The 114,253-nt window shown below is 39.7% G+C and overlaps 3 protein-coding genes and 1 long non-coding RNA gene across 8 annotated transcripts; 1 reads left to right on the top strand and 3 right to left on the bottom strand.

Moving 5' to 3' along the window:
* Positions 1–2,766: 2,766 nt before the first annotated feature.
* gprin1 (G protein regulated inducer of neurite outgrowth 1) lies at positions 2,767–4,608 on the bottom strand. Of its 2 annotated transcripts, XM_085906313.1 has the most exons (2): positions 4,398–4,608; positions 2,767–4,304 (listed from the first exon to the last, which is right to left on the bottom strand). In XM_085906313.1, the coding sequence occupies exons 1-2, from the start codon at positions 4,606–4,608 to the stop codon at positions 2,767–2,769; spliced, it is 1,749 nt and encodes a 582-aa protein (XP_085762439.1). The 2 variants fall into 2 exon arrangements, with proteins under 2 accessions (XP_085762439.1, XP_085762438.1); XM_085906312.1 differs by having other exon boundaries at positions 2,767–4,608.
* Positions 4,609–6,265: 1,657 nt separating this feature from the next.
* On the bottom strand, positions 6,266–6,820 carry adirf (adipogenesis regulatory factor). The gene is made up of 3 exons (XM_085906635.1): positions 6,742–6,820; positions 6,607–6,669; positions 6,266–6,372 (listed from the first exon to the last, which is right to left on the bottom strand). The coding sequence occupies exons 1-3, from the start codon at positions 6,818–6,820 to the stop codon at positions 6,266–6,268; spliced, it is 249 nt and encodes an 82-aa protein (XP_085762761.1).
* A 340-nt stretch (positions 6,821–7,160) lies between these two features.
* On the bottom strand, positions 7,161–19,223 carry sncb (synuclein, beta). 3 transcript variants are annotated; one of them, XM_085906317.1, is made up of 6 exons: positions 19,082–19,223; positions 15,990–16,123; positions 12,944–12,973; positions 12,697–12,782; positions 10,227–10,313; positions 7,161–7,947 (listed from the first exon to the last, which is right to left on the bottom strand). In XM_085906317.1, the coding sequence occupies exons 2-6, from the start codon at positions 16,108–16,110 to the stop codon at positions 7,918–7,920; spliced, it is 354 nt and encodes a 117-aa protein (XP_085762443.1). In that variant the 5' UTR covers positions 16,111–16,123; positions 19,082–19,223; the 3' UTR covers positions 7,161–7,917. The 3 variants fall into 3 exon arrangements, with proteins under 3 accessions (XP_085762443.1, XP_085762440.1, XP_085762441.1); XM_085906314.1 differs by lacking the exon at positions 19,082–19,223 and adding an exon at positions 16,900–17,042; XM_085906315.1 differs by lacking the exon at positions 19,082–19,223 and adding an exon at positions 16,226–16,373.
* LOC147060746 (uncharacterized) lies at positions 19,098–113,407 on the top strand. 2 transcript variants are annotated; one of them, XR_015065552.1, is made up of 4 exons: positions 19,098–19,303; positions 90,266–90,320; positions 100,051–100,260; positions 113,074–113,407. It is a non-coding gene; the product is annotated as an uncharacterized LOC147060746 (long non-coding RNA). The 2 variants fall into 2 exon arrangements; XR_015065553.1 differs by lacking the exon at positions 19,098–19,303 and adding an exon at positions 45,781–45,913.
* Positions 113,408–114,253: the final 846 nt, after the last annotated feature.

Genomic DNA, 114,253 nt, shown 5'->3' with positions numbered 1-114,253 from the left:
ATGTGTTTGCTGGTGTTTACATTGACTTTTTCTGACTTCATGCGGCATGAGCTCCGAACTAGAATCATAGAGAAAAAAATAGTCACATCTAAATGAATGTATAACAGTGCAATAAATGAATAAACAAACACTTCAAATGTAGATGTGATTAATTATCTGCACAGAAATATCACAGACCAACATCTCTAAAACCAAACAACATCAATGATGACAGTAAGATAGAGATAAGATTTCATCATTTTTAATTACAACTAAATAAGAATAAATAGCAAAAATGGCTGTGAGTACGACCCGCATAGCTGAAGTCATCACTTCTAATCATGATTGTGCATTTGTGCTTTGATTTATCCACATTTCCACAAAACCATCAATTAAGCAATAAAATTGATGCAAAATTGAAAAGCAAAGTACAAGACACGACACAAAAGCTTGCCCTAACAATAGGGACTCCTCTCACATGACATTTAGAGTTGAAGTTCACATTCCACACAAAACCTGCCCTCATCTAAGAACACGAAACTCGAAAATCTGACGCTGTTCCAGAACCATCCATGTGGCTTGTTAGATGGGGCAACTTGGTTCCAGTTTCAATTATGTAGTCTTTTGTCAATGAAATTTACTATATGCTGTAAACGGACGGTAAAAAGAGAAGAATAGAACTTGGGCATGTAGAGAGAAAAGCAAAAGCATTTAAATACAAAGGAACCTCCCGCATTGTACATGGCAAATGTGTGATGGTAGTTGTTTATATTCCTGTTGTGACTTTATCCATCCATCCATCCATCCATCCATCCATCCATCCATCCATCCATCCATCCATCCATCCATCCATCCATCCATCCATCCATCCATCCATCCATCCATCCATCCATCCATCCATCCATCCATCCATCCATCCATCTCTAGTATCTTTCCCTGGCTATCTCGCTATTTAGCTATCGACTAATTCTACTAGCTAGCACAATGGAATCAAAAGTCAACCTTATTGTGAGATAGTCTGGGTGCTCAAGACTTAACAATAAAATTATACTGTAAAATTACACAAATAATGTTTACCGAAAAGATGATAATTTGATTAGCATGTATAGCATGCCGATAACAATGACTAGCATTGAAATAAGCAGAGAAACTTGTCAACATACAAGAAACGTCCTATTTCTACTGCACTGAAAACATTAGTTCACAGTATTTCACAACACATATATTACTTGTACAGTACTTGACCAACAAAGCAACCATGAAGCTCAAGATGTGTGTTACACTGCCTGCCGACAGACATGCTTACTGTTCAGGGTTGTGAGAAACTGGAGCCTGTTCCATCTAATTTTGGATGAAAATCAGACTACTGGATTGTTGCTGATAGACAAACATGAATTCAATAATTTCAGCAGGAATATACAACTCTAGTAAGGGACATTGTTTGACTAAGACTTCCTGTTCTAGGTCCATTATGGGTTTGTCTAGCTAGCGTTTTCAAAAAGTAAGTTAGCAGTTTGCATTGCTTTACAGTTAAAAAGACTCAATTGGTAAGTACTTAGAAAGTAATATGAAATCGCCTGAAAAATGAACGTAAGGTTCAATTTCAACCTGGCCAGGGCAAAACTGGAGCATATCGTATATTCAAAGAAATACATTGTTGGCTGAACGTCATTAAATTCAGGAAAGAATTTGAACCGACGACCTCAAAATCAATATATCAATATGAAATCATCCATCAAATGTTGTGTCAACCAGGTTTCATCTAAATTCTACTTAATTCAGTCGTGTTCATCTTACAAACATGACATTTTTGATTACCGATTACATCAATTACACAAATATAAAGTAAATAAAACAGGCTGCCAATATAATTTTTGTGAGGAGCGTAGCTGACAAAGTTACTCTCAAAGGTTTCTCAAAATTCACAACAGGTGTTTGATTCACAAATAGAATCAGCCAATTGCTATTGCAAGGAAGTCCACTTCTTTCCTTTTTGTGACTCTCACAGTCTTCCTCGAGGTACCATTGATGGCAGATAGATGTTGTTGTGCTAATGTCCTCTTATTAAGTCAAACACTTAACATCATGCTTAAATACCAATTTGACTGACCATTTCGTGGCTCAAGCATCTGTTGTGAATTGTCCTTGTAAGAGAAGAGCAAGTTGTTCAAAACATCCAAAATATTGAATAGCTGAACAAAACTTTAGAGGTCAAATTAAGTTTACTTGATTGTACCAGATTATGATAGACGTTGGGTTCATCCTGAAATAACACCTGGAAATTAAAAATCCCAAATTTTTGTGAGGAGGATAACCCGTAGAAGCTTTTTGAACAATCAAACTACATGAAAGTGAGCCAGCATAATGAAATGGATTGTGTTCAACTTTGGAGATTCCATTTTATCACTTGAATGAAAGTCTACAGAATGCCTGGCCAAGACATGAGGCATCATGCAATCCCCTGCCACCCTTTGCCCTAAAGTCACCTAGAATAGGCTCCAGCTCACTCAAGACCAGGGGTTGGCAAGTCTGGTCCTGGGGAGCCACTGTTGTCCCTGTTTTCCACTTCACCCTGCTGCAGCACAATTGATTCATATAATCTGCTCATCAGCAAGTTCCGTAGAAGCTCGAAAACCACCCTGATCATTTTAATCAGGTGTGTGAAGGAGGGAAACTTCAAAAACAGGCAGGACAGCGGCTCTCTAGGATCGGATTTGCCTACCCCTGCTCAAGACCCTGAACACGCTAGGTGGTAGTAAATAATAAATCGTCATCAACCCCCCCAAGTTACTCTGTGGTGTGCGTTCGAGAGCAACAATGTGGCTGTTGCATGTTCTCCATCAGAAGCCGAAATGGGTTTCGTCTGTTACGGCCCTCATTGTCGTCCTGCTCTCTCCTCTTCCCTGCCCGACACCTGCTCGCTCCTCCCTGGGCTACCTCATAAGCCAGCGGTGTGGCTGAGGGGTTGAGGGGCGGAGGTGGAGGTAACGAGGGCTGCCTCTTCTGCTTCTTCACCTGTTTCTCCAGGTGCTTCTGGATGGCTGATCCCAAAACAGCCACTTCCACCACCGCCCCGTATACCTCCCACGTCATCCCCTTCTCGTCCCAGCTCACCTCCTGCACCACCTCCTCACTCTTCTCCTTGCAGTCGTTTTCCCCTTCAGCTTCTTCCACCGCATTTTCCACAGTCACATCTTCCTTCTCCTCACTTTTAACTTGGCTTCCCTCCTCGGCCTTCTCATCCTCTTCCCCCTCCTCATTGTTTTTCACAGCGTCGGCTTCCTGCCCGATCTCTGGAAAAGTCGTAGCGGTGGGCGTTCTCGGTGTCATGGGTGCTGTAGCAATAGAGCGATACTCCACTTGCTGACACACTTGCGTCTCTGCATCTGTCGTTTGGGCCGCCGTTCTTTCGCAGTGAGTTGGGAACTGGAAGGCGTGATCGCCACCAGGAGGGGTCATAGGACTGGTGGCCACGGACTGGCACCGAACCACTTCCAGACTCACCTGTGTGCGGATGCTGTGGCAGCCGTCAGGAGCTGGAGATTCCGGGACAGCCGGCTTTGACACTTGTTTTTCCTCGTGTATAACTCGGTTGATATTCGGTGATTTGCTTTGATTGGGATTTGCGTTTGATTCCTGATCAGGATTGGCACTTTCTGTCGAGACACTTGTCTCCCTCTTAAAATTCTTGTTGGCATTTTCTTCATTTTTGTTCATCTCTAGAGGATTACAAGATTGATCCTCCCATTCTTGCTCTTCTATCTTGTCATTATCATAGTGGGTCACTAAGATGGTAATATCTTGGTCCATACTTCCCATCCGTTGTGGCTTATCCTGGTGATTGCTATGCTCCACTTGTGACTCTTCGGCAGGAGAACAGGCGGCACTTTCTGTAGAAGACAACTCAACTTCTGGTGGACCTTCTGTTCCTGGAGTGATCGTTTGCGTCCCGTCATCTGTCTCGGCGAGTGCTGGGAAAGCTGTGGTCGAGGGTGTCTTTGGAGTCATGGGAGATGTGGCCACGGAGCAAAGCTCCACACGCGTACCCGTCTGCATTCCTGCATCAGCTCCAGATCTGTGAGAGGAGCTTGGGAAAATGAAAGCATGACCGCCCTCTGGAGGGGTCATTGGGCTGGTGGCAGCTGAGTGACATTGGACCACCTCTAGACTGACCTGCGTGCGCATATGGTGCTGCCCAAAAGGTGCTGGGGAATTTGCGTCAGAGGGGTCGGCAGTCGGCGGCAAAGAAAACGAGACTTTTTCTTCAGCCGTCTTGTCAGTGTTTTGAATAACATCGACTTCACAGTTGGGCGGCCCATCCGCCGCTGTTGACCTGTCACCGTCGGATTGTTGTTTCAAACGGACAGCTTCGGTCTGCTCAATGTCTTTCACGCTTGGAAGATCTGAACAAACACTACTGTCGCTAACCTTCCCCGATTGTGCTTCCTCTATTGGCTCAGCAAAACTCTCATTGGCATCGCTGGTGCTGACGTTATGGAGAAGTTCTATCTGAGCGCCTCCTCGACCTGTTGATTCTCTCATAAGAGGACCTTCGAGCGCGGGGTCACCAGGTGAACGCTCGCCACTCTCTTTAACAAAACCTTTAGTCTCATCCTTAAGACTTCCCATCTTGTCCTGTGCAAGATGTTCCTGCATGGAAAAACACAGTGCTGAACCATATTGTTTGTACTAACAGGCACATTTTGCTCCATATTAATTTCTTTGGGATTTGAAATTGACAAAAGTCATCAACTAGGACACTATGAACTGGGATATACATGGGAACCTTTACTATTTTTTACTTGATTTAGCACAACATACTGTGATAGTCTGTCTCATTCGATATGCAATAAACAACATGTTTGACGATTAGCTTCGGTAAATTCAACCAAGGGAATACACGAGAGTAACGAGGATGGAATAAAAAAATACAAAATACAAACACGACATGATAAAACAGAGAGCAGGAGATGTACCTGAGCAGTCGATTCAGACTCAAAAAGCCTCTGCAAAACAATCTGTCACATTCAGGTCAAACATGGTCCAAACTTCACGCTGATGGACACGCTCGATTTTCCTGCTCTTGACTGGTCCTGACTGCTGTGGCTACAGGTTTGTCCGTAGAAGAATCTGTCTGAGGCAATTGTCGTTCTGGCTGCTGTGCCTGTTGAAAAGCTTCACATTTCCAGTTTCCCTGGAAACCACACTCGAGTTCTTGTGGTGAGTGGTAATGTACGGGGGGAGGAAAAAAAAAATCTCTGTTCAGCTCTCATCTACTCCTCCATTCATAGTAATTAGCGTCTCATTCAGAGGTTGGGGGGTTCAACAATGGGATGTATAACAATATCTGAGGACAGAATCAGCCTCTGAAGAGAAAGTGAGTCACGTGAAAAATCCATGTGGCACATTAGTTCAATAACTACTGTTTGTGTGTTTTTCCTGGAAACAGCACGTTTAAAGCAAGCTCACCATGAAAAGATGACAAATACATTTTCTCTGCAAATTTAATATTGTTTTACACAGACCTGTTACAAGATGAATTCAAAGCAGTGGCTATGGTTAAATATTGCTGAAATTGCTGTGTTGCACAGAAAAGGAGGTTGGAGCCTGAAGGAGGCTGAAGGAAGCCACCCACACATGAACACTGTCTTTTATACAACATCCACGCTCTCTTATTTAAGACTTGAAAAGCCCGACTCGACGTGTGCATTGATTGTACAAGTACATATCTATGTTTTCCTAATTTGCACGGCTTCCATTTTCTGATGACCAAGAACACAGTCATAAGTTTGAGCTTGGTCAGAACATGGTGTGCTGACTGAAGCTATTTCAAAGGCCTCCACCAATCCCTGGCCCCCACAGAGTTCTGTTGCTTAGCAACCACTTAGTGTGATGGAGAGAGGTGTGCCGCATAGGGACAAGGTGAACCAACACACTCTCATCAGCCCGCCAAAGGCCATCTTATCAGAAAGTGTTGCTTCTAACAATTTATCAACAGTGAGCACTATCCACAGTCTTAGCTCGCCATAGGTATGTAGACATAAAAAATAGAGAAATTATTCTGTTTTTATTTCCCCTTCAAAAGTCACACATACAAAATACATAGTGGTTAGAAAACAGGTAGAATCAAGTGAGAGGGGAAAATGCATTTTTTTGGAATGTTAGTTATGTGATGTTTGTAATGATTCTTAGTTTGAACTTTTAGCATACTAGTTATTCGTCGAAAATCTGTCGAGGATGATGATGATGACGAGTGGGCTTCAGTTTAACAAGATGAATGAAGGGATCATTTGGTGGTGTCCCGTTTCTGTCCTAACTCCTTGATGGTGTCCGTGGTTTTGTCGGCAGCTTTGCCTATAGCCGCTTGGCTCTGTTTGCTGGCTTCTTGAGCAACTACATCCGTTTTAAAAATAAGAAACATTTCAGAAAAGATCAACATGTACTTTTTCAAAATGACCACATTCAATCAACAATGTACAACTTCTTGCGTGATTGATTTGTTTTATCCTGTTGAATTAGCTAAAGGGCCTCTTTAACCTTTCGGAGGAAAACGTTGGCCATAAGTACATTCCGACGACGTGCGTTTGTAGTCAGTGAGAAGACAAATGGCTGAAACGTGCAGGGTACCTGCATTGGCTGTTTCTTTGGATGAATCTGCCACCTGCTGCACAGCTTCCTGAGCTGCCTGCACTGAGACCACACCACGTTGCTTTGCGAAACGTATTTATTTTCAACGTGTCATCATAGTACGAGCATATTTACCTGCAGTTTCCGTGACTCCTTTGACTGCAGAGTGGCTGCTGCCTTTGAGGCCCTCAAAGGACTTCTTCAACGAGGCCATGGCTCCACTCTTGGTCCCCCGCTGGTTACACGGCATGAGTCTGAGGCAACTGCAGCCCGAGCCGCCGTTTAATACCCTCGGTTTGCGCCAGACATTGGTGAGCCTGCACGTTCCAGTCGGATTAACACGGACAAAACCGCGCGGCCGGACCGGCATCCTGGCAGCTGTGCCAAGAGCCATCGCAGCAAATTCTAAACATCCCGACCCGTCTGACAGAAGCAAGCAAAATAGACAAGCCTGGTTCAATGACTGAAATGGTTACGTAATGAGAGAAATGGAAAAAGTTCTCAATTAAGGCAATTTTCTTTTTTACTTTTTTTATTTTTTTATTTACAGAGGATTTGCATGTCCGGCTTAACACATAAACCTTTTTATTGACAAGTCCTGCAACTTAAAGCACATTTTCATATGACAACCATTATGATTTCAAGACATATTATATTGACTTTAAGTCGGTAAAATTCTCAGAACACACAAACACGCCCACACACAAACATGTATACTGTCCATGTCCCAACAGATAGTTTACTGGAATGATTTCACAAGCAACTAGAAAGATACAAAGTAAAAAAAGAAACCCCAAACTCTTATTTTAAAAACATTCCAAAAGGAAATGGAAAAAAAAAAAAGGAACCCCACAAACAAGCATCGTCGACACTTAAAAAAGGATACCATTGTGTAAATATCCTCTTGCAACTTGGACTGTAACTTTTTTCGGCTCCCAATGTCTCATTGGAAGTTGATGAACATCTATTACACATGTCTAAATACATATACATACACACACGCACACACACACAAAATACACATTCACAAGCCCTGATTCTGGTCTCATTTCATTGGGAGGGAATCAAGGAAATGAGACAGTGAAGGACAATCCTACAGCTCAATAAATACCGACACCCAACACATTACATTAATTACATTTACAATATATAATCATAAAAGATTTGTCTTGAAGGAAGAACATTTTTCTGTGGGAATTCTTGTCATTTGGGAGTTTTTTTTTTAAACAGGAGAATAATTGGAATAGCATTTGTCCTTTATTATTATAAATATTATTGTGCTGCTGGTTGAATGGTGGCTCACTGACGCTTTTATGCTTCCGGTTCGTAGTCTTGACTCTCCTGTGGGGTGAACAAACATGACGTGCGATGAGTTGTCAGCTACATATACAAAATGACATTTCTTATAAGATATTGTTAGTAGGAGAGCATTGAAGTTTTTTTTTTAAATATTTAACAGCAGCAGTGTCACCCAAATGAGCAAAATGTGCTGCAAACTGTTTTGAATTGTATCCCATATGTGAATTGTATTAATAGATGAATCAAAAACGTATCAATCGATAGATATTTTTGATATATTGTCCAAATCATCAGAATCTAAGACTCTCACCCGTAAATAAGACTGATGCATTTTTTCAAAATAAGACGTTTGTAAACGTCAACTTTTACTTTAGAAAACACAGTTGAATTTTTGGGGTATTTTAATTTTGCTTAATTTTGAACAGTTTATGGCCCAAATCAGGAATAGAACCACAATTCATTTGCATTTCCTGCATTTTCTTATTATCCAAATCATCTGGACCACAACACTGCTCACAACACTAGGGGATGTGATAGTTAAATGAGTCCCAAATATAACTTCATTATCCTTGACCTAAACTCCTGGAATAAAAACAACTCTTGTGACCCAGCATGTACAAAAATGAAAGATGACGTCAGTGCACGAATTGTGCTTAGTTCAATGCCTATAGAGGGCAGCACCGGGCTGCAGAAGAGCTTCAAGGACGAGTCGTGAGCTCATCCCCAGCATCCTTCCAATTGCTCAACCCCTTGTCACATTATGACAGCCTTAAAGGGTCCACATATGATACTCCTCGGTCATTTGATGTCGTCTTTAAAATTAACAGGGGGTTTCCCATCAATTCAACCAGAGAGAGGCTCAATGCAAATTCTATCTTAACTAGATTCCACATTGACAGCAATGCAGGGAGACATGGACGTTACCCACAATGCACCTAAGCTGTGGACGTCATCACCACACCCACTCAGACCACGAGCGTGGTACGCTGCTGAGTCTAGAAGGATGGGGGAAGGGAAGGATACGCAGGAGCAAGACTAAGAGAACATGGATGGCATGAGCTGCTGCCTGGCACAAATGGGAATGATGAAAAATGCAGCGTTGCCTTTTTTATTGACTGGTGCAGAAACGTGGAACAAATTAAAAGGAAATGGAACCCAGACAGAATAAGATCAAATGAGATAAATGTGGATATTTTAATAGAACATTTAATAAATAAATAGAAAATATTTACTTCCTTTTTAAATCAATACAATTACAAATAAAACACTAGAAAATTACGTGGTGTAAATATCATCATGAGCTTAAAGGCGTTTCGACGTTTTCATTACAACATAGTTGGTTCTCTACCCGAGCGGGTCATTTCCAAATGTAAACCATTTATGTCACACTTGCTGTGTGTTGTCCCAAACAACCCTATAATTTAATTTGAAAACACTTAATGTGTACGCAATTTACTAGGATCCTCAATAAGAACCACACCAAACATATTTTAAGCACTAGCCAAAAATAACCCATTTGTATTGACAGAGGTGATTTAACCAGACTGTAAGTGTATCTTGCAATGATGTAGTGAGTCATACTCGGGGGTGTTTAAAATATTTGATCCCTCTGGTGTAGCTAAGTGGGATAACTAAAACATAAACGCCTCTCAGTCTGATTGTAATCGAGAATCAGTTTGATGCAAAACTGTGTTCAATGGTGCAGAGTGAAATGAGTACAGGGATGAATCTACAATGGTGGACGGACGCCGTCACCCCACTGGCCACTGTGGATACGTGAATGTGCATCTGTCATCTCAAGGCATACTCACTGAAAAGGTTCTTGCTCTGTCCCTGAGTGCGTATGATCTAAAGCAGGGGTCATCAATGTGGACACCAGATAGCCCTCAATGACCAAATCAGTAGCCAATGGACCTCTTTTAAAAAAAATAGCTCACCAGTTGATGGGACATTGTGATTTTCCAGAAATGTTCAAGTGAGAAATAATTAGCATGATTGTCTTCACATAATGAATATTCATAATATATGATGAAAGGTAATTTGAGCACATTTATTTATAATGTGTCTCTCAAAATAGTCGAATTCTGTGCTACTCCATAGCCACGAGGTACTGTAGTTTTCAGTTACAGGCTCGCCTGAGGAGAATAAGAGAACCAATGCAAATATTGTATCGATACATACGGAGCCAATTAATACTAACGGGCCGATTACCTACTGACAGTTAATGGATTCACCCCTGATTGTAAAAGAAAATGTTTTAGTGTTGCAAAAAATATCCATATACATAAGACTCCATAATGTGTGTGGTGCAAGGTGATTACCTGCTGGGTGTCATCATATGTCTCTCCTTCTGGCTGCAGCATTCCCTCAGACTGGCCCTCCGTGGCCTCCTGCCCATACTCCTCAGGCTGTATGGCACAGATAGAAAACAAATATGAAGGCTGAAAAGATGTAAAATTTGTGCTCTGGCGTGTTATATTTTACGCCCCCGCCACAAGCAGCAATTTCTTGCTCAAAAGAACACTAAATTTTAAACTTCTCCAGAGTAGGTTTATTTTGCAGTGCAGGTAGTCTAACACAATTTATTTTGTATTTTTAATCGAGGCCTAGGCATGTCATTGAATTTCCCTCATAAATATGGCACTAGCATTGTAAAACTAGTCCTCAAGGAGGCTGCTGCTCAGCACGGAATTGCTTTAATTTGCATTGTCTGACATTGAACCGCTTCTTACACTGGTCCACTGGTCAGGTGCACCTCATTGCAAGGAATACAAAGCTTGACTGATAGGAGATGGCTGTGATGATGCCCAAATGGCCTCCGTTAGGTTACAAAATTGACAAAACTGTCTACCGAGATTAAACATTCATTGCTGATTGTTTATGTCAGTGATTAACCATATTAACAAGCATGTGTCTATTTTACAGACTGTGGTCTAGACTGCAACATAATGAGAGCTTTTCATGACATTTTGGTCCCCCCCCCTACATGAGAGGCAATATATTAGAAAGTTGCAGCGCAGCTCTGAATAAGGATCTATAAACTATACTATAAAAAAGGATCCGACAAATATGGATTTTTATTTTATTTTTTTCAAATCAATGGGGAATCTGATTTTTGGCCAGATAAAATTCAGAAATTGATTACTAATAAGACAATTTCAAAAAGTATACAATGCCAAAATTAGCCTATTTTTCAATTTTAAAATGAATTATGTACAAGTAGAACAATTGAATGTACGATGTACCTCGTGTTGCAGGCATAGACTCATTCTAACATAGCTGCCTTAAATCAGACAGCCCTCATCCTAGGATTTAGTCCCAGGTAAACAACTTTAATCTGTTGTGTTAAACTCCAACCGGTAATACAATTGGAATATTCACTTATATGACCTCCTACCGACACAATAGTTTATAAACAAAGCATCGACTATTTCCTTTCTTGGGACTTTGCTCATCACTCTCTGTGCAAAAACGAGACCTGAATAGAAAGCTAGTGGGTCACCACTCTTATTTTTAAACCTCCGCTAATCTAGTCAATTAGGCTGGACGCCAGGCCCTAATCTTGCACAGTGCTGAAATTGACTGCAAGAGAAGAAAGCCGAGAGGAGACTCCTTGAATGAAAGCTAACATATTTGAATGTCACATAGGCAAACTTTGATGACCTCGATATAAATTGGAAGTTACAGAAAACTATTTACTGTTGCGGCTGCGGGTTGCAGTATAGACAAGTGAGACAAAAAATTGGAAAAATTCATTTTACTTTTACATAACCGCCATTTGACACAAGTAATGGCGACATTTTGAAATTTTACTGCTTTGGTCGAAAATTAGGAATTAGCTCGTATTGTTTTGGCCTATGGTTTTGCAGACATGAATGATATGAATGAAGTTTGTAAGCAAGCCTTCTGCCAGGGTGTAAAAATGAGCTCCGAAACTGTAAACAAGCCAGTAAGGTTCATTATCATTGCCAGGCAATGAAGAGGATCCCAACTGTGAGGATAAAGGCTTAGAAAAGGTCGAGGAACTCTGTTTCACTCACAGCCTGTCAACATGTATGGGAAGGTCATTTAGGGTGAGTAGCACAATTCTGAACGCGAATCAATTACAGATGTCGGTCCGAATAAGAGTTACGACAATTCCGAATACAAGACAAACAATGAGAATTTGGGAGAAATAAATCATATCGAGGCTGTGGGCGTTTATTTACTCAGGTGTCTACCACATTCTTATTTTTCTGGACATTACTCGGCTGTGCTTAAAAATAGCTTAAGGGTTTCTGTCCAACTCCTGGATGACTTTGTTCTTAGCAGCACCCAATTTAGCCTCATACATCACATCTTCTATTTAGTTTTGGTAAAATGCCCAGGCATGCTCTGTGCTCCATCCACTACGTTTTCTTTCAACTATAGCACACAAGTCGGCTTAACAGCTGCTATGCTCTGCAGGTGCTTTAGTGAATTTGTCTACCGTCGCTCGTATCAGTCATAGTAATGTAAAAGAGATTAAAAAGCCCCTTTATGAGATGACTAACTCATACGGTACATTGAACCAAATAATGTGAGCAGCTATTGTAGTACAGTGTATACTCAAATGTGAATTTGTGTGCAGTTATGTGTTTGCTTTAAAGAGCAAAAACAATCCATTTTAAAAGCCTTGATCAAGACACCTTAAAATGTCAATATAATCGGGATTCATATTTGATTCGATCGTCGATTGTCGTGACGTCAGTATTCAATTTAAATATCCTGTTATGAAATATCTTAGTGTAAACTGTGGGATAATGCGCATACGTTCATGTCAGATGGGAATTCGTCCTTCTTCAGAAGGCCAGTCGCGGCAGCAATGTTCTCCATCGCTCCAGTGGTCTTCTCAGCCACTACACACACACGCACGCACGCACGCACGCACGCACGCACGCACGCACGCACGCACGCACGCACGCACGCACACACACACAATTCAAAAAGCAGAGTGAGTAGAATGTTTGCAGCATTGATTGGAATTATAGCACCTGAATAATATTCAATAAGAACTCACCTGAGCCGACACTGTCTTTGGCCTTGTTACCTAGTTAACAATAAAGAAAAATAGAGATCATTTAGTCACTTTTTTTTATTTTTTTTTATAGAATTTAACACTGGCATTTAATTTGCCTGTAAAATCACCTTTGTTTTGAGGTCCTGGATATAAATTTGATTTGATATGTCTTTATTTCAAACTATTTAAAACATGAAATTTCCTAATTATTTCACTTTAGATGAGGCAATGGTCCAGTAGAGGACAAACAGAGAGCAGTTAAATATCTGCAAGTTTCAATGCGTATAACTGCTTAAATTTTGATGGGAGTGGATTGTTAAAGCTAAGAGTGACGTATGGATCTGGTACTAAAAACAATGAACAAATTCTAACATGGGCCATTAAAACATTGCTACAATTAGTGGCAACAGTTTAGGGTTGTTCTCCTCCTACAATCATGAGCTGTGTGTGAAAGAACAGGGCTATGTAATGATTAGTTTAATCAATATTTAAAGACTCCCACATTGCTCACATCTCCAAACTGGCCACAGATATGAATGCACCCGGGAGCAATTTATTTAAGAGACTTAATCAACGTTACTGCGACTGCTTAAAATACAACATTGTTCAAATGTTTGACCTTTTGCCAGCCATCATCAATCCGCACTTTACTCCACTGAGCGATTTGACCAATGTACTACATTGTGTGACCAGTGGTCCTGAATCTGTACAGGGCAATGGAACTGTGTAGCATCCACATGCATTATCGGTCCCTGAGGTCCGTTAAAAGTCAGCAAAGGAGGAGCCGTATGATGAAGCTTTTTACAAACGGCAGCCTCAAAGAAAACCTAGATCGAGGAAATGCATCCATGTGAAAACTACACGCTCGTGGAGTGCCCTGGAAGAACTACGCCTACAGTCCCACAATTGATGGCAATCGCAAGGGAAGGCCAACTCTCGACGTGTTTCTAAAAGTGGGTTTGCCTGCCCAGAAATAATACATAACCCAAATAAAACAAGATCAACTCAGTTAACAGGTTAGAATAAATCATCTTTAGCTTTTTTTGACAAGTATCCATCCATCCATCGAACGTGTTATGAGAGATGCTCAACAGTTATGAATCAGTATACATCAATTTGATTTTGGTAATGATTTTTTTATTCTTTTAATTGTTTAGCTTGATAGTTTGGGCTTTGGAGAGCTTTTACATCTGATTACATTATAAATCTGACAAAAGTTATGGTCCTACCGAATTGGAGTCCCACTGAATTGAATTGTTCCACACCAGTGAAAACAGTCTGACTATATATGAGCCAATTCTGTTGATACTTTACTAACAGTGTCGATGGACACTCATCAACTATGATAATAAACATTGCCTGAAAAGTAAATGAATTTGATTGTGCATATATATCTATATCTATAATAAAGTTGCAATATAGTTGCAATACATGAATAAATAAATACAGATATACATGCATACATACATACATACATACATACATACATACATACAGATATACATGCATACATACATACATACATACATACATACATACATACATACATACATACATACATACATACATACATACATGCATACATGCATACATGCATACATACATACAATACGAACATACATACGCACATACATATGTACATAAACATATCTCGTGGGCGAAATCACCGATTTTTCTTAAAAATAATCTCAAAGCAAATGTCTCCAATTTAGGAAACCTGAAGTAATGATGAGCCCATCTCAATTTGCTTACAAAATGACTTAACAGTGTGAAATCTGGCCATATTTACTTCAACACACTGACTTATTTTGTCGTACGAATGGCAATAGGTGGAGACCTGTCCCTTGGCTTCTGCCATCTAATTGAACATTAAACATTTATTTGTCCTAACTGTCATTATCCATCATTGTCGGAGATACATGAAAATTGCATTACACTTTCTGCCCAAGAGCATGACCAACAGCAGAATGCATCATTGCAGACACATTACAGCTATGCTGAGTTCCATTTTGTACACGGCAACAAGATGATTGTGGTGGATGTGAAAATGAGCCAGCATGCAGTTTGACTGCCGTCTGACATGTTTGTTGCTCATGACGAGTGACAGGCACGCAGTAATTGGATTTCAGCTTAGATCTCATTGCAGATACATCTGACAACTTCTAGTCTCATCTCCACAAGCGCATCACGTGTGACTGCGCCTTCGTGGAACACAATGTGACCATATCAGTAGTGACGACTACCAGGAGTTTCCATTTTGGGCCTTCTATTAAAAGACAATGATGCACCTGAAGCTTTACAATTCGGGAGATGAGCAAATATGTGCCTGCTTGAAAATATGAATAAATATTCTGACAATCCACAGCACAAAATAAAAACCAATGTGCCCCAATCATTTGAAATTATCCACTACAATATGGCAATTTTGAAAGATGGCATAAACAAATCCCAAAACTAAAAATAAATATTTAAAAAACTTAAATATTTCACGAGTATCCATACAGAAGCTAGATGGAAGCGCAACATGCAAGTCTTGCACGAATGATGATTCTATATTTCATAAAGTCTTGTATGTGATATGCATGTCATATTCTATGTACAGTCCACTGGCTTTGCCTGTGCACAGACATGTGGCCCGTTCCGCCCCACCCCCACCCCATCTCGGTCAAGTGAGGCGAGAGGCCATGAGGGTATTCAAAGCATTGCATCATCTACGATTACTCCTCACTACAGCGCACTACGCTAAATCTTACAACTGCTGATACCGATGCTATTCACGACCTGCTTGTTAAAACCGCCTCTAGAATTAATGGCACAGTGAATTGATCTGCATACGTTGTTTGTCTTCCCGAATGAAAAATTGTCTTGCTGCGGTGATAAAACTTTTTTTTTTTTTGCCAGTGGATCCATCTTTTACATCACGTGTTTTGAACCTATATGGCAGCCTCCATCCACAAGTAGAAGAAATAGTATGACCAATAGTTGTAAGTCACACACTAATCAATTCCTCTGCAATGGATGTCAAGACCTACTTTGATCATCTTACCTACAAACATAACTCCTTCTTTAGTCTTCTCGGCGGCCACGGCAACTCCTTCCTTGGTCTTCTCTGCAGCCACAGCCACACCCTCCTTGGCTTTGGACAAACCCTTCATAAACACGTCCATCTTGGTGGAGCAACTGTGGGCAATGCAACACGTGTGTGGTTCAATCACCATGCAAAGCCATGCAAAAGATTCTCATGCTAGTAAAGAGCCCGCTGAAACTGTTCAATATACTCACCGTATTAATTAATAATACATTGGGTGGGTTCGTAAGTGTTGGGGAAAATGGGAGCTACAACGCCGCCTGTGGTGGATTCCGACAGGTGCAGTCCGGCCAACTGGCTTGTAATAGCCACTGTGTTCACTCATGCATGCATTCGTGCCCCCCTTTCAGCATCCTCCCACCATACATTAAATATTAAAAAGCGAAAAGATTTCAATGAAATGGTTAATTGTGGAGGTCATTAATTATTGCTCAATTGTAATGCTACGCTCATCAGTGCACGGGGAGATGCCCGCCTGGGAATAAACGGGGCCGTTTTTTCTTCCTTTTTTTTTTCTTCCCAATAGCATATTCGTGGCGGTGCTATTTATTACTGGGGGATGGGAAGACTGCCTTATCTAAACGCATCACGGTGCAAAACATACATGGAGGGTAACATAATATTCACCAATTTGCGCAAAAAAAAAAAAGAAGATTCAATTCCATTTTTAATCGGACGCCATCACATAAGCTATAAATGAATTATTTAATAACATGTAGCAGTTTGGCCGAAGGCATTCTTCAATGCAACATACGGCGTTAATATCCGAAGTATTCTTCATGTTAACGCCGATTGTCTTCCAATGGGTCGTCGCTAAACGCGCCGAGAAATAACACTTGCAAGTCAGTTAACGAAAGGTGGGCCTTACCTATTTACAAATAGCTTCGACTTGTCCGCTTCGTGGTCGATTGAGTAGAACTATCGTCTTTTCAGCAGAGATATCTTGCAACGATCACTACGGTGGGCCTTTCTCGCGATGATCTCCACCAACAGTGCGGCTGAAACCGTCACGTACCCCTTGTTCCCCCTCCCTCACCCCCCCCCCCCCCCCCCCACCCCCTGCACGCCTCAACGCCAGCCTCCTCCACTATATTGATCACTCCAGTCTCGATGTCATCTGGTAGGCAAAGGCGAGCAAAGGGATTTTAAATATCACGATATAGTGTGGTCTGATGAAGTTTTTTTTTCATTTTAGCAATGGCCCGACAAAATCCCATTTAAAAAAAAACATGAGAACGTCGTGATCATTATTTGAAAAAGGGGTTGTGTCGGGTTGTGCAAAGTCCCGGTTGGGAGTTGAATATACTCGATGATTTCGACACTGTGGTTAAAAGAGTGGTTAAAATGCGATGCCAAACGCATCACACGCAATTTATTGAAATTTTCTAATCCACAGTCTCAGCGCATTGCATTTATTTTCACGATCCAGCCTTTCAGCAACGCCATCTGCATTGGGCTTTGGACAAGCTGTACTCCTGCATGAAGTTGGTTCATATCGTGCGAGGAGACAGTGCTGGATGGTTTCATTAACATGAACGTTGACTCCTTTTTACCACCTTCAAGATAACTCGAACATAAAAAAGCCTTATGCACAAGATAACTAATACATAAACAGTTGGATTATTAAATTGCATTTTCTGCACTTTGATTCAGGAATTTTCCATATTGGAAAAATCATATACTACCTAGGCTTAATGTACTATATTTTAATATTAGTAGTGGGGTTGTGGATAAAAAACAACAACGTAAAAATAGAAGTAGAACTACTGTATACTAATAATTATTTGTTTTTTATGTAAATGAGCGTAGTAATTGGAGGTCAGTGATGTCATTGACTATATGAATTTTATATTGATGCATTTCAGGACTATAAGAGGACTACACGGGGGACTGTGCTAATCCTGTCGGGATGCACGCCTTTTTTTTTTTACGAGTCGATTCCACCCCCCACCCTTGCTCCTCTCTGACGTGCATACAGTGACGCAGTCACGGGCGAGTGATCGTGAATTCCTCCTCCAAACTTCCCTCCGGTGTAAGGAAATCCCAGCTAGCTCAACCCGAACGGAACTATCCCCCCTCTTTATTCGTTAGTGGTCCATGATAGGCAAACAAGAAGCATGCGGCCGCCATCTTGGCCTACATTCGAATAATGTAAAATACACAACGACGACGTGAGCAGGCGTTTCATTTTAAAATGTAAAACGCAAGTCATGCTTTTAATAATTCGATTCTGTAGTCGATCGCTGAAGCCCGTCGGTCGCTCTATCCTTAATGTTTATGTGGCGCTGTCCTTGGTGTTAGTGTGGCTCTGTCCATGGTGCTGAAACATATTACTAGGATGTGTTGCGAAACCCAGAAAGGGGATACCCCGTCGGTATCTTCAATTTCAAGAACACGATACTACAGTAGAAATACAACTGAACCAATTAACTTTCCACACACATTTAAACAGAAGAAACGGATAGTATAGTAAAGCATTTCTTTCGCAAATGTGTGCCAAAGTTGCCTCCTGGTGGTCATTTGTAGTAATAGTAGGCTTGTGTCTAAAAGCATTGGGGCCAAAGAGTAGTCACTCTGAACGTTCATTATTCCTATTCACTGTTGTGAAGTAACAAAGTACAAATACTTTGTTATGGTACTAAACTAGATTTTTTAAGTATCTGTACTTTACCTGTGTACTACTTCCATTATATAACACTTACTTTACTTTTTCTGACAACATTTGACTTGAATTTTCTACATTTTAAAACACAACAGTAAGTGAAAATAGGGTCGGTATCTTTAGACAAATGTAAAGACAATCGTGGATTCATTTTTCGAGATTTTCAGGATTAGGTAGAAAAATGATTTGGCAAGATGCTACCCAAACCTGTCGTTAGTTGCATGACTTTGTTTTGATTTGTGTTAAATGCATTGTGTCTTATGCCAGACTGCAAACGAGAAGAATTGCTATTAATGTCCCAAGAAACACACACTATGAATTTTCTAGTCGAAAATCCACATTGTAAATAAAGCTGTTGTTGCCCTGACCCGGCGGAGGTGTGGCTGACCGTGTTCCATCTTATTTCCTCCTGGCGTGCTGTCTTCCGCTGCGCGCCACCCCGCGCGTGACCGGAGGCCTCTGCGTTTGCTCCAGCATGCACGTGAAAACAGAGGTTGGATTATAAATTCGTGCATCAGTCATTCGGCAAGGGCGCGGCGGACTAAGGACGGCAGAAAACACCCACCGTGAGGATCTGAGCCTTTCATCCTGACGTGCTATTTGCATATCGGTAAGCTCACGTGAACACTTGTCAAAATGGACGCACTCTGACATTGTTGTGGGTAAAGTTTGTACCAATTGTCTCTGGAAAAGGCTTTAGCGGTATACTAGAAGAACAAATGCATACCGTGTGGGTCTTCATTGTCATTTGAATTAATGCTAGAAATAGTCACCTAAATACCCCAATTCGAGATATTCATTAGTTAAGACCTTTGTTAAAATTGTTTAAAGTACATATTAAAATGTAGACTGTTAATAATTTCACTTTGTGTATAAAATAAAAATTAATCCATTGGAAAGAAGTAAAATGAAGGGTACAGACAAGTTTTGGTCATTCATTGTGCTTGACTCGCTTGTTTGTGATTAGCATTTAATTTGCAAAACTTAATTTTGTACCCAATCTAATTCTACTTACATTCTTCCTAAATTAAATATACCTACTTGGGTTTATTATCTGTAAAATTCATTTAACTTCCTGTGTTAAAAAAATACATGTGATTCAAAAGTGGGTTATTTTGGTGTTTAAGGATTTTTCACCTCCTTGTCAAGTGTGGACACCTCACGGGCAAAATAACACTTGACAGCTATGGCAGCACATTGTTTTGTTAGTGCTGTGCCAAAGTATCCAACTGGACAAACTTATTTTTGATGCACTTTTTACGTTAACTTTGTGTTCAGGTGGTATAAATCACTTTTTGTGAGAGGATACTCAAAATTTCTACTCTACGAAGTTATCTGAAGGCACATTTGTGATGTTCCTCCAGAAGTCTTTACACTGCAATGTGCCCATTAGCACTTAACCAACTTGATGCCATTCTGCAATGAACCGTGGAACACATTATCTACTGAAGTTCATTTCTAAAGAGCTAATGTGATTCCATTTCCCCTTTCTTTTGATTTCATACGTAGCACATTTCTGGGTGTCTGTCGTTTTCATCTGAAGTGTGGTGCACGTTAATGTACAAGTAGTGTGGTAAAGGAGATCTTTGTTAAATGGACCACAAAGGTGTCCTCAAAGGCTGGACAGTTATTAGGAGCTTACGACGAGCTCCCGAGAGGAACAAAGAACCTGCTGAGAAAAGCTCGTATGAAGTGGACTTCATTAAAATCTATTCATTCATTTTTCTGGAGGGCTTTTTCTTACTTTTTAGTCTCTCTCATCCATGATATGAAAAGGCACATGAGAAACAGATGAAACGGTTGCAAAGGCAGCCATCTTGTTTTTCACAGTTGAAAGTTACAAAGTAAATGAAAGCGCTGCATGAATTGCAAAATAAAATGTGCACCGCCGCAACGTACTCCAATTCACTTTCCCAATCTGATTTCACAGCCTCAGCTGTTAGCCTTTTCTCTCCACCTTTATCTGTTAAGGCCCTTTTACGACCTGTGCTTTCGCAGGAAGCTTCCCTTTTACAGACTCATTGAATGGAGTCATCCAGTCACCGGCATCATTATATAATCCCGATCAATCAGAGTTATAAACCCTTGATATGGACCCGGGTCACGCTACCGCTTTGATTTACACCGACCTGACTGCAAGTCATTTCCATTCAGTGAGGTGGTGATGACGTGCATGCACGTGACCTTGAATCCCAATAATAATTTGCATGGATATTAGACACACACTTGCTAAAGTGAATACATCACAATCGTAATTGAGACTCGCTGCCTATAGATGGCAGCAGAGACTGTAACTTCCGCAGAGGCCATTGCTATTCACCTCACATTAACTATGCTACAGATATACCCATGCATCACTTGGAATTAATATGCGCACGCACACATACACAGCCATAGAAATATTTACAGTATGTCTCTAAAGCTTTCTTGGAGCTTTAATTACACATGAAGTCATCACCTTGAAAACCATGTTCACACACCAGCTAACCTAATAAAAAATGTACGATGAATACAGCATACAAAATTGAAGAAATCTTCATTTGATGTTGCTTAAATTCTTCTCGGTTTTGTTTAGCATGTCTGCGTTTGTCCTTAGGGAGGCACAGAATGTCCTTAAGCGCACGTACACCCAAGAGAATGAGTGTTAATTTACGTAACATATGTTGTTAACATATTTGTTTTAGTAATCTGCTGTATCTATTATACTTATCTATAGTGTCTATAGTGTGTGTATCAAAATCCCCTTTGGGCATCATAAAAAAAATGAAGCCAAATGAAGGGAATTATGCAAATAGTACACACAAAGTCCTTACAGCTATTCTCCATCTTCTTTATGCACGCAGACGTAATTCAATGAATCTGTGTGAGAGCACTTTGCGCCATGATTGACCTCCATACAGAGGAGACAACTGTAAACCAAGCTGCACAGATTAACAATGAAACATACGGGAAGCCATATTACAATTATGTCATAGCAATTTGTTAAGATGTCTCTGGCCCCGATGCACAAACATAACCATAAGTTATGTTTTTTTGTGTCCCTGCATGTGTGTGTGTGTGTGTGTGTGTGTGTGTGTGTGTGTGTGTGTGTGTGTGGGTGCTCTCTGTGAGATAAAAAGGTGACTGTGATTCTTGGATTTGTCAATTTTTTGGCAGTTATATAATGCCATCCCATCTGGCTTCTTGCCGGCACAATTTCTTGCTATTAATGCTGATGGCTAATTGCATTACATAATGTGTTGTCCTGGCTTTTGGAGAAGTCAAACAGCTGCCACAGACTTAAAAGCAGTCTCCTTTATCCAAGCAAACAACCCCCCCACCACTCCCTCATCATAAATAGACACCGTCTCAGGTATCTGTCAACTCTGAGCCTTATTAATAGTGCCTTTGTAACTGCTGCTGCACTCCAATATATTTGGTCAGCTAATTAGAAGACTTTAGGCCCCAGGAGATTTGATTCATTTATAGGATTTTATCAGACTGCTGCTAATTTAAACCCAGCAGTTATACAATGTCATCAGTGACAGACAGATAAATCAGTCTAGGGAGAGCGAGGGAGGGCGAGGAGGCGGATTGAACGTTTGCCATGAGTGCGTCTGCCCGTGGCTTGCCCACCAGATGGTAGTGCAGCATCACAGAGAAGCTTTTCTCCAACGCCAGAGGAAATGGTGCAGGAGGATGAGACGTCTGGAAAGGAAGGCTGCACGTTCTGACGTGGCCACCTAAATGGGATAATAGGCTCATAGCGTCCCTCTTCCATTATTTTACCAGGCAGCATGTTTTTTTTGTCTCCCAAAAGACGGAATCACAAATGACAGCAGTATCTTTCAACATCACCCATATGGTGTACCCAGGGGGATGATCCAAAGTGGGACACACTGACTTGTATGCATGCACTTTTGAATCCAGTCATTCATGACAGCCAACCCTGCGTCGAGAAGAATCATCGTCGTCGAACATGGAGTTAACATTTTGACACAAAAGCGGGAGAGGAAATGTACATGTGGGAAGTCAAAATAATATTTCCTTTGAATCCCCAGGAGCTGCGTTGTACACAGCAGCTTGTGTGAATATCTTGTGGGAGTCAAGGAAACTAAAACTGTTTACAAGTCGAAGCAGAGGCATGTGTTTGGAAAAATGCTTCTATAACGATACTCGCTGGATCATTTGATTAGGTACCCCTGCACAATCTCTATAGAGAAGCGTACACAGAATTCTGCTCAAAGAAAATAATGTTTATTTTAAGTCGACAGCATCAGAGAGAGTCTCGCCTATGAAGTCAAAAATACAATTCTTTTTACAGTTTGACCTGTTGTCATCACACCACTTATCATTCAATACATTTTTCATTATCACTCATAATTGGCTGAGAGAAATCACAGGAACCTCAACACAAGGCCTGTAAACTCACTCGTGTTAACAATTAAGGCTCCTTATGTTTGTATGTGTGATTTGCTAAATGCCCCACTTCACACTGCAAGGTGATTCTAATATCTTGGTTTTCATCAGGAGAGATCCTCGGATCAGATCCTAAAGGGGGCGGCCATTTGCGTGCTGCAGAGGTGGGTTAGCCCATCTTTTAGGCAAAGGAGGAATATTACTGTAGTTTTTCATCTGAAAGTGCTGCTGTTTTAATACTTTTATAACTTGTTGAAAAGAACCGTTAAAAGAAAAATCCTCCAAATTTGGTGGCGCCTGACCATGCCCAAAAAATGTATTAGATACACCCCTATGGTTTCCATAGGCTGATTGAAGAGGCATGATATAGAAACATTTGTTAGTATGATACAGTGCAGATGTTTCTCAGTGATTGTTTATTGATCGAACGTTCTGATGTTCAATACCTAATCATATCTACAAATGTCAAAACATTCTATTAAGTGGAATTCAAAATGAGTGAAATCTACTGGATCCATCTGCATCTCCATTGCCACTTTGTGCTGCAGACACAAAGTCAATTATTGTATGTATCTGGACGGACAAGTGCTGTGTCTTTTGGGAAATATCTTGCCTCATAGCGGTATTATATTGGATGGTTTGTCATATCGAAGCAAAAAGCAGGGAGGGTGTCTATATTCTCGGCTCATGCACTAAAATGGAAAAGGACGGGGTGCCGTGCGCTTTTTGATAGAAGTATCAAATTCAGCACATTGAGAGGGAGAGGTTTTTCACCTATATTTTAATCCAATACATCAACTCAAATTCTGATGGAGCAGTGGAATCCTTTGAAGTTGCACAAAAAAATCTCTGGTTGCACAAGAGCCCTGCAGACTGAGACACAGAGCAAATGGGAAAAAAAAAAAGATATGATTGGAAACCTGGTAAGCTAATGAGTTGGTGCTTTTATCTCCTCAATTTCTCCAGGCTTTTGTGGTTGGGCCTTTGAGGCATCTCTGTGCCAAGTCCCCTAATCATGTTCTTATTGTACGCCTGTGAATCTGACACTTCTTTTTTGGGAAAACTTGGGGGAGTCCATCCAGCAACCTTTCCCCACGAGAGCAATAAGGAGGCCAGGAAAACGGATCTGATTTATGGATATTGTACCGGGGAACTTAAGATGACAAAGAAATGGAATGGTGTGTTAAAAGACTGGAAACATCTTTCCCCATTGCATCTGAGCTGCAGTACGATGTAATAAGTCGCAGCATTTGTTGAGGATTTATGAAAATGTACTGTTCACCCCCCCCCCCCTCTTTTCCCATTTAGTCTAGTCTGATTTGGCTCGAAACATCACTCTTGGTTTTCTAAATAAGCTGTGTACTGTCTTTAATGATCTTCCCCAAATGTGATCCATGACTAAGAGATCATCAGATGGGCTAAGAGTAGGAAGTCATCTTTTTGTTCCCCATCTATCGCTTTGCTTATCTCTTCCAAGCGTTTATCTTGGTGCACTGCACAGGCATGTGAGAAAGTCACTATCAAACAGAGAGAGACTTTACACTTGGGAGTTATTGAAATTATTGGCGGGGCAGTGACCGCTTAAGATTTGAGCTTAAGATGCTGGCTGTTGAGATTTGCTGGCAGCAACTCTAGAGGCCGGTCCTTTCTTCAGGCACGTCCAATCCTATCCAGTCAACCATTAATGCTTGAGAGTAGACTGGAGGAAACATCACAGCCCTCGCAGAGACCAAGGTCCCTTTCCTCCTCCACACTCACTGATTCCTCACTGTACATTCTTACACATGACAAGACAGTAAAGTACAGTAGGCTGTGCCAGTAGATCTTCTTCTGCAGTTCTGTGCAAAGATATATTTGGCCACTATTAGATTAGCTGTTTCTGCAAAGCTATACACATTCTTGCAATGTTATTCCATTAAGACAAAAATGCCAAATTGGAGTGAAAGCTACAAAGAAATAGGTTACTGGGTTATCGGCGGAACTGTGGTTATAAATGATTCTGATTTAACGAGTAGCACTGGTATTATATTCATTACCAGCATTTTCCCCTGTGTCCAAAGGAACATACATTGACCAACATCCACACTCATGTTCACACTACCACACAGTGAGTCATATATGCTGCAGTGATTTCTTCTCCTGACAGGCAGTCTGGATTCAATTCCCACTCAAAGACAGTGTGAATGTGACAATCAATCTGTACCCATTGATTGACTGGCCACCGGGCCAATCTTCCTTTTTGCCTTCTCGCTAGTTGGATGAAATTGGATGATGTGAAGTCAACAGCACCTTAGCCGGTTGCAGCCTATTGTTACACTCCATTTTGTCCCAGTTGCTTCAAGGCAGAATAATTCATAAATTCACGCAATCAGAATAATTTGAAACCTAATCAACTACTCAACTCATTAAACCCCCTCCCTTGTTACATTTGATAATCAAACCAATTCCTTTTCAAGTGTGAATACCTGCGGTGTGTTGTAGTCTGTGCAATGCAAGAGCCAACTATAAAGAGACCGCCCACCTTCTCTGTGTAATTCACACAGGCCCATTTACACACATAAACACACAGTAATTCTATGAGGCTCAAGGTTGTCGTGCTTATTGAATATATCAACCTAAGCGCTGATGTCATTGATCAAAAAGCCAATTCCAGTTCTATTATTACGTTAGAGGTTAAAACAATTGCCAAATGACTTTGTGAAGTGCACTCACTTGGTAAACAGATCTTAGATCCATTAAAAACCTTGGAGATTATCAAAGCCCAGTCCACCAATTTGAGGAGATTGCTCCAAACACCTTGCAGGTGACCTTGCTCTCACGTGGATGAAAGTCAATGAGAAAGACAGCATGAAAGCCACAAGCGCCCCCCCGTTGCACTTTAATTACACTGCAGCTCAATGGCTGACGACTCTTTCCTCCCGACGGCGCTGCGTGTCCTTATCAATACCTCGGACGCGCTCCAATAGTCTACATGTGCCAGAGGCTTAAAAGCTGCGGCCACCCGAGCGGCCATACATAATCGGGATATCTTTGTTCGGTGATAGATGCGGCATAGCATGAAGTCCATCTCATCAATATTGATGTCTGGATGTGCTTTGTGGTTTTACTTTAGGTGCTTCTCTGTAACCTCTTCAGTCAGGGTGGTGGATGCGCTCCATGCCTTTCATCTTCCTCCTCGGAAGGGTAAATCTGCCTAAGAAGATCAATGAAGTCTTGAGGACGTCTTGTTCGGTCCACATTTGAGGGTTGGGAAAGGCTTTCACTGAAAACCGCGGTCGACGCGCTGGTTGTTGTGACATGGTGTGATGAATTATAATAGCAACACTATGAACGAGTACAAGTTGAACTCAAATATCGACTGGCACTCATCAAAGGTAGTGCTCTTAAGGAAAACTTATAAAACAACTAAAACTTAAAAGTAAAAAAAACCGAATTGTTAATATAATAAAAGAAAACCAAAAGTACCCTCCAAAAAAACTGAAACTAGATTTTATGTTTATAAAACTATAATGAAGCAAAAATATCCTTTGTTTTTCTCAATTTCTATATATCATAAATGAGGTTTCGAGCAAAATTTTATTTCCCGGTATTCCTGCACGGTTGTACTAATGAAGGAACGTAATTTTTTTTGTGTGAATTGTAGGTTACTATGCCGAATAAATACTACCAAGACTTTGATTCTTACACAGGACACATACTCTGTGTATATAAAATAAATAAATACATAAATAAATACTAAACTAAATCAAAATCACCTATTCTAAAAACTAAAATGTAATAAAAACTCATAAGCCCAGTCTAAAACTTAATTGAAACTAAGTGAATTAAAAAAAAAAACAACAGGTCAATAGAAAAATCTAAAACTTTTATACTCGTGCCGCACACAAGATACAACACGCACACACGCACTTGCACAAAACACAATACATAATGAATGTTTACTACCCAAGTGGAACGGAATTAACAATCACCAATTACGTACCAGTTGCATCCCAGCCAGTTATGTAATAAGGAAAAGGGAATTCATGGATAACATAAACCAAAAAGGGATCAACAATCAAACCATTTCTGTCGTGAAAACTACCATAAATCTGACTGAGAGGTGGGAAGCATGGAAAATGGAGCAATAATTGAAAGACGTCATAAAGCACTTTTATCTGTTGGTATAGAGACAATATTTCTGCTCTGCTGCTTGATGGGGAGGTTATATGGAGTGCAAACAGGTATTTTTCTAAGGTCCTTTTTTTTCACCACGTAAATTATGCCTTAAGTTTTTCAATGTCAGCACCCTGAAGACGGAAAAGCCTGTGGATGGATACATGCTCCAAATGAATAATTAATGAAAAGAAATGAGGTACACGTATTCATTTGTGTAGCTAAAAATGCAGAAAATCTACCACAACTTTAAAGTAAGTCCCCCGCCAACAACCCCACCCCTTAACAGGGGTGAGCGGTTTTATAAGGCAGAGTGCTGCATTATGCAGCCAAACATGGCTGCACTTTGGTGAGGAAACTATTAAATTATAATGTATTTGACGATAAATGAAATGGAAATAGTCTATATTCTTTATAGATGGCTTGGAGCCAAATTCATCCGTTCATTTCGGAGCATATACAGGACTTTGAAAATGTAATATACATGCAAATGGAAATGCGGTAAAATATACATTTTAGCAATAGCAATTCAGACTCGTGCAAACCCCTCAATTGCGAATGACGACTTCATTTGAAATCGCACAAGTTGCTCTATATTTTCAGATAAATGTTTCAAACAGGAACGTAAATGTGATTTGTCCCTGAATGCCTTTTACAAAATTTGTTAATGCAGGAATATTTTATATATTACAGTCATTATAAAATGTCGATCTTATAATATTCAACAGATTAATGGACAGTTTTAGGCACACATTTGACCCTCCTACAGGAACACTAAAAGTTGCAATTGTTTGTGTTTTTGACAATTTTACAGTTGTGGCTCATTGATTTCACTGGAACAGGAAGAAGACAGATGGTGGCAAATTGTTACATGTGTTTGACCTTGTGTCCAGGGGGATCTTGAGGGAGGGTGTTGAAAGTATAGCGTACCGCACGCCCTAATATGGGTTATTCGTTTCCTGTACAACCGTGTCAGAAATTGGTATGCATTCTCGACAGTAAGCCCGGACTTGTCCAGTGAGGGTTGGGCTCTCTTTGTCACCGACTCTGCTCATAATTTTTATGGACAGAATTTATCGGTGCAGCTGAGGCGTTGAGGGTGTCCAATTTAGTGACCTCAGTTTTACATCCCTGTTTTTGCAAGCAATGTGGTTCTGTCGACTTCATCAAGCCGCAGTCCTCAACACTCACTGGAGCGGTTTGCAGCAGAGTGTGAAGTGGCTGAGGTGACAATCGACACCGCCAATTTGGAGACCATGATAACTCGGTCGGAAAAAAGGTGGCGTGCCCTCTCCCATTTCGGAGATGAGATCCTGCCACGAGTTGGAGGAGGAGTTCACTTATCCTGGGATATTGTTCACAAGTGAGTGATGAATAGCGCAAGAGATTGACATCGGCAGTGATGCAGAATCTGTATTCATGTTGAAGAAACAGCTTAGCCAACAGTAAAAACTACTCGGTCTAGGTTCCTATCCTTCCCCATAGTGTGAGAAGCTTGGTCATTTGGAAGAGGGTTACAGTAAAGCCAGATGATGTTGCTCGGCTCGGCTTGGCTCGGGCATGGGCTTGGGCATTCCTGCTTCCACTCCGGATCAATTGAAAATGGATGAATGGACGCAAAATAATTTTTCTGTGCCCTCATCAACCTTTGGACTCTGAGCAACATTTTATACGAACTACCCAAGTGTTACTTTTGTACAATTCAAAAAAAGTAAAAGACCGTAATATCTCAAACTGTGTAATTGTAGCCATTGACTAAGTTCTGTGTAAAAAGTGGCTTTCAATGTTGATATAATCCGTACAGATCAAAATAACATGACAAGATAAGAAAGTAGCCATAGGGTAGAATGTTAGAAGACACCCAAAGATATGAAGTGTTTATTTACTTGGAGACTGCAGTAATTCACTCGCAACCACACAGCCGCAGTACTGAGAAAAATCTTCCTAGGCGGCGTCTCCTACAGATCTCCTGATAATGTAGGTAAACATTATAACACCTATTTCCTAGAAAAGATTACAACAACAAAAGCAATGATCTGCCCACTACACGGAACATTATTTCTGTCGACGAAATATTTCATCAGTTAATGATAGGACCCAAGAAGAGAAAAGATGAGGGAAAAAAATTGTAATTATCGCCTCCAGGCAACAGACAGAACTGAGGTTATAATGGTAACACTGAGCCAAAAATTCCGCCAATAGATTATCTCTTACATTAGATGGGCTCTTGCTGCATGAGAGAACTCTTTTCATTAAGAAATATACAAAATGACAAGCAGAGAATAAATGTGGATCTGGTTGTGAGCCCAAATGCTCTAGATTAAATTTGACACGCTGCCATCCTTCTCCTTGCTACCTGAGTCCCATCTGTATGCCTCTCTCATGATGATCTGCGACATTTTATGCCAGCTTTCAAGGGGAGGGAAGCTGACCTTTTGCACAGGGGGGACATTTATGGATCTGCGGTGTTCCAACTCGGAACTGAAGGACTTAATTGACGTGTGATTGACAGTCATTAGTCATCACAGTGACGCTGGATGTTTTTCAGTGTCGCCGGCCGCCTGGAAAATTCCCAATCCAACAGATGGCAACATTGCTCCTCTGTCATCGCGGGGGATTTGGCTGTGTGCCATTTAGGTATGAGTGCCTCGACCAACCCTCCAAAGTAAAAACAGCCGTCAAATGCAAGTGTGGGCGATGATGATGTGACTAATTGTTGCCATAGTGATCTGGTCTTTGAGATAACGTCTGACGGTGAACGCAGAGGAAGAAGAAGAGGGAGAGTCGGAGAATAGAGGGAGGAGGAAAGCTAGCTGGCACTAATGCCTCACATGGGAGAAGAGAAATGAGTGAAGTGACCCTTTAATGTAAGGTCAATTCAATGTCCCGCAGTCAATTCAGCGATGTAAATACCTTTCCATTCATTTAGTCAAGAACCGGCCTTCGTCCTTTGAGACGATCAGTTTTCATTCCCCAATTACTGGTGTTCAAAATGGATTTAAAGCCCAACAAAGGTCGCCGTGTTCAAGGTTACCACCATTCAGACCGTGCTGCGGCGCTCGCCTGAAGCTCTCTGTACGATAAAAGAGTCACAGTTAACAGATGAAAGAGCTTGAATTAAAAGTTCCCTTACATGAACCAAAGTAGGTCCATGTCTATCCCTCATGTGTCGATAGCGTGACAGCTGAACTTGCGTGCCTGTTTGTTTGGGTGCCGAGTCAGTGTTTGCGGAGTTTACTTTATGCCTGCGGCCGTCCATCAGCTTTTCTTTTTGTTTACCAGGACAATGAAGACCGACAGTAAAGCAAGACTTTGAGAGCGTAAAATAAGAGAGAGAGAGCCAGGACGAGGGCACAAAAGGGAAAAGAGGCTCTTCATTTCAACAGCAGAACATCACACTGGCTTTTTGTTGGAAATCAGACTAATCCAGTTTTCCCCATTGGTCAAGGTCAGGTCTTTAATAAGACAGATACAGATCACCACAGGGTTCCTATTTCCCCTCGGCGCTATCTAAGAGCCCGCAGGTACTGTTGTGTTATGTATTATCACTTAGGAGCCGCCAGTGGTGTGGCAAAGTCTGCTGAACTGCCATATGACAACCTGCCTTCTCGCAATAGTTTCCACCGGGCTGGGTGATAAGAAAGGAACGCTAGATAAGATGTCTCCTACTCCGGAGGTGCCAGGAGCCCGTGCATGCCATTTACGAGAGAGAAGTTGCTCATTTTTTAAAACGTCAGAGCTGCCAGCGCACTGCGTCAACGAGTCTCGCAACATGAGCACATTTGTTTTTTCCCCAGCAGGGAGGGCTTTTAATGTCATCGCCTTTTTTATTCTATTCTCATAAGCCATGACTGGCAAACGGCAGCGGTCACCCAACCCCGAGCAGTCAGAGCTCACGCCCGATAACGACGCATGCGTGCGGATGGGTCTGCGCTCCCGCTCGGGCTGTCGCTAAATGACAGTGAAGTGACAAGTCCTGACGATAGTGACATGATACGTCTTGGTTTGAACAAAATTTGTCAGTGACGCTCGTCACTGTGCCACCTGTCAAAGTACTCCCGCTACTCCTCACCGTACCTGTCACAACAGACATGAACTTCTCATTCCCTGGAGCCGCAAATCTTCCTGCTGCGCTCTCATATCTACTATTTTGTTCAAAGGTTGGAAAATATACATATTTATAATGCATGGAAATATTTTTCAGGGGGTGCATTGTAATAGGAGAGGATGTTGTACATCCCTGCATACTCTCGGCTCTTTCACTGTGTTTATAGGACACTATGTTTCTGCAACAAGCTCTCAGGAGGCGTGTATTAAATTAGGGCCGTGTGTGTGTGTGTGTGGGGTGGGGGGGTATCTGTTTGCGGTAAAGCACATGTTGGGAGTTGGGGTTTTATTTGCGCAAACGAATTTTAGCTTTCATGAGTGTTTGTAATACTATTAAGCGTTGACCATATCCATGTTTTTGGAGGGTGTGATTTTAGGAACTCGTAAAGTTTGAAAACAATGGTTCTTGCGGAGGAAATAATGCTGTTCTTTGTCTACTTTTTCGGGATGGGTGTTGTAGTGGTGACTTAAGTTGAACTCTTTCATTGCTGATAGCTTCTCTAAACAAATACATAGGTTTGCGTTTAAATTCTGTGAATAAATACAATCTGCTTTCTATTTTACTTGAAAGACCTGACTTTCATGCCTTAATGCAGTTCTTGGCAAGAAGGCAGAATGCTCTTTTCTCTGATGCAGGCTCCTCTATAATTGGCTGGCCTATTTCTTTATACATTATGCAAGGGAAATCGGGCAGTAGGTATTGTACTACACACATACTCGGGTGAACATAGCGAGTATAAACTGGGTTTCTTTTCTGGAATATCCAGTCCAGCACTCTGTGAGAAATCGCCTAAATGGCAATCAGCAAAGTCTTTATCAAAATGTAAATTCTTCCCCGAGCCTCTTGTGAGTCTGTTGCCAAAATAAGCGAGGGAAGGTTTTCTGCCGACATAATGTATGATCCAAGCTGTACATTTTCTTTCGCTCTTCCTCTATCATTGAGGGAGAAACAGAACACGTAGAATTGTCCTTTCACTGTTGGCTTTTCAAGAGTGCCCATTCTGCTTTTGACTTCATGCAATCATGATCACTCTCATTGTGTAGCGCTTCTCTATAGTCACTTGCCATTTGAGGTAAATAATTTTTCTACAATTGACTGGATTACTAGAATTTCACCCATTTATGGAACCACTGCCTTATTTTGCTTGAATCTACGAGACAAGAAATATCAAGTTTCTAAGGGTAAAAATGGGCCATCCTTGACATTTGTTTTGTGTGGGAGGCCATAAATGTTACAGAGGAACTGTAGCTTGTTAGACGCCTTGAGGAGACGATAGAATCGCATGCTTTGCAATCCACGACATTTACACTAAGGCTTACACTAACTAGTGGCTCACCTGAACCTCCGTTTTACTTGAGCACATTGGGAGCGTAGGCAGAAACAAGAGAAGTGGAACAAAAACAACTTATTCATGAGGAGAACATGCACAGAGCGGATCGAGCCAGCTGAAGGATTGATGAAAACCTATTGATTGTTGACACTATATGTTAAGTGTGTTGAATCTATGATGCACACATAATTAGCAATAATTTAGCCACGGTGACCCATTTTCAGATTTTTCACATTTGCTGTTCTAAATCCACAGTCATTGACCATCTTCATTATGAACTGAGTGAAGCTTGCGCTGCGGGGAACATAACTGCAAGATGAGTAAAAATTGTTACCTATTAACAATCTGCCAAGAACAATTTGTGAGGATCAGCGTATTAGCTGAATGATTCCCATGGCAATTGTTGCTTTATTCATCTCAAGCTGTTCACATTCATATCAGGTTTAGATTTCACTTTGTAAAGCATCTTGGAGCGCTGTCTTTTGTTCGACATTTTCACAGCAAAAACAACAAAAGGAACGACACAATTAACTGGACTCTCACAAAACACGATTGCTTGGGCCAACGATTTTCTATTCGAGTCACCGGTTGCTGGAACCTATCCCATCGGTCTAGCAAAAGAAAGATGACACAAAGGACAGGTCACCAGTCAATCACAAGGCAGAGAGAGACAGACAACCACACACTGCTATTATTTAATGGGAACTGAAGACAAGTCACAGAAAACTGGGAGTAAAATGCCACACCAGCTCCTTAATAATGGGTCAATTGGTCCTTCCAAGAATTATCTTTAAAAAATGATTTTCATGTTTTAATTTTTTTTTCTTTAAGTTCCAAATGCTACAAAATCAAAAGAATGATTAAAAATCAATCGATTATTCTGTCCGTCTCACATTCTAGTCAAAAGATACTTTCTTGTGATTTGGCTCTACAGTATATATTGTGAGTAAAATATAAGCTGCTTGTGTTAATTCAATATTCAGTTCAGAAGCTCAAATAAACTCTCCCACAGCATTACCAAATCAACTTAGGACAGTGTTGTGAGGTATAAATGTTGTCTAATGAAGAATGAAGTCTCTTTATGTATCATCTTTTGTGTACCCTTCCTGCTATTATTCACATTACAATTCTGAAAGTCATCATTATTCTGGTGTGGATCCATGACAGGCTCAAGTTCCTTAATAACAAACTGTGCCTTTAATTAGTGGAACCAAACACTTGTGCATGATTGCAATTTGATACTTTTTTTTTTTTTAGTTTTTTTTGTTTTCTTTCTCCCCATTGAAACAAGTGCTGTTTCGCAAAACTCCAGTGAGTCATTGTGTGCTGTGTTTAAAACTAACTAACTAACGAAATAAATAAATAAAACAACTCAAGTCAACATCTTCAATGGAGTTGACGGAGTCGCATGGCATCTTGACACCAAGCAGCGGTTTCTTGGGAGATCAATCCGATGAGCTCTGTAGGGGGAATAGAAATGAGACAATTGACACCAGGGGTGTGACTAACGCCATTGTCAAGCTCTTGTCAAGCTGTGCGCAGTGAATTCACAATGTATCACAGTTTGCGTTCACCTCGCATTCTCTGCTTTCAAAACCCCGAGTAAAACGTGTTTGATGGTAAATGTTGCCAGGTTTGCGAGGCGCTTGTTACTCCCTGCTGATTGGTACAGGAAATATCTCAAAATCATAGTCAAAGCGTGACAATTGGATTCAATGCATCTACCAATGACAGAATTGGACTAAAGGCTTTTATTTCAAGTTTTTTTCTTTTCCTCATCACTATACTTTTTATAATCAAAATTAGATTCAATTTCTACACACCCAGCTACTTCCATTTGAGCGATTCCACAAACAAGTCAATCAGAAATGAATTTATTAGCGTTGCGACAGATCTTAACGGCTCCACGTTGACAGTGTACTTCATATGAGGACTCCTGAAGAACCCTTCAGTGAATCGTGGGGCGACTGAGACAGCAGAGGACTCAATAGGCAATGCTGAGGATTGTGTGCCATTGCATATTGATTCATACATTATTAATAGTTAAGTAAGTCTGAGTAAGCTGCTGTAAAATATGTTGGGTATGATAACATCGGTATCCCGCTTGCTGAGTTTGTTGCTGTTTTTTTTTTTTTTTTTTCATTTTGTGCAAACGTCCAAACTACACTTTCGACTACCACATGGTAGTTTTGTTTCAGACGGTGCAAATTCCAAATAATGTGCTGTATTTCTGCACAGACTAGCTTCTATTTAAATTGATTAAATGTCACGTGTTATGATTCTGCTTTTTTACGGTTACAGAAAATGTTGGGCTATATAATGTACATTTCCGGGCATGATTATTCATGTTTATTGTGATGTGACAAAAAATGGCTTTATCATAGATTTGGTGGGATCGTACAGTGTGACCATGTTTGTACGATATTTTTGTCTTATGCATTGCTTTTGCTTTCTGCCAATATGTATGTCCAAATATGTTTGCAATTCCCAACTAGCAATAGATTCTGCAGTAATTCTCTCAGCAATTGAGAAAATGATCATCATAGTTATGCTACAAAAAAAACATAGATTCTGTACCATTAGTGTTATCATGCTACCATAAAAATGATGAAAAGAAAATGGTTGTTCATATAACACCCCTGCCGTGTTATTATTGCTCAAAAACAGCTATCTATTAGAAATGTACAATTCCTCCACTAAGTCTTGGTAGTTAAAACTTGTCAAACGGCAGTTACTGGCGAAATCTACAGGAGGCCTAAGAATCATGTTCTTCCACAAAGTCAGCCACCATGCTGGTATATAACGGTACACACGTACAGAGTTTATCCCCAGCGTAAAGCTCGGTTGCGTTGAGACGGATAAAGAAGAGCCTTTGCCTCAAAGGGCTTATAGCTGAGGAGAACAAAAAGCTCTCCACGGCAACAGAAGTTGGTCGGTTTTCAGCGCTTGGTATTTTTTTGCAGAATACCACTTTTATTATATTTTTACACCAAGCTAGAGGACAAAATCTTTTTTGTGAGGGATGCATTTGATACACTCGTGATTCATGTTTAACTGTTTCATGATGCTGCAAGTTGGCACATGGCATGACTGCTGAATGTATTATCCAGGATTGTGTTTTCGAGGTTGCCTTTCAGTATGTGACGCTGTCATGGTGGACCAAGAAAATATTTTTCATGTTACAATGCTAGCTGTTGCCCATTGCACCACTGGCCCAAACCTTAAGTCACATTACGTTCACATTACTGCACATGACAAACCTTGTCAGTGTTTCATAATTGCCCTTTTGAGTCCAAACATCTACAAATGGAAAATCTTTGGTAGGATTCTGACAGTTGCAAGCACACCAAATGTGTCTGTCATGGGTTTGACTATGCCTCTTGAGCTGATCTAACTAAAAGCATGTGCTTGGTTAAAGTGGTTCGAACCAAAATGTCTTCAGTCTCAATCACTCGAGGTAATATCACCACGTAGTAGCGGCAAATCCATGAGGGATCTCAAGTGGGCTGACCAGATAGTGGCGCTTTGTTTGTTCGTTCAGATTTGTAATCCTACCAACGTGCAATTTCAACAATCAGGGTAAACTGCAAATTCCAAGCTTCCTTCTTCCACCGTTTTGGCCAAACCTCACAGTGCCACACTGAAAGAACAAGTCAATGGAAGCTGTAGTTAAGAAGTGAATAACTTTGGCCTTGGACCAAAGGATAAAAGTTGGTGCATGGAGCATGGGAAAAGCTTCAGACATGGGAGTAATTGGTTTCTGTGGGATCTCTGGCTGGGCGTCAACTCAGAGGTTATATTAGGCCACCGGGCACGACATTCTCCAAAATATGACACCGACAGTTGTTAAGAACATCACATCGCCGCATCACGCTGATCTATTCATCAATATCCTTGGAGAAACGAGTCCCCGCGGTTATTGCACATGGGAAAACAGGAGTGTGCTTTCTCTTTGAGCGTTTCCATTTCATATAATTGCGCTCAGCATAAAAGAGATCAAAAGGAAACAGTAGAGAGAAGTGGAGGCAAAGGCCAGTCAAGGGAAAAAAGAAAAGCAATAACCTAAAAGTAATAAAGGTTGCACATCTTTAAAAGCAGCCGCATGCTGATTTGTTGTTCCCACGCCTTTGGGTGTCTACGCAAGAGCCTGCGCATGTTTTTGGCTTGCTTCGACTTTCACAGTGACGCTGAAAGAGATGAAAGCTGTATTTTCACAATCTCTCTATTCAAATGTGACTCTTAATTTCCTTTCTCAGGGAGGGGTCGAGTCAGATTGTGACTCTGTTAGTCTGTCAGTCATCCCTTCAGCCCAGAGGGGAACAGTCTGTCTTCATCAAGCAGCCCTTCCATCCACGCCTGTCCTTTTGTTTCCGACTCTATTCATAGAAAATGAAAAGAGGGCCGCATGTCACATTTGACGTCCTCTTTAATCCCATTCTTTGTCCTTTTCTTTGTTTGTCATGTGTGACGCTGTGCCCTCTGATGACATATCAATGTCAAAATTGTCACATGTGCAGGTATATGATACATATAATACATATATGGATATTGCACACACACACACACCGAGGGCAGCTACAGGTCCTCATATTCCTCATCACCCTTGTAAAAAAAACCGAAACAAATCAATCAACGGTCACATTCACTGTGAGAGCGCTCTTATCAAAATGAAGCAATCTAAGCTCAGTGTGATAAAAATGTATTTATGTGTTTATATAGTAGAGGGGAACCTCAAAGTCAAGCCCCCAAAGTGGTTTCATTTGTTCAAACATTCTGTTTTGTCACGTGATGTGACACAAATCTCCAGAGAGTTCTGCTCAGTGAGCATTTAAATGATTACCTTCAGCCACTTTTCTTCAATGCTGCCACAACAAAATCCCTTCAACAGCGTTCCTCCTTTACGCAATGCGTTATGCAAGCTGCCGACGACGGTTACGCAGTTTGAGAAGAAAACACAAATCAATTCACTCATCTGTGCCAAGACTACTTGTATGTTAAAAATAGTTTCCATTTTATTTACCAAAGAAACTTTTGTAAAGTTAGAAACTCCACCACATACCTGTAGATAGATATATAACATGCAAGCTATATTATATTTTGATGGCCAGGAACAAATTGATTCATAATCCATTCACCGCCAGAACAACTTGGAAGGCGACCTTTTTGACTTTGGAGGTCCCTCTGTATACAGTAAATGTGTTGCACTAAGGCAGTGTGAGCCATGTACAGTGTCTGCTCCCTCAGTACTTAGCCAGAGAATCTGTCTGCTGCTTGAATAAGGGCAGTCAGTCAGCAGCACTAAATAGAACATTCATCAAGCACTTTCACAGCTTACACCTGCCACCGCTGGCTAAGACAGACAAGGCAGAATGGGCCGCCGAGCCGCACAATCCCAGCTCACTCCCTCTCAAGTGTTCCTGAGGGGCTCGCATACGTCTATTGCTGCATTAGCGCCCTGCAATTTTTAGGTAAATAAAGCCGACCTGCCACGGCACGGTCCAGCAGCGTGCAAACGAGGACACCGTTGTTAAATACACTGGTGGTCTTAAATCACCAATTTACCTGCATCCCGAAGCAGTGGTGCGTGTCAAATAACATGACAACGTTTTGATCTCTTGTGGCGAACGTATGGTTGGCTTCACTGCGGGATATCTGACCTCGCGCTATGATGGAGTTGTTGCAGCCTGCTGGCTGCTCAGCCTTGTTAAAGCGAAGGATGGTGCTGCTTAATTTGCTTCTAATATGACAGCTGTGTTGTTATCGTGATAAAGAGCCGCCCGCAGCTTTACCTTGGTCCTCCAAGCTGGGCTCCCCGTGTCTGCCTCGCAATATGTTTTATTGTCAAGCTGCACTGCGCCACGGCCACTCGTGGCCTGAAATGACCACATTTTAAAGGAATGCTTATGTGAGCCATTATTAGTATGATGAGAGCATATGAGTCACTTCGCCATGTTGTCTTTCGTCTCGCATCCCCGCTGTGCTTTCTGTAGCGCCTGGCAATAAAAAAAAAGCTACGCTCTTTGTACGCGGGAGCCATTCACAGCCTTATCGATTTCCTTTAAAACAGTATTTGCACAAAACAGGAAGGAAGAATGTGGGCTTTAATATTCCCTATTCCTAACAACACCTGGTCTGGAGTTGCTAGGTAACACGGGCACATCAGCGTTTGATGTGAGTGCGTTCTTACCAAATGGCTTTGATCCTCAGCACAGTGACAGATTGCAGAATTCTTCTCTTGGGATATCTCAATACGGTATCGCACCTTGGAGACTAAAGAGCATCTGAAAGCTCTCAGGTCAGATGGATTACAGTGCTCTCCTTGTTAGGCAAATGAGAAAAAGAAACAATTCTGAAGGTTTGAGATTTTCATCAATGTTGTATCAAAGTGTCCAAGTTGGGGGTCCCGTGTTGAAGGATGGTTTCTTGCTATCTATCGAGTATTGTTGTCATTGCGTTGTCGCAATGTGTGGCTTCAAAGATCAGCTTAGAAGCAGAATCTGAGCCAAAACGTGCAAATATTTAAAAGCGCTGTGCCAAGTTAACTACAAATGGCCGTATGCAGTTGACAGGTCCTGGGTTTGAATTTCAACTGAGGCTTGGGAGTGTGAGTTTGAGATTTTCAATGGCGCCATACAAATCTGCATCTAAAACATCTCTTTTGGCAGTGTCTTGAAGTTGCAAGCTAATAAGGGTACTTGGTTATGTGTATTGTTTACGGTCCAACAAAGTAGCAATCGAAAGCTTCACCTTTGGGCAAATAAACATCGACAACAAATAAAAGTGCATGTGTAAAAAGGCCTCTGACAGCCCACGACACCCACATAAGTAGCCCAAAGTGCTGTTCTAAAAATAGCTCAACAACGTGTTACCAGTATTTCAGAATTAATAGCCCTTCTCGTTAATCAGTCACCAAGAAATAGCTCCCAATTTGGTAAGGCCAAAGTTCATCCGAAAGTAAAATACTCCAACATTTAGAGCGCATACGATGACTTCATCTTGGTGCTCTATTGGCTGGCTTTGAATATTGAAAATGGAATGCCATCCCTACATTGTCCAGTCATGCGCTGTAACCTGGAAATACATTTCTCAGGCTGGCGCATTTGCAAGTCAAGCAAGTGACTGTGAAATAAATGACGGCCGCTTTGCCATTTTCAACATCAGTCTGTACGACGTCGATGTTGGCCAAATCGAGAGTTTGTGGCCGCTCGCCCAGGGCAGACAGACACACACACACACACACACACACACACACACACACACACACACACACACACACACACACACACACACACACACACACACACACTGTACAGCATGTGCAGTTATTACAGGTTTGATTATGGAATTCCATAGGGCAATTGGCTCAAATGAGGTCTGACAGTTTTGGAGGGGAGTAAACAGCTGGAGAGCTCATCTCTGCCAGCAGCCGTATTAAGGCGCTTCCACTCCCAGGTGCATCAGCTGCTATGATGTGTGATTAGGCCAGAAGTAATGAAGAGCTGATGAAAGTTATCTGTGTGCACAGAGTAACATCATCATAGCTTGGGAGAAAAAAAATGGTGTTCAAGTTGCTCTGCGGGAACATAAAAAAAAAGGTTCTCTGAAAGATCACTTTTCTACGGAAGAGGATTAGGGCCAGTGAAGAAAAAAAAACGAGGGGTGACAGGATTCTGACTTTTTTTCTCAGAATTCTGACTTTAAAGTCAGAATTCTGACTTTATTCTCAGAATTCTGACTTTAAAGTCAGAATTCCCCATTTCTGACTTTAAAGTCAGAATTCTGACTTTATTCTCAGAATTCTGACTTTAAAGTCGGAATTCTGACCTTATTCTCAGAATTCTGACTTTATTCTCAGAATTCTGACTTTAAAGTCAGAATTCCCCATTTCTGACTTTAAAGTCAGAATTCTGACTTTATTCTCAGAATTCTGACTTTAAAGTCGGAATTCTGACTTTATTCTCAGAATTCTGACTTTAAAGTCGGAATTCTGACTTTAAAGTCAGAATTCCCCATTTCTGACTTTAAAGTCAGAATTCTGAGAATAAAGTCAGAATTCTGAGAATAAAGTCAGAATTCCGACTTTAAAGTCAGAACTGAGAATAAAGTCAGAATTCTGAGAATAAAGTCAGAATTCTGAGAATAAAGTCAGAATTCTGAGAATAAAGTCAGAATTCTGACTTTCCTGCCACCCCTCGTTTTTTTTTCTTCACTGGCCCTAATCCTCTTCCGTACTTTTCTAAACCTTTTATGTGACCTTGTGTTGAAAAAGCAAAAATCACATTAGTATACATTTGGTGTACAATTGTGCTGCATAAGATTGTGAACTGTTTGTAATATTTTCATATGCAGCTAGAAAAGCTATTAAAAACTCCTATATATATTTTTTCTTTTAATAGTCAAATGAGTCATGCCACCTGAAGCTTTCAGCTTTGAGTAAACAGTTCAGGGAGCACCATTATCTGTTTCATGGCTGGGCCCCAGTGCAAGGACTAAAAATGTTGTGTTTGTATATATTTGAAGCAGCATAATTACTTTTTACAATGATTCAGAGGGTTTGGTGCATGTTTTTGTCAAATCTATTGATTTAATATAATGACATCCAGCACATGTATCCAACTGGCCTGACAGAATTCACTCAAATTGCATTATACTACATGCTAGAGTAGGTAGTGTAATGCAAATTTGAATTTAGACATGCTTTATTTAAAAGCTTTATTTGTGTAGCTTATTTTATACTCATTGTGCTTTACATAATTAAAAGTACAGCATTTAGAATAGTTTTTTTTTTTTAAACCAACTATAGATTTTGTGACCTCACAAATGGTCTTTTGGCTGAATAGACTGAAATTCCTACAGGTTCACTCCCTTTCTGTTGGTGTAAGGAGCAGGTCTCGATGCTTTCCGACTTCCGTATTTGTAAAGGCAGAAAATTGCTTGAGCCTTATTAGGCAGCGGCCAGTAAATGTTTGTCAATCCAGCGTCCCACAAGATCCACAACCCCGAGGCCACTTTTCACATCTGTTGCTTAGCAACGCTGACACACAACACACAGCAAGCAGGTTTGTGCCACACTGTAAAAACATTTTCTCATGAAAGTCTCTCTGTATATTATCACTTAATTGCTCCCCCGAATGCAAAAGAATTTACTGCAGGCCTTGGTGAACTTCTCCCCTGACTTCCATTTTTTTGAGGTGGATGGGAACATCCATCCATGAGTGTGAAACGATGTCAAAGCCTAGCGGAAATGAATCGACATTATCTCTCCTTAGTGCAATATGTATGAGCTACCACTGACTGTGGAGAAAGAAAATTTGGCCTGTTGTAATGCGCAACGTGGGTGTTCAGACCCCTGAGCAACTTGTAATTGCATTATACAGGGTTGTGTGTCTCATTCCTCATCCTTTGCTCTCACAGCAGGGATGAGAACAAACATGTTCAAAAGAATGGAGAGATTTCATCACACGTTCCCATGTCGACTTAAATGAGCAACCACAAACGATTAAAGTTTGTCTTTCAGATTTCTTCATCCGTCTATCACCTGATGAGCTGGTGGGATACACATGAATGACAAGTCTAATGAGGTGACAACTGCTGTGACTAAAACTATTAGGTGCACTAAGTCAGTGCAAATCTCCTGAGTGTCTCCTTTTCTCCGTAGTTGAGCTTGTAGTCTTGCTTACGAAAGCAGATTGAGGCAACAGAAAACAAAAACATGAGCATGAAATCAGAACATTGTGAAAAAGAAATGGAAAAAGTCCAATTATTAAATATATAACGCTATACTAAAGTCTTAATGGTCGGTCTTTTACCAAAAGTGTTTTGAGCCCGGGCTAACCCATGGTCGTCTGTATTTGGACTTTAACAAAACGTAAACAAACATGTTTCCATTTTCCAAATAACTATATTTTCCATCAATCTTCGTCATCTGCAGCTTACTTGTTTACCTTTTTCACTGTTTTTTTTTCCCTGGGTTTCTTTCCATTCCTTGTTTTTGGCTAACATTTTAACCTGGAGTTTGATTCATAAAACATTTATATTCAGATTTAGAAAACTTGATTCATTGTATTATGCAGATAGATTACAGAATACAATTAGCAAATAATTGAAAGTCTCACCATAATGTCTTCAAAGAAGCTGCATACATTTTCTGAACACAACTTTGTCGGGGCAAATAGGATACATTCATTTTGTATTGTGTGATATACCACCACAAATATTGTAGTGCAAAAGACATCCGTTTGAAGAAAAGTATAACAAACAGTTTTGAGATCAAAATGAAGGAATAGAGCAGCTCTGACTCGCTCCATCCATCCGTCTATCCATCCATCATCTGAACCGTTAATCCTCCCGAGGGTCGCGGGCAAGCTGAAGCCTTTCCCAGCTGACTTTAGGCAGTAGGCGAAAGACACGTATCTATTAAATATGAACACCACAGTTGATTCTATCCGATCAATATATATGGCATGTTGCTGGATGGAGATGTTACTGCTATATTTGAGGGAGGATGTTGACAGTCAATCGAAAACTATCTAACACTAAACTTTGGTAATATACTTACATTATAACATCTGCAATTGGCTTGCAATCAGTCCAGGGTGGACCAGGCCTTTCAACCATAGTCACCTGTGATATGTGAAAACAAAAAACATGAATTCTTTTGTCATAATATGAAAACTGTTTGTCCTAAAATGACAACTTTGGCATCACAAACTAATTCCTGTACGTTTTTTTGTTCTCGTGTGGCCGTAATGCTGAAAGGTACTTGCTCACATGCAAACAGTGTACAGGCAGGACAGGAAGCCAAGTTTGTGCTCAAGGATTCTTCAGTGTATTAGTCATTGAGTTGTGAGGACTCAGCGGGCTTTTTGATCAAAAGCAGCAACGGGGGGGGGAGGAGAGGCTCGAATGTGGAGGTAGATTAAAATTTAAAAAAAAAAAAAAAAAGAAAAAAAAAAAAAAAGCCTTGTTCTTTCTGGAAACTTTTAGTTGGTATTGTGCCAGAGAAGAAGCACTATGTGCTGACTGTTGCGTGTTAATTTAAACAAAACAGTTACAGCCCCTTGTTGCAACTGAGTTGTAGGGTTCATCAATCAGGCTTAGTGCTACTTGAAGCAGCATTAGTTTGTTTCTTGCACTGTAATGAGGAAATGTGCATTACTTGGACAGCGACATTCATCTTTGTCGACATCCCCGTTTTAGTTTAACACCATTCCTCGAAAGAGTCTTGCATTGCGCCTTCATATGCTGCGCTACAGCTTGTTGCATTATAATTTCGATCATAGACAAGTAATCAATGTTTGTGAACGCGTGTAATTTAATTCAAAAGCCAAATCAGTCTTGTGGAGAGATGAACTGCAGCAGTTGCACCATTTATATGTAAATGAGGCATAGGTTATTGACACGTTTAGTTCATTTTCCATCAGTGCCTGATGAGACACTTGATATTATGTGCAAATGTCAATTATTTGTCTTCAGCTGTCTCCTTTTTTGCTAGTCAATGTAGTGTATCAATCAGTTGTTTTTCATATTATGTAACAAGTGCGAAACTTGGACTTAAGCTTAGGCTCAGTCATTTAATGGTTGTATGAAATACAGTTTTAGGTAGTGACAACTCAATGCACTTTAAATGAATTGTCAACTGTTGTGAAGAAAAGAAACATTACTTTTTTGGGCAGTAGAATTTTCTTTTTTGGGGCATTTTTTCCCTCCCACATACGTGCACATGAAGTGATAAATTAAAGTCCGTGAAGTTTATTAAATATCCATTTGTAATTACCTGGACGGCATATAGTCGGACTTTTGTATATTTATATCATTGAGTCGGCTTAGGCACATGACAGAAATAAACATTTCAGGCCAATGTGCAGAGCCAATGAAAGGTGTGCAGCATGTTGTATATTTCTACTACATCTGGCAAATCATCTTTTAGAGTCAAGATATGTAATACAACATGCATTCTTTCATTGCAAATCAAAATTATTAACAGTCCTGAAAATCTATGGAGACATTTGTCTTCTGGACATGAGACTCATTCAAATGCATCTTAAAACAGCCCTTCACTTACTTAGCCCTGCACTACTGAGCATAATTTATCTATTTTTCATGAGTGCAGCTATGATGTAAATGCTGCAGCAAATAGTGGCAAAACCAAGTAGAAGTTACTTCTCGAATGCAGTCTGGCTTCATAGCATGCTCCTCAGCATGGAGGACGGAAGCAGAAAACAAGGCTAAACGCTTTTTATTTTTTATGTTCTTTGAGCATGCCATCATTTGCATTTCAAAAGAAATATTTATTTTGAGATCCAACAGTAAACAGCGTCTACAGCAGTAAACACAAGAAGGCTCAGTATAGCTGCAACCCCCCCGCATCGGAAGCCCGTACATATCAAGACATTAACCAATGCGTGGTCTTCTATTGTAAATTTACACGTTATTAAATAGCGGCTGAACATTAAACATTTAAGGATGCAGCAAATTCCATGAATGTAATTATCTTAAAACGAATGATGGAGCAAAAGAAAAAAAACAAAACGGTGCAATTATCACGAATCCTGTGGGAAAGGCATTTCATTCATTTGTGTTGCTGAGCACGCCAAGGTCTAACGTACTGATGATACCCTAAAGTGTTAGATTGATAGGATTGGGCTGAGAGTGAAACACACCATTTATAACCGGGAGAGTGCAGCATGTCCCTGACAATACAAATTCACCTAATAATCCTTGAAGCCTCGGACAACCTGCCCCATGCTATTTGACGCTCCATAAAGGCTCAAGAATCTGCCACAAAACTGCTTCGGGTTTTTTTTTTCAGTGTTGCTTTTCAGACTTCATTTCACACAACTTATCCAGCATGAAACGTTAACTCCTGTGAAAGATATCTCTCGAAATACAGAAAAGAGTTTGCAGGAGGTCGCCCGTAGCATTATGACTTAGCTGATATTGCACTTCTCGAGCTATTTTCATTTAAACATGAGTTGGTCAGTCAAGTGGAGTACATGTGTGTCAAGGGATGGACCGACGCTAAATCATTTAATGTAATAGGATGATCGCATTTTCAATCTGCTCTTCTCCAAATTCCACAGGAAGTGGAAAGTCAACTTCTCTTGCACATTCCAGTTGTTCCAGAAAACAAAATTGAATTCAGTGGACAGCTATTGTAAAGACGGGTGTGAGGAGGGCAAATTGGAATGTCCCCACGGAGCCTGGCACACAAGTCTGGACAACACTTGGTGAGTGCAGTGAGTGAAGTGACTCTTGAACCATTGCAGTCAAGCAACACACTGCAAATAAAGCAGGTGTTGCTGCTGAATATATGTGAGCTTTGCAGTTTCAGATGCAAGAAGGGGGAGGAAGATGTCTGTGACAAAAGACACACATTGTGGAAGGCAGTGCAGCAAGTGTGACGGCGCATGAAAGTCAAATATCATTATGGCAAAGCAAAGAGACAAGATCAGAGCAGGTTAAGATAACACTGGCCAACTCGCAGGTGGGTGCACATTAGAACAAAGTAGCACAATGTCATAGCCTGCAGACCGACCTTTTGAAGACTGTGTGTTTTGGACGACCATCAACAAATAGTGTCCGTTGCACCCCCTATATACGGTACATCTCTCTCTCTCGCTCTCTCTCGCTCTCTCTCGCTCTCTCTTGCTTGCTCTCTCTAGTATCTCACTCATTGGCTAGGAATCACATATATCTACTCTCTTAAAGTGATACACGTGGCATCCATTTTTTTTTTTAATGAACGTTTGACCCAAGGGGCTATGGAAATCAAATCAACAAAAAGCAAATACATTAACTTCTAATGAGAAAATCAATGTGCAGTCTGTTGAGAGATGCGCCGTGTAGTCGAGCAACATTTTTATAACTAATGGCAATGGCTTTATCAGTGAGTTGGAAATTTAGGGGCGATTTGGCAGAGTGATGAAGCGGGAGGAGGAAGTGAGCACTTTCTGTGTTTACTGGTGCGCAAGGCACGACAGTAGGCCAAGCTATTCTGGCTAGGGGGGAGACTCACACCTCTGCATGCAGCACAGCGGAGGCATGCTTGAGGCTGAGATGTCATTACCACCTTTTTGGCAGGAAAGGCCTTCGTTCACCGAGTTTACGACCTAAGTGGCTCCGCTAGTTTCAGTTTTCCATTTGGAAGACTTAATTGTAATCTTTCTTGTGTTTCCACTGTGGGGTGTGGAGGCTGGGTGGCAGTTGTCCCAGTTGAATTTGGATCATGCTTAAAAGGGAATATACAATGGTGCCTATTTAGATGATTCTGTGGCCATCTCAAAACAGCTGTATCGCAAATCATCTTTCCCCATTGAGTTTTTATTAAGGAAACAAGAACTCGATGATATCACACTCGCAATAATGATAACTAGGCCAATTCAAAATCTGCAAAAATTGGCCGGCTATTTTTTCTGCAAAGACAAGGATAATGACGCATACATCCCTCCTATCCCCATAATAGGCCAATTTTTGATCATTTTTTTTCTGTGTTGTAAAATCTAATTATTGTAGAGTCAAATGTTATTCCTGTAATTAATTTAAGTGTAAGTGTTAAGGAACCAAAATAGAAGTTCTTTTTGTCAATACATATTTGAAAAAAATTCATTGGATGATTGATATGCTATCGGAATTCATTCTTCCAAATATATTTAATAGCATCAGCGTAAAAAAACCCAAAAAAAAAACTATTTGTGCACTATGCATGTTCACGATTGCATGAAATTGTGAACAGTCATGTTTAAGAATTGTTGTTGCACGTCAGTTTTGGTCAAACTCGTTGAGTTGGGGGGCGTTGAAGTCATGTTACAATCAAATCTCACTTGCAGTTTTCAAACTCCGTCAAAGTCCGTCTTTAATAAGACAGTAATGAAAACACGGAATTAATGACTACTGCCAACATTTAACAAATCTCATTACAGACTTGTTTCTGTGTATCGACCCCTTCTGCACAATGAACAAATCATTTTTGTTTCAACCCTGTCAAGAGATTTCCAATCCTAGCACCTTTTGTGTTTTGTCCATCCCATTTTACCAGCAGTGTTTAGTTATCTGTTAACCACTAAATAGACTTGCTACACCATATTGGAATGGTGTCAATTAATACAGATTTGTTATGGTGGATCCTTTACAACTGATAATGGAAATGCCAAATATTGCCTACCACACAGAATCACATCCACTTTACTGCTTAGTAAAATGGCTCCTCGGGTCAAAGCCTTGGATCAGAAGGCCCGTTTCCAGCCGATTTAAGATGAGGCAGCGCTTTTACAAGTAGAGACTGGCCTGCAAAGAGGCTGTGGTGGTCAAAAAGGTAGGACTTGTCCAACATTTCCCTCCTGGTGGAATTAGCTCACTCACCCCTCTATCATCCACAGGAAGGCAGCCGCTTTAGAAATGTATCAAAGCACTGCTCTCTTTTTTTTTTTTTTTTATGCCGGCGGTGAAAGGAGGGGTTAGAGTTGCCCTCAGTTTGTTGGACATTTGCCAAACTGACAGGGAACAGGCAGATGGAGAGTGTACCCGATGCGGCGGTTGAAGTAACAACATCAGCATGAGCACCCTAAACTTTCAAGCGCTGCTGGCCTGGCGACTCATATGAAATGACATTGCTTGCTTGCAGCTAACATCCGAGCACAGCAGAGCACCTGCAGCAAATCGAGGTCAGAAAAAAGGCTGGCGCATCCCCTGCAATGCACAGGCTTGAATATTAGCTTGAAGGGGAAGTCAACCCCCACATTTTCTTCGTAATTATATGCTCTGTGCAGCCCAACTACTTGAACCACAGTGTTCTGATTTATGCTTTGTTTGTGGAATATGAATTAAATGCGCAAAAACCACCTGTGACATTTTTAATCGACAGAAAGTGCCAAAATGGCCTTGATATTTTGTTTCACTTTAGTTTTTGGATTTCTCTTGATTTAGTCTTTGACCTGCATAGTATCGTGTTTGACTTTTTGTTCCTTTAAATAAAATGTTTGGTTTTGATTGAACCGCAGCCGCGCTTCCTTACTTGCCGGCGCTCCTCCCCTTGAACCCTAACAATATTATTGAAAAGAAAATTTGGGGGTTGAGTTCCCATTTAATTACAGTTTTATGAGCCTCAATAAATCACTTCTCTTGCTGTGTATATGAAGTGGGCTTGGGAATACAGGAATCCCTTAATGCAAAACCAACATTTGTTTCTGTTTTAGTTGAGTCGTCCCAGTGATTTGCCTCAAAGGAAAATGCTTTTTATATCCTTTGCGCACATGCATGTATGTATGACGTCTGCGTGGCTCAGAAAGCTGCCGCTCATATGACCTGGATTAGAAGGATGATGTGTTTTGCTTGAAGAACAGGTTGCGCCTCAAGTGAGAGATTTAACCCTTACTAGTTGTCAAGCGCGCTTCCAAAAGGCTCAATGTACATCTTGCAGCCCTTGACTCTAATATGCACCGTAGGCTGTGTATTGAAGTGAGAATAAGATTTTGACAGATGGAGGAAGGAGGAAAAAAAATGGGAGGATCTTCCCTTGAGGACATCTTGAGGGCATTGGTTGCATCATTCTTTCGCTGCCTTTTCTAAAGAGCGGTAAATAAGACGAGCTGACAGATTAAGTTGAATTTTTGGAAAAGTTGAAAGTGGATTTGATCTCTGTGTTCACCTTTCTGATCTGGAGTTTTGTTGAAACCCTTGAGGTGAGGTAATTTATGCTACTTTGGGAAAGATGGGACTGCCGTCCCGCTCTAAAAACAATATATCACCAGTATGAGCAAATAAGTATTTTACGATTATACTTTAAAACGATTAGATCCAATGTTTCTCCAATCACAATTTAGAAAATTGGTTTCCCCTCAGGACCCAAATTTACAGTTTGTATTTCCATCGGATATTTTTGTGCAGCAAATGAATAGATTTGAGAAAAAGTAAAAATAAAGCAAAAAGAAAAATATTAAAATATTCCATCGAGACATGTTTGTAATGATAATTTGGCAGCCGCGTGCCAGCCATCATATTTCAAAAAGGGTGGTCTGCGCCATTGTGGGGATGGACATAGCCAAGTCAGTCACAGACTTCAGTCGCCGCCAATCCTCATTCCCTTTGAATGTGGCACACTGCGGACAAGGACGCAGTGATCCTTGCGTGACTCCGACATTGTCACCTGTCTTGGCTGGTGTGGTAAGAGAGAAGCTATACATATTAAATACAGAATAAGATAACCGCTGCTGATTTAAATAATTCTGATATATCTGTCAACATCCCTGATCGTTCACTTGCCATAACTAAATAACTATTTAAACCTAAATAACAATTTTAATATCAATATTTTTTCCCCCCTATCTTAGTATGGCGGCTCATATATTGTGTATTGCGACACCATGGTGTCTTCTTCCCTCCGTATCACTGTGAAGGCAGCATTTTTAAACCTCTGTATGGGTCTCATTTAATTATGGTGCTGGACTTAATGAAATCTTCACAGCGTGTAGACTAAGCTAGAATGTCAAGGGTTGCTTTAAAAAAAGTAGAGGCATAACTGTTTTAGACCTTTAGAAGAGTTGACTTTCAATGACTCACTTCATCTCTGGTGAACATGTTTGCTGTATGGCAGACGTGGTGCATGCATTTTTTTTTGTGGACCTCATTGTTACAAAGCTAACTCAATTAGCCAGGCGGGGTGTCAAAAGACATTTAGCCGGATCCCTCGCATCGAATCACAACGGGCATATGGGTGGTCTTTTTTTTCATTTTTGTGGGCCTTCTCACTAACCCATTATTTCCCCTCTTTGTGTGAGTGTTTGAAAAACTGAATGGTTGATTAATAACAACAGGCAAACAGTTCCTGGCAGTCGCTCTGCTATCTGAGCAAATGTGTGCAGGAAGCTGCTATGCATCGGCGTCTTAAGAAAAATGGGTCATATTTGTCATAATTTCCCAGTGCTTTAATTCAAATTAACCTGACCCATCACATCATGTTTCCTCCACCTGTTGCCTTTTATCTCCCGGCTCTCGACTCATCACTCTTTTTCACCACCGCTTTATCCACTGAGCTTCATCACTCGGCCTCTCTCCAATTTGAAGATTTCTCATGTGTCTGCATCAGCGACATGGCAGCTTCATTTCCCACCTCCGCACCATACGAGCCTCCCTTGGAGAGGCCGCCCTGGCAGCCTTGGTGCTCTTAAATGCATCATTCCTTCCAAGAGATATCCTTCCACACTGACCTCTGTGCTAGCTGGCCATCTGCCATCTCCGCTCAATGGACTCATCAATCCATCTTGCTTCTTGGATGGCCTTGATTTTATTGTCTCACACAGCCCTCTGTCATTGTGCTCATCTCTCATCGTTAATGTCATCCTTTCAGATTTGAACATGTCTGCATTTTCTCCGTGTGTATTGTTTGAATACGCTGAGCCGCAGTGGCGGAGTCCAGGTGGGCTATTGTTGTTAGGTCTTTTCTGCACACGAGTGCAAGTACCATCTCTGAAGTATTCATTTTAGTGTACTTTGAGACTCGACGTACGCTCTTTATTATTACACACAGCTGCCGAGTGGCCCGTAATGGCCATTAGGCAGTTGTCGTCCATTTGAACAGGGCCGTAGTAGTATTCAAGTGGCATGTACCCACAATGAGTACAGTTTCAAAAACAGATCCACATGCTGGAGCTGTTGCATATATTGCAACCTGACCCGAAAGGAATTCGCCAGAACTTCCAGATTGCACACTCCAGGAAAGACAATTATTATGTGTTACTTATCAATCATGTTGAGCAGTTAAATAACATTGCTATCTTGCTACTCTGGAAAAAACAAAACAAAACCTAGAAGCTCTTGTGCATCTTAGCCTTGTTATAAAAAATGTTGGAATATTAATCAACACCGGCATCTATAATACAACGAGCATGCACTTCTCAGGACAGTTTACCTGGTGAAAAACCCTCTTTTATTCCATCTGTGCCTTACGAGCGTCATCAGAACTATGAATAAATGCATGACCATTTCGGAGCTGCTCTTTATTTGCTGAGTAATGCCTTCAAGAGGCAGATCGATACGTGGCTTGCTACAGGACAAGTTCAGCCCACAGGGTTGGTCTGGGAATTGTCCACTTGCTCTCTACTAATTACTTGCAGAGAGCCACATGCCATGCAACCCCCACAAATTGGATCGTTGAGTATTACAAAATCAGATAAAAAAAATGTTAACAGGAAGAAAAAGTGATCGATTATCTCGCGTAAACTCTATGGTATCACTCAGTCATGCGCTGTTCTCATAGAGATTTTGCATGTTAAACAAACCGCAGGATAATTCTGATGTTTGGTGTTGAGAGCAATACTTGAGTTCCTAATGTGAGCTTAAAATTTGATTAATTTTATTAAAAAAAAAAGAAACTGTCCGGGTTTTCTTAAAAGTGGATCTGGAACATACTGCAGTCTGTGTTCATGGAAAACAAGGGTTAATATTTGCATTATTGATACAATATGTTTCCCCCCCATGTCATTGCTGCTCAGTGTTGGCACTTGTGGAGTTATTTATGAGCAATTTGTGTGAGCATACGGGTTGTTTCATGCTTTTATGAATTTTAACACAGCCATATCGAATATATGTCACTTGAAATGTACATGAAAACAGAAAGCCCCCCAAATCATTTGCATTACAACAGAATTTCATCCACATTGTACAGTAAATCCAGTCTTAGCTGGAAATCACACAAGAGGATTGAAAAAGACGTGTAAGACGTCGTGTTAACAGATCCATTCATCCATCCCTTTTCTGTACCACTTATCCTGTTGCAGGTCCCAGGAAGCTGGAGCCTGTCCCAGCTGACTCAGCGTAAAGCAGACTACACTGGTCATTTTTAACAGCGTGCATTGGCCCGATACAGATTGTTTGCGGAACCTGCCCAATATAAAAATGTAATTTTGCTCAGTCTGCCATCAAACTAGCTATCAATTTTAAAATAATACTCAATACATTTTTTTTTAGCCTCAGCTTTTTGTCATTGTGATGCTCTTATGTTTCCTTGCAGTTTGCGTGCTCACTTTCTTGTGTCTGTGACCCCCCCCCCCCCTTCCCCCTTCTATTTTGTGTGGGACGCAGATGCAACCAAAAATCTCGACTGCTCACAGGCAGCTTCGAGCATCCACAACCAGTACATCACATTGTACAGATGTATCACTTATAAAATAACAAACATCTGTCGCTGGCCTTTTAACATGTCGTCCAAGATGTTGCCGTGAAAACAAAACGTACATATAATGACAACAATTCCAACACTGAAAAATCTATGACACGTCAAGTTCAATGGCATTGCCATGTCGCTGTTTTTCCTTCAACAGATAATGTGGAAATGACAGTTAATAGATTTTGCAAATCTACATCTGTGTGACTGTGAATATAAATGAGACTGCAAGGAGTCGTGTTCTCATGGTAACACAATGCAGGATGTGATGCGTTTGTTGACCTTGGGGCTGTGGAGTGTCCATGTCCGCATGATTTTGCATGAAGGTAGGCTACACTCAAGACACAGGAACTTCACGAGGGGAACATGTCGAATGCTACTCTTTACGTTGTCTCGTCATTACGTTGTTTGCTGTTGCATTCACACTTCAACCTACAGTCTAATTTATACCGGGAGAGAATTTGCCTGCCAGAAAATTAATGGCACCCATTTCATTGGTTGCGTATTGTCTATTAGCAGCAATCAGTTGGTGGTGGTGTAATGTTTTCATTTGAACAGGCAATGCGCAACACTTCTGCAAGACCCCCCCCCCCCCCCCCCCCCACGTCAGTCTGCCTGCTACCTCTAATGGCCTGCGGGGGGCACTCTAGCACTTTTCCGTCATCTGTCACGCTCTTTCCTCCAGCGGCAGTTTTTCCTTAGCCCTCCCTTCCCATTTTCTGTTTTCCTTTTGTTCTGTGACTCTATTGCACCTTCCTTTTGCACACTAATTCTCTCTCATCACCACATTCTGTCTCTCTCTCTCGCTCTCTCTCACTTTCTCGCTGTCTCTCACGCTCTTTCTCTCTCACACAACGCACACACCCTCTTTTTCCACTATTTGACTTGTGGTAGGTACCCATTTTGTCTCCCTCCTACCTTCCCCATCTGTCATGTTCAGTCCTGTTATCTCACTGACACTTTTTCTTCTGGATTCCCATTCAAAACCAATCACCAAACACACACACATCTCTCCTCACGTCCACGTTGTCAATGTACACACATTAGCAACAAGCCCTAAATGCAGCCCAGCGGACATTTGTCAATCTTTTTCTCTCCAGCGTGTAATTAGTATGATTATGCACACAAAAGACGTATCAGCTGTGAGATGGACAGCAATAATACAAAACAATAATACTTGAATCAAACAGGAGATTATTCTGTTTTCCTGCATATTTTTGTTCGGTATTTTTCTGTTTCATCATATCTATGCGTGCATACATTTACGGAAAATTTGAAGTGCACAATTGGCCTATCTGGCACATCTTTTGGAATGTGGGAGGAAACCAGAGTATATGAAGGAAGCACAAGCAGGCACAGGGAGAACATGCAAACTCCACAAGAGACGGCCAGAGCTGGAATCGAACCGACCCCCTCTCCACTGTGAGGCAAACGTGCTAACCAGTGCTGCACTAGGCATTTGGCTAAAATACAGCTGTGAGGGATAAATGTGCCAAATTAGAATGAGAACATATACACAGCTAACATTTGTCAAGGGAAAGACTGACATTGTAACTCCAGTGAGTATTGACACATTTTCTCACACAAGCTCTTCCATTGAAAAGTTGCATTGAAAGGAGACCAAATCACACCCTGTTAGTTCAAGTAGCCAACTTCCTCTCTGCTGTAGTTTACTTACTCTCACGGTGCACCCCATGGGAATTGTTAAAAGCACCATGTGGCAACTTAACGATAATGTGTCGACAATTTGAGTCTTTCTGTGAATTAGAGTGCTTTGTATGGATCGTTGTTGTTTATGACTGACACTTTGTCACTTTACCATGTTGTTGTCACTGGATCCAAAGTTTTAGGACCCACCTTGTCGTACTCTGAAGTAGAATGGAAAATTCAGGAAACAATGGACATTAACTGACTCCTGTTATATAGAGAAAACAAACACGAATCCAATCAACTCCCCTCGACTTATAGTGTCACGCCTCGCCTATCCTTTCGATCTCGACTTCCAAAATGGCAAATGATAATCATGTTAGAGAAAATTATCTATCTATTTACTTTTGGTATGACACAATACAGTTCTACAGTGCTGAAGTCATAAATGGAAATTATTTAATTATTGTTAGATCTTTAAATACTGGCAATTTGTAGTAAAATACACAATTCATGTCAAAGCCCACCACTAACCAACTAAACTGTTGAGGTTCGGCAACTGTTCTTTAGGATTCGCTGACCGACAGCCACTGTTTTTGCAGTGATTGAAAATGTTAATCGCAGGTGTAATAGCCAATCAAAATGGCAAATAAGATTTCACACCCCGCAACTTTGTTAATTTGCAGCAAAAAAAAAAAAAAAAGCCAATTGTTGCATTGTTTTGAATGAAAAAATGGCTTGCTCTGTGCAAAACAATTTTTAACCCAAATTGGATTGTTTTTAACCCAGCATTTCTTAGGTTGTGAGCATAATTATCTTTGGGGAAGTAGAATTATATTGGATCCCCTTACATAGACAGTGAGGAGTATGTTGTGACCGGGGGGATTTAGGCTAAATTGTCAGATAAAGAGAATGTGACTTTCCTCTCGGTCTGCATGAAAACTAAGAGGATCTCGATATTTAATCTGTATTGTTTCAAAATTGTTTTCAGGTTCCGTAACAATTGCATGGCCATTTAATCTTGCAGCTCCAGGCTTAAAAGTGTCATCTCAAGTACACTGATATTTTATCTCAAAAATGTCAGTGTGCCAAGTGTGTGCTTTCATGCCAGGACTTGTAATCGAGTTGACAACATCTGCACTCCAGGGATTACATGAAAGAAGAGCAGCTAGTGTAGATTGGGCAACTTATATTCAATTGCACTGCCTGTGGAGAAATGCAGCCAGTTTGCAGTCTGATGTGATTTAATACAGACATCACTTTTCTTTATTCCATTGAAAACTTTATTGATTCATGCTTTGTTTCAAATCATTATAAAAAAAAATAAGCAGGCCATGTCAAGTGATGGTAATTAATAATGAGACCTCATATATTTTGCTTAGTCAAGAATGAGTGATGGCTGCTTGATGGCTGGCGGCCATGACCTTGACTTAGCAAATTGCAGTTGAGGGGGCACACCAAGGAGATAGGTTGCATGAAGCAGCCATTTCTTAATGACTGAATTATATCATATCACTTTCATAGCTGATGGCTTCATGCCCCTATAACACACAGATAATTAATTTTAAACCACTTCCCCAATTGCAATGGCACCCAGCTACATGGAAACGTCTACATGTCTTGTTTCAGGAATACTTTTTAAAGGGGGAATGGTTTAGCCGTCTGTAAATCTCTGCTCCACATACGCGGATCATTTTTAATGTGTAAAATAGTTCATGTAATTGAGAACCATTTAGGCAATTTAGGAAAGGATTTTACAATGTTAATTGTGTTAATCTAATTGTGTGGAGGCTGGTTCATTCATACTAATGCTGTTAAGCGTCATTTTTAGTCTCCTTTCTCTGGTAGGAAAATAATAAAACGTATCCATCTTGGACTGATTAGCCAGGAAAGAGCTGTGTACCGTTTTTGCCGCTAAAATAATGCTATGGAACATTATTGACTTTTGCGGTCATTATTTTATTTGAGTCAAATGGGCAAGTCAGCTCACCTGTGCTTTGAATAAGGATGACTGATCCGAGAGTCACAAGAGTTGATATGCTACCCATAGTTTGCTCCAATGTGCTTTAGAAAAACTAAAGGGATGATACCCAAAAAAAGGTCAACATTCATGCTTCCAGCCTGATTGTTAACGACATGAGAATTTCAAGCAAAACAGTATTGTGGCTGAATCTCACAATACAGATCAACTGGTGAATAGCGAGGAGGCGGATCATCGCTGCTGTGCTGAGACAGATTATTTTGTCAGAGCATGGATTGCCTGCCCACACTTAAATGATGCGGCATTCAGACAAAAGCATGGGGACATCATTTTCAGGTTATCATTGCACCTCTTTCCGCATGCTATGGAAGACGAGTGTCGGCTCAAATTATACATCACAAAGGGCCTTTGAAACAACAACGACCCTTTTTGGATGTATGCTTTCATTATGGAAATTAATTTGAAAGAGAATCCATGACTCATGTCAGTCATACTGCTGAAGATGAGTCATGGCATCTTTTTTGTTTGCATTTAATTTCACCAGGATTTGCTTAGCTGTTTAGGATTTATACACAGTGCATCTGTTTTTTCTCCCTCTCGTGCAGGTGGTTACGAGGAAACTATTACACACGTTTAGACCAGAACATTGGTCAAAATCCTTTTTATTTCAAATTAAGGACCCAATATTTCACTTCAAACAATGTCAACTGCATGTGTTTGTCTCAGGACCAAACTGTCCATCACCATGATACAATTGCAAATTAGGAAGCTACCGAAGCTTCCACTGTTCCCAAATCCATATTTTTAGAATGACAGCTTGTGTAGACTGCTTTGTATCATTCAGATCAAAATGTTGCTCTGTACTATTCTTTGTGAGGAAAGCCACATAATCCATGATCAATGGATAATCTAATTCTTGTGGACTGTTATAAACATGGAGCCTTCATCTACAGTAGTACGAGGCAGACACTCTCCAGTGGTCTCCATGAAGATATCACACAGGTTTAGAACGGGGATACTTTAGAAACTCTCTGGCCTTGAAGTAGAAGAATGTCCAGCCTTGCCAAATGGAGACACGCAAACAAAAATTTGTAGTTTATAATTTGATTTGATTTTTATTTTTACTATTTTAGAAAGGCGATGGCAGAGTGACATTGTTGTTACATTAATTCAAGGAGACACCAGACCCGGACCAGAAAATTGCTTGCAACACTTCTGATGAGCATAAGCACGCCTGCACAGCTGTTCTAAAACTTTGCAAGAAAAATTTTGAAAAGTTTGAACTTCATCGCATTTCTGTAAAATGACCCTCTTTGAGTTCACTCCCTATCTGTCACTATAGCACCCTACCCCCCCCAAACACACAACCCGCCCATAAAAAGTTTGACAGCCTCTGCCTTCAGTAAAATTACAGCAGCTACACTGTTGTGTCATTTGTAGCTTGTAGTGACAGAAAAGGCCTTCTGGCTAACATTGTTTGAATGGACCCAGCTCAAAACAAGACTGCCAGAACTAACAAGTGTGCGGTCAAAACTCCAAGAAGTCAGTCTCTCTTATTGTACAATGCTAAGCAGCTTCAAACAGTTGAAATCTTCAGCTGTGCCCTGCGGCTTTTATGATTCAATGAGGCAAAAGTGCATAAAGACCTCATTCCGAATCAAAGTTTATGACAACATGTAAACATTGGCTCAGATTTAAATTGACTATGCATGTCTAACACAAACTTGGACATTCGGATTTTTCTTTTTCGGGGCAGAATTAAATGCTTCAAACTATGCACACTGGCTCAGACTGCACCAAATTAGATTTTTTTTGCAGCATGTCACTCTGTCAATCATGCTTCAAGGATGTCAACCTAAACAGAGACAGTGATTGGAAATCAGTGTCACGTTTAGTGAATGTACTAAAGGAGAAGAGTTAGGGCTCCCATCGACCATCTCAATGAAAGAAATTCACATACTCTTTCTTTTTTTCCTTTTCAAAGGGTGTGTTGCAAAGCCAGCATGTATGCTTTTACACCCCCCCCCCCCCCTGGTTTGCTTGTTAGCCAAGCTTTCTGTGCCAGACAAAGCTTGAGTTGAGAAAACATGCCAAGAATTAACGTCAGGAGCAGCCAAACGAACTTTTCTGACAACAGGCATTGCAGTATGTGTGTTCACACCAGGATAATTGGCTGGCTTATGAATGAAGAGTTTTTGCCTCAAGCTGGACTGGCAACATTAGTTAAAGATTTACACCCCAAGACCTGAAAATTTGATTGCCCGTAAGTACTTTTTTCAATTGTGTGTTTTAGAATGTACCCTTCATAATCCCATACTGACAGCCTGCTCCAATAGTTTAAGGAGTGTAAAGTGTAGAAAAAAAGAGATGTGGTGCATTTATATGTACCGTATTTTCCGGACTATAAATCGCCTCCGGAGTTCAAGTTGCACCAGCCATAAAAAAATAATAAAGAAGGAAAAGATGCACTGGAGTATAAATTGCATTTTTGGGGGGAAATTTATTTCATGAAACCCAACACCAAGAACAGACATTCATTTGAAACATTGATCTGTACTGCAAGAAATGAGTGATTGCATGTTTATGATTATATTGCTTTGCCATGAGACTTGATTTACCAAAGAAACACACTTTTACCTTGACATAAATGCTGTATGGCCATTCTCATTTGTTCTGGAGTAAAAATGGTTTGAGAATTCCCCTCACGTGTTTCGGAAATTATCCTGTGGGATGTGCTAAGAGTCTTGCTCATTCTCCCTCTGTTCATTAGGTAAACTCTACATTGTTTCCAGGTGTTGATAAACATTTACAGTTTCGCCTGCTTCCCTGCAATACGATCTATCGTTCTCCATTATGAAGTAAAATATGGATATTGCAAATTTCTAATATTACAAGATGTTTTCATTCACTCAAGACGCTCCATAAACAACAGCTACTTTTTTAAAGCGTGCATATGACACATATGATAAAATACTGTCTACTTAAAAATGTAATTGTTCTGGAAGGAATTCCAGTATGCTGTTGCTTTTATGTTCCTTGAAAACATAGGATTTTAAGGTTTAGGTTGAGGATCTTTTTGCATTTTCAAACAACATAGTCCTAAAATGTACTGTGTTATTTTGAGAATCAACAGCTTCAGCAAAAAAGTGGAAGGAAGTAAAAGAGGACACAATCTTGATTTGCTTTCAAATGCAGATAGTGACAGTCACTTTTGGACTTGCTGCTTTATTTTTATTTTTTTATAACAATTTGTTGCCAAGAATTGGTATTTTGCAGCACATTTGCCAAAATGTTTCAAGATAAGAGAGAAAATGGAATGATTAAACTCTAGCCTCACTGCATTCGGTTGCCGTTGAAGTCGTTGCAGGACAAAGACAACAATGTGTTTTCAAATCTGCATGGAAAAGCGGACTACACTGCCAAATTTAACGCCTACCTTTGAATTAGTGCTTGCACTCCACTATTTATATCTAGTGACCCAGATCCAATACCACTGCGCGTACATTTATTGAAGACTTCACAATCCACAGTTAGAGAACATCGGGATGAGACAGGAACAGAAGTGACAACACTGTTATACTGTACTTGATGTAAGACGGAAGTAAACATTTAGTCAAACATGGAATACTGGCCCTAACCTATTACTTCCTCTTTATCCTAAACATTTGTCTCACCCCTTCCCCTAACTCTTTTTTTGGTGAGACGAAGACAAAGGGTTAAAAAAAAAAAAAAAAAGTCCCAAATCCTCCTGGTAATTGGGAACACATTAGATTCGCCACGTCGTCACTTGCAGCAACTTGCTGGTTATGTCGTAAGCCGACTATTTTGCTTCGATGACGTTTGAGAGCTCTACAGCAAACATTTAAACTCAGAACATGTAATTATACTAAAGTGAGAAACATCTATTTCTAGCCTTCTGCTGAATTTTATTTTATTTCAGCTTACATGATTTGCCATTTGTGCTGTCTTTATCATGTACATTGTTTGACGCAACTTATTGTTTTGTGCTCTGTGTGATGTAATGCAGAATTGTGAATGGATTTCAAAGCCACGCAACAGAAGGTGCTTTACAAGTTTCAGGGCCAGCTACACAAAACACACAAGTAAAAAAGTCATACAAAGCGTCACTGGTTGAATAAGAGCTGAAAGGAGGCATTTCACCTTGCCTCTGCTGAGAAACTTTTATTGCACAGGATCTAATTTATTTGAAATGAGAACCATGCCATTAACAGAAAGCAGCAAAACAATTAGGATCCATACAATTTCCTGAAGCATTTGGCAGGAACACATATTCCATTAATTTTCTTTTTCCAATCAGTGAATGCTAATATTCTGGCAGCAGATTGACTTGAGACCAAAACAAATTAAAAAATCTTCATTCATAAAGGTCAATATGAAAGCAGAAGTTAAGCTAATAGATGCATGACCTTATTTCGTCTTGATTTAGTGTGCAATTTAACAAGGTAATGCCTTTTCTGTGGATTCCATACATAATGTTTCCGGATAGGAACTGTGTAACCTGTGGCTCACTCTGGACACTAACAAGGGCTTTTTGTGCCGCCCAAGTCGAAGCGCGCTGGGTAGCCTTTGTTCCGTGTCTCATTATCAAATTGGCTCCTGCTTTTCCATCTCCGCTGTGACCGAGCATGCGGAAATATTCTGTGTTCTCTGTATGATCCTCGATGTCATTGAAAATGAAAGAAGAGCCTGTCAGTTACGCAGCATTGATCATTTCTTCCTCTTTGGCGTACATGGCTAATTCTGACTACACATTTGACTGGGAGTTTTTCCAAATCACGCAACTGTAAACGATGACTCACGCCAAGTCAGCTGTGCAAAGTCCAGACGGTATCTCAATGGCTACCTTTTATATCCTGGCAACCATATGCACCCTTAAGGAGAGCAGATTAGCTACAACATACAGTATGTGTTAAACTCGAGGTCAGCGAATGGGGTGGATGTTGCGGAGGGAACCGACAATATTGGCAATTTTCATTTTCTGTAGGTGCATTATCCAAATCTCCTAATGGTTGGTCCATATTGTATACTGCATTTAGAGACTGTCCACGCATGCATTCCGTCCGTCCGTCCGTCCCTCCGTCCGTCCCTCCGTCCGTCCGTCCGTCCGTCCGTCCGTCCGTCCGTCCGTCCGTCCGTCCGTCCATCCATCCATCCATCCATCCATCCATCCATCCATCCATCCATCTACACCATTTGTCCTGATTACATAAGTAAGGTATGAGCTGAAGCATTATCCCAGCTGGTAATAGCAGGATATATATAGACAAACAATTTACACTCATTATCACAGCTATGGCCAATTTAGCCTTCACCAGCATTTGTTTGGAAGATGGGTGGAAGATGGGGAAGCTGAGAAAAAAAACACTTCCATAAACTGCAAACTCACAAAAGAAACTGTGCGTTTAAATAATTCATAGGTACCTACGTACTTCGAAGTGCATTTGTATGTATGTGCATGTTTATGATTTTTTGTTTCTTTCGCTGGGATGATATATATAAACAATTATGAGAAAAGTGAAATTATGCTCAGAATAAAAGGGTAGGACTAGATATGTTTTGTACTTCTTCCTATACTCCCTGTTGAACATGTCAACTGCTAACAATGATTTCTTCTATTAAATCTTGTTTTACTTTTGTTGATCACAGTCAATTTTTGTTACTTTTATTTTATAAACAAGTAGACAAATAAGTATAACGCTCTCAATAATGCACTGATGTAGACTGAAAAAAGCTCAACTTGGGGTGAAAATCTGCTCAAAATCCAAAGTTATCCAGCGAGCGGGTTAGGAAATCAACACAGCATTTTTTTTTATATTTAAGCTGAGCAAACTTGCTATTCCAAAAGTATATATCAAACTGTAATCTTATTGCATTATTCACCAACAAGTAATAGCTCTCAGTTTTGAAAAGTTTGACAAAACAAAATTGCACAATATATTTTTAATGTTTTTGAGGATTTTTTTTCCCCTAACCCTCTGAAGACAACCATAACTCAAATAGCGCCTTCCATGAAACAAGTTTGATGCCTCCAAGTGAAGAAGAGTGCCACAAGTGATGGGAACCTTTCTTGTGAATTCTGCATTTGCTTCTGTCAAGCTAGCAGTTTATTATCTCTTCACAGCAACAGCTGAAGTCACAAGGAACCAACAGCCATAAATTTCCTTTATTCTTTCTTTTCTTTTGACAAGCATTTCATTTCAAACAGTAACACAGAAGACGTTTCAATTTAGCATCTTTTGAGGTGACGGCACAAACAACTACTGTACGCTATATAAATGTTATTGGAGTGGTTCAAAGCTTAACTTCCGAGCCTCAGCTCTCAGCTGGAGAAACATGAGAAGAGGCCCCGGGAGACGGTGGTTTCACATATCACCGTGATTTATGGTCGGCCATAACAAATCAACAAGTTTAACTTTAATTGTTTTCTTTGCGATGGGAGGTGGGCTAGTTAATACAGAGCCGTGATTGATGGCACAGGGCATCACGTTTGGCTCGGTACTTTGTCTTTCGCAGTGCCGCCCAGGAATTGAACCAGTTGATAGAAGCAATTAATTTGAAGGATTTTTCTTCCTTTTTAACGACAATACGTACACCGACTCTGAAAATATCCTGCCGTGTGTCACACCTGTGACATTTGATGCTGTCCTCCTTTACGCTTATGGTGTTCAACGGCAAGGAAATAGAACATCAACGAGATTTGATTTTCTCTCATAGCGCATTTCTCCCTGCAAATCATTTCATTGTTTTCACAGGTCCTCGTCTTAGAGTGACATTTCATATGGTTTAATAAAGTTGAGCTGTGTTCAAGCTACATTAGTCCACTAAGTAATTGAGACAACCATTTAATTAAATGCTTTGCTGATGATGCCTCACTTGGAATTGTGGCCGTTAACCATTAATCAAGAGTGCACACCTAATTTACAGGAACAACAGTGAAGGAATGGGCCTGCACGGGAGAGGAAATGGTCATGGTGTTACATTAAATCACCATTAGCAATTAGTGAAGCTAGTGGCACCAGCAGCACTGAAGGTATTTGTGATGACACTAATTCACAGTTTAAAATAACATCTACAGCGGCCGTGGCGGATGATAGATCTGAGCACGGTGCGGCGAACAGGCGCTTTATGATCATTTCGGTCAAGCGAAGGCTCCTCTGGGTGCTTCGTAGTCAACGTACACCTTCTGCGAGTAACTTGCTGCATGCCAGAGTAGGTCTATTTGCATTCTGCATTTGTTCCAGGCCACTGATGTTTTAGTGTGTTATACCTGAAGCAAGAAAGAACAAAAGGGGAAAAGCTGTTTGACTTTTAGGCACCGGGAAAAAAAAAAGCCGTCTTTCCTCAGTCAGTTTTTGATCATATGATAACCTGAATTGTTGTAGTAACAAAATCTGGTTGAAAGAAGGGAAGAACTTTATGATTTGATTCATTCCATGTTTCACATCCTTTCTTGAGCCAAGGTGCCCATTTTAACGATCATACTGAAATAATGATCTCATCTCATTTTAATCACTAATTCACTCACTCAGTGAAACCTGGCTATGAATAGAGACAGGTGGATACACCATTTTATTGTACCCTCTGCCATGTATTCAGAGAGTATTTGTTTTTCTTCTGATCACTGCACGTGGCCAGCATAGACAGATGAACATTTTGTAATCAATAAATAATCATTTTGGAACAAATAGAAAGGATATATCACTTCCAGCTCCACCGCATTTGATCATTTCTGCATCCGCAATAATTGGTTGACAGAATTCTAAAGATTGCACGGAACTGGTTATTCATTAATAACTGCTGTGAGAGGAAAAAACAGACTGCGGTACTTGCAACAAGCAGGCAGCGCTGTTGTGATTAAAAAAAGAAAGTGGAAAAGCTCCCTTTTATCAGGAATTCTAGCCATGTACAAATTAATATCACAATTCTAGCCACACTCAGATCCACAAGCCAATCTATGCTTGCGTGCACATAAAAATAACAATTTACCGGTTAACTGTTCATTATTTTATAGTCGATTAAGGAAACTTAGCCAAATGCCCGCCCCTAATTGTAAGCATAGATGTTGAAGCATAGCTATGGCCCCATGAATGAGGCTGCAGATGAAATTTCTCGAACTACAATGGCAGCATGGTGAATTCCAACAACAATAAATCCAGCATAATTGTAATACTGTCGTAAAGTGTTTTTGCCGGCATCAATCAAATCCATTACAAATTAGCGGGCTGCTGCAAATGTTTATGACATTCTGCTAACCTCAACACAACAAGCCAATTATATTGTAAATTTTATTAAGTACATGTAGTAGTGAGGGGAATTGTTCTAAAAATATTAGTTAACATTTTTTTCAAGATCAACTATTTGTAATTATTAATTTAATCAACACGTTGAGAGAAGCAATTAATTTAAAGGATTTTCTTTTCTTTTTTTATGGAAATATATACCGACTCTGAAAATACCCAGCCAAGTGTCGCACTTGTGACATTTGATGCTGGACAGAACATATCAGCAAAACAAATAAGAACCTAATAAACTGTCCAAATAGTTTATCCTACAATATAACAGTACTGCTTAGGTCATGCAAAAGAGAGGCTCATGTTTGTTGGTATGGTTGTTTGATCCCCAAAATGTTGAAAAGAAACAAAAACCATCTAGTAAGTGAGATTAGTAGCTTTGAGTAAAAAGGGCAAGCCATGGAGGCAGAATTCATTAAAGTGGGAATGAGTTAAGGTCTTCTCTCCTGAGGGTTGCACATAGAATCTGTCATTCGCTTAAGCAGGCCACTTATACGTAGATGACAGCACATTGGGTGCATTACATCATAGAACAAGCAGATGTACATCCAGTAGGGCACTGCGCCCTTGAGCCAAGGTTGGCATGCATTTGATTTCTTGCTGAAGGCTAGTTGGGAACAATCACAACATTTCTTTCTTAGAGCTGTGACCTTTCTTTTCCGGAGCCACGTTTTCAGACTTTTTTTTTTTTTTTTTTTTGAATGGCTGGTCCAGATGCAGATAAGATTATTTCTATTCAAATGCATAATGTAGGCATTGTTTACCGCTGCAATGAACACCGCTGGTGGCTTTCATATTTGATCATTCATCTGTTTTTCACATTTCTTTCGGTGTTAAGAAGTAGCTACACCGAAGCTTCTTTGTGAGCATTCATTGACGTACACAAAGAAAAAGAAAAAACTTTGGTCCGCTTTGATTATTGGTTCTGAAGCCACAAGACGGTGAACGAGATTTTTTTGTTTTTTATTGAGAGAATCATTTTTAGCCCATATCCCCAGCTTGTAAAAATACATACATATAATCATTTCAGCAGCAGAAAGCTATTACTCCTCCCCTAGCCATTCTTCTACACAACAAACTCTTTTATCGATCTAGTGATAATTACACCAGTCACATAATAAAGCACCTGGAACCGATTGGTGGTTCAAATTATCGATTCGCCCAGGGCTACCCTTCATCGTTCATTGTACTGCGGCTATACATTACTTGATGAGATGAGCCTTGCCATACTTTGCTTTGTATTTCCCTTTACACCTTTGCCAGAATACACTGACAAAGTGCTGTAGTGGTCAAAAGCGCTATTTAAATAGTCATTTCTTATCTCTTCGCATATTTAAAGTGATGCTGCATGACACCTCAGCCAACAAGGTTTGCAGTAAACGCCACTCCTCTACAGGTTCACGGTCCTGCTATAAAGTGGATTTTTTTTTTTAGTTTGTTTATTTGTTTCCTTTAATAACCCAGGATTGTTGTCGTTTTGGGGTTTGGGGTGTAATTCCAATTTCCAACCCCTGGGCGAGTGTTCAGCAATGCAATTTGAAAGAAGAAGGGAAGAGGAAAATCCGTTCTTCAAACTCGGTCTCCTTGCTGTTTAGAAAAACAGTATTGAATCTCTCTCCTCTTCTATCTGCTGTTTTGATATCTACTGAAAGCAATGGCTTTAGGTTCATTTTATTATGTATATGATTATTGATGCATATTAAAAGAAATGGGCAAACGTAACCTCTAATGCAATGGAGGGGGTGTTCACAGTTCCTAAAACCCGTGCCCACAGTCAAGAGTCTCTTCTAAAACAATCCTGAACACAAAATGACCTTCCTTTTTCAGGCATCACTTTAGGCGAGCCCTGGCAAGCACCAGCTGTGTCAGATGCTTCATTACACTCCTTCCTTGAGGCCTGTCAGTGCATGACCCCAAAACCTCTGGCCACTGGATGCTCATATGTCCACCAGCTAAGTCCTCCACCACAGTCACAACAATTGCTCTAACCTCCACTCAGGCCAAGTGACATTTTGTTGGCCACAAAAAACACGTGCTTAGAGTCATTTGAAAAACGAATGAAAGGGTACCTGACTTCTTTTGCATGCTTTAATAGTTTATAATGCACTGAGCAAGACTGTCACAAGCCTCCCTCTGCTTGTTTCCACTAAAAAGAGAACAAGATGTAGACACGCGAAGAATGTACTGCTTTGTGCATCTTAGTTCTTGTCTGGTTATCAGACGCTTCTCTGCTTTCCCCTTGACACCTCTGTCTTCAAACGGCACGGAAATACATCAGAATTTGAACCAAAAATGTCTAGGTGGCATTCAAAGTGTTCGACATATGAATAATTGTCTTTTATCATTATGAATTGTTGACCTGTAATTAACACTGAGGATGTGTCATGATAGGATGATAAATCTTTCATCTCATTAAAAGATGGTTTTGTACAATTGGAGACAGACGAATGGCCCGTGACCAGTGCAGGATGTTCCGAGCTTCGCCATGACCTCAATGAGGACAAGCAGTTATCGTCATAGAAAAGAGACAGAGTGAAGCTCTGACATTGCAATCATAAAGACAGAAAAACAATTTTGGTGAGAATTATGAAAGATATTTGCAAGATAAGGTAAAACTATATGTTATGTGTAAATTACATAAGGGATTAGACCCAGAATAGAACAGAAAAAATGTTTTTTTTTTTTTTCTTGAGAATTTCAAGTAGGTCTTTATTTACTCTTCCCATATTAAAAAATTATAACTAAAATGGCGACAATTATTGCAGGGGGATTTTGTTTAGCTCAAATTCATTGAAAAATAAAATACAATTGTGAATTGTATAATAATCAAATCTCTTCAAATACAAATGACAAATAACAAATGAATAACTTAACAAACACTGCTTTTGTCATTTAAGTCCAGCCTGTCCAAAAAGCAAATAATTACTTATAAAGTACTGAGTCACCCACAGAAGTCACTCTGAGAAGTGGTGCGTATCAGTTGCTTTGAATGGGTGCACAAATGGTCTGTTTCCATTAAAGCCTAAATTTAATGGGAGCAAATTATTCAGATTGGCAGTCTTAAAAACTATGCCTCGTTTTAACACGTGTGAGAAATGAGGGAACCATATTAGGAACATTTAATATGCAACTATATGTGTGTGTGTGTGTGTGTGTGTGTGTCTGTGTGTCTCTGTGTGTGTGTGCGCCTACCTATCTACATACGTGTGTGTGTGTCTGTATAAGTGACGCTTTGATTGTGCAGTTAATTGTTCTCTTCTCTTCGGTTAATCACCACTAACTTTTAGTCCCTCCATTGCCACAGTTTTTCATTCTCCATATTGCGAGAAGTCTATATTGGAATAGATGAATTAAAACATACTGCATGAAAGCGCAAGTCACACGCACGCGCGCGTACACACACACACACACACACACACACACACACACACACACACACACACACACACACACACACACACACACACACACACACACACACTTTTGGAAAGGATAGTAAATTCACCTTAGCCATCTGCGGTTAAACAAAATGGCACTGGGCAGGTGTTCAACATGGCCAGGTGCAAGGCAGATGACACAGACACAGCTCCAGTGCACTATTTGTCACTGTAAATAACAATTGTTTCTTCTATATTAAAAGTAGACAGGTGTGAGCATCCTCGCCAGCCTTTTTCACTCCCCTTAATTTAGGTGATTAGAAAGAAAGGTCACGAGCAGAAACAGATGGCTATTCCTGGGGATGGAAGTTGCAAGTGGTAGATTGCATGCACGCTTTAGGATATTTGGGAGACACAGTAAACATCTGGATAGCTCCGCTTTATTTCTGCTGGCACCTGAAGGTACAAGAATACATTAAGCCGCCATTATATTGGTATTGGAAGGCCGGTAGCAGGTATTGGTACTTGCCCATCCTTATTTTTATGAATATCATATTTAACAAGTGTTATGCATTTATGCTCATAATACTCCAGGCTTGATACTGATTATTTCTTCTTGTAAAGTCTTGTAATATTAAGCAGTTATTCTCATATTATTAGACCATTTTTCTTCTAGTATTATTATTTCTTTGCAGTGTGGCCCTAATGCTCATCTGTACAATTATTTACAAGGATTACAAAATCCTGTGAGCTACATTTTGAACATGGCACACCTTCTTGTTATTTGCATGTTCAAAGTGAGCTCCCGCTGGATGCATTAGAGGTTTCTTCTGTGCAAAGTATACAGGCCGTGATATAACAGAGGTAAAATTAGTGCAATTCCGCAGCGCTGTGGAAAAGGCGTTGATGTGGTTGACAGTTTATTCCAAGACAGTGTTCCCTTTAATCATCCTCTGCAGAGGGAGTCTGCTGTCGTCGCTCAGATGCAACAACTGGAAAACCAACACAGATTGCATCTGAGAGAAGAAAGATGATATCCCTGTGCTCAGGGACAGGACAATTTAAGCAAAATAAAGTCTGCTAAAGTTAAAACAGCCTAGTGAAGCTCCCAGGAGTCACATAAGGAGCTGGTGTTAGCAGTAAGGTGGGTAGATGCAGCAAACACAACGCTGTCACACTTCCTTTCCCCCGCGGAGCTCGACGGGGAGGAGGCGAGGCGAGGCGTGGACACGACAGCGCACCACCTCAAGCTCGAGGTGCTTGCTGTCGCAGCATTTATGCAATTCCGTACTTGAGCGTGTACTCTTGCGATATCAAAAAGTAAAAACAAACCGTGACAACGAAGAAAAAATTGTGTACGTTTAAAAGGGCAAGTGAACCTGTCAAGATGAACGGTCGCACAAATGGATTTTGAGTCACAAATCGTCAGAGTGTGAACCGCCATCTTATCACTCAGGACGTCAGCATACCTCATGGGACTTTAATTAAGAGCACATCAAGTAAACTCCAAAACTATTCCAACCGTGCTTCTCCATTGGCTTTTTGTGGGTGTTAAGATGATAGAGCATCACAGGAGAAGAGCATTGCTATTTAAATGACAAATGACTTTGTACTTTTTACACATTGTATGATGGAATAATTCAAACTGAAGTTCATATAGGTTTGATGATGTCGAGAGCTTGACCATGGAACTTTTCATTTTTTCTTCAAAGTCAAAGTCTGCTTTATTGTCAATTTCTTCACGTCAAGACACACACAGAGATCGAAATTTCGTTTCCTACTATCCCACGGTGACAAGACATAATACATATTATATCTATCTCTCTATCTCTCTCTCTATATATATATTGCTCTGCAGACAAACAAAACATTCAAGTAAACAACAGAAAAAGTGAAAACAAGAAGGCACATACAATGAATAAATAAATAAATAAATAAATAAATAAATAAATAAATAAGAGGATCAAAAAAGGAGCAAGTAAACCTTTTTTCATACAGCAGACAGTCAAAATATAGCGCAAAAGTACAGGAGTAGTGCAAGGCAGCCAACGTGGCCCAAAAGACAGGCCAGGACATTATGCAGCCGAGGGTGGAGAGGGGGAGAGAGTTCAGGATTTGTTGGATTTGGGAATTCATTTTAACTTTTCAATCAATCAGAATAGGAGTGATATGAAAGCTTTTCTACCACGTGTTTTGAGATACGAACACCCTCCCCACAGTTTAGTAGTGAAAAAAAGAATCTTGTATCAGTATTATTTTCTCTAAATAATGAGAAGATAGCAGTAGTGGAATGCACTGCATTCGGATGAATACATGTACTTTTGACTTCAACATCTGACCCCCACTGTACATGTAGATACACTCTGAAACTGTACTTGCTCCGGGGAATATGTGAGTGTCTTGCGGGAGGCTGAGAGCTGACTTCCATGGTTCAGTGGGCCATTTAAAGGGAAAAAACACACACAGTAAAGATTTTGCCTCAGTGTGCTCATCATTTCACCTCATAACCTCGTTGCTGGCGGATGCATTGCAGGACACAGCTCGTGTACAACACAATCACACAGTGTTTAAATCTCAAAAAAAGGATTTTTTTTGACATACCAGAGAGATTCTTTAGAATTGTCAGTGAAAATTGGCAAATAAATTGTGATTACAGTGTTTCCTCACTAACAATGTTGCAAAAAAAAAAAAAAACCTAATCAACCTAACAACATAGTTTTCTGTCTCTTGGAATTGGAACGAGATAGTGTATCGCTTGCTGCCAAATGTTTATAGAGAAAATCTGATATTATATTTCATTTTCTTTAACACTGTTTAGCAAAGTTTCTTATTTCTTACCCTTAATTTCTCTGTTTCCATTATTTCCTCAAGAAGTTTCCAACTTTTGCCACCCTATTCATCTACCTAGTAAATCATGAGCTCTTCCCAGTACCCAAACTGGAAGACAGCTGGTGAATGCATATTTCTCCAGCTAGACCAGAAGCCCGGCAATGAAGCTTAATTAAAACAGAAATGAAATTCCAGAACCGCAGGCTATAAAAAAAAAAAGGGCATCTTTAGATAATATGTGGGTCCTCCTCGAAAAGAGAAAGTAATTTGGACAAGTACTACATTGGCCCTTTACTCCTTCGGTCTGATATGACCTTGTGGGTTCTTAAACCAAAGGAGCGGCTGCAGTCCATGACTCATTTAACACCTTGTGGGCCTTTAGGTGCACTCCAGGCACACACACAACTGATTAAACGCTTTGTGGGAGAATTTCTATTTAAAGGCATACGCTACAAGAAAATTAATGATAACCGACCGAGCAGCAGCAGAACACAGTTACCGGCCAGCAGTGATGGGCAATTTATGAGATTCACTCCAATTTACAATTCCGGCTGTAATCATCACAATGTTTCTCCAGTATACAGCATAAACTATTAGGCATTAGCGAGTGCGTGGAATTACAAGTAGCACGGGTAGGCAGGTCGCAAAACGATATAAATGTCATTAGAGTGCACTGAAGCATGACATGGAGCACAGGCAAGTAAAGATGACCGTAAGAGTCAATGAAAGTCTTAGACAACAAAGTCTGCTCTGTTTTAGTTGCCTCCATCTTTTCAGTGAATGGCTCAGTTAAATCACTAAGATTATTACTTTGGCCTTGTGGTTACCATGTCACAGTCAAAGGCTTTGGGTTCGGGGCTTGGACTTTTCCATGTCGAGTTCTTCTGTCCTCCCGTGCTGGTGTGGATTCCTACATTTACTCCCGTTTCCTTCTACCTCCCTAAAAAATGTGTATTCCTTAAATCACTGAGAGGAACAAATGCACATTCAAACAGTTGTTTGGCTCAAATGGCATCATAGAGATTTTTGGGAAATTTTCGCACAGGTTATTGGAGTTACGGATGGGCCAGTACCGATACCCGGTATTGCTATCGGGTAGATTCCTGGACATATTTCAAGGTATCGGCTGTGTTATTGTTGCCCTTTTACAATCAAGAACTTAAGTCGTGCCCATAAATAAATAAGAAAAAAAATTGCCCCTAAAACTAATCAGGTTAAAAAAACGTCAATGTAAACTCCAAAACTATTACAACCATGGTTCGGACATACTACACTATGGTAGCATACGTATAAGGAAAAAATCTCTTTGTGAAATTCAATATTCTTAGATAAGACTGGGTCCTCTAAAATTAAACTTTCAAAATGAAAATCAGATACAACAGCTGTGATAGGCTGCAATGTGACTCTATAAAGCATAAGTAGTACAGATTTTTTTTCATTTAATTTGCCCCATGCTGCTCAAGGACTGTATAGTATGTTAGAGCCTTTTCATTTTTTCCCTAAAGCTAAGACCTTGATTTCACCTACGTGTTAGACTTGCAGGAACCCTTCATGTGTTGGTTCTGCCATTGCAACAGCCAGTAGCTTTTTGATGGAAGAAATCCATCAGGCAGAGTTCAAAGGTCACACGTGGTCTCTGTGCTTCACAATCGCGCTCTCACATCTAACAGCATGCCCTCCATCTCAGCGAGACCTTCTCCACACATCATTTTGCATCTGGGTGGCTCATGCTTCTGTTTACTGAAAAATTGAAGTCGCTGGTCCCTCGTTGTGCACAACAGGTTCAGAAGCCAATGACGTATGTCTTTATCATTTATGTTTTGTAAAATAAGAAAAAAAAATACGCAGGGCTTGAATGATACCTATACCTACAAAATATGCAATTTGCATCGAGGCACTAATCGCCCTCAATCATGCATAATTCATCCAATCACCTAACAAGGGCATATTTAAAAAAAAAAAGAAATGGGTTAAAAGGCGTTTTTAAAATATTTGGTTTTTAGTTTGAATTGTGGCATTATGCTGATTTGCAACCCAACATCAACAAAAATCTTGAATTTATCAGAATCAGTAGAAAGGAAGAAAAGAAAACACAACCAGTGTGCCTCTGCATTATTATTGTAAAAGTAAAATGATCATATTGACAAATTGCAATTGAACTACAACCACCATGTCAACATTATGATTCCTTACACACAATTTTCAGTTCTGCCCAACCCTTCTTCAAATCTCATTAGAAAGGGTGAAACTGATTTTTGTTCAATGCCATTATTATGAAAAACCCTTCTAGTTTTATTTCTTGTAAATCCACCAATAATTGTGTCCATTAATTTCAGTCATTGTTTCATTGTCTTTTACATCTTGAACCATCCTCCTGCAACGTTTCATAAAAGCTCTTACAAGCCCCAAATCTCACGCTTTCTTATCAAAGCTCAGGTGTCTTGGCAGAGCTATTCATTGGTCATGTATAAGAAGCAGCATAGTGTAAAAATGGAGTGCCAAAATACATTACTGATGAGCAAGCAATGTTTTGAGATGCATATTGAAGCCAGCTTCAGTGATGAAAACATTATCACTAAGAGACAGGAAGGTTATACAAAGTAATGACAAATAACACTGTCAGTCGCTACTGTCAGTGCACCCTCTGTGCTAGCATCTCCTATTCTAATTCCCCGTTCGAGCTATTAACTTTAAGACACTGCTTTTGATTTTCTTATCTACAATATGTATGGTACGTGCGTGCACAATAGTTCTGGTCTTATCATAGAATAACAGCATTGTAACCTCGACCTGAACTATCTGACATCCAAACCACGTCGCCATCTGGCATTTACTCATTGAAGTCATCAACAGCTGAGAATTAACAGCTCAACGGCATGGAATAGATATACGAATTATTCCTCCCTGTATGATTAAAGATGCGCATGGCTGTGCATGCCGAGCATGTGCCATCCTTCAGCTGATTGGTAAATGCATTTTTATGCAATCATATTTTGAAACCATCAAAAGAAAAAAAATCACATTTGAATGTCCATAGTGGATCACACGCATAATGCTGCATTATCGTGTCTATGAAAAATGTGGGGAATAACAGGACCCAAATTATTTTTAAATCTGAAAAAAAAAATACAAATACAAATACTAATGATAAGAGCCCTGCGATTGGCTGGCAAACAGTTCAGGGTGTCCTCCGCCTACTGCCCGATGACTGCTGGGATAGGCTCCAGCACGTGACCCCCATGGAGACAAGCGGTACAGATGATGGATGGATGGATGGATGGATGGATGGATGGATGGATGGATGGATGGATGGATGGATGGATGGATGGATGAATGGATGGATGGATAGATGGATAGATGGATAGATGGATGGATGGATGGATGGATTGGATGGATGGATGGATGGATGATAAGAGCACCACCGTACAATCATCATGCATAATTCAAAAAAGAATAATTAGAATCGTGAATAATGTAGGTTACCAATGATCTGGTTTTCAAATCACAGATATCAAAATTTCAGGATCTCGTACATTTTAAAACGATGCAAATGATGTATAAAGCAAGTGACAATCTATTACCATCGAGCATCCCAAAAGGAATTAATGAGAGAGGCTGGCGATATGAATTAACACTAAATTTTAAATGGACAGTCGTCCACACGACACAGTGCATGTAGTATGTATGCATGTGTCGGTCTATTATATGTATCCATGTTTGAATATATGAACATATATGGGTATGTATGTATAAGAGAATCAACAGAAAGTCATTCTAATTCTGTTGTTGTAAATTAAGGTTGTGAGCCAGTTTAGAGCCTTTATGGGCTTTCAGCTTCAGCTCTAAGGCTTTCCACCAACCTCAGCATGTTGTGTGTAAATGTCAATGAGATGTTCGAATACATTACACTCAATTTAATTCAATTCAATAAATTTCTTTGGTGAAAAGTTGAAGATGATCATAGAATTAAAGCGTGCAGAGTTGTGACAAAACGATTACTCGCTGAAAAATGCTGAAAGGCATTTGCTCAAAAGTGCAGATGAGTTGAGCAAAAAGCATTTTCCACAACAGGACATCTCATTCGTTGTATAACAATTGATATGGAAAGTGTCAGTACCCCACAAATCAAAAATAGTCTTGTGGTCATTTTGTTATTGAATATAATCCAAGCACTGACAACTATAAGACGAGACAGTCATTTGAAAAAGAAATACACACAAATGCATTCTCATATTCACCCCCCCCCCCCACACACACACACACACACACACTGCTACTGATAGGTAGTATAAAATGTATTGTCCCCATTTGGAAATTTATAAATAATAATAAAAGATATACATTTATAAAGTTATTCTGCGCAAAAAAATAATCTTCTACTGAAATCCTCTAGAAACTTTACGTTATGCAAGAGCTTACTGAACTGCATGTACTGAACTGTATGAACTGAAGAGAACAGAGCTGAAGAAATCACCACGTGAATACACCAGATATCGAAAGTCATTTGTTCCACTGTCAGTTAAGAAATCAACAAACCGTAAACAACCAAAACGATTAGATATCGATGGATGTTGAAGTGTTTTTAACTAAGGCTATGTGTGTTTTAATGTAAAATATGTGATGTTGATACATCTACCCATCCATCCATTTTCTATACCGCTTGTAATTGGTCGCTACTAATTGGGGAACAAAAGAACAGAACATTTTTTTGTAAAGTTTTGTAAAAGAACTCGAATGAAAAGGTTTTTGATTTATTTTCTTAGGACTCAAGCCTACCTGTGTGCAATTAGTTTGTTAGCTTTTTCGGATTATTTAAAGCGCAAATATGAACCTAGGATGTCAATGCCCTGCCGTTTGCTCATAGTCAGCCAGGATTGTCTCCAGATGACCTGCGACCCAAATGTGGTTAGTGAGTGTAAAGAAATAGGCTGAATTGATGTTCTACTACTATTAGTCCTCATTTTTGCACTCATAAAATAGTTGAATTAAAATATTAATGTTCTCCCTTCATTTCTTATTGTCTTGGTCATTCAAAAGGTACATGTTGTTCCTGGGACCTTAAGATTTCCAGATGGATGTCAATGGATGACCTTCACAAGACGTAAAGGTATTAGTGACTATAAAGACTTCTACTTGGGAGCAAATGAAAGCGCCTAAATGTCCTCCACTCATCAAATCCTGCTGCCTCAACATTTCCACATCCCCCAATAGCCTGGTAGACATTTTCCACTGTGTGTAATTGTAGGAGAAAGATCAGTATCGTCGTGGCATTATTGCACACCACCTTGCTTTGTAGTGGGAAGACATGAAGTTGACAAATTCTGTTTGAGTTGACCTTGGAAAAATGACTTTTGCTCAGGTGGGAAATGATTGGAAAGATTTTGGATGACGATAATCTGACTATGAAGTAATTGTCGCATCACATTAAAATCTCACCATCTTTATCTTTGATGAGGGAAAACAATTGTGGTGGTTTCATTTTACAAATAATGCAATGTAAAACATTTTTGGCATTCATGTTCGTCCAATCCCTTTGACTGATGATGGGACACTCTAGATTTCTGTAGAACACCCCTAAAGGCTTACTAGGTAGGGTTAGTGCCTGAACTTGTATAACAGCCAATCCATGAGCAGAATTTTGCCTTTTGTACCGCTGTTTTGATAGTCATAAATTTTGACGTTGCTGGAATCTAAATGTTTCTTTTTAACTTCTGTTCTATATTTAGATCATTCAGGTGACTTTATTTTTAGGGCATAAAATGTCAATGACCCTAACACAATCATTTGAAACAATCCAAGATTTTTATATGAAACACTAAAATATACATTACGAGTTAACACTAAATATAAATATAAAATATAGAAATATAAAAAAAAACACTCAAATATACATTATGAGCTAACAGCAGGCTTGGTGGTTGGCATGCCTGCGTCACAATTGTGAATTTCTGGATTTGAATCTCATCTTGTCTGCATGTTGCATGCATCAGCAGGCATCGACTCCAGCTCTCCTGCTACCCAATGAATGGATGTGTATTAAGAATTGTTTTATTTTGTATTTATTCAGATTATTCAAATATTACAAATGATAGAGAGCTTCCTGTTTGTTCTCAGAGAAAAGTCCTTGCATAAAAGCAAAATAAAATTGAGGTAGCAAAATAAACACACAGAGAGAAAAAGAAAAAAAAGACATTTGGAAAGGAGTGAGAAGAATAGCACAATTAAGAGTATAAGATAATGATTCAACATTCTTGCACCACCAAGTTTTATCACAACATTCACTTTAAAAAAAAAAAAAAAAGTGTAAATACAGCTGGTGCCATCAGCTGTCGTGATCCTTATCCTTTTTTCTGGTGTTTACAGAATTTCGTATGCTTTGAAGCAAATTGTAGGCCACTCTTGAATGAGCCTCATCCAACCATCATTTTTTTCATGTCACTTATCTTGTTCAATGTCACAGCAGGGACTGGAGGCAAAGCCAATGAAGTCGACTTTGGACATCTTTTGGTACCACATTCATTCATGTAATGTCTCTCCATGACTCTCCTTTCACGTTAGTATGTGAATGACCATAATTGGCAGACTTACTTTTTTGTGGATCAGTAATCGTCGTCATTTCACTCAGAGGGTGGATATGACTGCAAATCCATCCATCCATCCATCCATCCATCCATCCATCCATCCATCCATCCATCCATCCATCCATCCATCCATCCATCCATCCATCCATCCATCCATCCATCCATCCATCCATCCATCCATCCATCCATCCATCCATCATTATCATTAAGTTAATGATGAGGAGTTAAGGGGCAAAGTGGAGACAGTATATTTGTTAAAGTGAAATAAATTAAAGACACCAAATGGTGTTTTAAGACAGCATCCATTTTGTGGCTTTGCTACGTTCTCAAATTGATACATTCTGACACATAGCAAAGATAACCAGAGAAACACACATTCCGAAATTGATTCAGCGCCGTGACAAGGAGAAAAGTTGCAGAGTAAGCCAAAGACACACTGTGAACCAGCTACTTGTTAATTGACTGTACTGACCTGAAACAAAAGAAGTGTGGAAGACTTGCTTTAAATATATTATTCTGCAACCAGCAATAAGTGAGAAAGTTTTAGTTTATCATAGAAGAGTGCACTTTTATTGAATGCATCACATGGGCTGCAAGATGGCACCCAAAGGCCAAGAGTAAAGTCAATCTGTGTTTTTCTAATCAGATTACAGTCATTACTGTAATTTCTTCTTTCAAAGCGAATATTTACAGTGCTAATAGGAAGCAAAAGCAAATGTGTTAAATTGTGTAAAAAAAAGTTTTACATAACATTGTAAGTTTCAACAGACAGTTTACACAAACATTCTCCCTATTTTGTTTAAGTTTTTCTGCTTGTGCACTACAATCTATGTCAGGTCCTGTCGTTGGCTCGTTTTTGTTCATTTGACCCTAAGGCTAACTGTTGTCTAAACCACCCATCAAACTGAGTGACAAGCTGTGGTCAAACCTTCCATTCTCTCTGTCCCAACAGAAGGATTCTCAGTGGACTTTTGTTGCCTCGAGGTGAGAAGTGGCATATTATTGCAGAAAGTAGTTTAGAAGGTAGTTTTTGTGCAAGTTTTAGGACTTCTCCTTCGTTATAATTCACACAACAGCTACTGCGGAGGTAACACAATGTCTTGTGGATTTAAAAGTGTTAGCATCCATCATGATGTGAAAGAGGTTTTGGGTTTGGAGTGCTGTCATGAAATTGATTCTAATTTTGACTGAAAAACATCAGATGCTTTTAAGCCATCTGGGACACTTACAACTTTAATATGATACAAATATGATCAAATGCATACGACAGTATCTTTCCTAGAAAATAATTCAATCCACTTCTCTTCTATTCATGGAGAACAATTACAATTCAGTATTAAATGAAACATTTCTGAATGCATGCACTGAACTTCTTGTGACCGCACAATACAATGAATGAAATCTACTTTGCTCACAAAGTTTTTTTCCCCCATCTTAATTTTTTTTTGTAATCTTTTCTATCTTTTGCTAAGTGGATATAACCGTTGGTCTGTTATCACTGTCTGTATGAATACAGAACATCCATCCGTAAATATTCTATACTACTTTTCCTCTGGGGTCACGGGGAGCTGAATCCTATCTCAGCTGATTTCGTGCGTAAAGCAGGCGTCATCCTTGACTGGTCGTCAGCCAATCACATGGCACATACAGTATACAAACAGAAAACCTTCCACACTGTCACCGTCAGTGATTGAGAATTGAATTCACGCTGCCTGCACTGAAGTCAGTCGAGTGAACCGTGATATCAACGTTGACACATGCAGAAGTCAAGTCCTCCTTGCTTTGTGTTATGCAACACGGTGACAAATTGCTTAAAAGTCAGAAACTCTCTATCAGGGAAAAATCATCGGCAGCACATACTTGACTGCACAGAACAGTTGAAGCCTCGAAAGGTGAGCATGCTGCTCTGTCCATATACTTCAGTGCAATTGATTTCTCTGAAAATCAAGTGCAACACCTTTCAAAATTGATTCAGAATTCATGAAAGCGGTACAGCCTTGTAACTACAGATGGCAATCTAAAAAATGAATTTGCTGGCTTTACCCTGATCTACTTTGAGTTGAGTGAGAGGCAATACAATATGCTTGATGTACAGCAGCCGGAATCAGAAATCACAACCACAGATCACATGCTGTATGGTTACTCTTGCGGTAAGAGTAAAGCTAAATGGTATATTACTGTATGTGACATGCAGTAATCACAGAATTAATTCTCATCTTTTCAAAAGATGAGTTCTCCCATGAATACGACGGAGGGTGTGTTGAACAGACTGGTATGCGCTGATTTTTCAAGTCTTCTCACCATGGCAACCAGACCCTTCTCTGCTCTGGGGACTCAAAAAATACAACTGGAAAACTGTTCAACTTCAGATTTGCTTAAGCAGTGAAAGATTCCACTGTTCAACACACTTTTCGTGACCCTAATTAAGCTTCATTTCGACTATATGGCTAGAGACAAAAACAAGTGCCGATACCAGGATTGCAGCGCAAAGACAGACATTACTTGGCCTACGACTGATCCCTTTCCTTCATTATACACGGTTGTCATCTGCCTCCAAATTTCCTAATTTTTTGAATTATGGCAACAGTGAACCATGCCTGACTTGATGTCTATCTCAGTGATTGAATCTAGATAAGCAACGTGAAATGGATGAAAGGTGTCTTGACATAGTAGGGGTCGAATGAAAGATTTTGTCTACATGATTATGATACGATAAAAGTTATGTCAATGACGTCACATTTTCCAGCTCAATACAGCGGCCCTCAACCGTTTTTGCGCTAAGAAGCAATTTCACATGAAGACAAATTTGATGGACCAGCATAGAAACAAAGCAATTATTTGCGTTATTGAAACTTTTTACCCTTGGTTTCATAGAGCTGCTGCTATGAACAACAGTGCTTTGAAACAATGTGTAGCACAGTGGAGATCTTCACTCACACACAAAAACTGGAGTCTGTTGGTCACTGTCCAGATCTAAGCGTGCTCTGACAAATGTGCACACCTCAGGCAAAGTTGCCTGAGGGAAGCTGGCCTTGAGGGGGATGTGCACACAAGATTATTTCTGTCTGCTTTATGTCACATTTCAAGCTGGAAGCACTTTCAAAACACAGCTGTTGTTTTGGTGCAACCTGCTTGCAATTCTTTGTGAATGAGGCATACTTGTCCAATTCAATTCCATCAATACTATGTTGCAGACAAAATTAGTGGTTTTGGTTAGGGTTAGGGACATAGAAATGACATTGATGATGATTAGGAATTATGGCATGTGGAGTGTATTTGTTTTTTTCTTCCATGAGGGCTAGTTTGCACATTTATTACTGTACTTACATAGAGCTTGAAACAACAGAATCATAATGGATTTCACTACTTAGTAGCAACCTGCAAAGTGGGTGACAAAATTTCCTGCCCAAACTGGGCTGCTGTAGAAATCATAACAGGAGCAAGAGGAGATCCAAGTTTGGAAGCGTCCATCCATTTTCGATACCAATTGTTCTCATTAGGCATCACTGGTCAGTTTGTAGTCCATGTACTGTATTTCTATGAGCTTTTATTTGGCTTTTTTTCCCTCTGTTGCCACGTTGGCATTACAAAATAAGAATCGGTTCTCGATTGTCTCGGCTTATTGGTATTAATGAAGTGTAAATAAATAAATAAATAAATAAATAAATAAATAGGGGGTACGGGTGAGGCGGATCTTCTTTGCTGTCAGTCTTATCTGGTACTCAAATTCTAACCTAAAACTGCTCATTTATTCATTGTCCTCAATAGTATAATTGATTTAATAAGATTAAATGTGTGTGTTTGCGTGAGTCTAGGCTGTATGAAGAGAAAGAAAAGGCAGGGTAATTTATTGAGACTCGAAGAAATAGCTCTGTATGCATAATTTTCCTTCATTTGGTAAAAACCACAAAAGGCAAAGTAAAACCTTGGAAACCTGGCAAAGAAACTTTGGGGGAATTTGCAAATAGAAAAAAATATATTTATTCACAAGCCAAAGTTGGCAAGTATGCAAGTAATTATTTCGTACATCAATCTGTTATTCGGGGCGAAAAAAGTTTTCCACACAATGAATGTCTATTAACATTTTTATAATAGTATTTAGGGGTTAGTTGTTATTTTGTTCCCAATGCATTTCAATATCCATCAATTATACATGAAGTTTGGCTATTCGTTGGTCGGTCCTAATTGGGGTCAGAAAACAAGTTGTTTTTAGATTGGATCCAATGATCCATCATCTGATTGGATCATTAGTCTTTTCTTTTTAACTCTGTGAATGATTTCAAAACCTTGATTGTGACAAGTCTAGCACATGTTGCAGTGTTTAGAAATGTTTGTTTTAGTCATAACCACCAAGTTACTATACAAAATATTTTGACTCAATTCATATTTTGAGGAGAATGTTTTACAGGTCTACAACTTATTTTGTTTAATTGAAATGCACTGTGAGGTTTTTACAGTCTGCGATTGGCCCATGATCAGTCCAGCTTTTGGGTCAAAGTAAGCACACCAGGAACCCTAATGAGTATGCGGTGTCGGAAAAAAAGATGAATGGAATCTGAAGAAAACCTAGTAATGTGGTCCAATTTCATCAGTTCAGTCAGTTCATTGTTATCACACGTGCTCGCAGATGCTCTATAGCACTCGGGCTGTCTTGGCAATACATTATTGATAAATAGATGTCTAACAACATATGCATTACCTTCACCTCTATTAACTATGTATGAAGTTAACAATCATTTTTGTAAGAGGGTAGAAGAAGCCGCTCTGTCAGCCATAAATTGTGAAGGTGTGTGCGTGTGTTTCCTCTGGACACACTGATCATCTGTCTGTCTTCGCCAGCGTGCTGCGCTCGCACATTGTCTTTGCTTTGAAGGTGGTCTGTCATGCACGTTTGATCACAGGCTAAACCAGACACTCACCAGTCCCCACAGCCTTGGCAGACAACACATGCGTTCTCTCGAGCATCCTATTATATTCTGCCTCGTGGAAATGCTAATCCTGTGCCATTCTTCGCTTCCGTGGAATATTTGCTAATGATCCAACATACTTTCTGAGTGGGGGCAGTAACAGACCTGTGGAATCATTCCAAAGATTTTTGAAAAGCTTCTTTCCATCCTATCTGGTCTTTATGCCATATTGGAGGAGCAGGTTGTCCTGGTAACAAATGTGGGGATAGTCTTAAATACCACACGCTACATAGTATGCGCCCACGCAAAATGTAAATCAATAAACGATCACTGTCAAGAGCAGAAATCCATAGCGTCGTTCAGTTAATGCCAATTGACGTGCAAAAAAAGGCAGAAAAGCCGAGTGAAATCACAAGAGTGCAGAAGAAATGTACAAAGTACGGCATAGGAGACATTTCCAAAAGTTGATTCCTTGTTTCATAAAGGAATATTATAATGGGCCACATTTGACCTATTTAACTTGGGAATTACTCAGGACAATTTAAAGGACGCAAGATAAGCCCTAGACGCAAAATGCGCAAACATGCATGTTGCAAACTTTGTATGCAAGTCACAAGATGAGCATCCATCCATTCATTTTCTGTCTCGCTTGTCCTCAATGCGATCGAGAGTGAGCGTGACACCAATAACCACTTGTCTTCCGTGCTGCAAAGTCGAGCACACTCAACTCATTTCACAGTAAGATGTGAAATACATATATTTTTGCTGAAACTGCAAAAGTGGACTAACTCCATGGAAGAGATATTTTAAAATGAGCACACTCTAGTGTAGCCGTTATTTTGTGATTTCAAACACTAAAAACGTGCTATTCTTCATTTTGCAGCATCTACTAAATCTAATTGAAAGTAAATTGTTCAAGGAAAGAAAATATTGGAACTTAAAAATGTAGCACGACTAAAATAGCACGTTGGAGCATTTCTCAGAAGCTGTGCTGCATTCTGAATCTGTTTGTGCTCAGTCGCTGAACCATTCAGACATGTAAATAGTTGCAGTGTTTTTGGCAGAGGCAAACTGAGGCGTGGATCATTTCTGCTTTTGTGTTTCAAGGGATCATCTTGCTAAATTTAGAAAGTTCTCCTTGGTATCGAAGCGGAATGATACATGGCATTTATTGTGCTGAATCATATTCAAGTATGCATCGAAAATAACATTAAGTCAGCAACAGGAATTTTGTATTCTCGAGCACTACATTTGAGTATAAAAAGTGGTTCAATCTCGTTATAATGTTAACTGGCAGTTTGAAATTCAGAATACAACAGTGTGCAACAAGTATTGTAAAGCAGAGCAGAACCTGAGGTGAAAATCATGCCAAGAAGACAGTTTTCAGAGAGAACCCTCTTTAGACATTGCCGTGACACCTGATGTTTGGCAAGCATGGGCTCTAACAGCACATTTCTCCCTGCTGGCGCGCTGCTGCTCAGCAAAGCGAGATGAACGGCAGAGTGTAATGTAATGTTGCCTGACGGACAGCAGTAATGGATAATAAATCCCAGGTTCAGGTGTTGTTTGAGCATATATCACACTCAGACTTTAGGTTGAAGTCAAATCTATCAGGCTGTAGTAGTGCAACAGTAGGCAGCCACCAAGAGAAGTGCATATGAATTCCATTTTGCTTCATCGTTTGTCTTCTCAACTTTCAGTAGAATATTGAATCCACCGAATATTAGCGTGAATCGTTCGTCTTCATCTGTAAAAAATAAATAATACTGTGTTAGCTGATTGGTGCTTACATAGCAACCCACTTTGGGGATGGAAACACAAACTGTGTTTTTACTGCATTAATGAGAGGGCAAAAAAACTCAATGACACTACATACAATTTTAATCTTTAAGTCAGACTCGGGAGTCAGGTGGTGTCCGTTCATCATGTATTTATTACCTAGGGCGGGACATCTACCCAAGCTGTGGAAAGCAATCGGAAGGGGCACTAATATGTTTTGCGAATTCTTTCATTTACTGCAAGGTCATCATAATGACAAAAATAATCCTGCATGACAAATTTGTTTTCAAAATATTTTACTTTTCTTCTCTGTCATGGCTGTGAAATGCCGCCCGATAGTGCTGACTTCAGGAGAATGCTTTGATCAAGGCCTGATGTATTACTCTGTCCTTCCTTCGTGGAATTCAAATGCATCTACCTCCTGTTCTGGAAAACAATGGGAAAGTGATCCTTTGGCAGTACAACTAAAGTGCTTTATTCCCATTTTGCCTCTGGTCTCCGGTCTAGGTGCAACTTCCTGTCTTCAAATTTTCATGTATTAGAAAATATTTAATGTCATAAAAAATGTATTATTACTAATTTGAAGCAAATTGAACGATAAAGTCAAATGCATGAAATTAAATAAAAAACACAATTAAATCAGATCATCAGGATTTAAATGTAATATTTTAGTAGTAGCCATTGAAATTATTTCCTATATACAAATTGTAATGAAAACATCGACCTCCAGTTTTGATTTAAAAGGATTCACGTTAATATGGCATCTATCATTTCGGAAATACAAGTATTCTACTATACATCATAACCCTTCTGCTCTTTCATCGGTTTGGTAGCATTCTACTGAATGTGAGTTGAGTACACCTCGTTGTGGTTCTTAACAGTTTGTTGAGGTTTTTTCCCTGTATACTAAATACTATTTGTGCTTTGAAAACAAGTGATAAAAACAACTGTCACTTAGTGGCTGTATAATCTTTGGCTACTGGTACAACTGCACTGGTGAAGTGATGTTTAAACCTTGGCAAGGTTTTCTCTGTGGTGTTCTTTTTTTTTTTTTTTTTTAATTCTAGCTGATTATAAACAGAGCAGCACTTGCCAGTGAAAGTTAATTGCGCAAATGCAAATACACAGACCATTGATTAGTGCGACCTGATAATGCAAGCAGCAATTTGCTTGTCATGGCCAGGGTTCAAAATGAGATGAGAGTTCTGCTATTGATGTTTCAAGCATTGTTGCTCAATTCATAAAGAAGGTGATTGCTGTCAACATACAAGATGCAGCCAGTGGAAATTATGCACTCACTGATTTGTAATGGCTCACTCAACTAGGGTCTTTGAGTTTATGCTTTCACTTTTCACAATTTCCATTTCAGTGTGAGAGTTTTCCTTCTCAGGGCTTTAAATAGACTGTGTCCCGATTTTGTTGTGTGCCTGTTGTACAATGACTATAAAGGCATTCTATTCTATTCTATTCTATTCTATTCTATTCTATTTCTTGTTCTGTTCTGTTCTATTTCTGTTCTATTTCTGTTCTGTCCTGTCCTGTCCTGTTCTGTCGTACCAGTTGCTTGTCTGGAATCATTATCATAATCAAAATGTTTTTATTCATTTGTAAAAACTAGTGGTAGAGGCACCTGAAAGCTAAAATGGTCCTGTGTTGTTTGATTGATTAGCCAGTCAATTTTCTTTGGAAGGGATGAAAGAATCGCATTGTGTGACAGAAATTTGGTGTTGTGAACCTCTTCCCTCTTTGAAACCCCTTTGCTTTGTAGCATATCTACATTTTTGTCTTCAAACGAGTGTTCAATCTATTTGAGGTGTAGGCAGACAGCTGAGTCTTGACCTGCAGAGTTAGCCCCGTCTATGTTTTGACATGCACCTGCTCAGAGGTTGCTTGGTTACGGTAAGGAATTCTTCACTGAACTTGACAGCATACACCAAATTGTTTTTCTATCCTAGCCTTTGTCTAAAGGTGTTACCAGGTTTGAAGTATACCTGAATTTTCAGTTATGTAAAAATCCTTATGCATTTCCCAGACAGACTTGATACAAATAGAATGACCTCCATGTTGTGCCTGCCACACTCTTCTTTATCTGGCTCCTTCTCAAACTAGATGTGCATTTTACTAACCACTTTTGGTTTGCACAGATTTTGAAGGGCCTCCCTCGGGTGCCTATGCTCTTTCTCTTAAGCCTGTGGGCTGGTGGAAACATTATCACCGACATGTTGTAGGGTTCTGATTACGGCCAGTTTGTGTTCTAGTGGGTGGTGTGAATCAAAAAGTACTGGTCAGTGTGTGGGCTGTATTCTGTAAGGCAATCAGTCCAGTTGTGATTAATTCGATGTTTTGAGAATGAAATGACCCAGATGAATAATAATATTCACAGGCTGTGTAAGAGATAAAAAAAAATCCAGTATATCATATAAACCTTAGATGTTGGTCATCATTAATAACTTATGACTGTTTTCGGGCAATATCCTCCAAAGAAATGTTGGATGAGTAATGTGAGACACAGTTACAGCATGGCTGAAGACTCCCTTGGAAAAATTGCTTTGAGTTAATGAGGAAGCCCCCAGCTCTTTGTGTCACTACACGGCTCTCAGCGCTCTAACGGACACTGGAAACTTGAGTCAAATAAAATATTTCTGGAATATTCTACAATGGACACATTTTCAATAATATTTCGTGATCTGCATTGAATTGTCTTTGTTTAGATATTGACAGAGTTTAGTTTCATGTTTTCTCCCTGTAACTTTTAGCATGTCTTGTCTAGCACCTCTTCTATCGGAGCGGTCGGTCCCTCGTGTCAACCAATCAGCTCAGGACAGTCACTTGTTTCTTTTCCAGTCATTGTCTCATCAGTTAGCTCGTATTCTGTTCCCTGTTGGCTTTTTCCCTTTCTTTTTGCCAGTATGTTATTTTTTGTGTTGTTGCTGTCATGTTTCCCTGTAGTGAGTCTGTTTACTGTTTCCTTATTATTGTGACCCTTCATTTTGGACTTTGTTAATTTAGTGTTTTAATTCTTCATTTTTTTTGCCAGTTTTTTTTTGTTGATTAATTCCTTATTTGACTTTTATCTTGCTCTGCCCCCCTGCTTCACGTCAACCAAAATTGAGCAAAACAATTCTGTTTTTGAATGTAACTATTTTACTAATGTTTGCTTTGTTTTCTGTCCTACGTCCACTCTCATCATGACAAATAAGGGCTTAACTAAGTGTTAAACTATCTCGTATCTCCACATATTAGCACCTTTCTGCTAGTTTAAAACTTAATGTTTTGAAACTAAACCTTGATTACACAAGGTGTGCCACTTGTCCTTCAAAAAAAAAAAAACGAAGACTTTGAAAATGCAAATGCTCCACCTGCAAAGTCGCCTTGACGGGAGCTTTAGACATGCTAGTTTCCGTCTTTGCTCAATCAGTTGATAACATTGAACTGACCACCACCCACGTACTTGTTGTCAAGGCCAACACAACTGAAATGGAATACAATCTCAGAAAAGCAAAGATTCCTTTCTGTAGTAAGTTCCATACATATAAAAGATTGCTATACACTTATATAAACCTTTTTTTTTTTTGCCAAATTCTTCTCAACACCAAAGATGCGCTGATGTGAGCCTAACACCATATGTTGACACCCTCAATCATGCACAATCAACAGTGACCATTGTTCGTCTTCTGTCAAAACAAAAACAGTCACTTGTCTTGTTTCCGTAATCCATCACAAGATTTCTGTCACTCTTTGTGACATCTCTGCACCTGTTTAAAAGGTTTCCAGCCTGCTACTCATGATCAAACGACTCCAGGAGACTCATGTTTGAAGGGTGCCTTCACCCCACTGCATGTTTCAGCTCCTTCCACTGATGTTCAAAGAGGATTTTGATCAGTCACTTCAGTGTAGTCAGATTTTTTTGTAGTAACTCAAGGAACATTGTACTAAGTAGTGCATGCTTGAGGGCATTATTCTATTGGATAACCTGTGACCTGCAACTTTCTGACACAAAGCAGCACTATTCAACTCTCAATGCCTAAACAATGTTGACATTTCATCGTACGTTGTCAAGACATCCTGTGATGATTCACTTTGTAACACAACCCTTTTTATGTTAGTAGTTTGGAAATACAGCATAACTGTGTCACTCCTCTGTCAGAATTTAGTTTTACCTATAGTCAATAGTGAATTTAGCTTAGGTAAGCTTGATTTAAGTACACAAAAGCAACAAGCAGAAGCAACACTTGTGCAGCAGAAAAACAATGATATCCTGTAGAGTGATGGCAGTTTCACAATGAGGACATATTGCAAAGGCAAGCTTTTTCAGCGGCACATTGCATGGAGGTAAATGCTTTTCAATCTTCCATGACTCCAGACAAAATAGCATTTTGCGATTAGTCACGCCATGGAACACACACACATGCGCACACACACACACACACACACACACACACACACACACACACACACACACACACACACACACACACACACACACACACACACACAAACAAAAGTGGTTGTACTCACATCACTGACTAAGATAATATTTCCCTTCGATATGTTTGTAATCCCAGGCGGTTTTGCAATTTGATATCCACAGGAACTTGAAAAATATCCAGTCCATTCCAGCAGCACAATGAAAAGTTGCCCATGTGTCTCAGAAGGAGAGCCTTTGTGTTCATGGTTGATTATTTGATCTGAAATACAGTACTTAGTGGTCATTTTAGGCTCATCATGGAGGAAAACAAGCAACCTTGTAAGAAAATAGATGCGGTTGCGCAACCACCAAATATTGCTTCTTTTTTTCTTGTTTCACTTGTCAGATAAAATTCTGGTAATTACCATTGCTGTTAATTTAGTGCCGGAGTTGCATGAACCATATCTTGGGTGGCGGTCTAATAAACGTAAGCACTGTTCACGTCTATTATTTAGCAGCTATTTTATTATTTTAGCAGCTGACCGTGTATGTGGAGTGGCTTTCGCTGAGTGAGCCAGTAACCGTTCAGGCACATGAGCGCACTTTGATGGCACACTTGTTTAGTGATGGATGCATAATTGCTGACTATATGACCTTTAAGCATCAGGCCCGCCTTCCGAGTGACTTGGACTCTCCACCACAACATCTTTTAAGGCCTGGTGGAGACATTTTTGGCTCAGAGGGAGGGCGGGAAAGCATGCGGGGTCCAAAGGCCAATCAAGCAGCCACCACCGCTAGACCTCAAGAGAACATGACGTTCCAGCAGTAATTTGTTGGAGCAGATATGTATGTTGTACTTATCTAAGGAAGTACAGATGAAGACAAGAGCAGATAAGAGGCTACAACTTCTCTCGTCGTGTTCCGGTTTTTATATGAAGCCGCCCTCTTCTCTTTCTGCTTTCCTTTCTTTTCACCTGTTCATCGGTGGAATGAATTGAGTGTATTTTCCCTTCTCTAGCATTCATCCTCTATGAGTTGGCAGCATTTTTCACACAGCTCTTGGCCTGAGATCAGTGAACCACCTTAGGCGGAGAACAAAATATCGAACTGGGACACACAGACAGACAGAAGCTCCCGCAGCAATCTCCTCCAGAACAATTTTGATAGCAGGGGTGGCAGCGTGAGTTATTTTTTTCAGTAATACACTCCAAGATTCGAAGCTTGTTCCCTTTGCAGTGAAGAGCATTCGCCTCCCTCCGCTTGTCAAGCACACAAAAAGACATCCAATCTCTGGTTTGGATGATTACGCCACTATTGACCATGACCTTAGCATTCATGTGCAATTCATGCGAGAAAATTCATGCAGCATTTTATGGCAGCCCAAGCTTAGACCGAGCTTTTATTCGCTTTCAACAAGGACACGCCAAACAGCTTGAACAGCTGGTGGTGATCATTTAGTTTTATACGTGATGCAAACAGCCTTTTATGTGGAAACTTCATTTCAATGTTGTTCTTGGAAAAGTTTCAAGAAAAACAATGATGGTTCGCTGAATGAGAAATAATCGATAATAAATGCAATTTCTATGTTGTTCTTTTTTCCAGGAGAAGAAGGAGCACAGCAATGGAATGGTGAAAATGCATGAATCAAAACATTAGGGTAAGCTTTTATGATGATGCACACACACTTATATTGTCAACTAATAACTGTCTGACAGTATCAATCCTTAGTCAACATTACAGTTTTTTACAGTTTTTAAATCAGAGATGCAAATATATTTTTCAAGATTTTTTGAGCTGATTCCCAATCTGCCCCTTTTTTCCTCTAGTTTATCAGGTTTTCATAATAACCTATGTGTAAAATATTCATCCATATATACGTATATGAATTAAGTGTTAGATTCAGCAACACGTAGAATTACTTGTTTGGAAATGTAGTTATAAAGTAAATGTGTGGCTCACCTTCTATAGGTCAATCTTAAAAACAAAACAAAACAAAAAGATCACAAACACTGATGTGCAAAAACAACAAAGATCAGGGTCAATCAACACCATTTGGATTTGAAATATGCTGTGGATCACTGTTATATATATCAAATCTGAATCTTTTAAATACACTCTTGATACATTCTTGTATCAAATTGTCAAGGTGCAGTCCTACTGTTGTTCTCCAAAATTAGATGCCTCCTTTTTTGCCTTTAAGGAAAAACAAATACATAAGATAACTTTAATTACTTCCATTTATAAACGTTATGTGGATTGTCTGGCAATTATTATTGGAGTTATTTCTATGCTTGCTGTGTTATGTTATACACATTTTTATGTTGCAGGCACGTATGATTAAACGTGCACAACATTCATGGCTGTGACTTGTATTAAAAGAAAAAAAAAAATATTGTTAAAAATTGTCAAACGTAAAGCCCGATACCTAATAAACACCCTACATAAAAAAACACTGATCTGCAGGTGTGTGATAAACCCTCAGTTATTTTTCTTCAGATGTCTGCAGATGGTAGAAGATTATAAAAGATATATGAAAGATTAAAATGAAAGAACGATTCAATTTGACAAATAACACAGTAAATACATTTAAAGGTACTTTTTAATGGCTCAAAAAACGGCTTCTCTTTTTTAATGAACTATTTGAAGTGAACTAAAAGGATGGTGTTGGTAAGTAGTGTCAGCCATTTTTGTATTAAGAGCATATTTTTGTTGTTGAAGAGGAAGCTCTATCGAGGATGTGCAGGCAATTACACCAAATTCTCTCATGCATAAAATCCCAGCTGGTTGTTATTGATAAATTCCCAAACACATCCTAAGACTTTTCAAATTACCTCTCCCCCTCATTAAAACTCGTGCATTTCATTTCTTCACCCCTCTGCCATGATTATTTTTTTTTTTTGTGGCACGTCTGTGTGATAGAAGCAAGAAAATATGCTTAGGTGAGCTTGAGTGGAGGAAAAAAAAAAGACATGCGTGAAAAAATGTAAGATTGGAATGGTGGACAAGCAGACAAGCTACATCCATCCATCTCCTCTTGGAGCAGCGGTGAGAAGGTCTTCATTATTAGTAGTCAAGCCATAAGCTAAACATATTTGGGGGTCTGCTCTGTATTCAAGCAGCGTAACTCTGCATTAACACAAGCCATTTCTCTTTACATGGCTCAATGCGATTCCCTTTAAAACCATTTGAAGGTCAAATGAATTGCTATACTCGAAGGGTATAAAAAAAAAACCTAAAGTTCCTCTCTAAGTACTCCCTTGCCTCTGTGTCATTTCTCAAAGATAGATGTGTTTATTTGAAACGACATCTTAATTGTGCAGAGTGCAGATAAATGGACTGCATCAATGGAAATGAATAAGTTAGCACAGTAGTTGATTTATTTATTTCCTCAGGTGCAGCGGAGTCTTAAGTGTATTTGAACCTTTTAATACAATAAATGAGGCCCGTCTTTAATTCACTTAACAGGCAATCACGGACGGGACCCACAATCTCCAAAAGTACACGTCTTTCAAGCTTTTATCTACATGACAAGGATATTAGAGTTAATAAACCCAAACAAAATGACAAAAGCAAAATCAAAAAGAATCATCACGTTCATAAAATGAAATAAAAACAAGTGCTTTAAAAAAAGACAATAACTATCTCTAACTGCAGTTTATGTTTACAAAACTATAATTGGAGTAAAAATGTTTTTTAGTCTTTATCTACAGAATGGTTTGGATCCTGAGTACACTATTTGATTGAATATAAACCTAGTAGGGCTCTGAAGTCTACAGACCAGTCAGTTAGTTGAGCTATGAAATTGAATTAAACATGGCAAAGCTGCATTTAATTGTTATGCTGCACACAAATGGAACAAGCTGCTAACAAGCAAAGTCAACCCCGAGTGTAAACGCTTTTAAATCCATCTTTCTTTTCTCCCATACCTTCGATTAAGGCCTTGTAAACATTTTTGAGATTATTTTTTTTGTTCTTATTTTAGTTACTTTAAAAAAATACGCTATTTTTGTTGATGTCTAAAAGTCTTCTGTTAATGTGTTAAAATGTTGTCAATGTACGTTCTTGAAGTAATTCTGGCAAGATGGTCTTGTTTTTTCGCTTTAGCTGTTGTTTGTAAATACGTTTGGGTGTTGTGTCTTTGCTTATGTGATGCACACCGAGGGCGGCATGATTAGCAAGGGTTAGATTCTGGCTCAGCCCTTCCTGTGTGGAGTTTGCCTGTTTTTCCCATGCCTGCGTTGGTTTCCTCTGGGTACTTTGGTTTCTTCCCACATTCCAAAGACATGCTTGGTAGGCTAATTGAGCACTCCAAATTGCCCTTGGGTGTGAGTGCGGATGCTTGTTTGTCAATGTGTGCCCTGCGATTGGCTGGCACTCAGTTCAGGGTGTCCCCCGCCTACTGCCCGATGACTGCTGGGATAGGCTCCAGCACGCCCGCAATAATGGATGGAAGTACAGCGAGTTGCATCGGGTATGAAATTTGCTGCATAAATAAAGCTGCCTTGCCCTTGTCCATGGCCCTTGTTTGGGATAAACGTGTTATACTCGCACTGGAAACCTCTGCTTGCATGAGATTTGTGCTGCTGTCGTTTGCAAAAACACTACAGGCCATTCACTGACCAACGGTCCTCATGTTGGCATTGCCTTGAACCCTTCCAGGCCCTCTTAACCTATGAGTAGCAGATAAGAAAAGCACAGCCATGAATGCATTTAAATGTAAATGTGGCTTTGGGGTTTTCTGGATAAAGACCCTGAGCTCCAACAATGACAACCCTTTATAATGCAATTAATCATCTCATTGGGCTGGAGATTAATAGCGGCGAAAAATTCAACGCATCTCGGTGCAGTGTGCAGAGATTGATTTGGTAAGCCACTGAAAAATAATGAAAGGTGCAATGTGATTGGAAGTGCACAATTTTCTGCCCTCAAATATTTACAGGGGGTAAATATTTATCAGCAAAGTGTTAAGGGACATAGACTAGCTGCCATCACTGGAACACATTTCAGGCTGATGGATGTGAATTTTTTTTTCTCCCCATGAGAGCACAATAATGACACATGCTTTTATGCCAGTGGGCTCTTTTGGATGCCCGGGAATGCTACATAAAACAGCAGCCCCCCTTTCAACATAGCCACACGCCCCAGAGAAGTACTCAGTACTGATGAATTACTGATTCATGTCATTTCAAGGTACAGGGATGTTTTATTCTTTTTATCAGAAATACATTGAACACATAGTTTTCGAAAAGAAACAGTCAAAGCGTTTCACTGTTGCCAGTCTCTTAAACGGATCATAAGGGATAACCCATTTTTCACCCGAGGTATTTTTTGATCAGGAAAACAATATCAGCTTGCCTATAAAATCTGTAAAACATATCTATGAAACATCACTCTCTGACAGTACCACGGCAAACGCGATTCATGTATATTTCAGGAACCTTCAAAGAGGAAGTCATATAACTTCATTTTAATTCCCTCTATTAAATGAAGCATCAGAATGACACTTAATAACAGTCTTAGAAGCCAGGTAGCACGGTGGAGCTCTTACAATCTTTTGTGCCGAGGTGTAAAACTGAGAGGCAGTCCATCAGGTCTTCTCAGACTATGGCCTTAAAGGTGTTTTAAGAGCGGATTAGTATGCATTGGCTGTCTTGATCCATCCGTCACCGTCCTGACAAGGCACAGGTGGCAAGAGTGAGTGCACAGACAAACCTGCAGCTACTATCTCCAAGAGTCGGCTCACCTAAACAATATGCCACTTGGTCTTTTAGTCTTGTTCCGCTTGGAATTTTCTCTATGAAATAGTGGCAGTGCAAAGTGGCACTGATTCTTGAAGCAGATATATGAATCTGTTGTGTAGAACAACCTGTTCTCACCAAATGAACATGATGGATAGTTTCCCAAATCCTTAATTTACTGGCTGAGTTCACTAAGAACATATTCTTATTCATAGTGACAAAACAGAGCATCCGTAGCACAGAAACAGGATAGCGGGAACTTGTTATGGATTTGCTGCAAATGCTTAACACCTGTAGCTCGGTTTGCAAAAGGAGATTTTTCAGGGAGTGATGGTGATCGCAATGACAAGGTATTTATTAATAATAGCCCCCGCATGCCACGGAAGCCACTGACTGCCAACGGCAATTCTGCAACCGCTTCTTTTGGCACACAACCGTATCTCTAACTGCCTCAGCTGCTGGATGCTTTGAGGCGATATTTTTATATTAAAGAGAGGCTCTGATTCACGTTTGACCTCCATTCCACATCCACCGACAAGAAAGTAAATATTCTACTTACTATGAAAGTGGAATGACAAAATTGGAAAAGTAAGGTCTCAAAAAGTCCACAAGTTAAAAAAGACAGAAAATCTGCTGATACTTTTGATTCAGTAGTAATTAAAACAGAAATACATTTTATTTTGCCCTGAGACCGTAATTAATTCCCATGGCCTACTTTTATATTTTCTGTCTTTTGCCTGGGTTCAGAGAGTTTTCTAGGTTCACAAAATATTCGCCTTCATGCTCCCTTTGATAATGCTTCACATTCTATATTCCTCCTGAAGGTCATCCCTGGCATGTGGTGGTCAACAGCATGATGTCATCAAATAATGGCAGCAGCAATATGGTTCGCCTCACTTCCATCACCGCCAAAATGTATGCAATATATGTAATCTATATTAAATGTCATGACTCATAAGTGGCTGCCCGGTCCTAACAAAAGGCGACAGCAGATTGCATGCCTCGTCAATGGTGCACTCCATTTAACACAAGCTGACAGACATACTGCAATTTGTTTCACACACTCTTTACAGCTGTCTCCTTTGCCAACATGGTGCAGGCATTTAATGCGTAGTTTTTACAGAAGCCTGTTGACCTTGAGAAAACGTGTCACATGACAATGTAACCTCACGACAATGAAATCGATGTGCAGTACATCTATTTGTGTTTGTAATTATAGCCACATCAGTTATGAGTTGTTTTCATCAGCCAGTGAGACAATAATTACATATTGCCACTTTAGTGCTCCGACTGCCTGTTAAAGACAAATGACTGAAATGCAGGCACGCTCCCGGTACATGACTGATTGCGTGTTTCAAGAGATGGGCCCTATGTTGACATTCCGCCGCCCACCAGCATCCCCGCCCTACTCTGATTTGTTTTTATATAGGCATACCTTTTTACAATACGTTGTTTTCTTTTTTTTTCAGGTTGCCTCATTTACACGAGTGCGCCTCCAAAGTCAACTACAATCTGTAAAATTTCTAATACTCTTTTCCATAGACTGGGTAGCCAATGTGATGTATTAACACTCGTGCCAAATATCAGTCAAGTACTGTGATCAATATAAATGATTGACCACTTGAAAAAAATCAGTAAACGATTTTCAGAATATATATGATGTGAAGGCTTACTTCTGATTGAGTTCTTGAGAATGAACACATTCTAATGGAAAAAAAAACCAATAATATACTGAGAAAAAAAAACATGCATTTGTGTGCATTTGTAATGGCCAGCATTATGAGAGCCTCTTATGTCAGAAAATACACATTTCAAAAATGAACACAGGGCAACAATCGACAAGTTGCCCTCACTTGAATTGGCAATTAATTCATAAAATAATAGCATTTACTCCATCTGATCAGTTTTAAGTTGTAATAACAGGGTTCACCACTAGAAGGCAGACATCACGCAAACCCATTTCCAACGTCAAGACTGTACTTTGTCATTTGAGGAGAAGATAGAGCATGTTAGGGTTAGGTCACGGCCAGAAGTCAGGGCCAAATTAAATTGAGATAAAACAAACAACTGTTGGTTCCACGCTTGTCAGTTGAGTGCTGTTTCAGAAGACGTGAAGCGTAACTTTATATCAACATCCAAACAGAATCTTTACATTAAATAAGAAAGTGCATAGCTTGTAGCAGTTGCACCTATTTTGTAACATTCACTGTCGCACAACAAATTCAATGAGTAATATAATATACAACTATTCACACGAGTGCAAAATGAATTCAATGAATGATTTAATAAACCATTTTGTGACAAAAACCTCTGTATTATTTAATAACAACTGATAAGCATATCATCGTCAAGCCAGTGAGATATTTGACGGAGCAGTCTCCATGTTGACTCAGCACACTCGTCACATAAACACATGGGACTCAAATGAACAACACAAGTCACAGATCATCAAAATCAAAACCCCTTTTCCACAAAAAAGTTGAGTGAGAGTTGAAGATTCTTAGCATGCCGCCACTGCGGGTTTGGTTCCAAGCCAATGACCCAGCACTTAAGCCATCAGGGCTCCGTTGTTGGTCCCAGGCCAAGATAAATGGGAGCGCATTAAAGACAACAATAAAGAGGAATATTGCTTAACACAACGAGCTTTTCTTCTCAGCTATCCTCATGGCTACAGAGCTCAACATTGCATCATCTTCAAAATGTTCTGCAAGACACTGCGAGTTAGGAAAGTTTATTCTTTTGATGTTTAGTTTTGTTTCATATTCTTCTAAAGGAAAAAACTACTACAAAAGCAAATAACAAATATCAACTTAATGCCTTGTGTGCACTGATAACCTCCCACAATGTCACAATACTACCCGATTTTTGGACAACATTCAAGAAAATGTTTGAATGCTTTGTTTGAAATCTAAGATGTTTGAATGTTGGTGTTCAATAGTCACAGGAAAATTACTATTAGCCTTGCATAGCAACAGCAGTTCATTCCTGGAGATGAATGCTGTGAATGGCCTTTCGGCAAAGACAAAATCCAGCAGCTCCTTTACACTGGAGTACCACTTTCAAGGCAAATTATTTTCCCTCCCCACTATGCGGATTGCTCTGTTTTTTTTCGAATGGAACATCTTTCCAGCAGTTACATATTTTCCTCAGGCAATGGCTGCAAGCTGTAGCTCTTTATGTTCAATATTTTTCCTTCAACAACATACAGAGTCAAAACGTTGTCAGTTCCATCAAGCTGCGTGATCCCAGACGCTGTGCCTGCTGTGCGTTGACTCGGGTGTTGAGTTGTCAGATTACATCATGGTGGTCGTACGCAACCATACATTAGTCACACGGGGGCAACAGAATGTCTTATTCCTACAGCTGCTCTCGTCTCCCAAGGAGCCCTCCATGCTGTAAACATCCAAGAGCAACCACACAGATCCATGAAATGGTAATTTTTCACATCTGTACTAGAGATCAACTGAGCATCAGGCGTCAAGATTTTGATCAAAAACAATTCTTGTCGTAGTGCCAGTGTTTATCATTACGGGCATTTCTATGTTGTTGTTCCACAACATGCACGGTATTGACACTTTGCAGAGCATATTGGCAACATTCAGCATCGTCCCTCTGCTTTGTACCATTCTCATCCCTAGAAGCTTGTTTCGAAAGTGTGGAAATAAGTCACGTCGACACTGCACCCCCCACAAGGCCTGCCTATTAGCTAGTAAACACAGTGACACATTTAGTAGCACAAGACCCATTATTTTTCTTCAGGAATCAATAGAGACAAATTTAGGTCTGAGAGGACCCGTGATGCCAGTAGTAACACTTTACTCCGATATGACAGCTTTTTTTTTTCGGTAACAAATTTGATCCATCTATCAATATTAATTTGATCTCCCACTACTTTTTCCAGACCAATCATCAGATTAAAGTTACTTATCAAAGTAATTATGTATACCTATTTTTCCAAGTCAAAACACATTTTCTTTTGTCGGACTGTTTTACAAAATAAACTCCTAATTGTTCATTTAAAATACATTCTCTGAAGGTTTATTCACAATGTTGCTACAATAAGAATAAAGCTATCTGAAACCTCCCTTGCAAATAATGCAAAATAGTTCATAGCACCTGATAAAAGATGCTGGAAGTAGACAGCCAAATGGTTACTCAGTGCTGTTGAATGATAGATGAGATCAGAAATTTGAGATCAAATCGAGCAAGTTTCATTAAAGTTTGACGTAAGGGGGTTGAGTGACGGCTAACGTTACCCTCCGCTGCATGTGCCACTGAATGCATTCAAAGTGAAAATACGATCAGTATGCTCCATTTGAAAGAGCCAAATGTCACACAGGTAAAATTTGAATTGGGTGACAGCTTCAATAGTTATGTGACTGTCAATGAAATAGTCTACCATAGACAGATACATAAATAAATACATACATCAATTAATTAAGTAATAAAACAATATATTAAATCCCCTGCGACCCCCTTGAGAATAAACAGTTCGGAAGATGACTGACACAGAAATAGGTGGTTGCACCCCCTTGACATTCAATGAGCACCTACAGTATACCTTACCTACTTACTTTTACTGTTTCGTCCAGTCTACCTTCTTGACTCAGCCATGGCCTTGGCACCCTGTGTCACACTTGGCTGGACCTAAGCGTCATACTGTACTCATCTGTGAGTAAACCTTAATCTGACATCACATGAAACTCCTTTTCCCTGTCCTTTTAGGAAATCCAGCCTACACTTGAGTCCAACCACCAGTCAATGATTTTTCACTTTAAAATTGTTTCAACTTTCGTGTGTGTAAATGATGAAGTCATCACGCATTTAAATCGAGAGATCTTGTACAGACCAAACACATCCTGGCTATTCCAAAAATTAAACTGTTTATATGGCTTTTTAAACTAAACTGTGTGGCCAAAAATGCGGTATGAAATCACTGCATTTAGGCTTCCTTGGCAAAATTGACTGGAATACACTTTTTGATGAATCAAAATGAAAAGTAAGTCGAAGTAAATAGCAGCGATACTTTGCTGTAAATGAGTGACATGTTTTATTCATAACAACACACCAATGTTGCCCACTGGGAGACTTTTCGCGGGCCTCAAACTATTCGAATGACAATTCCCCATGGAATTCTTGTGACATGATAAAAGTTCAAGTAGACAAATGCTTTCAACACCCTCGCCTCTGGGAATCTACTGCATGGAATATGTACGATGTACAGTACTTTACATTGTATACGGTACGGATAAAAACACATCCGAACGGCCGCCAATTCAGATTCGCTCTGATATAGTGCAAAGTGTGACCACAGATTAATGTGATGGAAGGGATACGTACCTGTCTACAAAAGTCCAAGATTAACTACAAGGACCCTAATTTGGATTTTAACAGGATGTTGGTTAGTTTTGATGAAAAGTTTCAGAAATCTATTCATTCAAATTGAAACATATATCATTTACACTGCATCATATTGAGTTTTACTTTATCACCTTCATGCTGCCCACCTCATCTAAAGAAATCTGGGATGTGCGGTAATGGGCAATGAGAACCCTACTGGTAGTAGTTTATAGCTAATAAATATCAAGCAATGTTTAAATCAGCAAATTCACTGATTTATGTATATATATATATTGTGTGTGTGTGCAGGTTTAAGAACAAAATGGTCTCTGATCGACAGGTGACACCACCACCAAAGCGGCAGTCATCTAAAGCTCTTCCATATGACGTTGACATCGGAGAGAACAGACACCTCCGCTTGAGTTGTCTTAATGAAAAGATTTCAGAGACTGAGCATGACGAGGGAATGATCCACTGGGAAACGACACAGCACAGTACCTGAAAAGATGCAATACTGAGGTAAATCAAGTGAGAGGGATATGGTGTGTCTGTGATAATAATCAGAGAGAATTTACATTTTGCAATGATTATCTTTTGACCGTTGCTACAGATTATTATTATTTGTTCATTAATTTAGCCCAAAATATAAGTTTGATTCATCTTACTGTTGACGTTAAAATCTTTAGATTGTGATCTTGTACGCATGAGCTAATTATAGTACCAAGTAGAAGATCTTCCTGTTTGAGTCCTTGCATACATTAGGAAAGACTGCACACTCCCTACCCCTGCTTCTAAATTATCATACTAAGATTTGAAAGAGTCACAAGAAAACCATTCATATATTGTAGCTAAATGTCAGAACGGGGTTGAGGAAGCAGAATGCGTTTATTGTTCCTTCACACATTTTTTACCATGAGATGCATCTGTTATGATTGCCACTGTCCTGGTTTTTGCACAAATATCAGTCCGCGCTTCACTAAATTACTATTATCCTTCTTCAACTCATCAGTAATCTAAACCAGAAGTCTCCTTTTTTCTGTGCAAAGGAGTGAATGTAGCTCACTCAGCTATAAAGCTTGACCTTCAATTTGAGGGGTAGATCTGAGCTCCCTCTGTAAAGCTGACATATACCCAAAGCTGCATGGGAAAGAAGGAAGTCGGTTAGTTGATTTCCATCCATTTTCACAAGGGTCGCGGGTGTGATGGAGCTCATCCCAGCAGTCTTTGGGCAGTCGGTTGGGTACACCCTGAACTGTAGAAATGAACTGTGATCAAACTGTGAATGAAATGAAAGGCATGGATCTATCATACAACTTTCTCCTAACTGCTGTTTGCACCTGACTGCCATGATCAGAGGTTGATAAAGTAGCCAAAAATTAGACTCAACTAAGAGTTCTGTCAGAATATCACTCAAATAAAACTACTAAGTTGCTGTCCGTTAATTATTTGAAACCTCTGCATGTGATATGAATTTTCAATCAGAACAAGTTCAGTCCATGTCAATTTTGCCATATACAAAGCAGCCATATGTGGATGTGTATTGCTCTCTTGCAATAAATTAAACACATCAGTGGTAGTATCACAAAAGGAGTTCACTCCCAAAGCAAAACAAACATGGTATAATTTTTGGGTTGTTGACTAAAGTTTAGTCGCTCAAGATAAATTAAACAATAAAGCAATAAATTAGACAGTATCACAAAAAGCGTGCACAAAAGAGTGCAAAACGAACATGGTGTAAATGTTTTGTTGACTAAAAGTATAGTCGCTCAAGATATGTAGTGGTTTTGTGTCATTTCAGACAAAATGACTTTCCAGACTTTCCAAGAGGTAGAAAAATATTTTAATTACCCTTACACAGTTGTCTATTGGCGACTTTAGACATGGTGGTGACAAGCATTGATTTCCCTAAATTTGAAAAGCCCAAGTGGTTGTGATAAAATCATGACGAATTGTCATTGTTAGTAGAGAGGGCATCTGCACGGATCTGATGACGTTGCGGTTGCCTGCGGAAAAATGACCTTTTGTTTGTTTTTCTGATGACAGGAGGGGAGACTCATATTTTTCAAAGTGTGGAAAAATGACCTACCCTTTGGTCATTGGGTCATTCTGAATATGCTGCCAAATGGTCGTCATTAGTGTGGTCAGAAAATAACCTTCCATCCCAAGTACTGTAAGTCGACTTTTTAGATTTGAAAATTATAGACACGATTTGTAGATGGGCTACTCTCATACAAACTAGTGAAGTGTGGTTTTTACTCAGGTCATACAGAGTTTGTTTATTACTGACACCAAATTAAAATGCTGTATCAATGGCGCAGTGCGTCAATATTTATGGACTCTGTCTATTTAGCCACTTAAATGATGTCTTCAGTAATGTCCCCTTTATTAACCTCCCAGCTCCTCCTAGCTGGAGCGTTGTGTTTATGGTCACACAAAGTGGTCATTAGGTCATGCCTTATAATGAACTGTTGATAACAAGACATTTATACTTGTGTGTGCGTGAAATATTTTCTCCAAACGGCGTCACTGCATTAGACTCAAGCAGCGAAGAGTGACACATGTTGAATTGCATGCACTTTTCACAGTGTGGGGCCGAATCTAATTATGAGTTAAAGATCTAGTGGTCAACACAAGAACACTTAAGTGTAATTATTCTGTTATCATAAAACAAGCTTGAATGAAAATGCTGTATGTATTTGTATATTGTAATAAGAATCCAAATGTTATCCCAATTATTAGCTGTCAGAAGCCAATTGTCTTTCATGTTCCTGCAGCTTGCCCCTGAAAGGTTAACCCCCTCACAGCCAATCGTTGAGTCCCTCCGGCAGACAATACCGAGGGCACTCGATATTATTGCGATAAAGAACCAAACAAGACAGAAAAGTTAGAAACCAATAAGGACGCGTGTGACTGAAATCCAATTCCAGTGTGATACTATCTTGCACATTTCCTGTCTTTTTTTCACCCTCTTCTTCAGCTGCGTTCCAAATTTTACTCAGTACAAATGAAAAAAACAAATATATTCTCAGGGACCAAGTTTTCAATACACACTTATTTCCATGAGCACTATATATTAGGGATGAGCTGGAAAGTCATACTCTATTATGTAGTTGTTTTAGGTTTTGTTGAATAAAATTTAGTTGTATATCTTTATATGTCTGTCTATACGTCTCTCTCTCTCTCTCTCTCCACTCTCTCTCTCTATCTAGTCATCACTTCATAAAATTCATAGCACTCTCAGCCAATATCCAATTTGTTATTTTTTTTTGGTCCCACAAAGGTATTGTTTGGAAAAGCTAAGTCAACGCAATATTTCTTGCCAATAACATGTATAGTCAGTGAGACATCTCAAATATGATCATCAGGATTAAGTCTGACCATTTATGGTCAATTTATAAGATTACATTCAAAAGGCACTCGGAGTATTGACCACCATCAAGGTGGAACAATTACCACTTCTCCGAATCAAATACCACTTTGTGTTTCTTCTGAGAAAGACGGCTAACAACATGGAAAAAGAGAACTGCTACATTTTGTGGAACTTGTGACATACTCATATAAAGTTAGGGATATGTGACAATTAATGTCAGGTGGAAAAATTAATGTCAGCATACATTTTTAATGCATATGTTTTCACTACAAAATGTGTGGGCTCTCTGCTGAGTCCCAAAGGGACTTATCAAAAAAGAAAGGGTACGATTCTAAATGCACCTTGGATTAGATTGTGATTCAGAAGGCTCCTCTTTCAATTATCGATGCAATGCTATACATCTTGAGTCCATGCATTTACTCTACCTGTAAATGTATTTTTCAAAATGTGTGATTATTTCTTAAAGTTTTAATGATCCACATTTACACGACTAAAGTAAATTATATATGAGTTTGTTTCCATTATTTATTTATTGAAACTAAAACGTAATGAATTTGGGGAGTGAAAGGGTGGATGCACCATCATTTACCGCCGGCAATAAATGTTACCCCATAATCATTTACAATCTAGAATGGAAATATAAAAATCTCTCTCTCTCTCTCTCTCTCTCTCTCTCTCTCTCTCTCTCTCTCTCTCTCTCTCTCTCTCTCTCTCTCTCTCTCTCTCTCTCTCTCTCTCCTCCCTCTCCCTCTCATATCAAAAATATTTCTTTAAAATCCTTAAAATAAAACCTTCCCATTGTATTCTTTAAAGAATGTTCACTTTACCACATCCTCTTAAGAAAAGGTTAAATTGTTTCAGCCTTCATTTAATATAACTCGTCTTCCTGTGACAACAATCAATATGACTTCTACCGACACAAAAAATCATTCATTATTTTCTCACCTTGTCATTTTAGTTTGTGTGCTTTACAAATGATTAGCATTTTGCTGGCGCGAATTGTGTTAAGTCCTCTACTTATTCAAATATTTTGAGTCCTTGAGCTTTTGATTGCTTGAGAGATCAACATCTCTCATTTGATTATTGCATCTGCGGTTTAGTTTTGCAAGTCAAGATAAATTAGTCAAGGTGTGTTCATGCAATATGTCAATACCATAATGGTGGAGTAAGTAAGGCTGAATATTAATTTCTATGCTGGTTATATCAGATAAGGTTTGTAAATGTTCTTGTTTTAACAGCCCCTGCGAAACTTTCCATATCTATTTTTAATTATTAAAAACAAATGCTTTTGGAATGTAAGTGTAAGCAACATCCAAATGTTCCACTAGTAACTAGTAAATTTGTAATAAGCTTTTGATCTATGAATGCTGTCTTTCTTGTGATTTTGACATTGTGAGACCCAGATGACACCTAACAATGATTCAACCATATGTTTCCCTTGGATCAGGATTTTCTCAGAGGCTTAGGGTGTCACTATGTTGATTTTTAATGTAAATGCCAACTAATGGATCAAGCATTTGATGACAAGTTGTGGAAAAACATTTGAAAAGAGCACATCAGGAGGTATTATGTGATAGTAGATAGCACTTGTGATGTAGCCAACTTAAGTGGTGGGTGCCCTAAGAATGTATTTTATTTTTTCATATAAAACCTCCACTGAGCCAGACGTAGTAAAACGTTTACGTGGCAGTCACTTCTTGAAGTTTTATTGGGGTGAGGGTCTAACTGCAGTAACACTTCTTACCTTGGGAAATCGAACTGACAGTCTATATTAAGCGGAGACGCCACAAAGTTTAACCACCGCCGGGCTGTCGGAGCAAGATGTCAAAGCGTTGCCAAGACACACACAGGAGTGTGTCTCGTTTGACATATCACTCAAGTGCGGAAGAGGCAGTGTCACGGTTGGAACAGCACTTCTGAGCAATGCTGCAGGTAACTGTGAAATCTCTGGAGGCAGCATTATGCACCTTTTGTTGTCTATCTGGCAAGCAAACAAAGTGTGACTTGCCCTTGAAGGATGTATTTTAGGAAACTATGCCTAAACTTAATCTTGCATCAGTGAGCCTCTCCCTGAACTGAAGGGGTAAGAGCAAGTGCGTGCATGTGTGTGTGAAATGAGCATGGCGGACAGAACGCACTGTGTATTTTGGAAAAGTCGACATCAATGGACACGCTAATTAGTCTACTGTAATTACAGCTTTTAAAGGGGAGTGCATGGTCGATGCTGAAAAGCACTGGTGAATCGGTAAGGTAACCATTCGATGAACCATAATCGGAGTGAATCCAAACAAACGCATAGCTACAATTTGCTTTTTCAATTGTTTTTTCAAGTATGTGAGAAAAGCTTCTTTTGTGCCAAAGAAAGTAATGATGATTATCCAAATTATTATTTCTTGTTATTTGCACTCATTCTTGGTCATGCTATTTCCTATGGAAGAGGAGAGAGTTTTCCATATCCCTCTTTTGCACTTTGTATTAAAATGGATATTTAATGAAAATGTAGACTGAACATGGTTGGAGGTAAGAGACAGAGGGGGCAATAGAGCAGAAAAAAAGATTCAAACAATAACTTTATGTAGGACTTAACATGGATGAGGAAGGCTGTGCTACACCCATTGAGGAAGGACCGCAATGAGCGGCAAATGGGACATGACTGGACATGACGGGAGCAGTGAGCCAAGCAGTGCCACCCGAGTGTGATGAGAGTGCCTATGCCGTATCAATCACTCCTGTAAAGAATTAGATTACGAATACAAGTTACTCAACACGGCCACGTGTACGCATGAGTTTTCAAAAATGTCTGGAGGAGCAGAGCAGGCACAGCGGCAATGGCCTAAGACTGTACTTTATTTTCAAAATGATAAAAATGAGTTTAAAAAAACCAAAATCTCAGAATTGTGATTCACATTTGACATTACATTGCAGTTATAGATACCAACAACTTTGGCAAATAAAGAATTATTTAGATGATGCCCCATAGTATGACACTAACTATGACAACTGGGGCTCTTTGGTGTTGCATCCCTGGCAGAACCTTTGACAGAAAATTGACTTCAAAATGATCATTTACAATTTGAAAAAAAATCACTTAATGTACCACAATGGAATCAACTGGAAAATGAGCGAAGAAAATCTTGGCCAATGGTTTGTTTTTGTACTTGTTAGCTTCTTTGTTCACTCACATGTATCATGCTGTTCAGTTAGCACTTTGTTTCTCTGCTCAGTTTACACCAGCTCACTGCATCGTTACAGTGCCTTGAAATCTACCCTCGCTGCGCTCATACTTTGTTTTATCAGACAGGATCGTGTGAAACTTTCTGCTTTATGCATCTGCGTGTGCTCCACTGAAGCACGGAGCAACAAAAAAATGTTTGGGAATGTTTTGATGTTGACATGAAAATAAGTATTTACGTAGACATAGCCCTCTGCATGACAAGTTGGTAACAATGAGCCAACCCCAAAAAGGGTGCTTTAAATGAATGAGTGCAGATTAGATGGAATGCCAAGGTTCCATTCTCATGATTCAGTTCCACCATTTGTGCTCAGTGAAGCATGTGCGTGGTAACTTGAATTAGAATTAAATGAGCTGATTTTCAACAATGAGTGTCAAAGCTAAAGAGCAACATCATGAATGCTCTCTGTCTACTTAAATGTGCTGTGAAGAAGAATTTAGGACATTCGGAGAGTTAAATTTCTTCTAGAGAAGCAGGAATAGGGTACTACTAAAAGACAAAGCACATCTGATGCACAGGAACACACACAGATTGCAGGTACGCTCGATTCATTTGACAGGGTCTGTACTTGAGCACCAATCAATACTAAAGCCATGAGGAAGTTCTCAACAGCGTCCTTGGTTTTCAGCACTCTAGTTGAGAAATGGCACAGTTGACTTGGTCACATCAAATATTATATTATATCATATTATATTATATTAACTTTAATTGAACATTACATATTATATCATATTATATTATATTAATTTATATTATATTATATTATATTATATTATATTATATTATATTATATTATATTATATTATATCATATTATATTATATTAACTTATATTATATTAACTTATATTATATTATATTAGATTAGATTAGATTAGATTAGATTAACCCTAATTTATTATATTATAATTTATTATATTATAATTTATCATATTATAACTTATTACATAACAGCCATGTAAAGCAAATATCAGAATGATAATTATACTGACATTACAGTACATACTGTATACTGTCCCTATAAAAGCGTAACTCTATGGCGAGGACAGAAGGGTGCCCAGCTCGAGGAAGAAGGATGGACTGGCAAACTTTGGTGCCCACATCTGCTCGTATCTTGTGATGGTGGTCACGTCGAAAATCTGACAGCCATTCTGCATTCTTTCATACATTTATTAGTCCCCCTCCATTGAGAATCACTGCTGATATCGCAAAATAAGGTTTGTATTCTAGTTGACCAGTTTACAACAAACTTAAACAGCATAGGTGTTCACCATTGTTGTGAACACAGAATAAACTTGGAAACTATTTTTCCTCTCGATATCACTCGTCCGGCTGCCGTCAAGGTGCACAGGGCTTACAAATGGGATGTCATACTACACTTGCATTAAAACTGGAATTCACAACATTCAAGGAGAGAGAGATGCTCCCATGCTGTTAAAAATATATTTTGTGAAAAAAAGCCAATTAATTAATCAACTGATTTTTCATCTAGTTGATCAAGGCAATTTAATCAATTTGATTACCGTTATGACACCAAACATAATCATCTGATAAATAAACTGGTAATTTGGCAGCTAATGAGAAGAAAAATTAACAGAAATAAATGTAATTTTCCATTATGCAGTTTAAGAGGATGTATTTGGTTGATGGAAATTCTATCTAATGATTGATTACTGTCATAGTTATGTTTTATTGTTACATTTGGGGGAAAAAAACATATATCTAAATGTAATCCAGGTCTCCCAGAGATTTGTAAAGCAATTTTGACCCTAAAAGTATGCTGTAATATTTTTGATTTGTCACACAATAGTTAAGATGAAAAATTTCATGGCGTATCAATGGTTTGAAACTATGAAATATTCTGCTCAAACACTGATTCTGTGCTTCTGTGCTAATTTGCTGGGTGTGGTGCATCCTTACGTCCAGGATTCATTTGTCTTGCTGGAAACTGTTTATTCTGAAATTGGATTGGCTTCTGACGTACACATCTGAGTTGAAGTCTTCATCCATTTTATTTCTTTTGATTTTCATCCAGCCCGTCCATATAACTGTAGCAACTGGGGCTATTTGGTGTGGCTAATTGTTGCACTGCCACAGCCAGAGTCACTGTGAGGGAAAAATCCAAAAAGTGGGCCAGGAAAGGACCGGCCATCTGGAGCATGGGGAGAGCTTCTGATGGACTGGCAGCCTCCACTTCTCATGAATTCATTATTGTTTGGAAGCCAACTTAACTCCATTTACCATGCGCGTTTCTGTTTGTTCAACTGAAAACATTACAGACAGAGGGAGTTTAACATAAATTGTCAATAATAGATGAAGCAATACTGCTTTCTGACGCCTTTGATAAACCGAGGAAATGTGCACAACTGATGTAAAAGAACCGAAATAACACGTAATCGTTTTTTTTTTCTGTCCTTAAGTGAATTTATTGTATCTTCTAAGGATTAATACATATTTTGGGCATTATATGCATCATTGTTTTTTGTTGCTCTTTAAGGAAATGGGAGCCCTCCTTGGGGAATTGGTGTGGTACGCTGCCTGATGTATTAGTAATCCAAAACACAAGCATTTAGATTTCTTGGGTGTTGTTTTGTTTTTATGAGCCTGCTGAGCGAAACACACCCTGAGTGATTTTTAATCTTTCCATAGACCATACACGTGGTTGTTATTATTTCCATAAACATATTTTTTATCACAGTCGCCTCACTGTTATCTTTTGAAATTCCAGGATAAAGTTGGAAGAAATGTTTCTGCAATATTTTGAATTCTCGATTTCTAAAATTTGCATAGCTTGACGAATGTCCGATTCCCCTGTGTAACTCTGGGAGAGGGCAAAGAATGAATACACAGCCTTCATTCATACCTAATTGTTGTACAGTGAATTATTGAAAAGTACTATAGATGTTTGATCGTGAAAGATCTTATAATGTGACTATTATATTTCAGTACACATCTTTGCGTTGTTAGAGCCTACTTCTAAAATCAGGACAGATACAAAGTTGGTGTGACAGTAATGACTATGGGCTTCTACTTGAAGAATGTCCCATCTGAAGCAGATGCAGCAGCAGTGGAGATACACTTGGTTGTAAGAGAACAAAAAGGAGGAGCTAATTAAAAATAATGAGGCGCAAAAAATGTACCAGTCAGATTTGGGGGGGTCTCTGAACCTATTTACAAAAATAACTAAATGTATTTTCATACTCCTGTTTAAGAAGATTTCACAGAAAAATAAAAAGCTAATGAAATGAGAAAGCATAATACCTGTAAAGGTTTATGAAGATGGATTTGTTTTCAATCTTGACCTGACCAACAATATTTGTCATGCAATTTACAATAATTTTTCTATTTATTTCAATATTCCAATGTTAAATTGTTGTTGGCATGTAGGAAATAATCAACCATTCAATCGGATGGCACAATAGGGATTTTTTTTTTAAAGGCGTGCAAGTGATTTACAATCAATTGATATACATAACCTTTGGCAGAGAACTTATTTGCACACAGACATTTAGAGACTCTATTTTGGTAGACTGGCACCCGTAAATTTGGCTCAAAAACAGGCGTAACTTCATTTCCGTGTCAGCACAAATATAGTCTAGTGTTTTTGGGGCCGAGTGCACAAAGCAGCCTCGCCCACAGCGCCCCTGCTAATTTGGTGACCGAAAGTAGTCAGTGTTGGGCGTGAAGGCCAGCGCATGGTCACTTTCGTGCAGGGTCATGTATGTGAATTTGGTAGATACACTATGCCTCACTGGGCGTTTCTGCCTCTCTCACCAGCGCATCTGCTAGTTTGGTGAAAAAAAGGACACAAAATTCCCGACCGAAAAAAGGCAGGTCCAATTCCAAATGCAGGCAATCGTATGGTATATTTGATCTAGGTGCAGAGAGACAAATCAGCGCTCTGTCCTGGACAAAGTCATGACAGTTATTTCATTTGTGAATCACACACCATCGTGGGACAATTCTGAATCGTTATTTGAACAGATTATAATCCTCCTCATCATTTTAACTCATTATACTGTATTTTAAAAGCACCCAGTCACTACTGTTTGTTTGTGAACTCCCCCCTCCCCCAAATCCCCTGGTTGACCAAATGTATTAACATTTATCAGCTGATCGATAGAATAATGTGCACGTTGAAGGGCACTTGCTGGGACAGAGGCCGTGGAAAAAAGTCCTGACTATGGAAATGTTTAACAGATGCCAATCTTGCCAGCTTCAGTTGTACTTACCATTGGAGTTATATGGCAATGATGAACCGGACTTTAAGCTCTGCGGTTAGTGCCCGGGGTTGCCGGGACCACCGGGCTTGCCAGGGCACGGCTACGATCCCCAATTAGGGTGATGCTTTTGTTCCCGCAACATCAGGCACGGCAGAGTGGGATTTGCGCTTCGACCTGCCTGATTTTGATGTAAATGAGGGTACACCTTGCAGAATGGCAAAGAAAAGTCTACTTCCATCCCACAACAGAGCAAACGCCCTGCAACCCCAAATTCTACCAGCGCAATGTGTAGCAAACCACCAAGAGAAAGAAAACCCCACACATGCACATTCTTGCACCCGGAATGAAAATAGGGTCCTTACTACTTAATTGGACAACCGTATGAAATGTCCAGTACAGCATTAAAATTAAAATAACCACTGTGCGGGCTACTCAGAGCAGACCCTAAGGGCCTCATTGGGTTTGCAATCCTCCACCACACCTATTTGTTTCCCTGTCATTCACCTTGTGGCTACAGTCTGGTCTAGTCTAGTCACTCGGAAAGAAATATAGACATAAAAATCCCATCTGGGAGTCAGACTACTGATTGCTTGAAACAATATAATCAATGGCCGCCTACACAAACATCTTGATAATTTCCTAATTAGAGCAGCCAGCTATATTGCTTGCAGACAGAAACAAATGTTATAAATCTCTTAAAGCTTGCATATCAAACACTGGGAGGGGGGGGGTTAACTTTCGGAATGTATTAACATGATGAAATGGTACATTTGATGGCTACGTTTACATGGCAAACCCTTCTTTAATCTGATCAGAGGTCTGATTAAAATTAGGATAAGATGCATTGTTTTCAAAATGTTTGATCCGATTAGTCACACTTTCGGGCACAAGGCATTTTGACTGATCATATAGTGCAATTTTCTCAGTTATCAGTATTTCTGCATGTTATGGTATGATTATCTGTGTTGCATAATGAAGATTTTAATTAAACATGGGCAGATGTCGTGTAGCTTCCTGTCGCTCAGTATCTTCAATAAATCAAACTAGTTGACTAACTAGTTGACACTTAATCACTGTTGGTTGCATAGAAGTGCACTCCAGTTTAATCATTTTCTTCAACATGTGATTAAGCATCTTAATTTCACACAGAACATTTGTAGATGCATTGATTAAATCTGTTTATCACCAATTTTCCAGAGCACTTCTTAGACCAAATGGTGCTGTGTCCTCAGTTGACTGAAGTAGGTTCTTATTGTTGGAGTGCCATCTGAGGGATACCACACTGAATACTCAGTCACGCAGCCTTGTTCAAGAATTTCATCTGTATTACCCCGCCAAAGTGAAATCGATGAAAATGTTATGTTTAATTGTTTGGAATAGTTGTCTTAACACCCATCTGTGTCGGTTGAGCTTCATGAGAGAGATGGAACTTGTGTGTCATGTTAATGATCTACATCATATATTGTGTCTGAAGGGAACAGATGAATGATTGATTTGATTGATTCTTTTTAAGTGAAGCCCCAAATGATTCAGGAAATTGCTTGCCACTGAAAAGATGATGCATTTGGACATTCTCATCTAAAAACACGAGCACATTTAGCCAGTTACACACTACAGCTTTCGCAGGGAGATCTTTTTGTGTCACGGAAAAAAAGTTAGTCCCCGGTCTATTGCATTCGTCCCAGAAATGTTAGCGTTAAAGCAATAAGCTTGAGTGTCCCTTAGGATGTCCTCCATAGGGATAACATATGTTTATTTTTTGATGTTTAGTTGACGGGCAAAATGAATGTGTGTGTTCTATTTGGATCAACAACAGACAAACAAGCATTTATTTATTTTTTATTCTTGCAAGAGCTCACACTTGTTTCAATGTTGTCGCTGTGGACTAAGAGACTTTGATCCCATAAAAGTTCTAAGTGACTTAATTGATGATATATTTTGTCCACTGAGATGTTTGACAAATTTGATTCCAATCCATTTAAATGGATATGGAGAAACTTTAAATAGTGCTAATTGTCTCATTATCCCATTGATGACCTTGGAGACATTTTATCATACTTTGTTTTGAACTGATCTGCACAGAACCACAATTTACTGGCATTTCAATCCTGACATTCATGGGACTTACCATATGCCTTCTCATGAAAATTGGCTTGTTCACAGAATATTTTCACATTGATTTCCTAGCAAATCATGGCCACAACAACAAAGGCCAGAATGCGGAAAAAACAACACCCTGTCCAAAATATTACAGTAAAAGTGCAAAAAACTCAGGTCAACGTTAATCCTTCCAATCACATATCAATACTTTATACTAAGGACAATGAGATTGTTATATAGGTCAGCATGAAAGAGGATTTAAATGTGCAGACACAAAGTACAGCCCTTCAGATGCCATTCAAATAACAAATGCTCCTTTTTCCTTCTTTCTTACATCGACGGCTGTGCTGCGGGATATTATTCTGCTGTCCTGGTTGCAACCCCAACAAACCACTGGTGGGTGGAAAGACGACGAGGAACGTTTGTAGAGATATCAAATGAATGCAGAGGTCTCATGTTTACAGGCCACATGTGGATGCACAGGAATACTTTCTTTTAAAAGCAGATAAACATAAACACCAACTGTGGTTTTTAATGATTTTGAAAAATTATTACCACAATCAAGGAAGAATTTAGAATTTCCATGCATGCCAAATAAGTAGGCCAACGATTAGTCATGATAATTAAAGTAGTATAAATGGGTGGCTGGAACTGGTACACTTAAAAAAAAAAAAAAGAACATTTTTATTCTTTAATACATAAGCTGTTATTACTTTGGTTCTGAGACATTCTCAGTGTGAAAATGTTAAGAGAAATGATTACATGTTAAAATAAATCGAGATGACTCCTGTTAGCTCCATTTCTTGCCTCTTTCGCTCTCTTAGACGCGCACACACACACACACACACACACACACACACACACACACACACACACACACACACACACACACACACACACACACACACACACACACCCTACTGTAGCCACATGTAGAAATTGCTCTCACTTCCTCTCAGTCACTCTCTCACTCAGCCAGTATATCTTCTATCATTCTGTCACAAAATGGTACAAGATCCAAAATTGTGCCACAGATGGTTGTCTTAGTGGGCTCCCTCTCAGAGTTTATTTGCACCTGATCTCCCCCACCCTCTTCTGATTTTGGCAGCCCTACTTGTATTACTTACACAAGGAAAGACCTGCTTTATCATCAGGCACTCGGCCCCATACAGTTTAACTTTTTCTTTTGCAGCTCTACACGGCAGTCATTGAATCACTTCTGGGTTCATCCATCATAGTCTGTTTGGTACTGCTAAAAATAAAAAAAAGACCAGAAAGGATAGCAGGAGGAATAGTGAAAGAGAAGTGAATCATCTCACTCTTTCTAATTAATTTGCTATGCATGCAACACGCATATTTTTGAGTAGTCAAATCTGTTTTAGAATGACAATGATGTGATCAATGTCCACCACCAGAAATCTTTGTGTTGAACAATTTGGGATATCTTAGACAAACTGTTGGTTTGACGTCAAAGACATTTCTTGTATATTATAATGAATGGCATAACGATCAATTGCACCTTCTACGAAATAAACGGGATAAAAATGACAATGATGTCATCAAGCCCTGCCTCTTGGTAAAATATAAT

Source organism: Syngnathus leptorhynchus, chromosome 2, assembly GCF_054491065.1.
Source record: "Syngnathus leptorhynchus isolate UIUO chromosome 2, UIUO_Slep, whole genome shotgun sequence".
In the NCBI taxonomy this organism is placed as follows: Eukaryota; Metazoa; Chordata; class Actinopteri; order Syngnathiformes; family Syngnathidae; genus Syngnathus; species Syngnathus leptorhynchus.
Note: the sequence above shows the minus strand (reverse complement) of the source record. Positions and strands in the feature narration are given on the sequence as shown.

Coding starts and splice junctions, on each gene's coding strand:
- gprin1 (XM_085906312.1), bottom strand. CDS start 4,608: ATGGGAAGTCTTAAGGATGAGACTAAAGGTTTTGTTAAAGAGAGTGGC.
- sncb (XM_085906317.1), bottom strand. CDS start 16,110: ATGGACGTGTTTATGAAGGGTTTGTCCAAAGCCAAGGAGGGTGTGGCT. Junction 12,783..12,943: donor CAAAGACAGTGTCGGCTCAG/GTGAGTTCTTAT, acceptor GTGTGTGTGTAG/TGGCTGAGAAGACCACTGGA. Junction 7,948..10,226: donor CATATGATGACACCCAGCAG/GTAATCACCTTG, acceptor TTCACCCCACAG/GAGAGTCAAGACTACGAACC.
- adirf (XM_085906635.1), bottom strand. CDS start 6,820: ATGGCCTCGTTGAAGAAGTCCTTTGAGGGCCTCAAAGGCAGCAGCCAC. Junction 6,670..6,741: donor AGGAGTCACGGAAACTGCAG/GTAAATATGCTC, acceptor GTGTGGTCTCAG/TGCAGGCAGCTCAGGAAGCT. Junction 6,373..6,606: donor CAAAGAAACAGCCAATGCAG/GTACCCTGCACG, acceptor AAACGGATGTAG/TTGCTCAAGAAGCCAGCAAA.